This window comes from Lontra canadensis, unplaced genomic scaffold (assembly GCF_010015895.1).
Source record: "Lontra canadensis isolate GAN:19392208 unplaced genomic scaffold, GSC_riverotter_1.0 scaffold128, whole genome shotgun sequence".
Taxonomy (NCBI): Eukaryota; Metazoa; Chordata; class Mammalia; order Carnivora; family Mustelidae; genus Lontra; species Lontra canadensis.
This window is the reverse complement of record NW_022631122.1, coordinates 2,194,173-2,338,351: the sequence shown is the minus strand read 5'-3', so window position 1 is coordinate 2,338,351 and position 144,179 is coordinate 2,194,173. Positions and strand designations below refer to the sequence as shown.

At 47.0% G+C, this 144,179-nt stretch overlaps 1 protein-coding gene across 1 annotated transcript; it reads left to right on the top strand.

The window, feature by feature from the left end:
• Positions 1 to 62,151: 62,151 nt before the first annotated feature.
• On the top strand, positions 62,152 to 124,791 carry ST8SIA2 (ST8 alpha-N-acetyl-neuraminide alpha-2,8-sialyltransferase 2). The gene is made up of 6 exons (XM_032842348.1): positions 62,152 to 62,270; positions 94,752 to 94,814; positions 98,288 to 98,416; positions 102,180 to 102,437; positions 107,683 to 107,976; positions 123,218 to 124,791. The coding sequence occupies exons 1-6, from the start codon at positions 62,173 to 62,175 to the stop codon at positions 123,501 to 123,503; spliced, it is 1,128 nt and encodes a 375-aa protein (XP_032698239.1). The 5' UTR covers positions 62,152 to 62,172; the 3' UTR covers positions 123,504 to 124,791.
• The last annotated feature ends 19,388 nt before the right edge of the window (positions 124,792 to 144,179 follow it).

Here is a 144,179-nt window from a genome sequence, read left to right as displayed (position 1 = left end):
CAGGAGTTCTGTATTTCAGACTTCATCTTGGCATTCCCCTCCTCCAAAGACTAACCTTCCAAAGCTCTCCACTGCCTTAAGGGTAAAATCCAAAATCCCCAGCCTGAGATCTGACCTTAATCTTTTCTCTTTCACTGTGTCACTCCCTTACTACCAGCTTGGGAACTCCAGACTCCGGCTCTACCAGACATTTCACAACTTGATCCCACTGACTCAGTGTCTTCCATCTGGAGAGATCTCACCCCTTCTCCACCTGTCAAATCCTAGCCGTCCTTCAAGGGAGGGACTTAATTCCAATTTACTCTAAGCAGTCCATCCAAATCCTCCCAGCCTGGAGGATTACATGTACTGTGCTCTCTCCCTCTACATCTAGTTCTCATCTGTTACAGCAGCCCAGCACATCTCTCCTGGGCCCCAGATGATCAGCTAATCCTTTATTCTCCAGCTCTGTCTAATCTCTGTTATTCCTCGAAGGCAACTTTATCTATTGTGTTTTTGAAGCTTCCATAAATGTTCATTCCTGGACTAACCTCTCTCCCCTAATCCATCCAACAAATTCAGACTCATCCTCCTAAAGCAGTGGTTCTTGACCTTGGCTGCAAGTTAGAACCATATGGAAATCATTCAGAAAGCCTGATGCCCGGGCTTCACACCACAGTAACTAAACCAGATCCTCTGGTGGTGAGATCCAGACATCGGTGCTTTCAGAGCTCCTCCAGATGATACCAACGTGCAGCCAAAGTTGACAACATCTGTTCTGGAATGATCTCAAGGTAGTACCTACTTCGTTCAGATTATTATTTGTATCCTGAGAGCTTAGTTTGATGCTTGTAACTAAGTTTTTGTTGAAAGACTAAATAAGTAAGTGGATGGATAAGTAAATGGATGGAAGGAAGGAAAAATGGAAAGATGGACAGATGTTGCACTACTCAGGAAAAATCCTAGGCTGCTTTCCACTGCTAAACTTAACCACTGGAAGGAAATATTAACCCCACACTCTTAGCAACACAACCTCTCTTGATTTGTAAACTGGCCTCCATACACTCAGGGCAAGGAAAAAGGGATGAGGCAGCCCACTCCAGATTGGTAGGTGGCAGGTTCAATAAATAAGGGAACTTAACAGATGAGGCAGGTCTCAGGCATCCATAGGACAAGATCTCCACAACTGCTCACCAGAATCTTTAAAGTCAATATAGGGGCCTTAATGCGATTCAGTCACACATACCATCCAGAGGGTCTCAATAGAACCTTACTCTCAAGGCTACGTCGTTGAAGATGGCTCTAATGGCGTGAACCATGGGCAGGGCAGACATTCCAAGAGCAAGGGATGGCTTGAGGATCTTCCAGCTGCCCAGGTCTATCTCATGGGTCAACAGTGGTCAGGTCCTCTATATGACCATCCCCCAACACTCTTTACTCAACATAGATGCCGAGTGAATATTTGTAGAATTTTTACATTTTTATTTAAATTCCGGTTAGTTAACATACAGTGTAATATTAGGAATATGTGTAGACTTAACCTGAGCAGTGGTTTCACTCAGTTGTCAGGTTATCCATGGAGAATAGTTCTCCAACTTTGCCAAGACTGAGAACACTCAGTCTTGGCCTAAACCAAAATGGAGTATGACTAAAACGGAGGTAGGTAAAAGTCAACCTTCTAATTTGCAGGGGAACTTGAAATTTTCTGTTTTAAATTTCTTCTTCAAAATGCTTTCTTAAAATGTGCCTCCCTACCACTGACTTCTTTTGCTAGCAAGTATTCATTAATCAATAGAATGATAAAACCTAAGAGCAGACTAATAAAGGAAAATCTCTAAAATATGATCAGAAAATAACATCCAGAGAACGTTTCTTCTGGTCAAGTTAATCATCTTTCTTTACCTTCTGTCCTTCCTCCTTTCTTTCCTCCCTTCTTTCTTTCCACAGATATTTATTTAGCATGTACTAAATATTAGCATTATTTATTTAGATGTTTATTTAGCATGCCAGGCACTGCTAAGATTAATGGTATAATACAGATATGGTCTTTTCCCACAGGAGAGGTACTCTGAATATGTGAATATTCCATGATTCTCACAAGGTATGCTGTGACTTTCAGGACCCTAACACTTGGACCAGGTGAACACCACTGACACACTGAGATTTCACAGTCAGAGCTCAATTAAATATCATCCACACAGTTAATGGTCAGTTTAAGTGGCCCATGCTTGGTGAGTGAGCAGAGCCCCCAGAACGCAGGAGTAGCTGGGCTGAGCTTGGGTGTTCCCCCTCAGAACCCTGCAGTACCTTGGGAACCTGCCAGCCTCCACAGTCAGGCCATGAGATTCCCAGATCTTCTTGGGTTTTGTGCTACTTGGCCCTCTATCATCATACCAGCAGAACCCCTGAGAGTTTCTATCTCTATATCCATATCCGTCTTGCTGTGGAAAGACACCCAAACCTCAAGGTTTATAAAGAGAAAAAACAAAAGAATGTCATGGAAAACCATGGATCAACCAAGTTAGCTGGATGGAATTGTGTGCAAGGACAATCCTTCCTAAGCCTAGATTTCTCACCTATCCCAATAGCCAACAGAGGTGGTGGTGCTCCTTCAGATCTGGTAGGAAGCAGGTCTCTCCCAAAACTGCTTTCCATTCTTACTGGGGCCCCCGGCTTGTACTTGCGGCCTCAGAAGTCTTAGCATTTCCATGCAACTGCCCTGTCCACAGCATCTCTGCACCTAAACCCTGTTCCTATTTACCACCAAAGAACCCAATGCTGGGCTTCTGGTCTACCTGATGCCTCTCTGCAAAGCCTCTGTCCCTCCTCCTGAGGACTGTGTGCTACAGCTTCCACTCCTAAGTACAGTCTTTTCCTCTCCATGGGACATTCAGTCAATGTATCTAGTTCTATGAACCATTTACTGATCTGCTGGCAAATCCTACTCTTGAACAAAGCTAGACTTCTTAATTTATTGATTTTACTGAGTGCTGAGCTCCTCCCTCCAGTATCTGAAAGAACATTCATTTTACTTTAGGGCTCCTCACCACTGTCTGAGGCCTCATGGAAAGTCACTCCAGATCTCAGAGCCTAGATTTCACTGTGGTTCACCTAGCAAATTTCTGTTTTGCATACAAGAGACCTGGCTAACATCCAACTATGACATGAAGCCGGGGAGAGAAAGGCCTATGGTCTGCTCACACTATAGTCAAGTCATTCTTGGAGGATTCATCATTCAACTGGAGGAAGGAATGGAATTTTCCAAAGGCCACTTAATTGCGCTCTTATTGACTATGGTATTTTAAAATTAATACTCTGTAATAAAAGAAAGTAGGAGAAATTTGGATTAATCAAAGGCAGGAGTTGGAAGAGAGGACACATTATAGAGATTGATGATTTGGGTTAGATAATCACAGACTGCTATGCATTTGGTCAAGAAAGTAATTTGTAAACTGTAGTCCTAAGACACTAGGGTCCCATGGGGGTGCTTCAGGTCCTCAAGGATTCCATACACGTTTCTTCAGAAATTCTGTAGAGTTACTTCTTTCTCAAGAGGTCTAAAAAAACTCAAATATTCAAAGGTTATATTTCCAAAATTTTGCTATCATTTGGACCCCTGTGGTTTCATTTGTGTGCTCACTTGCCAACTTTACAGTAAGGATCATAAATATGAACATATAAATGAAATTTACTTGTGTTGAACACACAATATGCACCATGTAGGACATCAAGAACGTGTGCAGAAAAAAATGTGCTTTAGTTATTTATTGTTTTCTCTTATGTATAAGATACTGAATGAAAAATTATTTTTGAATAAAAAAAAATGTGTGAAAACGTTTTCTCATTTCCCTTACAGCCAGAGCCCAAATTCCTCCTGGGTAGGGAGTTGTCTTTACTTTCTTGTTTTTTTCTTGCAAGCCCCACTATGCTTATATTTATTTGTTTGTTTTGTTAACCAAAGTTCCCCTTCTCATCAGAGCCCATTAGTCACGTGGCTTCCATTGTCCCTCCACATTCACTCTTCTAGCACATTCTATCACTCTTCCTTCTGTCCAAGAAGCAGGCCTGAACGGATGCACTAATGGTGTTCTGTGTCCTTTGGCTTTTTGTTGAGCAGGCCAATGGGAAATCTCCAGCTACAGCATCAGGAAAAGAACAGCATGAAGTCCTGGTAATGCATCCCTTCTTCTCTCCCACTGGTGTGCCATGGCCCAGCTGGGTCCTTCAGCTGCTGAAGGCCACTTCTGCTCTCCGGGCAAGCCTCCCTTTACAAGTGTCTCTCCTCCAAGTCTCAATAGCTCCTCCAGCCTCCAGTCCCTCCAGGCTGGGTTGAAATAACAGCTCAAGGTCCACTAACTCTGGATTTCTGTACTACCTCTTACGGTTTCCCTATACCATCCTGCACCTTTGTGAACAAACAAACCTATCTCAAATTACCTTATCTTTGGTGTGCCATCTACTTCTTGCAACAACTTTCGCTATACATCCATCCCGTTCCCATGATGGAAACCATCCGTGTGCACTTACATGCCTCTGTTTATATGTGTTCTTGCAAAAATGGTGTTTTATATGCACACATTTGAACTTTCTCATAAATGTATTGAGTTATAGATTTCATTCTGCTTCTTACCTTTCTCACTAATAACATTTTTTTAAAAGTTCATCCTCATTGCTATGGCTACAGCTAATCTGTTGTCTTTAAACTGCTATCTTTTGCTCTGTTACTTGCACCCTCTACATTTACCTATCTAATCTCTGGATGATGGATGGACACCCAGGTGGTCTCCAACACCATAACAAATACTGCAATGAAGAGTCTTATACATGCCCCTTGGGGAGCTGTGTCAGAATTTCTTTGGACTACACAGAGAAAGATAGAATTGCTGAGTCATTCTGTGTGCATCTACTTAAGATAAAAGTACCAGGTATGCTCTATGCACATGTACACCATCTGCCCTCCTGACAGCAGTGTCAAAGAGCTTCCATTCCAAAATCCCCACCAACACTTGGCATATCCAGCTTTCTAGTTTCGCCAGCCTACTAGAAATAAGGTAATATCTTCTGTTATAATTTGCCTTTGATTATTAATAATTTAAGCATCTTCTCAGATATGTTTGGTTTCCTAATCCACAAATTATATGTTCACATTGCTTTGATTATTTTTCTATTGGAGTTGCTAGATCTCTTATTTATCCACAAGGAGCTCTTTATTTATTATTTTTAATACTCTATTGGTTTCAGTTAGCCACTATTTTGTGTAAAACTTCTTATGCCTTCATTAGTAAGTGAAGTGGGGCTATAAATTTCTTTTTTCCTATTGTCCTTACAATTAATTGTTCCTTATAAGAATCTGATGGCTCATCATTACACCCTGGTCCATATCACCACTATCCTGCAATAGTGGTGTACCCATAAAAGGTACTCAGTGTGGGGGAGTAGATAGACACTGGGTTTTGGAATGGAATCCCCACGTGGGGTGTGATAATTAACTGTTTTTGTATATATCCTCCCTGTTAAACCATATTTCCAGTACCTGGCACATGTATGCATAAAATAAATATTTAATTCATTGGTAAATTGGAAACCTGTCCTTCTGCTTACTAGCTTTACAATTTGGGGAACATAGGGAACCTCATCTCTAGCATCAGGATAATAAGACAAAATCATGTCCCACATTTGTGATAAGGGTTAAATAGAACAATGCATATAGGATGACCAGCCCCAAGGTCTGATGCATTATGGTACCCATGTGTGGGTGGAGGGCAGCTCAGGGATAATCCCCCAACCTATTTAAAAATAGAACTCAGGACACCAACTTGTCAAAAACAGGGCTGATGTTTCAGGGTAGAGGAATTCCACATTAACTAGTGCATTCATCTACATAGGAACACAGATCCAATAGGAGAGTGCCCTCCCTAACACTCAGGGATCCCAATACTGATTAGCATGTGAACAGGGCCCTAATTAGAGAAGAGCCCAAAGGGAAGAAGAGAGGGAGTCTCTCTTCTGGTCCACGGATCTGCTCTCCACACCTTTTACATCCATTTGTCTCCACTGATTAGTGCATGAATGGGGCATTGATTACCAGGCCATGCTATTGTGCAGCCTTTCAATGGAGTGGCTTCATGCGGGGATTTATTAGTAATTAAGCCTTGAATAAATGTTTTGCAAATGGGGTCTCTCCTGATGAATAGGAAAGGCTTTGAGGGTTGAGAAACCCGCAATGCTAGGACCATCGGAGGCCTGCAATGTATGCTTGCACTTCTACGTAATTGTATGTTTGTCCACTTCAAGGCTTCCAGAGCCCCAGCTGGTAGATAACAACCAGCTCAAATGCAGGTCTGCTCTCCAGGTTGTGTCCTTTCCTGAAAGAAGTGGGTATATTTTGTGGATTATTTATCTTGCCTGTTGCCTGTACAATGGCTCCCTCAGTGTATCTTTCTAGAGAGAGATGCTGCACAGGCAGGCCTGTATAGAAGTTCCTAGGACACAGGAGGGCTCCAATTCTCCATGGTGCCTTGGACCTACCTTAATCCTTCACACTGGGCTTGGTCTGGCCCACAGTTCTCAAGGTGTGATGACTCTTAGCCTCCTGTGGTGTTCTCAACTTTGATACTATTAACATTTGGAGCCAGATAATTTCTTATTGTCAAGGGCTGTCTTTAGCATTACAGCATGATTTAAGGTATCCATATCTCCACCTTCTAAATGCCAAGAGTACATCAAACAACCAAAAAGTCAACAGGCATTGCCAAATGTCTCTGGAGGACAAAACTGCCCCCAGATGAGAACTGCTCCCTCTGCTGGAATGGATTTCCAAGTGATTTCGACAAAAATACTGGACTTACTTGGGAAAAAAGTATCTGTGGATCAGTGATTTTTAAGGTGATAAAAGGAGTTTGCTTAAAAAAAATCTATTAATTCATGCCTTCATCTATTTATTCCACTCTTCCTTGGGATCCTCCCCTGTTCTGGCACTGTTCTGGGTGCTGGACGTCAACAGAGAACAAGACACATGAGGCCCCTGCCCTCATGCAGCTTGCCTTCCAGATGGGGGGGGGGGGTCAGGCTGACAATAAACAAGTCAACAAATGAACCATTTCAGGTTTAGGGGAGTACTGTGTAGCCGATATGATCAAGAGTGACCTCAGTGAGGGATGGAGTGGGTCCCTATTTTAGGCAGGAGGTCAGGGAAGCCTTGAAAGATAAGATGGAACCATCCAAAGGACTCTTCAGTGGGGAAGAGTTTTCCAGGCAGACAGAATGGGGAGGGCAAAAAAGAATAAAACAATGTAGGGAGGAGGGTCAGGCAGGTTGAAGGAGGAGTCTGGTGTGGCTGAGCTAAGGACTAAGCTGCAGTGTGGGAGGAGGTAGACTTTGGAGAGGAAGTTGGGAGATGCATCATCATCTGGATTGTACTTTATGGGAAATTACCCACCACCACCACCACCACTCCTGCCATTACTTCTCCCAATACTCCAATTCCAACACTTCTTTGGTCCCACAAGAGCCTCCAACCCCACTCTCTTGCTATCCACTACTTCAACTTCTTACTCTCCTTCTTTCTCAGCTCACATCAGTGGCTTATCACTAGTAACACTTCCTTTTATACCTCTTCAACTGTCTTCCCTTCTTTCTGCCATGGCACTTGCTTAGCAAATTCCAACCCTGCTTAAAAACATCATGTTTGCCTTGGGGTCGCTGAGTGTAACAGGAGAGAAACTCAGAAAGTCTTGTTTGACATTAAAGTTATGCTCAGAACTTCAAGGGAACCATCAGCCCTGCTGGTTTCCCTACCCTAGTTCTTAGTCAACTCGCAATCCCTCTCCTCAAGACAACCATTCCATACCTTTTCTTCCCACCTTAAACCACCTACATCTTTCCCTCCGCTTCACTTTCAGCTAATGAGGTTGCTTTCTATTTCTCTCATTCTCTCTCTCTCTCTCTCTCTCTCTTAAACAACAAGAAAAAGAATAGTATTTCTCCAATAATTTCCTTGCCTCCTCCTTCAGATACTGTCACATTCAAAACACCATTAGCCAAGTCTCAGTCATTGGTCAGAAGATTGTAACATAGTCCTTTGTAATTCGTGTGAGTTACAGTCTTCACTGGTAAGACATGGCAATAGAGATTTTATTTTTTGCCCCCTTCATTTTTTAAATGGAAAACTGTAAATAGCATTTTGTGAGCAGGGTATCAATGTAAAAAGAAGACTGTTTCAAGCACAATGTTTAAGTTAGGCCTTGACTTTCTGGACATTCACTCTTATCACCTCCTTTCCCCATCAGCTCTGGCCACTGTAGCAATGATGAGAACCAGAGCAAAGATCAGCACTGTGTACAGCTGCATATCAGACATGCCAGCTCAGCTCACAGTGCTTATTTCCATATCAGGGCCTGAAACAGGTAAATCCCTTAAACCAGACAATATTGAACATGTCAGGACTGACAATTCTCTGAGGCTGAGACACCCCTGAACCATAAGGAACAGTAGCTAGTAATGAACCTTCTGAGTAGGATACAGTATAATGGAGAAATCAGCCTTAGAGATCATTATACCTACTGGATCCAGGGACAGTAAATGCCATTTAATCAATCAAACAATCAATTATTCCTTACTAATTACAAACCTGGTAACACCCCCCCCCCACTGTGCCAATGCTGGAGATAAAAGAGGCAATATTGTAGATATGGATTTATGGTCCCAGGAGACTTACTACCTTTTATTTAGAACCTGCTATGGACCAGTGACACAGAGGAATTATTGGGAATGAAGCTCTTGTACTTACAGTCCTCCAGCCAACACCCCACAGAGTTTATACCCGTCTTCTGATTCAGGAGGAACCAGTGGATGGAGTGAGCTGGGAGGGGATTCAAATCAAGGACAAATCAGGTGAAACATACCTTCCCCCAGTCCCAGAACCCACATGAGGGCTTTGGAGTGTGTGGATTATATCACACCCTTTGGGGTTAGGCATGTGCTGATTCAAATCACTTACTGAGAAGATTAAAATATTCAGATTGAGTCCATCTGCAGAGCCGCCTTCCATTCAGTGTGTTTTTTTACAATTGTTTCAGCAGAGCTCTGGACCCAGCTGTCCAGGGACAGGCCATCATCTGAGGATGGCCATTATCACAGGTCAAAACTCATGTCTCAGAAAATGTGGTGTTATCTCTTGAAGGCAGGAGGCAAAATACATTTTGTTCTCATCACAGGAACAGGAAAATTCCCTTTGAGAGAAGGCACTGCCAGGAGCTGGTGTATGCAAGAGCACAGGGCTGACCCTTGTTGATTGTAGAGACAGGAGTAAAGACAGGGCTGGCTATTTTGAGCAGCAAAGTGTATGTAGTTATTTCCATGGATGGCCATTAATAATGGTAAATTAGACAAAAGCAAAGTGCTTCCTGATGCCTGGCTGAATTATATTTCTGATGTAATGAAATTCTGATGTCAACATCTTGAAGTCTAAAAAACAGACGGCAATGCACACCCCACGCTCTTACTCTCGGCATCTAAGGATGTAGCATGTATGGCAGACACCAAGCCCCCACTTTGAACTGTGGGCCCAGCTTTGATTCATGCTACCTCTTCTGAGTGAGGGGACCTAGCCAGCACCCTCTCCCTGGCCCTGATCTTAGGATGGAGTCTCAGGGGCTTAACTTTGGGTAACTAGAGAGTTTACCTGAAATGGCCAAAGGCAAGAAGATTTCGACTATGTGTAAGATGCTTGTGAGAAGAGCCAAGAGGGAGGAGGATAACGGGCAGCACTTTTCATTTATTCATTTAGCATTTCATAAATACACATGGTACACACACTCTGGGCCAGGCTCTGCAACTGGCAATGGGAACTCAGTGATGAACAAAATGCTGCTTGCAAGTCTTCTGAGCTGATACGCAGGATGGTTTAGCAGGAAAAGCATGCACACGGTAGGCAGTCAGGTCCAGGCCACTGTAGGGATAGCTGATGGTCTCCCCATCAGCACCCATCCCCCATACTCCATAACCCATACTCTATCCCTGTCCTCCACTTTACATGAGAGGAGGCCTGGGGTGTGAGAGGGTGTGATGGTACTTCCACCTCTGGAGATGGACCCCATTCGCTGAGGCTGATCACAAAATCCAGAACTACAATCAGCCTACAGGTTCCCTGTCCTGCGCCTCATGCTTCAGAAAGTCTAGCTCTGATACCTGCTTCAAGTATGCATTTCACTGTGAGAGTCTGAGTGACTGAGGTGACAGACCCAGAAGAAATCTACACCTCCCATGATAGACCACACCCAAACTCCACTCCCTAGGACTGCACTGTCCTCTTTCCCAATTCTTTCTCCCAAAGGCACTTTGTGCTGGCCATGGGCACGTACCTAGGCCACATGTGGAATCTGGACACTAGAGCAGGGCCTAGATACTAGAGCACATGCATGTGAGCCTTTTGTAGTATGGGATGTTTTGTAGTATGGGATTTTTGTAGTATGGGATGGAACATGGGGTAAACAAACAAACAAAAAAAAGTGGACTATTACCTAGAAGCCTCTGTTTGTATGCTTGCCTGGAAGCCATGAAGGTTAGTGCAAGCCTAATATACCCCATTTTCTTCAACTCTGCAAACAACTCAGGAGTGGGCAAGGAAGTATAGTTAGTTCAGAGTGAACTTTAGGAATTTTGTGGATTGTAAAGGAAGGATTGTGGAGGAAGGAAAACCATCTAGGACATCTAGGACTACTCTTGCCTAATGCCTGCCCTACTCCTGAAGGTTTTAGGTTTTGGAAGTCAATCAATTCCCTGTATCATTTAAGCCAGTTTAGATTGGATTTTCCCTTTCTTACAACCAAAAACATCCCAATAGGTTCCCACTGCCATCAGCTACCAGCTGTGTAGTCCGAAGCCAGCAAGACGTTTTCATCTCAACAAAGTTCACTTTCCTCAAATGTACAATGAGGTTGACAACCTAAATGTCACTGGGCACCCTGGAGGAAAGAGTGAAATCATGAGAGGAAAAAATTGTCTAACATGGTAACTGGCATGTAGTAGGTGCTCTGTAAACATCACTTCCCTTTTGATCAATGTCAACGAAAGAACTCAGGCAAACTTTCTAGGGAAATCTGTGGCATGCCACAAACACTAGACTCCTTTTAAGCATTAGGTTCCACATCAAGGGCTGATGATCCAAACATGAAAGTCAGAGGCTCTGTCCTTAAAGGGCAGACAAGATCATGGAATGGCAGACAAGAGAGACAAGTACACAATCGTGCCAGCATGTAATGATGCTGTGCTCATTGGTCTGAGACCTACCCAGGGCTTGGCACAGAGTAGATGCCCCAGTGTTTGTTAAATGATTAACATGTGAACAAACCGGGGGTTAAAGAACAGGTTGGATGTGTATAAATAAAGAGAAATCTGGAAGGCATTTTGAGTTAAAAATTGTTTCAGTTGTTATTAACAGGAACCTAATTTCCATGGCTTCTATACATGGAGATTTTCTCTCTCCTGTAAAGTTCAGAGGCCAGATTCCAGGGCTTGCCATGGTAGCTCCATGGCACCCTTACTTTTTTCTATCTTTCTCCTTGTTTTGTGTAACTTCCTTGTCAAGGTTTTCCCAAAGGTCCTTGAAGGCTGCAAGAGCTCCAGCCATTATATCCATATTTCAGCCAACAGTCAGGAGGAAGAGGAAAAGGTGGAATGATAAAATGGCACTTACTCCAGCTGTCTGTCCTCCCTTTTCAGGACACTCCACTTAAAATCATTAGCTAGAATTTAACTCTGCAAACACACCTACTGACCATGAAAAAATGGTCAGCTAGGCACAATGATGTGTCCCTAATATAGATTGATTGGTAGCAAAGAAGGAGAGGATGGAGGTTGAGGCAAAAACCAGCTACTACTTATGCCAGGGGCACCATAAGAGCAGAGATGAAGAGGCTAATAAACAGACCATTACCAGGAGCAGGGAGAGGATCAGTCTGGTTGGAGTAGAAGGTAACAAAGAGATGGCAAGTCGGGATTTAGGATAGGCCAGAGGTTTTCAAGCTTTAGCAAGAATCACAGGTACCTGGTTGTTCCAAGTGTTGTTCCAACACAGATTGCCGGACCAAACGCCCAGGGTTTCTGATTCCATAGATCTGGAGGGGACCCCTGAACATTTGCATTTCTAACAAGTTTTCAGGTAATATCAATGCTGCTGGTCTGGGGTCCACACTTTGAGAAGCACTTTTGGATGAATTTAGGACTTTATCCTCTAAGCAACATAGAACCCCTTAAAGCTTTTGAGTTGGTAAAAAATAATAATAATAATAATAATAATAATAATAATAATAGTGAATGAACTGATTTGTAAAGTTTCCTTCTACCAGAAGTCTGTGGCATGGGCTGGAGAGCATGGAGATGGAGGCAGAGGCTGAGATGGTGGCAAGGTGGAAACGAGATCAGCATTTGGGATGTGCTTGGGCTGCCTTGACTATATTAGAGACAGCAATCCCATCAAGACTCTGACCTCCAAGCCCCATCTTTGTCAGCTGTGAGCAAACCAATCAAGATAGCCACCTTCTGCCCAGAATAACTCTGGTACTAAAGGTGTGTTGGTATTGACTGATTAAAAAAAAAAAAGCGCGAAGATACGTGACCCTGTCTCCTTAACCATACCCAACTGCAGTCCAAAGCAGCTTAGACTAAGAAATGAGAAGCAGCTGGGGGACCCACAGACGATGATCATGGTTAGAAGTGAGAAGATGGTAGGAAGAAATGAGGTCCCGGGATCCCCATTCCTTTCAGCATTGAGTCTCCTCCTACTTTCTGTTTGTTTTGCCCAAACCTGACTTTGGACCTCCTTGGGGATACAGGATAGCCAATTGAGGATTTGGACCAATCTAAGTTTAACCTGAGTTCTACCTTTGAAGCAGGATGGTGGCCACTCTCTGGGAGACCTTTGTAAATTAGTGAAGGCACCCTCTGGGCACAGCTTGACGGCAGGCTGTGGTTAGATTTCCGGCCCCATTTGTCCATGTGGCCGAGCACCCTTATGCAAGACACAGCCAGTAGAACTCAAGAGGTGGTCCTTGAAGGTCCTGAAGGTGACTTACCTTCAGGAGCCCTGGGTTTCTCTTCTGTTGGATGGGATGGTAAGGGAGAGGGCCCAGATTTGTTGAGCAGGTTGAATGGAATAAACCAGATAAAGTATCAGGCATACAGTCAGTGCCCAGCGAGCACGGTTTTCCTTCCAGATTTAATTTTGAATCAGTGAGGACAGCCGGGTGGGTTAAACCTTTTGGGCTGCCGGGGAATCATCTGCTCCTCTAAATCTTGGCACAGCTGCCCCTGCTTGGCATTTGCAGCACTGTGCCTGCTGCCTCTCTGCCAGCAACTCATTGTCTGGCACAAGGAAAGAGTGCCCAGCTCCCCCTGCGGCAAGGAGATCAGCAAACGGAGACCAGCTGAGCTCCCACAGTCGGCACATTAGCTCCCTTAATACTGCCAGCTTCAGGGGTCGCAGAGCCCCTGATTGCAAGTCTAAAATCCCAATGACTTCCCTCCCTTTTCGTTAATTTTCTAAGCTCCAGCGTAGCTTAGATAATGCCCTGCCAGGTGCAAGGACTTCTCTAAACCACTTTGCGTGCCAGTCTAACCCATAGTGGGGTCCCTGGGCAGCTTGCTCAGGTGCTGGAGAGGCCAGGAGGGGCAGGGACATCATTTCAGCAAGCCCTGTAGGTGTGAGTTGATGTGGAGAGCTTTCACCATTGATGACTCTTTCTAAAGGGGCAAGCCAAGAGGCTGAAGCGCCAAATACCAATTAAATCACAAAAGACGTGGGAGCAGCCAGAGGATGACTGGGGAGGGAAGGCACTGTCACAGATTCTCCAAGGGCCACTTACCCTACTTGCCTGAGGCTGAGCAAGGCTTGCTGGATGGGGACTTCTCTCAGTCCACACATTATTGTAACAAATGCAGAGAACCAGTTATGGGTTGGGCATAGACAATCCAGAGATGAATGAGACCTAGTGAACGAGCTCACATTTTAGTCAGGGGGAGAGACCTGTAAATGGAGCATGGCCATGCAATATGGCAAATGCTCTAATAGAGATTGGTATGGGGTGTCATGAGTGCACAAAGGAATGTCTAGCTCTGCCTTGTGGAGAGTAGAAGCTTCAGAAGGGAAGTGGTATTGGGGCTGGTTCCTGATGGATGGGCAGTAATTTGCAAGGTAGAGAAGATGGGAATATCATGCCAGGAACAGGAGCAGCACAGGACAAGCACAGAATCCTAACACATGGTATGGGTGGAGGAACACATAGGGCAACGGGCCAGGGAAGTCAAGAGATAAAAAGGGTCTTTAAAACCAACAGTCCTGGAGGCAGGAGTGGGCAAATGAGAGAAAAGTCTTGCAGACCAACAAGCAAGAAGAAAAAATCATTAAACAGCTCTGTCATACCACACACACTTATCCCATCTCCATTTTGCAGGGCTAGAGAAGGGCAGGCTAGTAGGATGATGAAGCTCTAGGTGCTGCGTGCTTGATACCATATCCAGGCTGGCAAGAAGCAGAAGATAAATCCTAAACTCTGAGTTCAGTGCAGAGGGCAAGGCGCTGGGAACAGGAGTTTAAGTTGAAAGATCTGCAAGGAGGCAATGGATGGGGAAAAAGAAGTTCAGTTGAGCAAGAGGTGAGAGCATCTGGGACTTGATTATGCCCAGGGCTTTTTATCTGCATGATCGCCTTATGCTGTATCAGTGAGGTGGTCTGACGGTTCTCTAATTGCCTGTAACTAGATTCATTTGGTATCAAAGACCGTCTGCCCTCTGCCCCCGATCCATGCCTGCATGTAGTAGTTAGTGTGTGGAAAGGCAGCCAGCAGGGAGATACCAGGGGCATACAGTCTGAATCTTACAGGTACAAGGTTGTGTGGGTTAATGGTTATGGATTTTATAGGGTCTGACCCTGCTTGAGGACTTTGAATGGGGAGCGTGGGAACCAGATGCAGGGCTTAGAATAGATGTGAGCTATCCTCCAGCCAATCAGGGAAAACCAACATCATGCCAATTTGATTTCTCCCAAATCAATGTGATGGAGAGAATACACAGGTGAGCCCCACCAGTAATGCAAAGAACAATGCATCTGGGGCTTCTAGGAAAAGGAGCTGATTTTTCACTGTGTATTGGCAATGTCTGAATAGTCTAAATGGTGTCTCTGAGACCCTAAGGGCAATAGGCTAGGGGACAGGCCATGGCAATTCAACCCAATAAATAATTATGGATGCCTACTTTAAGATGGACTCTGTGCTAGACACCAAAAAAGAGGAGAACAATATCAACATAAACCTGACCCCACCCCCAACAAGCCTACAGTCAAGTTGGGAAATAGGAAATTAAACCGTAGTTACAACTGACCTGTGCCAGGTGTATGATTGAGAAAGCATGGGTAGCCATGGAAACCTGCCCCAGGGACCTAGTATGGGGCGGTGCAGTGTGAAGGCTGTTCTGGGTGGAAGAAAGAGTATACAGGGCTCTGAGATTGTGGACTGGCACAGATGAGCAGTGAGAGAAGGGCCCAAGCTGCTCTGGGAAGTAGGTATGGGCCAGAAAGGAGTCCTGAGGTCATGATCAGGAAAATAGATGTTATGTGGAAATCATGAGAAGCCATTGAAGGAGGTAAAGCAGGGGAACAGCATCACTATCTGGGGTAATAATTTACCTTATGGAAAAGGGCTGGCAAGATGGCAGATAAAATATCCGTTAAATGATTAATGTATAATTAGACAGGAGATGATGGAACTGGCTTTGAACATAGCAAGGGAGACAGAGGGAAGTACAATGGCTTAAGAGACACCTAGGAAGTAGAATGGGCAGGATTTGGATACAAGGCAATGATGGAGACATGGGTTGAGGGAGCTTGTACGAGGCTGGATAATGACTTACAATGATACCAAGTCCTAATCCTTGGAACCTATAAATGATACCTTATATAGCAAAGGCTTGCAGGTGTGATTGAGTTAAGAATTTTAAAATGGGGAGATTATCCTAGATTATCAGGTGGGTCCTAAATGCAGCCACAAGTGCCCTTATAAGTAAGAGGCAGAAGGAAATTTGACACAGAGAAGAAGGCAGTGTGACCGTGGAGCAGAGATCAGAGATATGTGGCCACAAGCTAAGGAATGCTGACTGGAACCTGAAAGAGTCAAGAAATAGTTTCTCCCCTAGAGCCTCCAGAGGAAGCACGACCCTGCAGACATCTTGGTTTCAGCCCAGTGAAACCAGATTTTGGACTTCTGGCCTCCAAATTATGAGGAAAAAATTTCCTATTGTTCTAAGCCTCCACATTGTGGAAATTTGTTGCAGCAGCCACAGAAAAGTAGTAGAGCACAGAAGAATAAATCTATCTACCAGTTTCCTAGCTTGGGCAGCTGGGGGAATGGTGGTGCCCTCCTTGGAAATGGCAAAGCCAAAAGAAAGCAGGTAGGAAAGAGGGGCTCAAATGGCCATGTTGAATGTGAGGGTTCTGTGAGCCATTGGAGAGTAGGTGTCCAGTGGGTTGTTGGAAATACAGGTTGATGCTCATGGCTAACATCCGGGCTAAAGTCTACACCCAGTCAAGAATGACTGGTATAGAGAAGAGAAGAAAGCTTAAGTCAAACACCGCAGGCCACTGGCACCTGTAGCAGTGGGTTTCTAAGTGCCGTCCCTGGACCACCAACATAAGCATCACCTGGGAACTTAATAGAGATGTAAATTCTCAGGACCAGCTCCAGACCTCCTGAATCGGAACTTCTAGAGGTAGGGGTGCCTGGGTGGCTCAGTGGGTTAAAGCGTCTGCCTTCGGCTCAGGTTATGATCCCAGGGTTCTGGGATCGAGCCCCCTTTCGGGCTCTCTGCTTAGCAGGGAGCCTGCTTCCCCCTCTCTCTCTGCCTACTTGTGATCTCTGCCTGTCAAACAAATAAAAATCTTAAAAAAACAAACAAACAAAAAAAAAACTTCTAGGGGTAGGGTCCAGGAGTCGGTGTTTGAACAAGCTTTCCAGGTGATTTGAATGCATAGAAACATTTTGGAAAATCACTCAGTTAAAGGACTGCCTTCAGAAGCAAAGAAAAAGAGATTGAGTAGAAGTAGCCATCAAATTATGTGGAGATCCAGGAAAATATGATAAACTGACATCCAAAGGAGGCAATAAGTTTCATAAAGAGAGTAATAGTACCAGAAGATCAAAGAGATGAGGGCTGAAAAGCACGCATTGGTTATAGTGACCAGTTGGTCCTTGTTGGCCTTGATAAGAGCACTGTCAGTGGGGCGGTGGAATTATGATGGATTGCAGAGACCCAGGAGTGGGTGAAAATGAGGATGTAGAAACAAAGAGTAAGAAAGAACTATTAATGGAATATTGATGAGGCGTGGGACTGAGGCTAGATGGGAGATACAGATACAAAGGAGATTGTTTTCCATTTATTTTTCTTTTTCAGGGTAGGGATGACTTCAGAATCTTTGAACATGGAGCAAAAGGAGGCAGGATTGAAGAAGTTGAAGATATAGGGCAAAAGAGCAAAAAGAGCCCAGGTGCTGAGGAGGCAGGAGGGAACGAAGCCCAAAGTACAGGAGGCTGGGCGGCCTGGATGCAAAGGAAAAGGAGAAAGTTATATTCAGGTGTAAATCCTTCTGCAGGTTTGCAAAAGCTTGAGGACATTTTGAGGACATTTGCCTGTGGTGTAGCTTTTCTCTGGAGGTAGTGCTTAAGATCACCTGCTGAGACAAGTTGGGGGTTGGAGGGCCCAGTAAAGGCCATGGCATACAATTTGATACAATAGGACAGAGAGCCAGCTGGAGAGAATAGGGCTAGTTCTGGGCCATGCCTTAGTTCCACGTAGAGCTAAATGTTGGAAATTCATCACGGCCTCAGTTTGCAGTCTTATGTGATTATCTTTTTTTTTCCACAATGCTCAGCAGAAAGGGCTAGGAGTGGAAGTGGGACAGGGTTCAGCTTTTGTGGGAAGAGTGAGGGGGAAGGATTTGCATTGAGAGTGCTGTCAAGAGAGTGGCTGATACCATGGGAGGATCCTGGACTGGGAGCTAGACAGGGCAGGCAGGAAGGATGGAGCTCTGAGGTACAGGGAACACAGATAGGCCAAATGTCAGGGAACGACGATGACTGTAACAGGTGATAAATGTGGGCCAAGACGGGGATGGGGTTGTGATTCTGATGGAAGCAGACTGGAGTCACACTCAGAGGAAGTGTCTGGTCAGGGCCATCCAGTGGAGCTAGGATGCAGTAACTGAGCTCAGAGGGGTGCGGTGTGGTGCTGGAGAGACCCCTCTTGGGTGGGAAGTATCAAGGCCCCGTGGTGCTGAGCTGTTCTTGCCTTGCACATGACCCCTGCCAGATGTGGTGTTGGAGGCTAATGAAGCCAAGCTTGCTTTATTGTTGTTGCTTTTGCTGATAGTAGTACATACCAGGAAGTCAATGTCTGTAAATGGCCTCATCTGAGCCCACATTTTGGAGACAGTGGTGGGGTGTGGGGAGAAAGAAAATGTATCGTCATCTATCAGAAGCAATTTTTCTGTTCTTCCTCCACTCTCCTTCCCCACTCCCTGTCTGGCCCTTTATTCCCTTCCAAGGGGTTTCCTCACCTCTTTCTCCTTCCCAAGCTGGTGCTGAGCTGGGAGGAAAGCCAACATAGCCTCACAGCAGGGAGAAGCAGGACATCTGGTCCCCCACTGTCCTCTGGGTCCCTGTGCCCTCTGCTAGGCAGACCCTCCTTTCACCTCCTCACTGGGTTTTTGTGTCAGTGTTTGCTGACAGGGAACTGCTACTGTTTCTTAGGGATCTTGCTGAGGTCCAGAGTGGTCTGAAGTCCCCCTGCCTTCACGTAGGAGGCTCCAAGATGCTGGGCCACTTCCTGGCAACATTCTGAACACTAGGATTTCTCGGTATTTTGTGTACCCCACTGGTGCATGCAGAAATTTCTGAGGTTGCACCAACCCGTGGGTGGGCATGGGCAACTGGGCATTATCTCAGGGGCAAACATCCCCACCAGTGCCACACCCTATGCACGAATGCCAACCTGGGAGCAGACCTTTTCTGAGAGACCTGTGGTTTTCCTGGGGGACACTGTGGGAACCAAGGTGCAAACCCTCTTGGTCTAGGACTCACTGAAATTGATGAGGGAACAGAAGGCTGGCTGAGGACAAAGCAAAAGGCTTACACCCTGCAACCTTCCCCCACCCCCACTCCTGGGTGGGACATATGTGACAATCTTTAGGAATCTCCCAACTATCTTAATGTTAATACCTTCCTAAGAAGGGGAAAATGACCTTGACAATGGCAAGGCCTCTGGTATCTGGTATCCTGTAGGCCTTGTTTAGCATATGAAAGTTCTTTTGAAACCTCCCTTTTTCCTTACCTGCACCAACCCCATCGTACAGAACCTGCCATCCCTGGGAACCTCAGGGCAGCTCTTTCTGCCTGCAGATCCTGTCCTCATGCTTTAATACACCACCATTTTGCACCAAAGATGTCTCAAAAATTCTTTCTTGGTCATCAGCTCTGGGCTCTACCCCACTGAACCTCACCTACATTCTGAGACTTCATCAAAATGGTCTGGATGTTTCTACAAATCCGACTCAGCCTCCCAGAGGAGTTGGAGAGGAGCAAGGACAGTTGTCTGACTTCTTGCCCTTTGCATGCTTTCCCATTTCTCTGCCTTCCCAGCAACGGAGGGGCCTTCTACTTCCTTTTTCTGTCTAGTACAAGCTCTCCCTCTGACAAATCTTTCCTCATTTGCATCTTTGTTCTTCCCTTCCTCAGGCAATGAGGGCAGAAATGTCAAAGAAAAAAAAAAAAGGCTGGATTACTGAGAAGAGAGATAACTTTGAGCAGTACTTTGAAAGTATGATTCCACTTGTACTAATAACTAATAAAGTTACTTACACATATTGTTTCATAAAGTTGCATGGAGAGCCTGCAAGAGAGTTTTGTTATCACCATTCTACAGATGGTGGGCCTAATAACATGCCCAGTCTCACACAGCGAGTAAGTGAGGGACGGGGACCTCAACCCGGGTCCATCTGATCCAGAGCCTGTAGTCTTCACTAGGCTGCCCTGCCTTGACTAGCCCACCCAGATTCTGTCTGTCTCCAAATCCCAGAAGACACGGGCCTAGTTTTTACTCTATGCTTCTGGTGCCCCAAAGTTCACTTCTTCAGCATTTCCCCCTAACAGCAACTGGAGGATGGAAAGGACTGGTTTACCCTCTCTCCAGGGGCTGAACCATTGGGAGAGAGGCCTGGGTTAATAATCATCCAGGTTACCCCAGATCGGTCATACCAATTATCAAAATATGGAAAACCTAATTGTTAAAATATTTCTATTCCAACTGGTAAATAGCTGACATCCTAAAGCCCTGTAATCACTGTCCTCCCATGCCTCATGCTGGTTGGTTGGTATCCAAGCCATACTCAGGGATAAATATATTGAATATCGCCCCTAGAAGGGGAAAAGAAAAGTTTCACCCTACCAGGATTGGACATACATGTATAAATGCTACCTTGAGCTACTGATGGTTCCATAAAATGAGAGTTGTTTTCTATAACATTAGTGAGACAATTTATGTGAAAGCGCAGAGCATACTGCCTACCACATAGTAGGTGTTCACTAAACATTAACTCCACTGTAATCTAAGTTATGTGGCTAAACAGCTCCCTTGAGGGAGAGTTTGGAGCCCAGCAATTCCCAGAGTTGATAGAACTGACACATTCTTTTACGAAGCAATAGTAGAGCATTTTCATTTATGTCCCTCAAGTGGAGACATGAATCAGATATGGCTAGAATTAAAGCAATTGTCTGGCCATCCGAACTGCTGGACCCGAGTGGGCACTAGCTGATAGGCAAAAGCAAAGTGAAAGAGGAAAGAGATTTTTGTTGCCAAAGGCACAAGCCAGTGTACTCCCACCAAGTCCTCCATGCGGACGAATATTGGACGTTCACATTTACTGAGAGGTTTGTCTTCTTTGAATCCTCACATCCACTATAGAAAGACTGACAGCATTCCCATTTTCTGATGTTTGGAAACTGAAGTTTAGAAACCATGGGTAGCTTGTCCAAAGTCACACAGGTATCAAGACATAGAGTCAAAAATCCCACCAACACTGTCTTCTTCTAAGGCAGTTAGTCTGAGCCCTCCACCACACACCCAGGTATCCCCCACTGGTGTGGTTTGTTTTAACAGACTTTTTACAAGGAGATTACAAAAGTAATGATCCAAATATTCACATATTCCAAATTGGACATGTTTTTAATGGAATCCACCCACAACCCAGAGAGTCCAGCAAGGTCTGTGATGATGGGAACAAAGCGTAATGAGATGCAATGAACAGAACACCCACACCCACGACTGCCAAGGGAAACAAGGAAAGAAGGTATGGGCTGGTAAGACAAGGGATAGCCAAAGCCCTCTCACTGCCTCAAGTGCTTCCACTGTGGGTGGAGAATTGCTTGGTGCCAAGGATATGCTCTGCCCATTGATGGCAGCCCTGGATGAGAAGGGTTGGCCTTGGCATGGAAGGGAGCTGTGAGCAATGAGGCAGCTCAATGTCCACGGTGAGGCTGGTGACCAGTTCAATGCAGCAGGAACACACATCCTGGACTGTGCATGTTTTCAACCAACATCAACACAGAGGGGGAGGGCTGAGGGGCACATACCAGAGGAACTGTAGCCTGGAGTCTGTCTATATGTTCACACAGCACCTCTAATATCCAGCCTTTGCTAATGTGTGCCTATGTGTGTATGTTTGGCTCTTTGTTTTCAGAGTGCTCTCTCAGACAGGGTGGTTTTTTAATTGGGTGAGGATTTTGAAGACATTCTGTTAATCCAGGTCACTGGAGTTCAGTCTTTTCATGATCCGATGAAAGAATGAGATTTTTTTCCTTTTCTTTCTCCCTCACTAGAATTAGCTGCTTTCCAACTGGTCTCCCTGTCTCCAAACTGGACCACTGTATCCATCCTTGAATCCACTTCCTAAGATGCTTTCATAAATACAGATCTATGTTTGCAGCATGCTGCTGCCTGCTGTAATCTGTCCATAGATGGATGATGTTCTGAACATGGAAATGTGGCCAATAAGTTTGAGGAAGTGCTGCAAACCAGACCTCTCTGTGTTTCACAAGGCACAGTGGTCTATTAAAGGGAAGAGAGACATTTTCCTGTGTTTTTGGTCTTCTCAAAAAGTTGGACTACAGAAATATGCTTAGCCCTCTTTAAATATCTGCTAAAATCTTGGACTACATCTTGTAGAACAAGCTTTAGAAAAGGTCTGCCTAAAAAATAATATCCATACTCTTTAACTTGATGTTGATATTTTTCTAGTTTCAATTCACCTAAAGATCTTGGAAATTATGTCCAAACTGGCTCAATATAAAATATAATTACTGTTGATATGAAAACTTTGTCAGATAATGACTAAATTTAGTTGAACACAAATTTACCTCTTTTATAATCTTAAACATCATTGGGTGTAATGTCAGCTTATTTGGTTAGCAACCCTGTATAAATTTAGGGGACTTAAGACTTTTTTCTTGCAAAAACAAACCAAAGTAAGTTGAAATATACTATTGTGTTATATACTTAACACTGCTACAAAAGAACTTTCCAGAATTTTGACCTAATATTCTTTTCCAATAGTGGTAAGAGTTCAGGGCCGTGAATCAGACAGATCCCGGTTCAGATTACAATGCTGGCGTTTAATTGTGACCTTGGCTTTAGTTACTCCTCTACTCTGTGTCACAGGATCGTTATCTATAATGATGCCTACCTAGAAGGGTTATATAGAGGACTGAGATGAGAGCATCAATGAAAAGCCCATGGTAGAATATCTAGTCTATAGAGAAGAACTCAATTAATGGCATTTCTATTGTTATGATGGTCCTATAAAGTCCCTTTGCCAACATGCTGTGACTCACTCCAACCAATCTACTTGCCTTTTTCCAAATATTGCCCTGGAGTGTCCAAACTTCTAAGCACCTTCCACATGGAAGCTTCTCTCTCTTTCCCATTTCCATGAATCAAAACTCCTTCCCATTATTCATAGCACAAGCAAATGGCAATCACATATTCAGTTTCCCTGCTGTGTGAATTAGTAGGGGTCTTTTTCATTCCTTTCACACCTAGCTTCTGTATCTATGAGGGCACTTAATCCTCCTAACCAGTGTGGCTTTAAGTTCATGCCTGCCTTGTAATGTAGTGAGATGGGCTTAAGCTTTGTAGCCAGAAAGCCTTGAACTTCCCCCAGAAGGGTGGCCCTGTGACATTGGATAAGTGTGTTCCCTATCTACAAACTGGAATGAGTATTCTGATAGGATTGCTACAAGGACTTAGGGAGACAGCACATCAAGTATCTAGTGCTAGCATTAACTCATGTTCCCTCCTCTCAATATTTACCTTACCCCCATCATGCAATTACATACATAAACCAGCACCTGTTAGGGACATAAAGAATAGTGAACTGACTGGTCAAGCAGCCTTGATAAATTTATAGTATCTTTTAAATCAACATTGATGGTCATACCTACTTACCTAGTCTCTAATTTACCTTGCTTTGTCCAAAAAAGAGTAAGGTCATTTCTGAGCACATAGTATCTGGCTTTCCTTTAAAAGTTCTAGAAGTTTTAGAGCCCTGATCATAACACAAGCAATGAAATAACTGCCCAGGATACTGAATACATATGAAGACTTAGTAGTTTTCAGCACCAGAAATACACCACCACTATAAGACATAACTTACTATGAACATCACTGGTAGTGAAAGCCTACATTTTGTGGTCCTGGCTCTACTCATAACTTGGTATGGGACCCTGAGCAACAGAGTCTTGCCCTCTGAGGGACTCAGTTTTCCCTTCAGCAAGTGAGAATATTGGACGGGAAGATAACAAAACTCCCTACCAACTATGAACTCTAAAGTCATGGGAAAACCGTGGCCTCTCGTTCTAATGCTTCAGTCTCAGGTGTCTTAATTACCTCCCAGTGTGGCATTCGCTGTATCACTCTAGAAGCATCCCACTGAGAACATCAGATCAGCTGTGTTGCCTTACATCACAAAGGACCATGCTGGACCACCAGCTCAGTCCAGATCTGTGTGTTGTGGGTCGCAGCAGCATGAAGCTTTCTCTGAACATGCTGGGAAGTCAAGAAGGAAAGCAAAAAATAAGATTTCTTCTCTGTACTGATGTAGTGCCTCCATCTTGTTTCTGGTTCCCTCAGAGCCAGTATATTTATCCCCTGTGATGACAATACTGATTAGGATTTTTGTTTTATGGTTTGACCACATGGTTAATGCTGCAGAGGAATGGTAGAAATCTAGTCACTAATGGGTGAGAGATGACAGATTGATTTGTTAGACTAATCTTAAGTTCTGGTCAATGAAGAACTTCATGTCCATAAGGAATGAGATCAACGCTTTGAAATCTGGGCGAGCAAATTCTTGTGTTTTGTATTTACTTTTAACTTCTGGCGGAAGTTATAGAACTGAAGCTACAAACCCTCTCTGTATGACTGTCTATAACTGAGAAAGGCCTTGATATCTCACTGTAAGAATGTGAAGTAGTATCTGACTTCTGGAGAATATTGATAAATTAAATTGTATTTCTTCATTTAAAGGAGCACTCTTCTGACTTGTGTATAAACATAAATAATCATACAATTGGAATACTCCTAAAAATCCCACAAAATTAAAACACTGAATTTCTGATACTTTAATATGCTACACATAAAAAAAAATCCTTCTTACACAAGTTGTTAGCTCAGAAACACTCTGAGGATCTAAGCTCACATTATGATAAGTTTTGGCAAATCATATTACTATAAGGGAAAAAACAGCTATTGTAGCAGTGTTAAGTATATAACACAATAGTATATTTCAACTTACTTTGGTTTGTTTTTGCAAGAAAAAAGTCTTAAGTCCCCTAAATTTATACAGGGTTGCTAACCAAATAAGCTGACATTACACCCAATGATGTTTAAGATTATAAAAGAGGTAAATTTGTGTTCAACTAAATTTAGTCATTATCTGACAAAGTTTTCATATCAACAGTAATTATATTTTATATTGAGCCAGTTTGGACATAATTTCCAAGATCTTTAGGTGAATTGAAACTAGAAAAATATCAAACTGAGCTAATTAATGGATAGTTCTTAGATGGCTAGATATTTTCTAAAATAGAATACTGAAACATTAATTACAAAGTATAACAAAATTTATGTATTTTTGCTTATTTTTATATGTTATATAGTTATATATTCAGGTCATGTTAATAAAAATATTCACCTTAATGTGTAAAAGTGATGTCTGTGGCTAAATAAAATTGTATTATATGTATCACAAGCTTTGTTAGTCTGCTAAATGTTTATATATGACAGACAATTCTCAATTATCTACACCCCAATTTTCTCTGTAAAATAGAAGTTAGTTACTTTAGTTACAAGTCATAATTAATATGGACAGTTGAGACTATATCAGAGGCCATAGTGAGAAGCGTCTCTGTGCTTTCATTTTTCAAACAATCTATTCCAGAATATGAAACAGGGTAAGTGAAGGACAAAACTTGGAAAGTGAATTCTCTTTGCCTGGGCTTATAATACCTAAATCTGAAGAGAAGCCATGAAAATGTTCACATTTTGGCAAACTTCCTCTTGTTTTGAAAGGTTAACTTGGTTTATTGACCAATGGCGTTATCCACAATAAAAAAGAATATTCTTTACATCTGTGTAATCTGCCTAGATAGCAAAGGTACTTTATCTTATCAGAATAATTTTTTATGCTTCTGCCTGTGCTTTAGGTTTACTTCATTATGTCTTCGATTATTAAAAAAACAAAGGTTCGTGACTTGTGAAACAGCTAAAATGCTTTATCGGTCTGTTATTTTAAAATATGTAATACTTGCTTTGAGAAATGGGTAGCCAATCATTACTTTTCAGGCATCCAATGATCCTATCTAAGGATCCAGTTCTTCTCTGGTAGCTCATTAGATTATGCCTTCCCTAGATTGGATCCTAATTTAGAAAAAATAAAATAAAATGCTTAGGGGGTTTTCTAGACCTATTTTTGAGAATTCCCAACTGGCCACTGAAAAATTAGAAAGGCTTGCTCTTTCACCTTACAAAAAGACAGATGCTGAAAGAATTAGGTTTGTTTGATGTGAATCACATTCTTTGACTGGATTCACTATTGTGAGAGATGCATTTGAAGAGTTTTCAGATGAGAAAGGCTGCCCAGCCTTCCCTGTCTAAGACAAGTTCCTGCTCCCCATACAGAGGAGGCCCTGACAGGGGCCTGCCCTCTGGTCAACACAACGGTAAAAGTGTCTTGGTGTCCCTCTTCCATCTTAGTTTCTACAGGGTGAGGAAATGTAGGCATCCAAAGGATTTGGGGTAGGTAAGAATTCAGGGATTGAAGGGTATACAGACAAGCTTCTTGAAAGCTTTCCCTCCTCCCCATGCTCACAAGACCACCTTCTTCTAGATGCTTCTTTCTACGGTTGACCCTTGAACTCCATGGGTCCACTTACACAGGCATTTTTTTTTCAATAAATACACCACCATATTAAAAATGTATTTTCTCTTCCATATGATTTTCTTAATAACATTTTCTTTTCTCTAGCTTACTTGATTATAAGAATATGATATATGTGTAACATACATAAGCTATACGTTAATCAACTATTTGTTATTGATAAGGTTTCAGATCAACAACAGGCTATTTGTAATTGTGTTTTGGGGGAGTAAACAGTTACATGCAAGCTTTCAACATCGTGGGAGGTCAGCACTCCTACCCTTAATGAGTGACCTTTAGAAATCATGGAGAAACAGAACCACTTGGGTGGCTGGGTGGGAGGGTGAATGGATGGATGGGTGGGTGGGTGGATGGGTGGGTAGGTCTGCTACAGCAGGAATTTGGTCTTACGAAGTGTACGTCCCTGTAGGCCGTTGTCTTCTCATCTGATCCTGCACTTGGTCCTCAGGACAGGCAGTTGGGAAGGGAAGAGAGTTGTAATAAGAGAGAGAGAATGGAAAAGCTGACACTCACAGGATGTGCTGAAATCTATGTTAACCCTGAAGAACAGGTATCCTGCAGAAGCTGAGTTTAGGGCATAGGGAAAATACGGCCGTTTTTGCACACACCGTAAGAACCTGTGGATTTCTCAAGTTCTCTCTAGCACATTTTCCAGGACATTTTTCTCCCCTAGTTGTTAGTCCTTAAATTGATCTAGGGGTTCTTTTTTTTTTTTTTTTTTTTAAAGATCTTAATGTTTATTTGACAGAGATCACAAGTAGGCAGAGAGGCAGGCAGAGAGAGAGGAGGAAGCAGGCTCCCTGCTGAGCAGAGAGTCCGATGTGGGGCTCCATCCCAGGACTCTAGGATCATGACCTGAGCCGAAGGCAGAGGCTTAACGCACTGAGCCACCCAGGCGCCCTTATCTAGGGGTTCTATCAAGTAGGCATTGCCCCACTCAGCCTGAAGAAGGAGCTCACAAGGGCCTACTGTCTTCCTTCCTCTCTGACTATTCTCCCCCACCCACCCCCAGCCTATAGAATTGTTATAAGTCTGTGTTTACAGAAGAGAAAAAGCTGCTTGGCAAACAATCTTCCAGAATTTTCCCGCCACACTATTGGGCCGTGGCTCCTTAATCTTTAAAACCAATCACATGTCTTTTACTCTTTTCCTCTGGCTCTGCTATGGTCATCACCTTGCAGGACTGAAGTGAGCTTACATCTGCTTTCTGGGGCTGAGGGGCAAAGAGAAGGTGAGGAAAGGTGGAAACAGCAAAAAGATCTTGAGGAGCAAATGGGGAAATGCAGAATGTAGAGGGATTTATCAGACTTATCCCAGAATTTTCCCCACCACCCAAATACTCAAAAACAAGGACTCCCTGGGCAATAATTTCAACAAATACTTTCCAGTAAAGAAACAAACCTACTGCACACACTGCCTTTGAGTCCACTGAGACATTCCTCCTGACCACCATCTATGTGTCTTAGTGTGATACCCCCTGCAATAAGATCCTACTAAGTGACATAAAGAAAAGGAAAAGCCATTGGTGATAATAAAAGCTAAAGCCATACTAGAAATCTACTGTCCACCTCCCACTAGCTGAGCTCATCTGTCACCCTTGCCTAGAAAACCCAAAACATGAAGACGGAAGGGACAGTTTGATGATGCACTGGTCCAGCATGGGTGGGGCCAAATCAATGGGCTGATACGGGCTGCATTCTTGGTGGTTTTAGAAAGAAAGCATCCACCCAACCAATCCAGCTTCTTAGCCGGCTGCTAGCAAATTGCTTGCCATTCCCACACTCCTTGCAGCCTTTTCAGACGAGCTTTCAAACCTAATTAAGCTTAGCATTATCATTGTTTTTATCACATTAAGTTCCCACTTGGCCCTCAGCAGCAGAGACCACAAAGTCAGCACTGCATCTTTAAACAGAAACAACAGATTTTGGTTCAATTAAAAATTCATTAAAATGCAAATTAGTTTGTAAATTTTTTTTCCCTCCTTCTGATGATTCCTCTACACGGCTTTTTAATCATAGCTAGCACTGAAGGGGAGGTGAACCTGTAGCTAGGAAGGAATAGAGAGGGAGAGTCAAAACTCTGGATCCCCTCTCACCGCTGTAGGATGAAGGATTCTCTGAGAGCCTCACCCACCTTGTCACCCCTCCATCACCCCATTTGTTCCCCAGAGGGGACTGGTTTCATCCTCACTGTCCCCCTGTGCTGGACTGATAAACGCAATCATTTTTCTGATCTCAAGCTTACTGAATAATGTTATCTTAAGGGAAACACCACGATAAAATGAGTAATTAACCTTATCCACCTACATTTCCCTGGCTGTCCTATAATATTTTGGTAATGCTTTCAGGGATCTTCTTCCACTAACAGCACAATGAAATTTGACTTGGGGCTCTGCAATGACTTAAAATGACAACTAACCTCCCAAGTGCTTAGCCAAGTAACCAAGTAAACTTTTTGCCCCAAATCTTCAGAATCACAGAGAAACATCTACAAACTAATAGCAATGTCCACTAAACACGGGACCTATAATGCTTTACCTGCACTTTCTCACCAATCTACCCAGCAACCTTAGTGAGCTCCCTATTTGTTACGCTCAGCATATAATGGGGAAACTGAGGCTTAGGGATCTGGAGGTTACCTGCCTAATGCTGCATCACTAGAAAGTCAAGACCTGACTTCATGTCCCGTGGATCCCAATCACCAGCACACTAAATCCATGATCCTTTGTTTCCATTTTCACAGAACTTGACCAGCTTATTGTTTCGCTGATTGAATTGATCCTAAGACAGGTTGGATGCATACAGGGACACTGCCTTTCAAGAAGACAATGCCATGCTGCTCTGACGGGAGCAGAAATGTTCCCAGCACTCTGTATGCTGTGGGAAACAGGCAACTACTGCAAGTTCATTAGATGCCCCTAATTGCTAAGAACACATTCAGGAAATATGGTAAATGCAACTTAATTGAGAACTAATTAACTTGTTATAGTTATCTCATTACATGCCAATTAAATGTCTAAATATTCTTTTCTTCTCAGATAAAGGAATTTAAAAAAAAAAAAAAGAAAGAAAGAAAGAAAGAAAAGAAAATCCGTGAAGAAGCTGGATCCCCAAATGAGAGAATTCGGGTAGTAGGGCCTGGGAAGGTATCAAAACCCTGAAGGGGCAGCAATGGGGCTTCCTCATCCAGAAGAAGTCACGCTCGTTAACACCATTTTAAAGGAAGATGTTCAAAGACAGCAAGCTGATTTTGACTTTGAGAATTCTCCATTAAATCTGGTGTGAAATGGGATTTGGCCTCAAAGGCCCCAAGAGACAGGACCTGGCAAGGGCTGTTCTACCACCCAGCTGCTGTCTAGCTATTTAAGGTTTGGGCTTCTTATCCCTTTGTTTGCTTTTAATCTGCCCTTTTCTGTGAAAATCCAAGGAGACCTTCCATGTAGCAGTATGCTGTTATCAGGAGCATATTGCCAGAGCCGGGCTCAGTTGCAACTCAGCTCCCAAGTAATCATCCGCTCTTTAATCTGTTTTCAATGGCCATGTCGTTTAACATCTCCTCTACAGAGTTTCTGGAAACTCTTCCAAAGAGAATCAGCCATAGTGGAGGAGCCCAGAGGAGCATCCCCAGGGAGCAAGGAGAAAGAAGTCCGTTCATAGGACTCTACCTTCAGCCCGGATGTTTCTTTCTAAGTGACATCCGTTTAAATCACAGAAAGGCAAATTCTGCCTCCCGCCCCCCCCCCCCCCAAATGTCAGAATCTCAGATCAATATCCAGCCCTGGCAAAAGAGGGAGGCAGATCCTGTTCTCACCAGCTCGCCCCTGTCGGAACGGATAGGCAGTGAGTCAGGGCTGTCTTACGGAGATGGGATGGTGTTGCATGAGGAAAGGGCATATCTGGTTTTCCATCTTAATTAAATCAGGCACCACTGCTCTGAAATGTTCCACTTGACTCCCTCAACCTCTCCAGTTTGATAATCAGCGCCCGTTCCAGGGCTTTCTGGCTCCACGTCTCGCTGAAGAATGTCCCAACCGCATCATCCCTATGGTTTTTCCATTCTTCCTTTCTCACAGCCAGTGTTCATTCCCTCTTCTGGGGGCTGCTGGTGTGGACATAACTCGCAGCAGTCTGGAGCTAAGTGCTCATCCAGTCTGTCCCCCCCGGCTGGCCCTCCAAACCCCACAGTCCAGGTGGGTTTCTGCAAAAGATCTTGATGAGGCTCCTTAGTTCAGGCCTTTGTGAAGACAACAGAATTAATTGAAAACAATGAGCCCACTCTATGGAATGAAAAATTATAATCCACTTATTATACAGTCCATTTAAGTGGTGGCACACACAGCAAACTATAAATAACACACAGTGAGATTCTGATACGAATTTCCGATATCTTTTCACGACGCCAATGAGGGCAACCCCTCCTTAGTATCAGGAGAAGCTTGCCTGCCTCTGATTCATCTGGGTTTTTGAAATTTACTCAGTTGCCTAGGTTTGGCCACTTTGCTTTCACTGAGTCTCTGACTCCTTTCTTATCCCACTTCCGTCTGTGCTGGGACGTGGCTTCTTTGTGTGAAGCCCTTGCTTGCTTCTCTTTGCAGGAAACACTCAATCTCTGTTTATGCATTTGTTCAAAGTTCACTTTAAGTACAGAGTATTTATCAACTGTATTGCTCTGCAAAGCGCCTGCCGCCGGTTACTCATTATAGGGAATGGCTTCGCTTCCTATTTTGCATGGCCCTGAAGCTTTCTGTCTGTCTCTCTCATTTGAGTGCTCTGTTATCTTTGGCCAGCTGCCTCCGTGCTCCGTCTGCAACCTGATGATCGTGGCATATTTCAAACTCTATTCCTGGAGGGTGGGGAAGGTGACTACCAGTTTGGGACTGACATGAAAAGAGCTCTTCCAACCGATGGCAACGTGGTGACTATGTTAAAATACTCCTCGTGGAAGCAGGACCCTGGTAACGGGGGTTCAAGCAAAGCTTGGGGGATGGAGGTAAAGGTGGAGGCCACGGAGAGGTATGGTTTCTGCCAGGGAATGGTTCTCTCAATCCCAGCTACATGTTGCCGTCTGCTGGAGCACATCTGAAAATTCTGATACCTCTGTCCCACCCTAGAGGACTTGACTGAATTATATGAAAAGAGGGAGCCTGGACACCCGTTGTTTCAAATTCCCCAGGTGAAACTGAGAACCACTGGGCTGCAAGTCTGAGCAGTCTGACTCCAAATCCGAGTCAACAAGAAACAGCCAAGCTTCACATTCAGGGGAGAGTAAGACTTGACCTCAAGTCCAAAGGGCCAGCAATAGGATTGGAGTCCATGGTGCAAAGCCAAGAATTTAAAGTGGGGGCAGAAATGAAACACAGTATTTTTAAAAAAAGCCAACCTGACAAGAGCCACAAGGACCCACAGTGACCTCTGCAAGAGCCATGGCCTGGTAGGGTCCAAGTGCAGCCTCAGAGACCAAGGTGTCTGGAGCCCCAGTTGGTCTACATGGCTTTATGTCTGAGGCAGGACCCATGGGATCTGTGATTTCTTACTTACACCTCTTAGGCACCGTTCTGCCTGTGGTAGCTAAGGGTCGAACCACTTCCTGCCATTGCTACAGATTGTAATGACCAATACAATGGCGTAAAGTGATAGAGTGTTAGAGCCCCAAGAAGTAATGTAGTCTGACCTCCTTCATTACATCAGAATGAGATCAGAGCCTGTTTCTCCTCCCCAAGATCTCCATTATAAAGACGTAAACTCTAGTCAGATGTTCATAGACAAGCACAATGGCTTAGAATATTAATAAGAAAGTTTCAGTTGTCATCAACTCTGTTACTATAGGGAAATGGGAGAGAATCCCTTATTCAGCCTTTCCTGAACATCATTGTGTTTGAAAAGTGCCCAAGGAGGAGTGTGTTAAAAACTAAAACTCCTGGGCCCACTGCAGAGAGTCCCACTCAGTAAGTCAGGGAAGGGGTCCCAGGAATCTGCATTCTTATCATGTGAGATGCCTTACTTACTACCACAGGATTTCTGGTGCATGTGGTTCTAGAGCCAGGTTTTAAGAGATCCCAGTTCAAGCAATGCTATCATCATGTGATTCCTGAGCAGAAAAAAGCAATACTCCAAATTCAGTCATCATGGCAGTCACCAACCATGGTTGTACAATAGAGCCACCTGGGCAGCATTTTGAAAAACACTAATGCCTGGGCCTCAACCCAAACCAATTAAATCAGAATCTCTGAGGGCTGAGGCCTTGTATTAGTCAGACATTGCTATAATAATGCTGTATAGGGGTGCCTGGGTAGCTCAGTCGTTAAGCGTCTGCCTTCGGCTCAGGTCATGGTGCCAGGGGCCAGGGATCAAATCCCGAGTCAGGCTCCCTGCTCTGCGGGAGAGCCTTCTTCTCCCTCTCCCGCTGCTTGTGTTCCCCCTCTCTCTGTCAAATAAATAAAATCATTTTTTTAAAAAATGATGCTATATAATAAACATCTCAAAACACACTGGCTCAAAACAAGAAACATTTGTTTCTCCTTTGCAAGTCTAGGACTGGACTGCAGTTGACTCACCTAGGCTGGGCTCAGCTGGGCAAACCCCACAGACTACAGGTGGCATTCAGGTCAGCTCTAATTATATTTCATTCTCTCTAGACCAGTAGCTACCTAGCATATGCTCTCATGACAGATCACTGTGTATAAGAGACAAGCCAAACTAAGCATTTGTAAGGTTTCTGATCATGTCACGTCTAGTAACACTCCATTGGCCAAAGCAAGTGCTATGGCCAAGCCCCATATCAATAGGATGGGAAAAAATATTCTGCTCAATGGTCCAAACTACCACATGGCTCCATCCCAGACCAATTAAATAAAAATTTCTGGGTGGAGTAAGAACAATGAAAAAATACCCTAAAATGTGCAGCTGGGGTTGGATTCTTCTTTCTAAAGCATGATTCAGGTTCCAGGCCAACCCACAGATAAGTAGTTAACCCTGCATGAAGAAATTATAGGACTACATAATTAGAATAAAAGATGTCACATGAGTGACAATAAAATTATTAATAATAGAGAAAACAATAAAACTCAAGCAAAGTGCATTGTTTGTCCATGTCAGCCCTTCATAGATTTGGACCCAGGGTTCTGCACTGCCGACGCCCAGCTCCTTCTCTGAGCTTTAGCGACTTATTCTACTGATTGTTGTCCACATGCCATGATTTCAATTTCCCACACCATCTGACCTCACTCTTCTCCAAATGCACTCTATAGGTTATATAAGCACCCCTTAAATCCTGGATCCCTTTGCCACCCCCCACACACAGTGCTCCTACTATGGTCTTGATACAGGAATAAATTAGCCTCTGCCCACATCTTGAGACCAAATTCCTGTTAATTCAGCTCAAGGAAGACCAGCAGGGAGGGGGCACCTCCCCCCACCCAACCCCAGCCCAGCTCTGGTGCAGCAACTCTGGCTCACTGTCAAGACCAATTCCTCAGGCAAGTGCCCTCCCTTTGGGGTCTACGACCAGCTTTGCCTCTGACTCCCTGAGTTCCATTAGACAAGTCACTTCCTCCCTTTTCCATCCCAGTTTCCTCATCTGGATAAAGGGGTGTCTGGAGATGGCCATGCCCTATCTACTTTAACCTTGAGTACAGGCTTATGCAGGCACCAGAGTGGCCTTCAGAAAATGACATGGAGATCATTCATCCAACTGCCTTTGCCCTACCCAACGAGGTCTGTGTGGTCTGGCCCTGCCTCCCGCTCTGTCTTCTCTCTTCACATGCTTTACCATGGGCCTGCCATATTGACCTCCTGGACATCCCTAGAATACACCACATTCTTCCCCTCTCACCAGCCTTTATACATCTGCTCTTTCCTCTGCCTGGGACTGTCTTCCTGGGGTCATCAACCATCCTGATTTGCATAAAACTCCCCTGATTGAAGCACTAAAGTTCCACCTTCCCAGGAAATGCTTTGTCTCTAGCAAATAGGACAGTTGACCACTCTACTGTCCTAAATATTCATGGGCTGGCTTTTCCTTTCTATTCAGGCTCTGCTCCAATGTTACATCTTTTTTTTTTTTTAAAGATTTTATTTTATTTCTTTATTTTTTTAATTTGACAGAGAGAGAGAGAGAGAGAGAGGGTCAGAGGGAGAAGCAGACTCCCCGCCAAGCAGGGAGACTGATCCAGGGCTCAATTCCAGGACCCTGGGATCATGACCTGAGCCAAAAGCTAACGCTTAACCAACTGAGCCACCCAGGTGCCCCTCCAATGGTACATCTCTAGCGAAGATTTTGTAGACCACTGTTATGAAACAGTCCACCCAACTTCTTTTCATTTTTTTTTTTTTAGAAAGAGAGAGAGAGAGAGCATTGTGAACAGGGGATGCAGGGGGTAGAGGGGCAAAGGGAAAGGGAGAGAGACAATCTTAAGCCAGCTCCACACCCAGCATGGAACCCGATGTGGGGCTCAATCTCATGACCCTGAGATATTGAGTTGAAATCAAGAGTCAGATGCTTGGGGCATCTGGGTGGCTCAGTTTGTTGTGCATCTGCCTTTGGCTCAGGTCCTGATCCCAGGGTCCTGGGGTCAAGTCCCACATAGGCTCCCTGCTCACCAGGGAGTCTGCTTCTCCCTCTCACTTTACAAAAAAGAAAGGAAGGAAGGAAAGAAGGAAGGAAGGAAGGAAGGAAGGAAGAAAGAAAGAAAGAAAGAAAGAAAGAAAGAAAGAAAGAAAGAAAGGAGTCAGATGTTTAACCAACTAAGCCACCCATGCACCCCTCTTTTCACTTTTTATCACTTACCATATGCTGAACTTGGCTGACATTTATTTATTCTCTATTTCCTCCTTCTATCTAGATGAGAGGGCTAGTCTTATTCCCCATTTAGAAGGAAGTCTGGTGCATGGGGGCATCCTGTAAGTATTTTCTGTTGGAGTGATTTTAGGTAAACTGAATTGGTGTCTTTTCTTCTCCAATTACAGACTGGAGTCCAGGGGTGTTCCTTTGAACACCACACTCTCCTGGAACATTTTAGGAGGCCGACTGGTCCTTGAGTCCCAGGAGTTTGGACTTTTGCTCACATCATTACATGTTTAACATCAGAACAATCTGCCCAGAGATGCAATAGCCCAGGCAGCAAAGAGAATTCCATTAGCTATTTAAACCTGAAGCAAAATTTCATGGAGAAACATGGGACCTGCTAAGCACAAATTTAGAGAAGAGAGGTATGGTATGCCCACGAATCAGAGAATCGCTCAGGATCACACATCTACTCTTTAATCACAATGAACATGGAAGCCATGTATAAAGTGCCAATCTGCAAGGTATTTTTCCTCATTGCATCCTCACATCTCTATAAAAGTTAGATGACATTACTTCACTTTAGAAATGAGGTAACCAAGGAACAGAGAGAGGAAGTAATTCACATCAACTGGTAAATGGCAGCAGATATTTGAAGAAAAGTCTGTCTGACACTAGAGACTTTTGTCTTCTCTCAAGACTAAGTTGCTCCCTTATTTCACTAGCTATGCAGAAACCTAAAACTATAGTAGGGTGTTTCCATAATAACTTGCAAAACACCGTGTTATAATGTTTCATTAAAAAAATAGGGTACAAACATGTATGTATGCTTTCTTAACCTTTACATTTTTTCAAATTGTACATAGGAAAAATTTTTAATCTAAACCAAAATAATACAGTGGTTGTGCTAAGTAACAGGTTTTTAAGTAGTGTTTAGTTTCCAAATATGTGGTATTTTTACATTAAAGAAAATTGATGTAGTTATTCAAAGGGAAAGTTGCCAATACCTTGTTTACCTTGATAAGGTGAGAGGAGAGCTCTGGAGATGTCTGATGTGTAACTTCATTTGGTTCTTCAATGGCTGGAAGACAAGAGGAGACTGGAGAATGAAAGCAGTTTTTCAGCAAGAAGTTGGACGTATAACAGAGAAAGGTTGGTGGGGATGGGCAGTGTTTGGTTGACATCAAAACTAAGTCAGGGTCTCACTGACAAGGGCCAAAGACCCCTGTGGTCTAACCACCCTGAGTTAGTGCCCCAGGATTAGGGCACTGGCAGGCAACGGCCTTGAACCAAAATCATTCCAGAAAAAAGGTGGAGAATGAATTTGGTGCCCAACCCCCCTTTTATTCACAGGACAAAATACCAGGCATGATTTCCTTTTGTCTTAGGTATTTTGGATCTGATGAGTTTCCTGAGAAGCTCTTAGTATGGCTCAGCCTTCAGATGCTCTGATGAAATGTATGTTCGACCATGAACAAGTTTTGTGTGCTCTTTCAACTCAGTATATTTTCCAAACACAAAAATTGGAGAATAGTGAAAGAAGGACTTCTATGCACGGGGAAATTTTATTGTTTAAGATTTTTAAATAATTTCTATGAAATAGAGTTTTTTATGTAATTTTTTATTATGTTATGTTAGTTACCATACAGTACATCATTAGTTTTTGATGCAGTGTTCCATGATTCATTGTTTGTGTACAACACCCAGTGCACTGTGCAATCTGTGCCGTCCTTAACACCCATCACTGGGCTCACCTATCCCCCCACTCCCCTCCCCTCTAAAACCGTCGGTTTGATTCCTGGAGTCCATAGACTCTCATGGTTCGTCTCTCTCTCTGATTTTCCCTCTTCATTTTTCCTTCCTTCTCTAATGTCCTCTATGCTATTCCTTATGTTCCACAAATAAGTGAAACAGTGTGATAATTGTCTTTCTCTGTTTGACTTATTTCACTCAGCATAATTCCCTCCAGTTCCATCCATGTTGATGCAAATATTGGGTATTCATCTTTTCTCATGGCTGGGTAATATTCCCCTGTATATATGTACCACAACTTCTTTATCCATCCATCTGTTGAAGGGCAGCAACTTCTTTCAAAACACATCTCCAAAGGCAAGGGAAACAAAAGCAAACATGAACTTTTGGGATTTCATCAAAATAAAAAGCTTCCGCATAACAAAGGAAACAGCCAATAAAACAGACAACCCATGGAATGGGAGAACACATCCACAAATGACACTACAAATAAGGGGCTGGTATCCAAGATCTACAAAGAACTTCTCAAACTCAACACCTAAAAAACAAATCATCAAGTCAATATATGGGCAGAAGACATGAATGGACACTTCTCCAAAGACATACAAATGGCTAACAGACACAAGAAAAAGTGTTCAACATCATTAGCCATCAGGGAAATTCAAATCAAAACCACCCTGTGATACCACCAGACACCAGTTAGAATCGCAAAAATTGACAAGGCAAGAAACAGCAAATGTTGGAGAGGTCATGGAGAAAGGGAAACCCTCTTACACTGTTGGGGGGAATGCAAGTTGGTGCAGCCACTTTGGGAAACAGTGTAAAGTTTCCTCAAAAAGTTAAAAATGGAGCTACCCTATGACCCAGCAATTGCACCACTGGGTATTTACCCCAACGATACAGATGTAGTGAAAAGAAGGGCCCTATGCCCCTCAAAGTTCATAGCAGCAATGTCCACAATAGCCAAACTATGAAATAGAGTTTTATAGAACCCAGGACCATGTACGATAGGTGGATTTCTGTGGATGGCGGAAGTATTGATTATAGATTCCTTTCTTTCAATGGAAAGGAATTAAATATCTCCCTTTGAACAGCATCCTTATGACAAGTTTAAAGACCAAAAAAACTATCCCAAGAATATTACAAATTTCTCAGGGTAGTTTGCACGTGTTTTGTCCTGAGTTATTTTACCATTATGGTGTGATACATTAGCAGAACATCATAGTGGAATCGCGGATCATCCTGGAGAGGTGGTGGGATACACTGGGATGAATATGGGTGTTCAAGTCAGGTACACAAGGACTGAAACCACAGACTGGGTGGCTTCCACAACAGATACTTATTTTGTCACAATGCTGAAGGCTGGAGGTCCAAGATCAAGGTGCCTGCATGATTGAGTTCTGGTCAGAACACTCCTCCTCATTTGTAGACAGCCACCTTCTCGCTGTGTCCTCACATGGAGGAAAGAAAGAGCAATCTCTCTGATGTCACTTCTTCTAAGAGTGTTAAGCCCATCATGAAAGTCCCTACCCTCATGACTTCATCCTAACCTAATTATCTCCCTATAGCCTCATTGCCAAATACCATTTTATTGGGAATTGAGGCTTCAACCTATGAATTTGAGGGGAGACACAAAACATTCATTCCATAACACTCAGGCTCACCATTCGGTAGCTAAGGGGTCTTAAGCAGGCTATGTAACCTTTCTGAGTTCCAATTTTGTCACCTCCAAAGCTGGAAGAGTTGGGCAGCTCTCCAAGTTAAATGAAAACCTCAACATAGTTCATGGCACATAGTTCACCCCACATATGTTACAGGTGCAGAATACTTTTTTCACAGACAGAAGCACCGTCTACACAGGTGACAAGGGCAGAACTATTTCTGATAAGGCAACCCTTCCACCTGGGTATCACTTCTCTCTGGAAGCAACACTTCCAGAAGTGTTGTTATGACACCTGAAGGACCCAGGACTTCAGAGGACATCATTTAAAAACTGCTCATGTGGCACAAGTCCACCACGCCTGCTGGGTGGTGATCCCACCCTCAGTTCCGGGGTCCTAAGTATATAATGCACATTCATGTGAAGATACTGTCATAACTCAGGCAAGCCTGGACTCCTGGGGCCACATCCACACCCTCCAGACAGGTGTCTTTCTCTGCACCCCCATCTTATCCCAATGCCCTATCTCCTCTCTTTGATGTCTGTACCATGCTTCCCTCTCCAAGAATGGACTTAGAGTGATTCTCAGCCCCCTTTCAACTTGTGTTTAAAACTCCGCCCCCTCCACAAGAAAGGAAAGGAATCCAAAAGATGTATTTCTTTGACATTCCAGGTTAAAAAATTTGGGACATCACAGTGTGTATATGTACCATGGGTCTCAGTGTAGACAAACTTAACTAGACATAGGAGTTTTATTTTTCTCTTAAAGAGTTGTACAGTGGGTTAAAAAGTCTATGATTCCTAAGTTTTGCATTAGTATCATTTCTATGCTGCTGAATGCATAATTCTGACTCACAGTTCCCACTGAACCTATAAGGAAGAGGATTTATTTTATCCTTTCATTTTATTCATTTCTTTCCCTTCCCTTTCAGTGTTTCCTTAGGACTGTGTCATGGGCAAAATTTCGCCTGTGGTTAGATATGGGATTACAGTAGTGGGAGTTGGGCATCTGGGTACCAGTCTCCCATTGGCTGGTACCTACACCTGGGTGGGATGAGGATGTTTTCTGAGGAGAGTTGTGGCCCCAGCCAAAATATTTCTAGCCAAGGTAGACAAAGACTTATCCCTAAGGTATTAAGACCTCCTCAATGCTTTATATTTTTGTTCAGTAGCTTAGACAATGTATTTTCCTTTTAATCTGACTACCCTGAAGTTTATAAGTAGTTTCCACCATGAAGAGCCATTCACAGAAGAACATAAGATGTTAATTCTCACATATAATGAAATAATTTGCATTTAAAACAACAAAATACCAATTTTTTTCCCACCTAGCAGATGGCAAAGATCAACAAGTTTGATACAATGCTATATTAACAGGTGTGGAGAAACATTTTGAAGGAAGAGTATATTTGCATAGCTCTTTGGCAATGGCCACTAAAATGTAAAGTGTCTATGATTACCAATTCAGCAGTTCTGCTCCAGCCATGTGAACATGGCTGGAGAAAACCACGTGCCTGTACAGACTGGATTCCCGTTAGGTTTGCCCTCAAATCTTAAACAGGAATCCAGATCCTGCTCAGAGATTATACCACTCTTTTCCTGGTCTCATGACTTCCTGCTTTTCTAGATGATCACATCATTTGGACACCTGACTTCTTAAACCACCAACTTCTCTCAGTTGGAGACCCCTTCTCAGTCTTCATGGAGAAAGAGATGCAGATACAAACTGATTTTCCCAATTAAAAAATTGTGGCAGGTCTATCATGGGAAGGGAAGACAGCGTAGGATTTGCTAGGTCAGCCTCAGAGGTAAATGGGTTTAAATATCACCTATTGGCATGAGATTTTGGCCAAGTCATATAAACTCTCTAAAATTCAGTGTCTTTGCCCATGCCCTTGAAGAAAAGAGAAGAATCAAGAATGACCAAAGTTTCGTACAAATAGGTGGTATTTAAATCATTTACCCCTGAGGCTGACTCATCACCAAATTCTGCGCTGTCTTCCCTGCCCAGACAGATCCTCCACAAATTTTCGGTATGTTATTTCCTCTGGGTTTGTTTTCTTACAGTTATGAGAAATAAACTAACTTCCCTAGTTGCCCTCAAAGCCTCTTGTCAGGAAGTAACTTTTTTTTTTTATTAGAAAAGAGATTTTATTAGACAGAAATAGGAATGAGGCCCTAGGCAGGTCTTTGTATCTTCAAAAGCAAGGGCCTTCTACTAATTTCCTCCTACAAGTACTTTCACAGAAGGGGAACATTCAAAGACATAACAGGGAGAAGAAATATCCACACTCCTTCTTCTTGATTGTTTCAGGTTAATAACCCAGTATTTGTGCAAATGGATTGACTCTGATGGCCACATGAATACGCGCCTGCCAAAAAAGATTACTCCAAAAATGAGCACAACAAGGACAAGTCAGTGCCACACTGGGATGGGGTCATAATCTGCCTGTCACTCACTGTCTTCCTAAAGACATCAGATGGCATTACCTCCCCAGGTTCTAGGCCATCAGATGGGCCATTAAATCTGAATTTATCCTGTGTGTGTACAAAATGCACTTGATTTAGTCAACTTAAGAGAGTCTGAAAGCAAACAGTGGGTTCCATCATTTTTAAAATTATCTCCTTATCAAAGAGGCTGTGAGCCCCAGCCAGCATACACATACAGGAGCTGGGAGAATATTCATGGGTGCTTGATCAAGGGAGCCAGACATAAGACTGGATTGAGCAGGGCTGTGGGTGTCATTATTGTGTAGCCTTGAATAGTGTAGGGTCCTTCCTCCTGGGACTCAGGAACCTCTTCAATCTGAAACTCACTGAAACCAAGAATATAAGTAAGGAGGTATAATATCTTATTGAGGTGATTGCCCCTAGCCTTCTGCTCATCCATCCTTGGATTCTTCTGCCTGTACAGCTTAGGAGCACCCTGCTTGGAGTCCACATATTTCATCTCTAGTGCCATTGTGTTCTATTACCTGTCTCCATAAAGTTCTGAACTTTCTGTGGTCAAGCTTCTTGGATGCCACTCCTGCCCTGGTCCTCATCATGATAAATGTCCCCACCTGGTCTCCATTATTCCCATCTCTATCACAAGCCTTAGCTTACAGAGGAGTGACACCACTGAACTTTCTAGTGATGCTGGTGCCCCCTCTCCACTGGTCTTAGAAAACGGTATCTTCTTTGAGACTTCCTTAGAATATCTGTTGAATCTCCTGGCTTTATATAGTATACCCACTCCAGTCCTTCCTAAGGGACGTATAGCTATTAACTTACAAAGCTAAACAGCAGGGGGAAGTAAATACTCAAATGTTTGGAGGACTGTTGGACACAGGACTGAGTTAACATTGACACTCATAAACCTAAAACATCACTAACCTCGCATGCTCTGTTAGAATGGGGAGCACACGGGGGATCAGGTAATAAGTGGAGGTCTGGCTGAGTTCTGGCTTATAGTAGATCCTCGGGGTCCATGAACCCTTGTAGTATTCACTTCTGGAACCCAAATGCATATTTAGGGTTTACATACTCAGGAATGGATGCAACCCCCATATTGGGTTCTTGATCTATGGGGTGAGAACTAGCATAGTGGGGAATACCAAGCAGAAGCCTCTGGAACAGTATTCTTGTTTGGAGGTAATTCTCCATAATTCTGGCATTTCTGCTCATCCTTTGAGCCAAAGGCCCTGCAAAAAAAAAATGTTTCTATAACAGACAGCCTTCAGAGCTAGAAAGAGTGTCTCCCTAAAGATAGAAATCCTAGGAAACATTCCAGGATAATAAAGTCTCCATCCTCCCAGGAGAGGCTTTTCTTACCTTCCAGGATAGGAAGTCTAATCTTTTTCTGGAGAGAAGGATGGGCATGTTTGCCAGCAACCATTATAAGATTTAGCCTCTCCTAAGTTCAGTGTTTCTTGGCTGTGGCACGGACCTGCATGTACAGTAATCACTAGGCCCATCCCACATCACCCCCATGGAACTTGGTGGGTAATGGTAATCCATGCAAATATATTGTGCCATGACTAATAGATTGTCTAAATTCATTTTGCCTCATTGTTCTCTTACCAAATTTATGGAAATGGAGAAAGCAAATTTTAGGAACTGCTTGACTGCTTGACTTGACACATCCTCCTTCTCCAACATAAGATAGCAAATCTTTCTTTAGGATGGCAGAAATTAGTGACACTCTTAAAGACCTGAAGCTGGGATTGGCAGATTACAGCCCACGGGCCAAACCCAGCCCACCACGTGTTTCTCTATATAAAGTTTTATTGGAACACAGCCATGCTCATGTGTTTATACATTGTCTGTGGCTGTTTTTGTACTACAGCAATAGTGTTAAACAGTTATAACAGAAATTATGTGGCCACAAAGCATAAAATATTTATTATTTGGTGCTTTAAAACTTTGCTAAGTCCCCATTTTAGGATTGCAGGGAATGCAATCCCCATTATACCGCAGATGAATTCATCAATCTGGCCTCTGGCAAAAACCAAGTGGATCCTGAAAAATGACAATAAACTACCACAAACTCAACCAAGAAGTAGCCCTAATAGCAGCTGTTGTGTCAGATGTATCGACTTGGTTAGGACAAATAAACATGGCCTCAGGGGCATGATGTGAAAAGAGGAACTGAAACAGTTTGCATTCACGTGGAATGGGCAACACTATAAATTCATAGTTCTGTTCCAGGGATAGAGGAACCCTCCTGATAAAAGGGGTATGGATGATTTGGACATCCCACAGAGCACCACATCTATCTTCTACATTGATTACATTGTGATAATTGGGCCATATAAGAAAGAGTTGGCTAGCACACTGGATGAGTTGGTATGACACATGGTCCTAATGGTGGAAGGTAAACTGTGCCTAAGCAGGGCCTGCTACATCAATACAATTTGTAGGGTTACAGTGCTCAGGGATATGCCAAGATATCTTCCAAGTCAAAGATAAAAGATTACATTTTATATCTCCAGGCTTGAAACACAATGCCTGGTAAGCTTCACCAAGTTCTGGGTGTATCATATTCCACATCTTGCAGCACTGTTCCAGCCTATATACTGGATAAATTGAACACTGTATACTTTGAGTGGATCCCAGAGCCTGGGCTGGTCTATAGTGAAAGCACATTGCTATTTCTGCCATATGACCCAGAAGTACCTGTAATACGGAGTTACTGATGGTGGGAAAGTTGCTGTGTGAAGCAGATGTTATATTCCAGTTAAAGAACCACAGTTCAGGTCCCTAGGATTTGGGCAAGGCTTTGGTATCTACAGTGGAGAACTGTATACCTTTTGACAACAGCTACTAACAGAGATGAAGCACCTGACCATGGAAACATCACAGGTGACCATGAGTCCAGAACTTTCCATTATGACCTAAGCCTGTCAGACCTGCCATATCCTAAGGTTGGGTGGGCCCAGTAGCAATCCATCATAAAATGGAAAAGGATACTACTGCACAACAATGTGTTCAGGGGGGCACAAGCAAGCTACATGAACAGAGAGCCCAGATGTCCATGATTTCTCCCTCAGCCCATGCCCGCAGCTGTATCAGAACCATGGATGGCTAGCTAAAGAAAGAAAAAGCCAAACCTTGGCTTATAGATGGATCGCTTCTATGGACTACATGCTTGTGTTCCCTTAAAATGCATATGTTGAAGCCTTAACCCCCAATGTGATAGTACAGGGTGGGGGGAATCTTTGGGAAGTAAATGGATTTAGATGGGTTGTGAGGGTAGGGCCATTGTGATGGGATAAGTGTCCTTAAGTGGAGGAAGAAGCCAAAGTCCCTCTCTCTGCTATGAGAGGATAGAGAGTGAAGGCAGCTGTCTAAAAGCCAGGAAGAGAGCCCTGAGCAAGAACTTAATCTATGAGAAAATAAGTATCTATTGTTTAAGCTACACAGTTCACAGTATTTTGTTTAATAGCCTGAGTTAAGACAGCTTGGTATGTGAGTGTAAGCCAAAAATGGATGACAGTTGCATAAGAACCTCACTTGGGGTGGGGGTGCCTTCAAAGACAGTGGTGAGGACAATTCTTCCAATGGGTGGCATGTCTAGCCTTTCACTTCATTGTCTACTTTGCAAGGAAGGAGACATGACCAAAGGTGAGAATATATATATGGCTCATGGCTAATGTGACTAGTCTAGCTGGACAGTCAGGAGTCTGGACAGGAAGATCTGGAGATTAAAAACAGAGAGATTTGGGTAGTGGCATATGGATGGACATATGGCAGTGGGCATAAGGTGTGAAGATCTTTATATCAAATGTTAATATCTACCAGTGAGCATCCACAATGGATGAGGCACAAAATAGCCATGGGGACAAAATAACTCAGCCATCTGAATCATCCACCCTAGGTTATTGGTCACATGAATAGAGTGGCCACAGAGAGAGGGGTGAATGCTATGCATGGTCCCAACAGCATGGGATCCCACTTACCAAAGCTAGTAAATCATGGCTGCTTCTGAGAATCCATTTGCCAGACACAGAGAAAATTCTGAGTGCCTAATACGGCAGCAAACTTTAAAGAATACAGCTGGCCACTTTAATTCTTCCCTTCCAGAAGAGCTAGAGGTTCCTTTTCGGAGGAATAGATATATATTTCAAATATGAATTTGCCTTTCCTGCCCATCTGGCCTTGGCCAGCACCACTTTCCAGAGGCTTAAAATGTTTGATCCACCAATGTAAGATCTTACATAACGTTGCATCATAAGAGACATACTTTGCAGCAAAGGAGGTGAGGAAGTTGGCTCATAATGCACTACTCAGAAGCTGCCAGACTTATAGAGCAATGGGATGGCATCTGAAGTTTCCACTGAAGCACCCTTGGATGCAATATTCCCCAAGGATGGGGTACCATTCTCCAGGATTCAGGACACACATTGAATTAGAGACCTGTATATGGCACTGTGTGCCCAATGGAAAGAATGCATGGGTCTGGGAACCAACAGATGGAAGCAGGAATGACCTTATTTGACATCCCTCCCCCTGGAGAAGTTTGTGTTTTCCCTCCCTATAACTGAGTTCCACAGAGTTAGAGGAACTATCTCCCAAGGGGGACACACTTTTGTCAGAGCCAGAGCAAGAAACTCATTGATTTATAAGCTGTGGTCACCATAGGGGCGCTTCAAACTCCTTCCATCCAGAAACAAACAGCCGAAGCAAGGAATCACCATCTCAACAGATGATTGTCCCTGAATGTGAGGGGAGGTAAAGCTCCAGGTGATCTGCGTGGTGCCTCTCAGTAGGTCCTCCCTTCCAAATGGGAAGGTGAGAGGATAAGTGCATAACCCTGGCCTGAGGAAGACATTGTGATGAAGAACTCAGACCTCTGGGTCACTGTGGCAGGTAAGCCATCGAGACCAACAGAGATGAGGAGAAGGAAGTCTAGAGAACAATGAGCCCCAAGACCAGCTGCTACAAGTCTTTCTACTCTTCTCCTACGTTTCCCACAGGAGGGAGGAGCACACTGGGATCTTGAGAATGTACATGAAGAAGTGGATTTGAGTAGTACAAAGAGAGGACCATGGTCCCAGAGCCATCCTCCAAGGTCCCTGTGAAAGTGAGGACCTGTTGCAGCTACGGGAAGTGCTGTCACAGGACAATTTCTAGTTACCAGCTCCTCCAGGCTTTCTCAGCTGCAGAAAGTGACATGACTTTTTCAGCCAAGGGCATGCCTTTCTTAGGGCAGCACATTGAATGACCCATTGTGGGGAGTATAAACATCCAGCATTTTCTACTCAATGGGGAAAAACTATGATTGGCCAAATATGGTCAAGGTTTCTCCATGTGGTGGGCCAAGCTTTTGTTAGGCCCACATAGCAGTCCCACCCCTTTACTACCAGCCCAGCCCGGCTTCCTTTACTTCTTTTCCATGGTGGTTCACAGACAAATGAGCTGCCCAGAATCCCATTCAAGAAAGGACATGGTGTCTAGTGTGGAAGGTGCAGTCAGCAGCCTCCAGTGCCAGCTCCTTCCAGGTCTCCGTCGGGGCAGAGAGTCACCAAGCAGAAGTCACCCCCCTCTTGGGGGCAGCCTGCATCCAGCAGCTCAGCAAGCGGGGCTACAGAAGCTTTGCCATTTCAGCCCCATTCAAGACACATCTCCTGGACAGTATTTGCTCCAGAGTCCCCCCACCCCTGCACCATCCCGGTTAGATGAGGCTGTATTGGCTTGCACTGCAGTTCAATTCACTTTCTGCCCAATCCTGCTCCCTCCTCCTCCTTTCACAGGTGTTGATCCCTAATAAACATCTTGCAACCCAAACTCTGTTTCAGAGAACCCAACCTGCAGCAAAGAGAAGGGGGAAATATGAATTAAAGTCACCCCAAATCATAGTCCCAACCATAAATACAGAGTGTGTCTCAGAGACATGATAGCTCTGTCATAAGTATATGAAATCAGCCAAATAAATTGTAAACTGTTAAGTCACCCTTCTGTTTACTCAATGACAGTGTCAAAATCTCAATGTTTTCATCAGAATAAAATATAAAAGCCTGCCAGTACTTCATCTAAGTGATGTGTAGTCCCCAAACATTTTAAGAATGCTACATTTATGCCATCCAGACATCCTGACATCCACTACTCTCCTATATATACCTCCAGATCTCCCACCCTGGATATTGGCTATCTATTGTTACATAACAAATTATGACAAGTGCAACAGCTTAAAGCAACACACATTTATTTTCTCACAGTTTCTATGGGTCAGGAATCTAGGCACAGCTCTTTTTTCGGAGTCTCCCACAGGATGCAATCAAAATGTTGTCCAGAGTGGGGTCTCACCTAAGAGGCTCAACAGGAGAAGTTTGCTCAATGGTTGTTGGAAAGATTCGGTTCCCTGTGGGATATTGGACTGAGGGCCTCAGTTCTCCACTGGCTGGAGCTAGGGGCCATCCTCCCTTCCCTGCTAGGTGGGCCTTTCTGACATATTGGTTGCCTTCATCAACGTGAACAAGCCAAAAAAGGAACAGAGCCCAAAAGCAAGATGAAAGTCACAATCTTTTGTGACCTAATCATGGAATTGACCTCCCCTCAATGTTGCTGGATTCTGCGGGTTGAAACAAGTTACTCACTGCAGAAGGGTTATACAAGGCTGTGAATTCGAGGAGGCAGATGTCCCTGGGTGCCATCTTGGAGGATACCCACTGGACCATGCAAATATGTGCGTGTTAATGTTTGCAACGTGGGATCATATTGTTTTATAATCTCCAACTTCCTAACATGCAAACCAACTTCTACATACACAAATAGCACCAAGCTATGATTGTTAATGACCACGTGGTACTCCACAGCATAGCTATCACGTGATTTTTTTTTTTTTCCACGAAAACCTACTGCTAGCCATTGGGTTGTTCTCAATACTTCATTTCTATAAATGACCTTGTTATAAACATCTTTGTAACTAGACACATCCACATTCATTTATGTATTTCCTTAGGAAAAAATTTCCAAAGATGGGCAGAATCATTGGATTGAGGGCATGTGCTTTTTAAAGATTTCTGTTACTTTATGAGATGTTTCCAAATGCAATTAATGAACTCATTTGGCTACCAAGAGGCCGCCATTCGTCTCTATAACTCATACTGCTAACTGCTCCCAGAACATGCAGGCTGTGCAGGAGAAGCAGGCCTTCATGGGTCTGCATACTTCTATTCTCATTGACCACTAATTCACCTTACAGAATAAGTGTCTCCTCTAACAGGGCTTCTGTATATTGCTAAAATGACCACCAGAGAAGTTGTTCCAACCTACCCTCCTGTGAACAGTATATGGGAATCTCCCCATTTATTGAAAATCTATTATACGAGAAGGTGCTGACCCATCATCAGTAAAGTATGCACATTCTGGGTTCTTTTTCCCAATACTATGGGCTTCACATTAAATCAGTTCCGAGATGCCCTTAGAGCCAGGCAGAGATCACAAGTATATGAATCAGACTAGATAGAAAATGTGTGGTGGAGCCTGTTGAGAGCTGGGGAGTCTGTGGTCCCCTAAAGATTTCCAGACTAAAAAAAATTTTTTTTGTTAAAAATGTTATTTGTTTATTTGACAGACAGAGATCACAAGTTGGCAGAGAGGCAGGCAGAGAGAGAGGGGTGAGCGGCTCCTGAGCAGAAAGCCCCACGTGGGGCTCAATCCCCGGACCCTGAGATCATGACCTGAGCCGAAGGCAGAGGCTTAACCCACTGAACCACCCAGGCACCCATCAGAAATATTTTTAAACACTTTGCTGGTCCAAGAAAATATTTGGGAGCCTCGGATTAAACTTGAGCTGTGAGTTTATGATCCATGATTTACACTTGAGAGAAAGTTAGTGGAGAACAGTTATTATCTCTGAACATGGGGGGAAAAAAAGCATTGCCTAAGCAAAGCCAATTGCCTCATACAGGTGACCCAAAAGCAATATATCCTTACTACAAAAAAAAAAAAGGTCTCATACAAAATGGGCCAGTAGGTACCGCAAGATGGACAAAGGGCACAAAAGTTAATAAGCTTTCTCTTCTTGGGAAGCAAACTAGGTGTCATAAAAAGCATAAATGAACGAACAAACGATGACAGCTTTTGGGTACCGTGTTCACTTCCTCCTTATCTGCTGCAGGAGCAGAGCTCACCCGCTTTCAGAACCTGGGAGCAGTGGGAGATACACTTATAAATACTCCCACGCTTGCCGTGAATCGGAGTCGCTTCAACTCCGCATCCCTGGGGGACTGACTATATGAATCCATTAAGTTAATGAGGGGTTGGGTGCAGCTGTATCTGTGCGACATGTGACAAGCATCACCTCATACGTGCATCAGGGATCTTTTCCAAAGACTCCGGGGGAAAATCTCCAGATTTTCCAAATTTCTTCCTATCAGGGCACTGGGTAGAGTGCTGGACTCCTAAAGGGAAGGTACTGCACAGTGCCTCCTGGCCCCTGCGTGAGCTGTGAGGATAGAGGTGCTGTATGAATATCATGCTCTTCTTCCATCCTCAAGGAAGTGGATTTTCTATTTTATATACCTGCCGTGGGCGGGGAGGGGCAGGGAGAGAAAGGCTGATTCTTGGTCTAATTAATATGTCAGGATAGCTGGGGAAGTGGAAACATTTCATATTTTCTCACTCTCCAATTTAAACAGCTAGAAATGCACCTCGACTGTAGTTGTGCCCAAATCAGGGACAGGGCAAGCTGTTGATCAATTATTGATTTTCACTGATTGTGCAATGTGTCCATCTATCATTGATTTCCATTATTGATTATCTGAAGAACTGCTCAAATTTCCTTTCTTCACCAAGGCTAGAAGAGGCATTAAGAAAAGAACCCCTCTGCAGAGATAACTGGGATCATCCAACCAGTTTCTGGTGATTCATGTCCACCCCCCGTTTCATTGGCTTTGAATACTGATAGCATTCAACACCCCGAGATAGTGTGTCTACTTCTTTTTTTTTTTAAATTTTTTATTTCTTTTCAGCGTAACAGTATTCATTGTTCTTGCACCACACCCAGTGCTCCATGCAATCTGTGCCCTCCCTAATACCCACCACCTGGTTCCCCCAACCTCCCACCTCCCGCCCCTTCAAAACCCTCAGATTCTTTTTCAGAGTCTATAGTCTCGAGTCAATTATCATATGGTTTCACTTATTTGTGGAGCGTAACAAATAACATGGAGGACACGGGGAGATGGAGAGGAGAAGGGAGTTGAGGGAAATTGGAAGGGGAGGTGAACCATGAGTGTGTCTACTTCTTAATCTCAACTCCAGTTACATGCTTGAAACTGGCTGATGGGAGCTGGCTTCCATGGGTCTAACACAGGTCAATAAGCAAAATACAAGATTTGCATCCTCTGGGTGTTTGTGTCCTTTCTCTGTTCTCATTCTATTTCTCTCTGACCCTCCCTGGCCCCGCGTCTACACGGCACAGGCTCAGCCCTGTCATGGCGCTTCATTTTGGAGACCCTCGTCTAGCACAGTGCCACCTGGTGGCCCCTCTCCGCTGTTGCAACAGGACAACAAAAACCAGGGAAGACCACCACCTGGGTGGTGGGCTTGAATACACCCGATATCGACCCCATGCAAGAAATCAAATGACGCAGAAAGCCAGAGAGAGATTCCTCCTTTTGAGGAATGGCCCATAATTTCCCAAGTTGTATGAAAGCACAGGAAGGATTGATTCTGCGAAGACTGTTTTACAAATATCAAAACTATACTCCTCTCCACGCTGGCTCTCAAAATACCTTTTCTATTGTATTTTGTCAGCGGACAAGGATCACTTTTGAGTGGTTAACCACTCCCTACTGAAGCCTTCTCTTTACTGGCTTCTGAAAGCGAGACTGTAAAACGGTTTTCTATTATCTAGCAAATCATGATGAATCATCAATATTATTGATACTTAAGAGTTTATCTGTTCAAATGTCTGCAGCCACCTTGGAAGGGTAATTCCTGCTTTGAGGGAGGGCCCTGGCTCTCACAATGGCGAGCTGCGCGCTACAGTCCTGGATCCCCGCGGGTCATCTGCCAGTGAGGAAAAAAAATAAAGAACAAAGTGGCAATTATCCTTTTTTATTTTCTTTTTTAAACTACACTTTGGTAATGACAACAAAAATGTGTGTTTGGTGTGATTTTTAAATTTCTTCACCTTTAAAGTAGATGCTGCTGAATGATTTCCACCCCATCATTATTTGTCGTCAATTCCATTCTAGAAACAGAGAATAGAAGTTCTTTTCTTGCTAGTTTCATCTTTCCCGTTGGGTTTCCTCATGCCATGTGAGCCCCTAATGGATCTTGAAATAAATGCTGTGTGGTTTTGGTTCCTTGTTTGTGGGCACACCTCGGCCAGGGTCCAGCTGTAGTCTGAGCAGTGGGATGCTCTCCTGCAGGAAGGGCACTGACGGCTCCCAGAGGCTGGCCAATAGGAGGGAAGAAAGGGAAGGAGAATATGTGTTCCCCTTTACTGGGCCTGGAACCATAAGAGAATATTACCTTTTTTTAAAAAGATTTTATTTATTTATTTGACAGACAGAGATTATAAGTAGGTGGAGAGGCAGGCAGAGAGAGAGGAGGAAGCAGGCTCCCTGCTGAGCAGAGAGCCTGATACGAGGCTCGATCCCAGGACCCTGAGATCATGACCTGAGCCGAAGGCAGAGGCTTAACCACTGAGACACTCAGGTGCCCCGAGAATATTATCTTTTGACATGAGCCTCGCTACAGAAAGCAAAATCTTCCTGAAATACCCGAGAGTCAGGAAGTAGGCAATTCAGATGGAAAGGGAGAAGGGCAATGCTGGAAATGGGAGAGGTCCTTAGGACAAGCCAGACGAAGTCCCTTATAAACCTTCCAAGTTTTTAAATTACAAAGTAAGTACTACAGGACTCATCTTGAATGGTCCAAACTGGGGATTATTCACACAGAGACTGAGAGGAAAGGAAGGACATTGTCAAGAAAGTGTTCAGAGTCCTGTTGTCAACGGTGCCTTTTTGACCTTCCCTACAGACGCAAGAACCACGATCCATACACAGCTGAATCAGTGCACAGGAGCCAGTGGGTCCCTCCGGTAAAATTTAGAGAGTTTGGCCGAGGATCTTATGGGCACTTAGAGAAGTGTAATAACCCACTATGGGGCCTTTCTGGATCTGAGACCCTGGCATTTTCCTTTTGGAATAAAACTGAAAGATCAAGCTTCCTAATCCCTCTTGGACCTATGTTCTGCTGTATTGGGAAAATTACATAGCAGTTTTCTGACTCAGTATGTGAGTAACTTAAATGCTCACGGGGGTTGCTATTATGTGCCCTGTCTACCTCTTGTGATGTCACATGACTGGAGGCCATGGCTGCTCCCAGGGCCACTCAGGAAAATTTATTAAACTGATTTCTGACCAAAAGGGTGACCCAGCACTTATCTGTCATCTCAGTGAATTTCCAGAGACCTGCAAAATGGACGGTGTTTCCTCCCTTGGATCAAATCTATAACTGGGGTTCTGTTACTGATCTAGGTCTTGGAAGCAAATAAATCATGGCTATTACCAATAATATGTTGATCCAAAGGCCAGTACACAGCCATAAATCTCCATAATCATAGGGAATTGTCAAAATTATCTCCCTGTTGGTAAACATTTACTCTGAGCTTTAGTTACTTTTTATTTTTATTTTATTTTATTTAGAGAGGAGGAGAGAAGGAAGGGGAGGAAGGGAGAGGGAGAGGGAGAGAGAGAATCTTAAGCAGGCTCCATACCCAGCATGGAGCCTGACTAGGGGCTCAATCTCATGACACAGAGATCATGACCAGAGCTGAAATCTAGAGCCTGATACTTGACCGACTGAGCCACCCAGGCGCCCCTAAGCTTTAGTTACATGCAGGACCCCAATGCTCTCCGAAAAATATTTGTAAACAAAAAACATGCAACACTACTAGGTCATAAAGATCATCTCCCTCTCCCTTCAAAATGTTAACTATGATAAATGTTAGGTAGTAATAATGCCTTCTTAGAATCTGAAAGAGTTTGAGACAATTTGGATTTTACAGTTTGGATTAAAAAAAAAACTGTTTAGAGAAACAAATTATTGCCTTCTTTTTCATTTCAATAAATTTCCTCCCACCAAAAAAAAGGGGGGGGTAGATATTCTTTTTCTTTCTTTTTTAAATTTATTTATTGGACAGACAGAGATCACAAGTAGGTAGAGAGAGAGGAGGAAGCAGGCTCCCCGCTGAGCAGAGAGCCCGATGCAGGGCTCCATCCCAGGACCCTGGGATCATGACCCGAGCCAAAGGCAGAGGCTTTAGCCCACTGAGCCACCCAGGTGCCCCAGGGGGGTGGATATTCTAAAATATGAAGTGGTCACAGAGCTGACTTCAAGGTGAGGGTCATTCTTCTCAAAGAGACCTTTGCACAGTAAAGTGATCTGATGATTACACAGAGCCAAGGGCTTTATGTAATGACTTGAAGAGGAAGGATTATGACCCTTGATTATGACCCTCATGTTGGTCTCCCTCTCTGCCCCTCATTTTAATGTATCCTCAGTATCACTGCATGCACAAAACCATGGGCAGCAGAGTTTGAGCCACAGTGAGGTCGAGGGGAGAGTCCGTCCCTTCAGTGCTGGGAGCTGGGGAGACCGGGATGCCATGTGGGTGTGAAACTACTGCTTGCTCTCCCTGCACACATCTCTCTGAGTCACTCCTTTGCTCCAAAAGCTGGGACTTGCCCGTGACGCAGAGCAATAAACAGAGAAGCCCAGGTTAGGTGACCACTGGGTGACATCAGGTGAGAACATAGGAGAGGGACTCATCTCTGGGGCTTCCCAATGCCAGCGGGCAAAGTTCTGTAGACCGTGTTCTCCTTCCCTAGGAATATTGGGCAGCTGCTCACAAAACATCAGAGAAAGGTTGGAAATTGTTTGCAAAACCACTTTTCTTTACTAAATATGTGTGTTTCTCTTGGGTTATTAAGAAAAAATATTAAACTCTGGCAGAAAAAATATTCAGTGCAGTGCAAATAGGCTGCACTGCACTGTAATGACTTTTTTACAAAATTGTAATGACTTTTTTTTTCCCTGATTACAGAGTAATTTATGGTCATCATAGAAAATTGATAAAATGGAGAAAAGTGTGGAGAAAAATAAAGATCAACCCAAATTTCAGCATCCGGAGATAACTGCTTTTGCATTATATATATATGTATATCCTTTCTATTTTGCATTATCCTAAATAATAAGCAGAAGTCCATATATAATGAACAGTTCCTTTATGCCAGCATGCTCCTAAGTACTTGAGTTATACGATCTTAGTTCATTCTTACCAAAACTCATGAGCTAAGTGTTATTATCTTCTCCATTTAATATCGGGAAAACCGGAACCTAGACTGAGATCACACAAAAAGCTAAGTTCCGAACAGCCATCTGCGTGGTCTCAAAATCAGCTCAGAGCAAGAACCACTTGGAGTGTGGTCCAGGGACCATGTGTGAACTGGACGTTCCTGGTCCACGCTGAGATGCGTCTAGACATTGAAGACAAGCCTTTAGAAACGTTCATAGAAGTTTCACGTGTTGTGGCCTCCGCGTGATCAGTGACTCCCTCAATGAAGAGTGTGCAGGTGCTCGACGCACGTGGTGAGGGGCCCATGATGTTACTCGCATGCTGGTCACATGGTCAGACACCTGTTACTCTTCAGTCGATGAGATTTAAAAACAAAGAAAAACCCCGGTCCTGTACCACAAGTAGTTGCGAAGTTCAGCTCTAAAAACCTTGTTTTTAAATGTAGCTGTTGTTATAATTCAGCTGCGGGGAAGGGAAGCCCATGATCAGGAGGCCGTGACCGTTGAAAAGATAATCTGTTATACAGGCCACGCCACACGGGAACACAGGGGGAGGCTCCTGGGTCAGTCAGCAGGCAGAGGAGAGGGAAGAAAACATGGCCAAGAGGCTTCCGGTTGGTTGTCATGGGAAGGAAGAGGTGAGTCGGGGTAAACAGGTTTAGGATTCACTCTGTGTAATTTCGGTGGGCTCTGGGGCACAGGGGGTGTCCCTGGTTGTCTGGTGTAGGGCCTTGGGGTGATTTAGGGCAGGGGGATACTGGCCCAGAGAGTGAGAGCCCGTACAGGAAGTGGGTGGGGTGTGGGTCTGGATTGGCTTGGTTTGCATATGGAAGACACACTCCCTGTCAAATCCCTCACTCTCTCTGGGATTCACTAGCCCTGGGAGAGCAGTTTCCAAGGTCAGGGAAGGCCCAGATGTCAGCGCATTAGAATAGAAAGATCTGCTTAGTACAAATCATGCCTCCTAGGATGCCTCCCTCGGGTGATAACAAGGAAAGAATGTGGCAAAATAGGGCGCTAAGAAACAGGGAAGTGGGACGCCTGGGTGGTTCAGTGGGTTACGCCTCTGCCTTCCGCTCAGGTGATGATCTAAGGGTCCTGGGATCGAGCCCCGCATTGGGCTCTCTGCTCAGCAGGGACCTGCTTCCCCCTCCACCGCCCCCGCAACCCTGCACCTGCCTCTCTGACTACTTGTGATCTCTGTCTGTCAAATAAATAAATAAAATCTTAAAAAAGAAAGAAAGAAAGAAATGGAGAGAGAGAGAACTATGACAGTATGAAACTTGGCTGCGCGAATAGGTCTTGTACCCGGCATTTCTGCCCAAGACACAATCATCTTAAGGCAGAGCTAATGCAGAGAGCAAAACCCTGTGGTGGTCTTTTCCGTCCCCATTGTGGCAGAGCCTGCCCGTTGCCCCTCACATCTGCCCTCTCGTTCTTCCACAATGGGCTTCTCAGCGGAGTGCACAGAAGGCCAGAGTCCCCTGCAGCGAGGTGTAGTTGCAGGACAGTGTTCTGGACCAAGGGGAGTGAGCCAAAGCCCTGTGCCGTAGGCTTCCGGAACTTTCCTTTCTTTTTATCTCTTCCTCCATTCTACCCCTGGGAATCTGGAGGTGATGAGCTATGAGAAAGGGCCTCATCAAAGGGATGGCACACAGGAAAGCTGGAAGGACTTGAATCCTAAAGACTTTAGGGAGCTCCATAGCCAAACCAGCCCAGGCTGCCTACTGGGGGCATTTGCACATGAGAGAGAAACAAACTTGTTTTGAAGAAGCCATTGGCATTTGGGATTTACTTGCTTTACCTAATCCAAAAACCTCACTGTCTCTTGATCCTTCTGTGGTTTTCCAGTCTACTTTGTCAAACCAGACTGGGGGAACTGGGAAGAGAGGATGACTAACCACAAAGACTCCATGTGGGGTAGGGAGATGTAGAAGAGGACTCCCAATGGGACATTTTATAAGAAGCCTACTTGAGGCCCAGGGCACTCTCTTCCGCCCAGTGTGCTGTGCCAGGATCTGGGCACGTTCACTTTCTGTTGAATGCTGCCATGGCTTTGGAGACTCTCCCATCTGGAGTTTCGTTTAGAAATGGTATTTTGCCAAGCATTCTCACAAGTTCATTGGGACAATGCCAACTTCTTGTTGCCGGTGGTCACCAGTATCGCGCTGGAGGCAGCTTGTGCTGATCGCGAAACAGAGCCATTATTAGAAATCAAAGCCTGCAAACTTTCAACAACATAAATTTATTAAAACAAAGGCCAAACATGCTCAGATCTCATCACTTCCTAACTTTATTTTCTACTTTTCACCATTTTCCGTCCCCTTGAGATGATTCATTTGTTGTACGTATGTGGTAGACATCCATGTCATGGCGGGTTAGGGCACACGCTTCCCAGTGTTTCGTTCAGTGACATGATGGTAGTGGCTTGAAATTGACCATGGCGGGGGGACGGGACATGTATTCATTGAATAATGTGGGACCAGAAGAGGAATAAATCTCCCTACCTCTTGGGACTTTCATTGAACTGTCATGGAAAATGACACAGAAGAGTGTAGGTACGGGAAACCTGGCACAGAGCTCAGCTCGGAGACAGGAGAGGCAGAATTCTGCTCTCAGTTCTCAAACTAGCAATGAACTTGTGGGCCATCTCTCGGTCTCTGTGTCACAGGGTTTTCCATCTGTAAAAATTCCACAGGACTCCAACCTCCATAAGGGCAGAAACTGTGCCTAGAGTTTATTCGAGACACGCCATGATTGAGTGAATGAAGGGACAGGGGTGCACCCTCTCTGCCCAATGCCCCAGCTCTGAGAATGCAAAGGTCCATGATCCAAACAGAGGCTAGAGAAAGTGACACGAGACAAAACAGAGAGCCAGGGAAAGCTGACCAGGGCCAGCTTCCTTAGATGCTCTTGGGGCGGGTCATGCTGGAGTTTGGGCAAAACTGGATGAGCTGATTCTGAGATCCCAGTTGTCATTTTGCTGAAGCACTGTTGAGAATCCTGAGAGGACGTTCCTTTTCATTTATCTCTACCATCTGACCCTTGACTTCACGCTTTGGTTCAAAACCATCTCTAATCCTGACTGAAGAATTTGGAAAAATCCCAGCAAAAAATTGAACCTCTGCCCCCCACCCTCTGCTATCACTTCCAGCTCCCCATGGAGCTCATGCCCACGTCCCTCCCAAGGTCTCTTGCAGATAATCCCAGAAACATTTACAACACTTGCCTGGGTATATTTCTTTTCTTTCTTCAGCTAATATACAATTTTGCTATTTACAAAAGCTACAAATGGAATGCAAATATGCCCATTTATTTTCCCATATTGTTATCGCTGGATTCTGATTTTGAAGGGGGAAATGTTGCATTTGTGAGAACATTCAAATTTCGTGAAAATTTCAAAAGGGAAGGCTGGTTCTCTCAGTTATGGGAGGTGCAGAAATACAATAGCTTATTAGTCTATTCCAACTAAGATACTCTGTGACTTTACACCCCGCCCCAAAAGACCCCCAACACTAAGAATCCACAGCTCCTCCTTCAGAGATGATGATAGAGCAAAGCTGTTATCACTCTAGTTTTTTCTCAAACATTCTAAATGGCTTTCCAAGCGAGTTCAAGGGTGATTCGGTACTGGGTCTCAGAATTTTGGATAAGAAAAATTTTTATTTATTGTTGAGGTTTTTATTTAAAGATTGGGTTAAAAGGACTGGTTTCTTTTAAAAGATGGACAGATCTTTTAAAAGATCTGTGGACAGATGAAAACTTAAATTCACGATTACGGTCTCACCAATGGTGGAGGGTGGGCAGTGAGTGAAGATAAATTTGTTTCCCTAAACTTGACGTACCAGAATGAAAGGGATTCAGTAAAAATCAAACGTGGTGCCTATTTACAAATCCATTTAGAACTGTGCTGGAGAGGACCTTGGCATTCCCACAATCCCAGAAGTCACCAAGGCTCAGAGGAGGCCAGCTGCATTAAAATTCCCTTTCTGCTCACAGAGTTATCTTGGGCAATGGAGCCCCTTCTGAGCCTCAGTTTCCTCCATAGTAAGATGAAGATGATGGTACCTGTGTAAAGGATTGCCAAGAGAAGTCTTTATCACCCCCCAAAAGCAGTTCAGATGAAAACACTCCGTATCTAGGGTGAGAAGCGTGGAGAGGTTAGTTGATGTGTAAATGATACATATGGTTTTTGGGTTTTTGGGAATTTCAACTCTGGGTGGGGGTCCCCACTCTTGAGGTCAGCAGCTGGAAGGAGAAGCACTCCTTTAGTCAGAGTCAGAGATAAGGAAGGGCTGCCCGATTCTGGGCCCTGAAGAGTTCCCTGCTCCTCTATCCCCCATTCATATGAACCTCCCAGAGTCTTGTCAGTTGCCTAAATAGCTAATCTACTCTATTAATTTGAGTTAAATTGTTAATGGGTGGTAATGGCTTTTAATTTGCTGCCACTCCCATATAACTCTTGTATTTTAACCCAAATACTCAATAATTTAACCTAAAGAAGAGATTACTATTTCTTAGAAAGACCAACGCAGGAAAAGGGACTTATTTAAATAGAGAGGGCAGGAAGAGTGGAGGGACCTGGAGGGCTGAGCCAAGTGTGTGCCCATGTGGCCGTTTACACAGCTTCAGCAGACGTGACACTTGCTGCCAATTCAATCATCTTCCCTCTTTCCAGACCCCAGAAACAAACTCGATTTTCAGAGACAACCTCGAGGCAGTGGGCACGTGCACAGACCACCATAAAAAGGAGCTGGCCCATGCGGATGCAGACGCAAGTGCTGCTTCCAGACAGTGTCCTGTGGTCAACTATCACGAGAGTCCCTACCACTCTCCAAGTAAAAGCCCGTCTCAGTGTCTCTCAGTGCAAGGATTACATGTTACAAAGCTCACTCTCTCCCGGCAGGTGTACTTGATGGATGTTGCTCTGTGTGGGTCTGGTTACAAGGATTTCTCTAGAAGGGATGGACGGGTTCAACAGTTTCCACGTTTCCTGTCCACTCAAAATGACTGTTCTCAAGTGAGTCCAAAGAAGGGAGACCCTGAGCCTGGGATGACCACCGGGTCACCTAACAGGAGATGGATACACTCTGTTTTAACAGTAGCAATTTTGATGAGTTTAAGATGACAGCAATCTCTCCATGATGTTCACAGTAAGAGCTGGTAGAGAAGCAGAGAGCAGCAAAGAGACAGGCCAGCCCGTTTCTTGTTGCTCTCTTGTGTGGTCTTATTAATCAATTATAAGCTGTTTGGGAGACCACAGCTGTACTGTAGCTTGCTCACATCCCCTACCATAATTACATGTCTTCCTTCTAAACCATGAGCCACTAGAGGGCAGGAAATGCCTCTCTCTCTTTCTTTCCCTCTCTCCCCTTCTCTCTCTCTCTCTCTCTCTCTCTCATTTCTCTCTCTCTCCTTTTTGTAGCTCTAGCCCCAAGCACAGAGTGTCTAGCACAGGGTAAGTGCTCAACAAACACGTTGAGTAATGGAATCAATCAATGAACAATTGAAATATGGAGCAGTGTAACAGGTGTACCCCATTCTTACCTCTCTGTTCAGATATCAGAACCATTCAGAAAAACAAGACAAAAACAACAAATACAATTCTACCACTCCTTAACCACCCATGAAGTAGGACAAGGGAAAGATCAAGACACTCAGAAAACTTGGAGATGTGATGGTTAAACCATGTGGCCAGCCACATTGATGGTAAACCCTCCTTTGATGCCCATTACCACCTCTAATGGACCGGGAGACAGACATCCAACACAGTACTCAACCTCACAAAATCTCACTCCAAGAAAAATAAGTGGTATTCTGGAGGAGCTCCCCCGTAGACATGGAGGTGCACAGATTTTGTGAGGGGCTAGAAAAGAAATGAAGTGCTGTCATGGGGATCGGTCCACCCCTCCTCTGGGGAAAAGACATCTGTAATCCATGCCCAGAGCTTTCCCCCTTTCTCTGGAGTGCTTCCCTCTCCTGCCCTCCAGGCAGGGTAATGGAAGGGTAATCCTTCCCTGTAGGAAGATCTTATCTTGGCTTCCAGGGTCAACAAGAGCCGTCCAGCAGCCCCCTAGCTTGGAAGACATCCTCCTGTCCTCCTTCCTACACACAAAGAGGCAGGAGGATCCTGGGCACAGGCAGCCCTCTTACCTCCCCAAGGTGCCCCTGAAGGGACTTAGCCACTGACATCCCCCTCCTCAACCCTGGTGAGAACTAGCTCTGTGTGGGTGGTCCTGGAGGAAACAGCCAATCTGCACCATGCCCCTTTCATTCCACAGTTCTTTTCAGGCCATTAGGATACCCCATATCACTTCTTGAACAGGACCCTTTTCCCCAAACTCAGACCTCAAGGACCCTTTCACAAACCAGATGATCACTTCTAGGAAGTTACATTTCCTGATTTGAGGATTGTTACAATTAGTGCAAGAAAAAAAAAAAAAAGTAATTATCTAATTCCAGTAAAACTTAATGGGGCCCTTGCCAGGCTAATGGTTGGTGCAGAATGTAATTTCAGTTAAATTGTCTAAGGCTGGGGAAGCGAAAAATATTCGGCTTGGGGGGCACTACCCCTTGTGGGAGCCATAATTTCTAGCAGGCCTTTAGATCAAGACAGGAGCCTCCCCCGGGGGTGGGGGGGGAGGGCGGGTACTGATTTTGCTAGGAGAGGGCAAAAGCTGGAGAGGGAAGCCCAGCCCAGAGGCAGAAGAGCCAGGGCAGAGGCTGGGCAGGGCCTACTCTGAGTCTGCCATTGTGGGTAGAGCTGCCGCTCCAGCAGGAGCCCAGAGTTCTAGCCAAGACTGCGCGACCTCAGGCAACTCAGGGAGCCTCTCCGGATCCAGTCTCTCGGTTTTATCAATGGTGACCAAGATGACCGCCCGGAGGGGGTGGTTTCTAGGGGGCTGAGCACCTCGCCCACAGATTGCAATCAGCATCTCCGCTGAAGTTGGCCTATCTTGGATATCTCTTCTCTCCTCCCTCCCCCCCCCTCCTAATTCGTCAACTGCTTAAACATCTGCCTGGTTGAAACCGCCTCCTCGCCGAGCGCTGGGGACTGTCCCCAGGTGTAGGTCTTTGTGTCGCCAAAACTTTGCGAGAAAGCGAGGGCGCTGGACAAAGAGCGAGCGCGGGAGGGCGTTTGCCAGCCGGCTGGGGACGCCGGGCGGTGCGCACTCTTCCCGGGGCTCTGCTCGGTACCCGGACGCCCGCGGTGCCCCGAGCCCAGCCTCCCTAGGCGGGGAGTGGCGGGTTCTGGCCACATCCCAGCGCCCTCGGGGACTGAAAGAAGCCAGGCGGGAGGAGCAAAGGCGGATGACTGGACCTAGGAGTTGACTAGGGTGGGAGGAGGCGATCAGAGGCGCGGAGCAAAGCTGTCAAACTGCACTCGGAGCCCCGCGCGGGGGGGAGGAGGGAGGGGAAGGGAAGGGGAGGGAAAGAGGAGGGAGGGGGAGAGGAGGGGCGGGCGAGAGCGAAGAGGGAGCGAGCGGGCTCGCCGCGGCTGAGCAACCCCTGTCTGCCGCTGTCGCCGCCGCCGCCGCTGGCCCGCACTCGCCCGGAGCGCAGGGTGGCTGCCCCGCTGCGCGCCGCGCGCGGAGGCTCCGGCGCCTGCCGCTGCGCCCTCCAGCCCCCGCTCCTCGCGCCGGCCCGCGCGGGTCCCGGCGGGCGCGAACCCACCATGCAGCTGCAGTTCCGGAGCTGGATGCTGGCTGCGCTCACGCTGCTCGTGGTCTTCCTCATCTTCGCAGACATCTCGGAGATCGAAGAAGAAATCGGGTAAATAGCTGCACCCGGGCCCGTGCAGAGCCCTGGCGGGATCTCTCCCACCCCGGTACTCCGCCCCCAACACCCGCTTTGTGTGCGCCGCGCCCCCCTAACGCTCAGCTGGAGAAGTGGGGGGGAAGGTTTTGGCCCGGGGAGGCGGTGCCGGGGGACCGGGACGGTTTGGGGCGCGGAGCATGGGGGCGCGGCTGCCGTGGGGTGTCCCCAAGCGGGGAGCACGGGCAGCCTCCAGCTGGCCCGCGTCAGGGAGCAGACTCGCCTACCCTACCCCCCTTCCCTAGCGTGTCCGCGAACGATGTCGCCGGGGTCGAGGGAGGGCGCCGGGGAGTGTCTGGGGTGGGCGGAGGGGCCGAGAGTGGTGGAGGCAGGAGTTTCTTTGTCTCCAGCTCGGCCGCTTTCTCGCCTGGCAAAGTGGGCAGGGGGCGCGCGGGGATCTCTGCGCTGGGGGAGGGGATCCCCGGGTTGGAGCGGAGGGCGGGGGCTCTGCACTGGCTCCCTGGAAGGGGAGTGTCCCCAGTACCTACCGACTGGCACACGCTCCTCCCGCCCGCCCGGGAGCCCGGCCTTGGGGCGCCAGCTGGTACCGCTAGAGGCGAAGCGCGCGGGGCTGGGCTGAGACTCTCTCCCTCGCCTGGGTTTGGACGCTCAGCTAACCCCACGGCGCCCCCTGCGCCCACGGGTTCCTGTGCGCTCTCAGCGCGGAGACCGAGACCTTTCGGGAAAGTCTGTGTTGCCGCGGGGTCGTCTTCGGGGCCCCCAGGAGCGCGGTATCGCCCCGGCATCTCTCCCGATCTCTCCAGAGGTGGGCCGGGAACGCGAGCCCCTGCCCTGGCGCGGGACTTCCAGGAGCGCTCACTTGCGGCGCGGGACGCACCCGCTGTCGGGCGGGGAGGCTGGGACTCGCGCCCCGCCCGGCAGCCTCCCCGCACGCTCCGCCGGGTCTCTCTGCTTCAGCGCCACAAAGAGCGTCCAATCCGCGGCGGGCAGGTGCGGAGGCAGCTAGGGTTCTGAGGGACCCTGAGGAGAGATTCCTGGCCCAGGGCTGGGAAAGGGTGAGGTCGCCGAGCGGCAAAATGTCCCCTCCCCCTTGGGGCTAGAGCCGAGCCTGGCGCCCTACTCGAGGCCCGCGCCGCGTGCGCCCCCTCCTTTGTCCCATTTGTTTCATTCATTATCAGCTGGAGTTAAGGGCCCACTAAGCTGACAGGTCCCTCAAAAAGGAAATGACAGGATCCCGAGGCCCTAAGGACCCAAACCTGGGGCAGGCGCCACTTCCTGCCCTCTCCTTTTCTCCCGGCCCCTTCCCATCTCAGAAACCCAAGAATTCCTTCTGTGAGCTCCACTACCTTTCATGAACCCCTCTGCCAGCCTCCTCCTCTTCCTCATCCTCGGTTTCCCCACGAGCTCTGGAAACTTTCGCAAATACTGTTCAGTTAATACGTGACGTGCTCCCACACAGAAATAGAGAAATACGTTACTTTCCATAGCTGTTTGCCCCAAAAAACAGGGTGGGAGAGGAAAGCGGGCAAGCCAAGTCTTGGATGATGGATGGCCCGGTGGGGAGGGCCTTCCTCTCGGTTCTCCCTCCCTTCTCCCAGCTGTGGGCTCTGCTTGGCCCAGACCACTTGCTGACCTTGACAGGTGAGAGGAAGGACCAGCAGCTGCCCATTGTTCTGCTATAGAAACATAAGAAGTGGGGAGCCCATTCAGGCATCCCTGGCTTTTCCATTCACTGAACTTTGACTGAACAACTTCTACATGCCAGGGACTTTTAATTTTTAAAATGCAGTCAGGAAATCACTTTGCACACAATGCTTCACTTTCCTGCCAAATGCTTTACAGAACCCCCAGCGCCCCCCCAACCCCACCCCACATCAGGTTATTTCAACAGGGTATCCAGGAATAAGCTCCTAGGCCAGAGCTAAGAAGGGCCTTTACCTATATATGTAAAACCCAGGGCTCCTCTGCTATGCCCCGCGACCTGTTTCATTGGGGAGGGGAGTATCTGTTTGGGCTGACGCTGGGAAAAATTGTCAGACGGGTCAAATGCGTAATCTTCTGTGGCATCACCCCTCCTTCTTGGTGTCCCTGTCCTCAGGCTGATCCCCAGCTAGACCCGTTTTGACCCAGGCTTGAAACATCTCCCCCACTCACTCCCTCCCCCAGTCCCACTCCCAATCTGTCCCACACGTGTTTAAGTGGAGGGGAGGCATATCTGGGATTTGCCATGGCTGGAGGAGGAAGGATATCGGGCAGAGGACCAGAATCCCAACAGGTGTGATGTCTGCTTAGAGGCTAGGTTCCAAGCTCAGTCACTTTAATCCTTGGAACCACCCCAACTTTGAGTGATCAGCCAGGGCTCAGTGGGTTAAGTGGCCAGTGAGGGGTGCCAGGAGCAGGGCTCTGTCTTCCTCATTTTATTCCTTCCTGGGAGACCTGGACACATATTCAAGACCATGGTGCCACTGTCCCAGCCGTGCCCATGCTTCCCCATCTTGATCTCGACCTGCACCAGGGATGGCTGTTTCTGGAAGGAGGGACCCCATGGTGTTATTAGGAAGGGAGGAAGGAAGACATTTCATTCTGGACTAAATAGTCAAGGATTAAGGAATGAAACATGAATGAGGGAAGAGAATTGCACATGCATTGTCTGGTGGAACAAAAGTGAGATACACTTTTCTTAAGCTCTTGCACCCCCTTCTTCTAAAATGAAGGTTTTGGTACGGTAGTCTCAGAGGTCCTGTCCTGCACAAGGAATACAATGGGTTGCGAGGGGCAGGTTTTTCTTCCTGAAGCTTTTTCTGAGAGACTCGTTTCTTTTCCTCAGTGATGCTTTTCACCTTCTAACTTGCTTGCTTGTGGAAATGCCTCCCTGGGGCCAAGAGGGAAAAGGAAAGGTAGAAAGATGAGTTCGCTGCAAAGCACTCAAAGAGTGAATTCAAATTCTACATCAGACATTGGGTGGGGCTTTGTTAAAACAGCCCCCAACAATTCATGCAGTGCCCCAATTTTTAGTCCAAGTTGTAAGCTAAAATGTTTCTTTCTGATTGTCCCCTGAACTTTAGTCTGGAGGGTAACCTACAACAGAGGGGTGTGAGGCGTGACTCTCTTACCCACCAAGATGTCCCCAAATCCAGTGCACAGAGACATTCAATAAACTTCTATTGCACTGGCCCGGTGATGGGCACATATAGCATCTTTGGGCAAAGCAGACACCCACAGATCCTTAGGATGGGAAGGAAGTGTGAGGTTCCCCCCCAGGAAACCTCCCCTTTTTTTAAAGTTAGTGTAAATTTGACCCTGTGAAGCAATATCACTTATCCAATATCACACCCTGACCTGGTAAAGAGAGGACAGGCCTGCACAGGTCTCCTTATTTGCAACCCAATGCCCTCATCCCTGAATGAGTTCCTTGAACATAGTCTCTGGTTTCAAAGAAGGTAAATAGTAATAATAGTAATAATCACGATAATGGTGAAGATGAACGTGATCATGGTCATTAGCATTTATTGATTTATCGAGTGCTGGCTATGAGCCAAGAGCCATTCCAAGTGCCTCATTGATATTAACATACCTTTTTGTCATGGCAACACAGTGGTCACCTCCCCAGGGGCAACAAGACCTCCTACTGGCCAAACTGTGTGTGCCAGACACTGGGCTAATTGCTTTAAAGTACTACTTCGCTCAATCCTACTGTATCTCTTTAAGCTAAGTGCTGTGGCTATCTCCAGATTGTCAGTGAGGAAACTGAGACTCAGAGAGGTTGGTGATCAAGCAAGGGACCCCAGTTCTGTAAAAAGTCTCTCTAGACTGCCCTGTCCTCTGGGTTCTTTCACCCTGTGATAATACTACAGAACGGGTCTCAGAACTTCACTTATTTCCCAGGGATGTTGCACAGGCCCAGAGTTTTCCTAAGACCATAGTCTGGCCTCAGCAGCTTGCAAAAAGGGAAGGTGAGTGAAGGAGACTGTGGGAAGGACAGAGGACTCGTCTCCCCGAAATGCCCCTTTGGTCCCATCAAGTTCAGTGTGATGCCAGAGGACAGATGCTGGCACTATCTGTCCCCTGGCTGTCCAGACAAACTCATGGGCCACAAGCAGGAGCATCCTAGACTCACAGGTAGGACCTTGGGCTGAAGCTTCTGGAGGGAAAACCCCTATCCGTTTGCAAATCTGATTTAGATGTCAATTGAAAGAGAATTCTGACGTCTACACACCATGTATGATTGGGCGTCCGGAGGCCTGGAGCAGGCTTGATAGTAGAGATATTTCACAGTGGGTCCCTGTGAGCACTGGCCTATTGGCATGGACATCTGACTGGTCAGGACGGATGCCATCCAGTCACCCTGGCCAGGAGTCCCAGTGCACCCCAAGCAGACATCAGACCACAACTGTGGAGAATTAAGATGGGGGGCGGGCTAGCTCTGGTCCTTGGCTGTGACCAGGTCTGCAAGGAGGCAGCCACTGTGGCCATCCGCCAGGAGCGAGGTGAGGTGCACCTTTTGGTCGCACCTGATGTGAAAGAAACAAGCTCGTCTTTGAGTCCTGAAGCGCAGGGACCTTGTCAGGAGAATACATATTTGCTCAAGACGATGCAATCTTTTTTTCTTTTTCTTTTTTTTTTTTTTTTGGAAAAAGCTCATTCTTCTTCCCAATCCTGGTGTACTTCCCTCTCGTATAAACATGACTGGAGGATAAAATAGGAGAGAAGGCTCTGGTTTTTAACTCACTTGCCCAAGTCCTGTTGCCAACTGTTCCTAGCATCAAATTTAAATTGTAAATAGATATCCATCTTGGAAACCAATTCACCACTCAGGGCCTCTTTCCCCCTTATAAAGCAGGGTTGCTAGGTTTTAAAATTGTTTAGGTTTTACAAATTGGAGATGTTGTAAATTGCAAATTATAAATACTTCTCAGAGAGAGTAGAATTCTAGAAAGGCTCCCATGCTTTGAGCGCAGTGTGCAAGGTAATACATAATCTGGTCCCGGCCTCCTGTTTCAGCCTCCCTGGGCTCTAGCCATTCTGTTTTGCTCACAGTTCCCTGGAATGAGCCATGACTCCATGCCTCCGTGCTTTTGAACATATTTGTCCTCCTTTCAGGAAAAACCTCTTTGCACACCCTATCCCTCCTGACTCCCACCGCATGCTCTGCTACCTTCCCCTGACTCCACCATCAAGGCTAAGGTCTGGTGGCACTTCCTTTGTAAAGCATTACCAGGGCCCAGACCCTCCTTGGATAGTCAGGGGTGGCCGTCCCTCCTGTGTTAACCTTAGCACGTGGTCATGTCAGTATCTACACCCATGGGTGTAGCAAGATGGGCTCAGCAATTCTGTTTTATTTCTCCCTGCCCCCAGGCCCTGGTGAGGAGCATATGACTTAGTGCTTGAAAGCCATAATATATTTTTCTGGACTAGATGTGGCCAAAATAAGCATTCAGTCTTTCTGCTCCAAAAGGCCTATACTATTTTTTTTTAAGATTTTTATTTATGTATTTGACACAGAGAGACTGCACGTGCAAGCACAAACGGGGAGAGGGAGCGGGAGAAGCAAGCTCCCCACTGCGCGGGGAACCCGATGTGGGGCTCGATCCCAAGACTCTGGGATCATGACCTGAGCTGACGGCAGACGCTTCACTGAGTGAGCCACCCAGGGGCCCCTATACTATTCTAATAATAAGTAAACACCCTCTGCTTACTTGAAAGGTCCTGCTTTTCCACTTTGCCTGCCTTCTGTATCCGACACCGAGGACATAAGCTCAGTCAAGGGCGTTGTTCATCATCTTGGAATGTCGGAGGCCGGCCAGTGGAAAAGCCCTTTCTAGATTGTAAAAGTAGAGGACTTAGTGGTTCTGTTTCCAACTGCCAGTTCAGATAAAAACCAAAGCTGTCAAGACCCACCCCACGCCTCTGTTCAGCCTCTTATTCTCCAGGGAACCCTTTCTAGCCCTCTAGTCCCCAGTCACCGTCCTTCTGATTGGACAGAAAGTGCCAGCTCCATCTGCCTTTGTCACCTTCGTACTTTCATACTGGCCTTAAGAGCAGACTTAACCAGGAGCCAACTGTTTCCTTCCAAGGGCTGGTCCCCAGAAAGGATGCTGGAAGTTGTGTGTTTGACACATTGAGAGAGTAAAAAACATGAGGTCGGGCCATAGAGGGTTGCAGGGGGGGCGTTTCACTTTAGGTGGCTGTCTCCTGCCAAGGGGTGGGGTCAGTGCATTTCTCCAAGAGAACCCCCAGGGCAAGACACTTGGGTGCCATCTGCGTCCAGGAAACCCATCTCCTGTGTCTGAATGACTGCCGGTCTGGGGCTTGTCCTTAAGTGTTGAGATTAGTCACTCTCCTGGGTGGCAGCTGGGCTGGTTTTAAATTCTCCCCAGTGGCCTGCAATCCGTCACTCGGCTAGGAAGCCGCCCCGGTGTCCTGACGGGACCTGTTTGTCCCAGCATTTTCTCAGCTTCAGCTGTCACAGACTTCACAGGAGCGAAGGGAACTGCTCCATCCGGGGAGAGAGCAGTGGCTGTGACAAGCCATGTATCCATGTTCCACGCCAGGAGCCGCTCCTCCCAGCACTTGACAACTTGGAATCCTGATTCACTGCTCTCCACTCTGAGTCCCGCTCTGCGGACTCTGTGTGTGTGTGTGTGTGTGTGTGTGTGTGTTCCTAAATGGCTCTGCAAGGAGGCTCATGCTTTGTTGGAGAGTTTCCCCAGCACCTTTTTTGTTTTTCCTGGGGGAACCCAGAGGCCCCTCTCAGCCGTACCTCCCAGTCCCTTTTTGAGCCTCAAGGCGACAAATTTTCCTCCTCCTCTGGCCTCTTAGTCAGCGGCTGGGGGTCAAAATGACCCTGAGGTCAGTGGTCCCCAAGGCTGATCTGCAGAAGGCCAGGGATCCAAAAGGGAGAAGAAAAGAAGAAAAAGTAAAAGCCCAACGTACCCATGATGATTATGCTGGTTAGGGTTGCCGGCCGCCATTCCTGAGAATGAGTCTCCTCTATTGTGAGGTGGTGCTCTTTTTTCCTGTGGGGTAGAAAGGTGTCCTCTCTTTCCTGAGAGAGAGCGATGGTCTTCCGTGGCCGAAGAGATTGGTGGCCCTATGACTCCCCGATGCTACCGATGTTACCAGTCCCTGAAATCTAACAGTCTGGGGTCTGAGTTTGCCTTGAAGGGTAAGCAGAGTGGGTCGCTCCCCGAAGCACAGCTTCTCTCCTCACACATCCTTTCTTCTCAGAGGCCGATGCCACAGAGAATAACGCATCACTCTGGGATGCCTGCTCTGCGCCGAACGATACTCGAAGCCCGTTAGCCTTCTTCGCACCTGCCCTATCAGCAGTCCCGTGAGGTCTGTGCTGCTCTGTCCTCCATTGCACAGAGGAGGAAACCGAGGCACAGAGCAATTAAAGAATACGACCAAGGTCACACTGCTAGTGAGTGGCAGAGCTGGGATTTGAACCCAGGCTGCGGGAAACAAGGAGAACAATCCAGAAACCACGTACTGAATGGCCTCCAGTGGGGGAAATCTGCAGGAGGCTAACGCTGGGAAACATGAAGGTCTGTGGGGAACAGCGGTGCTGAGAGCGAGCTCCGGGGCCGTGTGCTAGCGCCAGGCTGGGGTGGCATCCTGGAAGCCTGTGGGCCGATGCCCTGTAGGGTGGCCAGCTCCAAGTCACCTGTTGCACGATGGTGCCTCCCCCAGCCCCCCACTTGCCCTCACCGAGTCTACTCAGAATGGCTCTGGAGTGTGGCCTTGTGCGACCGTCTCATTGCCAGAGAGACTGATACACCCTGAAGGAAGAGGAAGACAACAGAAGTGATTAAGGCCAGGAGGAATTTCCTTGTGAGGAAAGACAGAAGGGCTGGTGCTTCCAGCTCCCTCGGGCTGTGAGGGGCCCTTTGAGGAAGGAGGGAAGGAAGGAAGGTGGGAAGGAAGGAAGGAAGCTGGCAGGGACAGGACAGGCTAGTGCAGGGAGGAAGTACGTGCCCAGGGAGCCCTGTTTTCCAGGGACTGACACGTGCCCACCATTCTGCTGGGGACCCCATGGCTCACTCCCTTAACCCCCACAGCCACCCTGTTTGCCTATTTGCAGATGAGGGTGGGAGAGGTTCCAGGATTTGCTAAGGTCACACAGGCGGGAAACTGAGGCGCTGGAATCCTAGGCAGGTTTGCCTAGGCAGGCCCTAGCAGGCCTTAGCTACTTTCGGGAACTGGAATTATGGGGCTGCTGCTCCTTTTCCAACAGCTCCCTAGGCCTCCTCTGTATCCTCTGTACCACACAGAGGGTTTGGAAAGGGAAGCTGGGGACCTCTGAGACTGCAGGGAAGGCTCATGGCCGGTCAGAGGAGCTCCCCAGACACAGTGGTGGCCGCTGCCCTCGGGTGCCCCATTTCAGCGGGTGCTGAGGAAGGGGCGGCCACACTCAGACTCTGCCCAGGGAGTCGTGGGCTTGTGTTATTAGTTCCCCATCTCCGATTTCCAGAACAAGAACGTTGGCTGCGCTTGGAGGAGCGATACCCAGGATTAATTCACACCTTCTCTCTCAGTAAATGCCAGCGTGGCTTAAATAATGAAGGGAGGAGGCATACGATCTCCGGAGAAAATGAGCTGGTAAATTGATAGGGCCGGGGACTTTCAGTTGCTGTTCTCCCGGAAGAATGCCGGGGGGCTCAGTCGGTGAAGTATCTGCCTTCAGCCGTGGTAATGATCTCCGGGTCCTGGGATCGAGTCCTCCGCGGGAGCCTGCTTCTGCCTCTCCCTCCGCCTGCCTCTCCGCTTGCTTGTGCGCTCCCTCATGCTCTGTCAAGTAGATAAATAAAAGCTTTAAAATAAAGAAGGAGAAGGAGGAGAAGAAGAAGGAGAAGCAGCAAAGCCATTCCGACCGCACCTCCAAGGTTCCCAAAACTTGGGAACACTCAAGAGGACTCTGTATGACGTCTGACTGTACCGGGATCCACAAGGAGAAGCAAAGAGAAGGGCAAGACAGAAACCCCCAGTGCCGTATTCACCCCAGCCCGGGGCAGGATGCCTCTTGGGCCGCTGTATACAAGGACAGAACCACGGCTGGCCAGCCTCGGGCGTGGAACCAGCGTGGAACCAGCGTGGAACCAGCCAACCTCTGCAGCCCCTTCCCCACCCTGTCTGGTGCTGTCCAGTAAAGCTCTAACCTCCACTGGTGTCAGAATAACTCACTTAGGTCTTCACTGTTCATTTCTCCCAGCTGCCAGCGCAAGGGTAACTGTGGGAAGATTGAGGCTCTCCTGTCTGGAGAAACACTTACTACCTGTGTGACCTCAGGCAGGTGACGTCACCTCTCAGAGCCCCAGCTTCCTAATCTAAATAACGGGGTTAATAATATCTGACTCACAGTGTTCTGAAGGTTAAATAAAACACACATCATGGGAATGAAAAATTGTGCCGCCGTGTTGGGAATCAATATGGCGGTTCCTCAAAAAATTGGAAGTAGAATTACCATAGGATCCAGCAATCCCACTTCTGCGTGTGGACCCAGAAGAATTGAAAGCAGGAGCTTGAACAGTTGTTTGTACACCTGTGTTCGGTAGTATTTGCAGTAGCCAAAAGATGTCCAAGGATGCGTGAAAGGGTAAGTAAAGTATGGCATATAGGTATGAGGGAATATTATTCAGCTGTAAAAAGGAGGGACATTCTGGGACCACCTAGGTGGCTCAGCGGGTTAAAGTCTCTGCCTTCGGCTCAGGTCATGATCCCAGGATCCTGGGATTGAGCCCCGCATCGGGCTCTCTGCTCAGCGGGGAGTCTTCTTCCCTCTCTCTCTCTGCCTGCCTCTCTGCCTACTTCTGATCTCTGTCAAATAAATAAACAAATCTTTAAAAAAAAAAAAAAAAGGAGGGACATTCTGACACAGGCTACGACATGGATGGACCTTGAGGACATTATGCTAAGTGCAAAAAACCAGTCACAGAAAGATAGATACTGAACGATTCTACCTCCATGAAGTGCCGAGAGTCATCAAATTCCCAAGACAAAAAGCTGAATGGTGGTTGCTCGGGGCTAGGGGAGGAGGGAGCGACTATTTAAGGCATACGGAGTTTCAGTTTTGTGAGATGAGAAGAACTCTACAGATGGTTGTACAACGTCCTGAATGCACTTAACACTAGTGAACTGTACAGTTAAATATGGTTAAGATGGGAGGTGTTATGTGACGTGTATTTTAACCACAATTAAAAACACGCATACAGATGCAAGCCACCAAAACTCACCGGGCAGGTGCTTAAGGCACATTGATTTATTTTAAGAGGGTAGTTATGGTCTTAACCAAGCAACATCAGTGGGAGTGCTCTTCAATTCAAGAAATAATATAGTACCAAAAAGCACGGTGGGGAGGAAGTCAAGGGAGAAAGGGGAGAAGGAATATAGAGCTAGACTTAGACAAATACAGACCACTTGCTGGAGGGGGCAGACACCCAGCACCTGGGATTTGGAATTGTGGGAAGTGCAAACGCGTAATTTCTTTGTGGCATTCTGTAAATACCTGTTGGCCTGCTGGCCGGCCGGCCTAAGTTCAGTGGGAGCAGCCCAGGCTGCGTGGAATGTAGGGGATGGTGGGAGGCGTAGGCAGGGAAGGGGATAGACAGCCCAAACTACCCTCCTGCCACATCTAGTTCCCTAGCTGCCCCTTGCCTTACCATCTGCATCCCGGTAGCCTCAGTTAGTGTTTTTGGTTCAATGGTGAATCTGAAAAAAGAAGAGAACCCCAAATGCTAACCCCCAGAGATTTGGCTCTCTCTGGCCTAGGGAAGGCTAAGATACAGCTGTCTCCCTCGCTTTTAGGCTCAGGCCACACAGTTCCCCTAACACAGGAGGAATGAGGGAGTGCCGTGGGTTGCAGGGGCGGGAGTGCGGAAGCTGTGGGTCAGCGTCCATGAGGGCTGTAAGAAACAGTGCCAGCCCCAGGCCAGAGTTTTTGACTCCGCAGATCTGAGTGTGGCCTGAAAGTCCAAGTTCCAGGTGATCTGTTACCATTGGTCCCTCCAAGGACCACATTTGGAGAACCAAGGGGCTAGAGCCTTGTCACTCAAAGGGTGGTCCTTGAGCCAGCCATATGGCATCATCTGGAGTTTTGGTAAAAATGCAAAATCTTGGGCCTCACCCCAGAACCAGACCTAATGAAATTGAATCTGCATCATTACAAGACCCCAGGTGATTTGTATGCACACTTGCTCCACTGGTGGGTATAGCTGGTTTCCTGGCCTTCTGCCGAGCCCCAGCCCAAGTCAGTGAGGTCGGACCATCAGACCAGGGGAAACTTGTTGTAGGATCCCTGTTACTCGTCACAGAGTTGGCCTAGAGTTCCCTTGAATGGATGTCAGAATAACTTGCTAATAGTTATTCTTAGAACCACTTGCCAGATGCCTGTGTAAGCACCAGGAGCTTTTCAAACATTATTTCACACATTTATTATAAAACCCCAACAAAACCCACTTTGTGGAGAGGTAAACTGAGACTCCAGTAAAGTAAATGCTTCCTAAACACAGAGAAAGAGAACTGAATTTTCTCAAGGTCTAGCTGGCCATTTTCTGGGTGCTGGAGATTTAGTCCCAGAGATTAGCCTGCTTCCCTCCCTCTGCCCCTCTCCCAGATGAGGCCCGAGACAGGAGGCAAGGCAAGGAGAAATCCCAACCAAGGGTGGAATTGATCTATGAAATCAGTCTTCAAGGAGACTGCAGTGTGTCTATACCAGAAACAACCTCGTCCCTGGGCTGTAGCACATGATTGGAATTTCTGGAGAAGCTGGGCAGTGAGGCCCTCCTTGGCTGGATCATCAAGCCCCACTCATGAACTTGGCCGGGATGTGGTCATTCACACAGGAAATGCCCCCTTTTCTAGCTGGTATATGCCGTAACAGACCCCAGGGATTCCTGGGTTTTCTGGGTGGTTTTGGTGGCTTACCCAGCCTACAGTCTCATCCCAAACTGTGCTCTGTTATAGAAAGCAGAGGAATTAAGGTGGGGGAGGCCACTGGGGGTGATCAAAGGCAGGTATAAGAAAGCCATTAGAACCTACCTGCTCCTTCAGGTAAAGACAGTCTCTGGGCAGGCTGGTAGCCAAGAATTTAATTGTATTTATTCTTGCCATTATTTTCTATTTAGGGCAAGGGATATTGGTATTCTATTTATGGTACTGATATAAAGATTCCTTTTATGATAAATTCATTTAAGTTTTTAAGCGAGTCATTGTAAAGAAAAATATTAAGTCAATAAAGTGCAGTTAGCAAAACCCCTGAAGGAAGATCTAGGAAAAGATTGACGTCTGTGCAGTGGTGATGGACTAGCCTTACTTCTTCCCCGTGATTGTTATCTGCCCCTTTGGTAGCGAAGCTGTGACAACCCTTGCAAAACTTCTATAGGAAGAGGAAGAGAGCTAATCTTCCTAGAAAGTGCCTGGTTACAGAGACACTTGCTCAGGGTACCTGGGAAATTGCCCAGGGTACAAATAAGGATTGGCCAATGAAACAGTCTTGTGAATGCTTTGAAAAGCAAGGGTGATTTAGGCCCGAGAGACCCCTGGCCCCCAGCAATGCCACAAGGTTAGGCCCCCATCTCACTGTCTCTTGGCACGCTCTACTTCTGGTTTGCGCCGTACCTTAGGCTTCGTGTATCTTGCATGATACCTTTCTTGCCTGTGGGATGGTAGCCGCAGGAGGCTAGGGCCACCGCAGCAGACCTGTGCTGCCTTGTGCTTCTAAGCTCCTTGCATGGGCCTTGCAGAGACTAAGCCCTGGTTTGGAGAATAAAGGCAGGAAAGGAGAGAGGTCAGGAAAGGTGGGGATTCCTTCCTTGAGGCTCAGAAAGGCCCCTGCCGCCTACATCCTGAGATCGTGTCTACATTTCTCTCCATGGCCGAAGGAGAGAAAACGTGAATTATACAACCCCCCCGCAAAGAACTATCTGATTCGAAGTCCATTAAGTGCCATCCTACTTACAGATGAAGCCCACTTTCCTTTTGGCTGGTCCCATGGAGAAAGACGAGCCCCCCACCGCCCCCCACCGCCGCCGTTAACATAAGTATCCCTCGCAGGGCAACTTGAGGTTTTCTATAGTCTTCGTGACCTGGTACACAGAAGCCAGAGGACTGGAGGGATGTGGCCAGAATCAGGAATCGGCTGGCAGGCTGAGATCAAGTTGATAACACGGAGATTAATAAGGGTCTGCAACCCCCTCCACCCTGTAGCACGAAGGAGGGTTTTAAAATCAATGCTGGTCTAGCTGGCTTAATGGTACCTAATCTTACCTTTTGAAGCTGGAACGTTTGGGAGTTGAGATCAATGGGAAGAAAAGAAAGTAAAATGTGTTGACTTTGGGATTTTTTTAGTCTCATCAGAGTGCCATTGTGTAGCTTTGTTTTTATTTTCTGTCTTGGAAATTGGCGGAGATTAACCACTGAGACCATCAGCCTGGATGAGGTGGTGGAGTTATTCAGTTTTGATTTTACTGTTTTCATCCACTGCAAGACAATCTCTGTGAGAGAAGAGTTCATTTCCGCCCCGTTCACCAACGTGTCCCCGGTGCATCGCGTGTGGTAAATGCTCAGGAACCGGTTTCTCGAATGCTACATTTCAGCGTAACCAGCACACTCTACCTACCACAGAGAAGTCCACTGTCCAAACCTGCTCCCAGCGACGTGCAGAAACAGCAGCCTTGCAAGGCACTTGAGGTGCCCCCGGACAAAAGCGTCCCTGGTACCAAGATGCTGTGACCGTTACTGCTAGCTTCATGTGCTTACCACAAAGCTGTATGAGTCAAATGGATCCGACTCGCCATCCACAGGTGCTCACAAGCCCTGAGTTGGAGGCTGGCACCATGCAAATCTGAACCCAGTACAGGAAAAAAGGCTCAAGGCGCTTGTGGTCTAACGGGTCAGAGACTTCTTAGGGGTTGATGACAGATGGGTCTGGAGTGAGCAACAATTTGGGGATCGGGGCTTTGGTTATGGATTCACCACCCCCGGGCCATTCACCTTAAGGGCAGGCCCAAAGCTCTCTGGGACTTAGTTTCCCCATCTGTAGAATGAGCATAAGATGAGCCCACAGTTCTTCTCTCTAGCTCCAATGCCTCACAGCTGGGTGCCTCCCTCGATGGGTTTCCCTGTTGGACGGAGTCCAGACTCACTGGAAATAGCAAATCCTTTTGTTATGCCTCTGAATTCCTTGCCCTGAAATTTTAGAGGGGGGCAATAAATAGGTGCTGGTCTATTTTCACCCACCAGCTGCTCTACATTAAACAGAAAAAAAACGGCCACCACCGGAGAAGGCAGACTAACATACTGAGCACCTGTTATGTGCCAGGCACTGCAGTAGACACTCTCGCATCTCAAAGAAGCACCTTATAAACTTGCAAGAGAGGTTCAGTAACATCACTGTTTCCCGCCTTTCAGTACCACTTGGAGAATCATTATATTACAGCAGGATTGGTGCTGCAGATAAATTATGCTCAATATTCCATGTGTTAGAAAAGCACTAAGTGTGTGTAGTAAAATATAAAAGGCTATTATCAAATATAGCTAAGTTGGAGGATTTTTGGGAGCCTTCTTCCTTTGGTTATCAGGAAGATTCATTGTCACCAACAAACCTCTCGTGTGTGCAATGGCAGTGCCTGTCCTCAGCGGTGAGCCCTGCCTTGCAATAAAAATAAAAGTGACACTGTTGTGCTAATGATACTGATGATTCATACTGTAGAAGCTCCAAAGAGGGCTGAGGACAAGAAAGACATTTCGCAGAGGAGGCAGGATCAGGGTGGGACTTGAGTCCAAAGATGGGTCCAAGGACTTAGCCAGAAAAAGAATGAAGGTGGTGATCCAGATGGGGAGAATGGTCCAAGCCAAGGAAAGGGTGAGTGACAGCAAGGAGCTGGGCTGGAGTGGAGGCTTCAGGAGTGCCTGGAGTTGGAGGGAAATATGGCAGGACAGAGGGCTCAGAGCCAAGCTGTCAGTGTTGACACTATCACACTTGGTTCTTTTGGGAGCCACTTTGGATTAAGCTGGGGTCCAAAGACCTCTAAACAGTCTGTGATTGATCTCAGGAGATCAATGAACCTCTTGAAATTCTAGGCATTTTTCTGGACAAAGGATCCATATATTTTCAAGGATTCTCAAAGGGATCCATAAAGCTGAAGAGAAGATGTTATGGACAGTAGGAAATCTTGAAGGGTTTTGAACAGGATTGTGCAGAGAATATGTGAGCTGCTGAGAGGGGGACGAGCTGGGGACACCACTCATGTCATCCACAGGAGGAGCATGGAGGGTTAGGGTTGCAGTTGTGTCAATGGAAAGGAAGAGAGAGTTAGGGCATCATTTTACAGAGAAGAAGTAACAGCGCTCAGGGGACCATCAGTGGTGGCTAGGACAATGGTTTGGCCTTAAACATGGTGATTATAAAAGGATGGAGTTTGTCTATGTGGGAATGAAAACATTTAAAAATCACTGCCTGAATCAACAATTATCAGAGCATTGGGACAAAAGGCTAGCTGGCCCATTTTCCTTTGTTCTTTAAGTATGGTAACAAAGGCTTAAGATGGGAAGAGGTTGTCCATGGTCATGTACATGGCGGGCAACTGGGATCAAGCCATAAGAGAACAATATCTAGGAGGGAGGTTGTGGAAGATGGAAATGGAGATTGGAAGCCATTTGTAGGGAGATATTAGTTGAGGTCATGATTGGAGACAAAATCCCTAAAGAAACAGAGACCCCAGGATTAAGCCTTGGCCGTTGCCCTCACTTAAAGGGTGGAAAGGAGAAGCCAAGGTAGCAAAGGCCATGGAGAAGGTTGGACAAAGATGAGAGGGGAACCAAGAGACCAAAGCAGTGAGCAAGAGAGGCAAGTGCTCCTGGCAGGTTTGAGGGTGCTCAGGCACCCCTGGACTTAGCCATCAGCAGGTGTCTGGTAACATTTGGGACAATGATGAGATGAAAGAAGATTTCAAAGAGAGGTCCCTGATCAAAGAGGTGGTGTTTACCATCTGGCTGCCCCAGAGGTTTGAGAAGGAGGGAGAAGCAGGTCCGGGCTGTGAAGAGCAGGCAGGACAATAGTTTACAAAGGGAAGATCGCATTTGTAAAAATAAGGTAGAGAAACAAGGAGTGGGAGAAGGAAAGGCGAGGTTATATGATAAAGCTACCATGTTGAGGTGAAAAAAAGACCAATAATCAGAGTTGGGGAGAGGAAGAGTGGGATGAAGGCTTGAAGACCATATTCTGGATTGGGAGGCTCCAGAAACATGAATTTTAAAGGAGGGAAGATCTGGGATCTGCCGACCCATCAGGCCCTTCTTGCCTAAGCAGATCCCTCTGCCTGGGGCTCTTCCCACAGCCCTCTGTGAGGCTGGCTCTCGCTCAGATTCCGTGACGCTGATGGAGTGCCGGCTCCTTTGGCAACTCTTCCTTGTCTCCTGCCGAGCCTGCCCCCAGTCCCTACACACCCATCCCTGTCCTCCTCCTTTCCTCTTGGTGCCACCAAGTACATGTTTATGACTCTTCCTTTGTTGAGATATTTGACTTTCTCGTATGGGTATGTGTGTGCTTCCAAATTTAGATTTATTTTAAAGATTTTATTTATTTATTTGAGAGAGAGAGAGAGAGCACAAGCAGGGGGAGCACTAGGCAGAGGGAGAGGGAGAAGCAGGCTCCCTGCTCAGCAGATGTGGGAGTCGATCCCAGAACCCTGAGATCATGACCTGAGTTGAAGGCAGACACTTAACTGACTGAGCCACCCAGATGTACCTCAAAATTTAGATTTTAAGCACCTTCAAACCTGGGGGGTGGGTTACTGTCTATCCCCATTGTGCCCCCAGGGCTCAACTTAGGGCCTGCCATATAGTAGGTGCCTAATAAGTGCATGCTAATTGGAAGAAAATGATGGGAAGGCAAAGGAATCCAGCCATGACCTGTCTCTCTTCTCAGAAGAGTTTTAATGAGAACAATAATAGAAGTAAAATTGAAATCGCATCTGCCAAGCTGTTTGTATATATTCATCACCTCATTTACTCTGCAAAGTTTACTCACTTTAAGGAGTGAGGAGGCTCAGCTTTAAATACTCTGCTCGCTCACCAAAGCCTGTGTTCTTCTGTCGCTCTTTTCTTGACAGTATTGAATCAAAGAGGCATTTCTGTCAAAAAAATAAAAATAAAAATGCAGAGAGACTAGATCCCTTCCTGCTTTCCCTCTTCCAGGGGGTGGAGAGGTTCTGGGCATCCTCTCCCCGCTGCTCCCCATTCTGAACGTGCCCATGCAAAGCCCTTTACATGCCAGGGTGTTTTACAAGAGCCTAAGAAGGGTTAAATTTCCCATCCACTTGTCCAGTCCACTGTGGTCACATGGAGAAGTAAGCTGGTGAAGAATTCTCTTTGCCTCTGGATTATTCTCAAGTCCAAGGAGGGGGCAGACTAACCCTCACTTCCCCCTAGCTTCTTCCCTGGCCTTTTCTAGGTGAATTCAGTGGCAGGAGAAGTGGAGAAGGGATAAGGCTCAAAGCCAGCCCCAGTCCACAGCCTGAAATGCTACCTTGAGCCATTGTCCCCAGAGCACCATGCAGAGCCACCAGCCCAGACCCTGGAGGCAGACGGGCAGAACTCCCCCCACACACCCGGGGAGTCCGGACTGATGCTCAGAGCAAGAGGGAAAGCAAGGGAGGGGTACTTGTCCAGTCCATCTTTGCGCCTCTCACTTTTGTGTGTTTGCAGCAGAAACCAGGCTCCCTGAAAAGCTGCTAGAAACATTTGAAACATTAGGGCCAAACCCTCCTAGAATGAGAAGGTAGGAATCCAGTGGGATAGACAACCCCAGGTCCCTGTGCACACCCCCTTGGAGGACTTGGCTCCCTGCTTCCTTCTCTTGGCTCTGCCAGGGGACAGCTGGGCATCTGTCTGGAGTCAAGAGTAGGTCCCAGGTACAACTGCTGTCTGGCCCTGCTCTCTCTGGGTTTGCGCCAATTACACAAAGCCCCAGTTTTGACTCCACTCAGGCTTTGACCGCCCCTGCCCCAACCCCTTGCCCCATGTTCCCAGCTTAAAGACAATCTGTTAGACAAAGCCAGGTTCAAATCCTGCCTCCAGCTCCTCCTTGCTGTAAATCCTTGGATTCAATGCTTAACGTCTCTAACTGAATGGGATTACTAAAAATTCTCACCTCGTAGGGTTATGATAGAGACAAAAGGAGAAAATCCACAGTGAGGGCGTGGCCTGTGGGTGCCAGATGCTAGGTACCCAGGCAGTAGCAACTCATGATGGTCACTCCTCTGGGCTCTACCATCCAAGCAAAGTCCTTCTTGAGTCCCCACCCAGACACCTGTTTCTAGCATCAACCTGACGCAGGCTTGGGTGCCACCATCCTCTCTATGCCCATCCCGACCCCACCCCCACCCGCTACAAGCTACAGCGACGTTTGTTGAGTGAAGTCATTTTCTATGCCCTAACTCAACATGGCAGGAGGTTGCGTTTTCCATTCTGAGCACCAGCTCTGGGCTTTTCTCCAAGGCAATCAGGAATTGGCTCACAGGGAAATAATGGGCAGAACCCCTCCACAATTCCTCCCCAGAGCCCCCAGACTCCTCCAGAACACAGGGTAGGGGTGGGACTGGAGGCCATGGCTGACGCCTGAAGTCATGGGGGCTGAGTATCCTTCCAGAGCTCGGGCTGGTTTCCTCTTACTGTTCTGTTAGTTGGAAGTTCAATCAGCGAGCACTGGGCAGGCAGTAGCCTTGCACTGTATGGTAGGAAGAAGGAACTTCCCAGATTTCCTTTCTAGCAGCTTTGCTTCTACAGGGGGCAAAGGACTCAGCCTCTGGGTGTTCTTCTTCTGCTTATGGTTGAATTTATCAATAAGCACTTTGTCAGTTGTCATTGAGAAGGAGCAAGAAGCTAGTGCCCCCTGCCACTCCCTGCACACCCTCAGGTCCAGCAGGCTTGCTATACTGGCTTAAGAGGGGCTTCTGAGTCAGGGGCGTTAATGGAGAAGATGACATGCCATGTTCTGCGATGTGAGTAGCAAAGAGTCAATCCAGGGATCTCAAACTACAGAGTCCAGGTAGGACACGTACATAAGTGAGGCATCTCAGGGTAAGACAAGAGGGAGTGGTGAGGACTATGGCGAAATGAAGCATATTCCCACCTGCCCCCCACCCCTGCTCCCACCAACCTGAGGCACAGCCCCTTCTCAACTCAACTCAACCAACCACTCTGACTCAATGTGGCCAGATCTTTTGATTGTTCATAAGGATCCAGAAATTAGCATGCTTTATAATAACTATTCCCTTGAGCTTTAAAATATTGGCCTCTGATTTTTAAAATATTTAGAATATGCAAGTCATCCCCACCCAGACATGTATTGAGGCCAGATATGACCTGGGCCCGGCTGTTCATAAACTCGGAATTTAGTAAATGCAGATAGAATAAAGGATTCCTGAGGGAGAGCACGATGTTCAAAGATACAACCTTGGTTGGATCCAACCCACACATTCCAGAAACTTCCCTTGGTGGAGTTAGCAAGTGGGAAAATGGAATACGAAGGCAGAGAGGGCTACCCCAGAAAGTGTCTCCTGTGCTCTGCTCTTTAATCTGTACTCTTTATTTTGAAAGCTGGGAGGGTCTGTAAGGGAACCCTGAAGAGTTTCAAGGAGGGACTGCCAGATTGCAATTTGCATCTCAGAAAGCTGGGTCCAGTGTGGGAGGGGCTGGCAGAGAATGAGTCTCCAAGACAGAGAGGGAGAGAATATGGAGACCAAGCCATGATCCAGGGTGGGGCCATGAAGGTCAGCACCTGCTCCCCTCAAGTGTACTATCTGAAGCCTGGGTGGTCTTGGAAGGCGGAGCACGGTGAGGGCACGTGGGGAATATAGATGCCACCCGGATCCTGGTCAGGTTTGAGCTGTGTAGGGAGGTATCCAGGATGTGCATGATTCTGGAAGTGAGGCGTGCCTGCTGGGAATCAGTCAGTCATGGCATCTAGACAAGCAATGAAGCTGGGGTTTGGACAAGTGATCCATGCTCAGCAGGGCTCTGAGCTATGCCAGCATGGAGGGGGAGGGCGGGCAGGTGGGGAGGAGCTGGGAGAAAGTAGTGGGAAAGGTTCAGGGAACACTTGGAGACATGAGGCCACTCGATGGAGGAGGACAGTGTCTGTGGCTCGTGGCCTATTTCGGGTTTTGCTCAGTCCAGGGGCAGAGCAGAAAGAACCAACATGTGGTCGGACTCACTCAAGGACCAATCGGTATTCCGAGAGTTTCTGCAAGGAGTCCCCCTGGGAGCTCAGTCCAGCACAGCCTGCTAGCCAGTCCAGCCTAGGTCTCAATGGCGTGACCTCTAGAGGTGCTTCCTGCTGTTTAGCTGAGAGTTTCTTTGTTGAAGAAAAGGAAACGCACTGATTCAGTCTCTGGCACACCATCGGTGACAGCAACGGCAGCAGGTACCACGGCTCTGCCACGGGGAACACACGCATTTTCTTCTACCTCCTGGTCCTCATTTCTCCCTTGAGGGCTGCACTGCTGAAAGGCAGCTTCCCTGAGGACAGCTATTCCACAGGGGTTTGGCAGAGTCCTTGCCCAGCAATGGTTCTCTCTGATCCAGAGGGCGACAGCCCTCACCTTAATACAGAATCTGCGGTCCCTGTCCGTCGAGTGCTTCTCACTGCAGTCCCACAACAGGACCCCACTTTACCGAGAAGGACATCAAGTCCTAGAGAGTCTAGAGCGGCAAAGCCAGAACCATCAGGACCCAGAACCCCAATCCCCTAACGGATGGTCCTGGCCGTCCTCCTTCTGCATGACACCCACACTCCCTGCATGGTGACCGCTGGAAAGGCAGGGTGGGGACACATCTGACACCCAGAAGAGACAGGACTTCAAAGTCCTCTCCAACGTTGGTGCCCTCGGGGGGTTTCCTCAGGGAAAGGCTGCCACTGGTATTAATGGGGATGGATGCTGTTTCTGAATGCAGCTCCATCAAGAAGGGAATAAAAGAGAGGGAAGAAAGGCCGGCTTAAGGTAGAGCCCTTTCAAGTGCTGCAAGGCGAGGCGGGTTCAAGAGCAAAGCGCGGCACTGTGGCTGGGCATTCTGCTTCTCTTTAAAGAGCACAGATTTATCCATGGCAGGCCACATGAATGAAAGGAGAGGCTTTCAGAGCTGCCAAGATCCCACTTCAGGGGTTTTGCAGGAGTCTATTTCTAATGCAACGACGCAAGGCGGGGAATGACAGCCGAGGTTAACACTGTGTCTGCAGCAGGAGGCACGGGGACTGCCGATAAATGGACACTGAGTAATTGGCCAGTGGAGGTGCTAGGGTCTGAATGCTTGTGTTCCCCACCTCCACCCCCAGATTCATATGTCAGAACCCTAACCCTCAATGTGATGCTGTTAGGGAGTGGAGCCTTCTGGGAGGTGATTTGGTTGTGCGGGCGGGGCCGTCATGATGGGATGAGTGCCCTGTCCAGGAGACCCCCCAGAGCTCCCTCATTTCCTCCACCACATGAGGTTAGAACAAGAAATCAGACCCAGATGGGGTGGGATATGGGGGGGCTCCCCGACCGTGCTGCCTCCCTGATCTCAAACTCCCAGCCTCCAGGACTGTGAGCAGTAATACATTTTTGATAAGTCACCCGGTCCCTGGTATCATGCTCTAGCAGCCCAAAAGGATGGAGACAGTAAGATTGAATGAATTTTCATATAAAACCACTCCTGGATCACGATTCCTCCCTACTGGTGTGGTGCAGGTGAAGATTCTAACTTGACTATTTCTCCAGTCCGCTCACCAACTATCTCACAACTACTTGTGGAATTAACCTTTGCTTCCTTTTAACTCCCTGGCATCTCCCTGACAGTATGTTGAATCCTTACCCGCAGCAGGTGAAGGGCAGGGTGGCACCATTCTCCAGGCACAGGAAACCCCAGTTCCTGCTCTGCCAGTGTTTTCACTGGGCACATCACTTAAACTTTTGGGGCCTGTGTGTTTTATTTTTAAAACTAAAATGTGAAAATTAACAGGTCCCTGTTACAGAGCCCCACACATCGTGGGGTCAAGCAAATGAGGTCATTAACATTTTTCACTGATCTCTTGGAATCTGCATCCCCTTCCTAGAAATATTGTCTAATAACATGTCCATCTGGGACAGGGATTTTCTGGGTTGGTGAAGGTGTCACATTTAGGGAGTTTTTGCTGAGAAAAGAGAGGCTGATTCGTTTGAAAACAAAACAAAACAAAAACCATATTCCAGTATGTTTTGTATTTGAAAATTTCATAAAATGAATAGTCTGTAAGAAAAACTGTAGAAAGTAATGCTGAACAAAATCTTGCTGGGTGTGAAAATAGAGAAAAATCAAGACTTTTAATTGGGGGCAACCTCTATCTGGGGAGCGGTGAGACTCCAGGAGGGATTTTATTCATTGTAAGTGGAACCTTAAAGTGTTGAGTGGAGATGACTTAATATAATAATGGGTTTTCTGAGCCAGAAGGAATCTTAACGATGCCCTGAGGACTCTAACCCATCTCTTGGGTAGGGATTGTTCATTATGTCCCTTCCTAGTAGCATATTTCCTCTAGAGGGAAATCTGTCCCATGGCCAGACCAAGGGAGCCCTGACTTTACCTATCCAGGAAGGACAGAAGGAAGCAGCAGCCACTGTCATTCACACAAGGATGGGGTTCAAATAAGGTGGGGAATGAGTAGCATCCATTGAGAGAGTTCTTTTGATGGGGGACATAGACCAAATTGGAGAGGTGCCAAGAGAGGGTAGAATGAGGAACACAGATGACTAGTGTAGACGATTCCTTAGGAAGTTTGCTAAGTGCTGGCAAGACGTAGAGAAAGTAGAGAAAACTTATCGAATTAAGGTTGAGTTGCTTATTTAAGATAAGAAAAGCAGGGGCGCCTGGGTGGCTCAGCGGGTTAAGCCTTTGCCTTCAGCTCAGGTCATGATCTCAGGGTCCCGGAATCGAGCCCCACATCGGGCTCTCTGCTCAGCGGGGAGCCTACTTCCTCCTCTCTCTCCACCTGTCTCTCTTCCTACTTGTGATCTCTGTCTAGCAAATAAATAAATAAAATCTTTTTTTTTTTTAATGAGAAAAACAAACATACATATAAATGCTAGTGGGTATGAGCCAGTTGTATGGCCAAGGAATCAGGAGCTGGGATCCTGAGCCCACCTCCTGGGTCCAAGCCCTGGTGTCCCTACTTAGTCCCTGTGCTGCCCTAGGAAGTATTTCACCTTCTCTGTGCCTTAGTGTCTTGTCACGTGGAACGGGTAAGCAGTTCTGCCTCACAGGGCTATTGTGAGGTCCAACATAAATATCAGAAGTACGACAGAGCTGAAAGGATGTTGTTGAAGATATGGAAGGGAGAAGAAGTGGTTGATAGAACAAGAGTCTCCAAGGCAGGAAAGGATGCGATTCAGAGCACAGGCAGGTCTGGATAAGAGAACAGCTAGCTCTTCTCTTGCAACAAAGGAAGGGAGGAGGCAGACTTCTTCTGTTTACAAATATTCACTGAGCCCTTATGATGTCCAGGCACTGTGCCCAACCCTGGGGGTGCAGCCGCAACAAGACAGACACGGCGCTTCTGTCACGAAGCTTACATTCCGGGGGCAGAGTCAGACAGTGCATTTAATACATGAATATGATGATAAGAAGACAAAAGGAGATGGGAGCGGGGAGGCCACGGTGGGGAGAATAACAGAGCAGATGCTATCTTAAATGGGGTGGTCAGAGATGGTCTCTCTGAGAAAGTGACATCGGAGCCCAGGTTTGAAAGGGCAGGGAGTGAGTCATGGAAAGATCTATAGGAAGAGTGTTCCAGGGAAGGGGAACAGCCAGTGCGCAAGCGCTGAGGCTAGAGCACCACCTAGGGGGACATGGGTAGGTGGGCAGTAGTGGTGGCAGTAAGGCTAGGATTTCCCTTCTTCCTTTCCAAGCCATGCTTCTGGGAGGCTGAGTCCTCTTCTCTACAGGTGGAGGGATACCTTCAGCCTTCCTGACTCATCTACTCATTCAACAACCCTCTCTCGGACATGTTTGATGTGCAAGAGAGACACACCCCACCCCCACAACACAGAGATGAGCAGGACCCTGTCCTATGCTTGGCTGCGGTCTGGCAAAGTCATGTGCTAGGTGACACTGCAGTGGTGGGGAGCACCTTGGTGCAGATAGGACCAGGACCCAGAAGTAGGACAAGCACTCTGGCTTGCTGTAAAGCAGGGACTTCAGGATGGGGTCAGGGGGCTCTCAGAAAAGTCTCTACAGCCTTGAATGATTTACAGAAGTCTTCTTGGACGATAGCTTTACTGTCTCCAGCTCAAGCCACAGAATAAATATGTCTCACCTCTGAGTTTTAACTGCCTTGGTTTCTGGGTTTTTGAGTGTTTTCAGGGTTTAGGAATGCAGCATTCTCTCAGAAGTCTTTCTATTATAAAGTCCATCTCCTTTATAAAATGGGTATGGGTTTAAGGATGGAGAGTCCCACATAGATTGGTAAACAGTGCCTCAGTTTATGCCAAAAAGACTCAGGTTTGAGTAAGAAATCATATGGTCCCTTTCTCCCCCACCCCATCAAAGGTAACGGTTTCATAATGAGAAAGGATCAGCAATAAACCGGGTACAAAATATTTGGCATCCAAGTGACTTATTTACTTGAATTTGGATGTGTAGATCCCTATCTGTGCTTTTATATGAAGACTAGAGAAATTGCCTGGAACATAATCAAAGCCCTAAGTTCACATGGATGTTTTCTGAACTTGAGCAAAGGGAAGAGCCAGGAGTGAGCTGGGTCCTTTTTGTACACTGATGAAAGCTGATTCGCAAGCAAAAGTTTGCTGAAATCAAAGCAAATGGGTAATATTTAATAATTTAGTAATACACTAATATTTAAAGTGAAAGAAGGGAGGATAGCTGAGAAAACAGCTAGGCGGTTGACGAGGAGAGCTCAGGGGCATAAGAGAGACACCTGTAAGCTCGCTGACTTCACCCTGGTCCCTGACACCAACAGCAGAGATCTCGATCGTCATGGAAACACCACTGTCAGGATTGAACCCTACCGAGGTCTCTTCAGAGCTCTGTGCCTGGTGTGTTTCAGTATCTGTGAGGTTCAAGATTTTCTGTCCAATAAGACTCAATGTCCAGGAAAGGGTGTCCCAGAGACTGGTGAGCACATCAGGAGAGCTTCAGGCTTGACCTGATGAGCAAGAAGCTGAGTTCATGGAACCAGAAGAGAGAGGCAAACTGGTGACAAGCCTGGGTGACCCTGGGAATAAGTCTAAATCTGATGGAACTACCAAGCCAGAAGCGTCACTTGCTGCTTATAAAACTGAAGCTGCTGTGACCTTTAGAGTCACAAGGAGTCCTGCCTAGCGGTCCGGAAGTGACCGGCCAGTTCCAGCTTTCAGTGTGATCCACGGTCGTTGTCAACACTGGTAAAGAGCTGGCAGTGCTGGAGTTCATGGTCCTCCTTCTTGGAGCTGTGCCTTCAGGAAGCCTATGCAGGAACAGAAGGACACCGTCAAAAAGAAATATGGCAAAGACGCCTCTGACATGGGGGATGAGAGGCATTTTGCTCTTAACTCTTGAGAGCAGAGGTCAGCAAAGTGTGGCTCATCGGTCATATCCAACCAGCCACCTATTATCATATGGCCCTCAAGCCAAGAATGTTTTGACATTTTTTAAAGGTTGGGAGAAAAAAAAATCAAAGGAAGTGTAACACTAATATCGAGTGCTTTATAATCTGTCCTACAGTGTTCTAAAGCCTGGAACTCATTAGCTCATGCACTCCTTACTAAAACCCTGTGAAGTGGTTACTCATTCTGTAGACCAGGAAACAAACGGAAGCTTCTAGATAGGTTAAATAATAGGCAAAGATCACACAGCTAACAATTAATTCAGCTAGAACTCAGACCCAGGGAGTCTTATTACAGAGCCTTGTGTTCTTAACTTGCATCCCCATATGAAAGGTTCTCCTACCGCATAAGTGTAGATAAAGTAGAAGTCCAAAAGAGAGACTCAAGACACACATTTTGATGAGTTCGTGGGAGGGAAGACTTTATAGAGGAATGATGCCACCTTTCTATCATGATGACAGGACTTCTAACTTTGAATCTCAATTAATCAAGCTCCAATCTCCCCCCAGAAAGAACTGCATTCTTCTCATTGCAAAACCTTCCATTTTTCCTCTTGGTCCACAAAGCCTAAAATATTGTGCTGTCTGGCCCTTTAAAGGAAAAGTTTGCTGACTCCTATCCCACAGAATGCGGAACGCTGGAGTTGCTGTGGAATGTGACTAGAAAGGCTGGCTACCCTTACAAGGTGACCCATGAATGCAGTAGCCTCTAGTTCTTAGAGTTTGGAAAGTATGACCTCGACATTCAGGTCTCTTAATGAACCCAGCCATTGCATCACTCCTGAGTAGCTGGTGACTGGGTCCAATTCTTCATCAAGGACGACCCAGTGGTATCTACTGAAGATGCCCTAGATCAGGATGGCTAGAATGCTGGGAAGAAGTTCCCATGAATGCAGGTAGTATACAGGAGGTAGGGGGCGGTCTCACGGTGACCGACCCAAAACAAATGACTAAGCCTATAGACAACACCACATGTAACTGCCTTCGGCTCAGAGTGAATCAGACACCAGTGACAGGGTGTCTTCAGGAATGCAAATTGGCCTGGTCCAAAGGATGGGGTGCCATGTTTCCCACTGTGCTAGGGCAACTGAAAATATTTTTATTGCCAGCCTCGTGGTGAGGCTGTGCACTGGATCAACAAGGCTGGGCCCCTTGCCCATCTGAGCACTTGGCCAAGTACAATGAGCTCCGTGAAGGAAGAGATGGACAGCAAAGCTTAATTTTCTGGCAACAAATTCAGGAAGCTCCTCACCAAGTAAGCCCTGGGCCAGAGAGCCCCTGACCCATCCAAGCACTGGTCAGCTGGTAGACCCTCTGCTCCTGTTTTAATCACAGGGGCTCAAGGATCAAGACAAAAACACTTGGGAGGGGTCTTTCCCTCTCTTGTCTCTGAAGTTCTGCCTCTTTAGAACAGCCACATCAAAAGCTAGGTTTCCAAAGCATGCAACTACATGGAAGAATCTTTAAAAAATTACACTAAGTGAAAGAAGCCAGACACAAAGGTCAACTATTATATGAGTCCACTTACATTTTTATATATATATAATATATATAATTTATATATATAAATTATATATAATTTTATATAAGTCATATTATTCATTTAATTTATACAAATTTATATAATATATAAATATATATATTAAAAATATGGAATAGACAAATTTATGAAGATAGGAAGTAGAATAGAGGTTACCAGTGGGTGGGAGGATAAGGGATTAGGGAGGTATTATTTAATGGGTACAGAGTTTCTCTTTGGGCAATTAAAAATATTCTGGAGCGTAGTGGTAATGTGCCTACACAACATTTGGAATATACTTATGGAATATACTTATGCCACTGAACTGTATACTTTAAAAGGGTTAAAATGGGAATTTTATGTTAAGTATATTTTGCCACAATTAAAAAGAAGCCCATCCTCTAACGCTGAACCCAGGAGCCCTAGCTCTGTCCATGTGACTGACCCCAAATGAATTATCCCTTTTCTTACAGTCCTCCCCACCATGCATTTCTGGAGCCATATATTTATAGTGTGTCCCTTAGACAACAGGAAGGAACCCCAACTGGTTTTATGCAAAAATTGAAGGAAAAGGGGCTCCTGGGTGGCACAGTTGGTTAAGCATCTGCCTTCAGCTCAGGTCATGATCCCCAGGTCCTGGGATAGAGCCCCGCACGGGGCTCCCTGCTCGGTAGGGAGTTTGCTTCTCCCTCTCCCACTCCCCATGCTTATGTTTCCTCTCTCACTGTCTCTCTCTCTGTCAAATAAATAAAATCTTTCAAATTAAAAAAAAAAAAAATTCAGTATCCTCCCAAAACTCTGAAGGAAGGAAGGAAGAACCATCTGCAAATTCATGATTTGTGCTTTAGTTTAATCTTTTATTCTCAAGACTAGTCAGTTGTTTAAGTTGGGTCTAGACTCTTAATTAAAGCTGACAGTTTGTTTACTGAGCCTCACTCTCCAGTGACAAACAGAGAACACAGGAGATTCTAAACAGCTACAAGACCCCAACACACTGGATGTTCCCTTACCCATCAACAACTGGGCTTGGGCAAAGAGACAACACAGAAATGCAGCTTTCAGATTTGCTAATTGCTTTTCACTAGAACAGAGCTAACTGTACATGATGCCTTTTTTTTTTCTCAACATATCATTTTTATGCATTGTCTTAGTTTACCAAGTACACTCTACTCAGAGGGAGTATTAGGTCAGTGGTGGAAAGGAGATCACTGTCCTAAAATGCAGGACTGTAAAGCAATCAATTTCTATCATCACTATGGCTGAGAATATTTAACAGTGGTTATTACTAGTATTGTACCTTGTTTTATAGAGTTCTTTAGGTGTGCAAAGTGCTTTTCCATATGTCTTCTCCTTTGGATTATCCAAGTGCCTTTGTTTCTATGACTTCAGCACACTGTGAATTATCTTTAGCAAATTTTTCTCACCTGATCATCTTATGTCACTCAACCAAGCAGGTATCAACATTCCTTCATTGTAAGGAATGCAGGCTTATTTTAATAACACTGAAGGCAAAATCCTAATCAGAAAAAAAAAATAAAATAAAAATCCGTTGTCAGTTCATGTAATTCTTGTTGAGGCAAACATCTACTGTCTGTTTCTTGGAATGATGGTGTGCCCCATCCTATGGATATCTGAAAGGGGGAACTGTGTCTTGTACAGGTGTAAATCGTATGCAGGAACATGGCATGCTCACTGGGAAGGGAAGACTTTGGAAGAAAAGTCCCACTTAACCTGGAAGTTAGATTTGATTCAGTAAGCCACAGTTGGGGAAGGCTGTGAAGGTGAACAAGACAGGGTCCCCGTCTCTTTTAATACAGGTTTTATCATCATTTAGGTATGGTCAGACCAACAGGTCGGGGGATGATTGCCACTAAAACGATATTTTATTATACTTCCAGATCCCAGGTCACCCAGGAGGCAGAAAGATGAGGAAGACTGTGGACAAGAGCCTTTATTGTCATTCTCATAGGAAGGAAGAGTGAGGCAGGGCAAGCAGGCTGAGGCTGGCTAGGTTGAATAAATCCAGCAGGCTCTGGGATATAGGGGCTGCCCCTAGCTCTCTAGTACCTGGCTCTGGGGTGATTAGGACAGGGGGATAGTAGCCCAGAGTGTGAGACCCCAGTAAGGGAGATAACAGGGGGTGTGGTGTGGGCGCTAGATTGGTTGGTTTGCCTTTGAAAGGTGCACTCCCAAATGAGTTGTTTACTGTCTCTAGGAATTGGCTAACCCTGGGAGGGTCAGTCCCTCCAGAGTCCACAACGCTTCAGAATACAGAAAATAAAAGACCTGGTTAATGCATGCCCTCCAGGGGCTGATGTTCTAGTGTGGTGAGCAGCCAAGAAACTGCAACCAGGACCAAATCGCCAGGCCCCGGTTCCAACTCTAGGAGGAGGAGTTTGGACCATGCACATGAGATTTCTTTAAAGCCCCCCCACCTGTGAGTTCAAGAAATAGTTGAAATAATTAAATACAGCACGGAAGTCACAAATGCTGTAAGACAACTGAATGCTCTGGGAGGAAAAGGAAAGATGGAAAAATGAAAATGGGATGGTTTGGAAGGGAAACACAGATGTTGGCTTGGTGGTCAGAGGAGGAAGGTGATAGCAGATAGGCTGGCCGGTAGGAGATCCCTCTTCCCAGGGACACCAGGCAGAAACAAGAGTTAGAGCAGAAATTCTGAATGGAGACAATTTTGCCCCCCTGCCCCCGGGGACATTTGGTGAGTCTGGTGACACATTTTTGGTTGTCATAAATTGGGGGATGGGGGAAGGGCTGCTGTTGGCATAAAGTGATGGAGGCCAAGATGCTGCTGAACTCCATATGTCTTGGTGCCACTCGGGACCTGGTCTGGAGGCAGAAGAGAAAGACCTGGGACAGTTGTTGTTGGGCACGTGGTTCTCTCCAAACCCCTGGTCCCGTTAAACCAGAGGGCTGCATAGAGACAGTGCTCTCTTTCCTGATGCCCGCTTCGATTTCATGAAAGACATTGTGCATGGGGTCTTTTGAGGATTGCTTTTTTGTATAAGCCAAGTTTTAAGTTTTTATAAAGTCAGATCTGTCTTATATTTTCTCTTATGACTTCTTCTTACCCTTCTGAATTTTAAAAAGTCCTTTGCATATACTCTTCATACCTCATCAAAGATTTGATAAATATTCTCTTCCATTTTCTCACCGGTTTCTTATGGGATCCCTTCCTTAAATGGGTACCTCTGCAATTTAGTCTTTTTCAGAGGGTTCTAGAAGTATTCTCAGAGATAATATGGCTTTAGGAATTCCAGTGTTAAATATTTTTGTATTAATGACATTGCGTTCTTTTCAAGTGCCATCTAATCCCTATATCAAACATGTATTTTCACAGATGGCATTGCTTAGGATCAGGAGTTTTCAAAGATGAGTCAGTTTTAAAACTTAAGGAAGTAATGTATGTGAGTGATAAAACATGGTGAACTGGTAGTAAGAGAATAGCTGGCATTTAGGAAACACTAGTTAAATCACTTGAGATCATTTTGATGTATAGACTAAAGTAATACTCAACGGATTCCCCTCCGCCTCACCTCCAGGTTGTTAACCAACTACTCCAAACCGTTTACTGAATTTCTCATTGATCATGATTTTTTAAAGTCACATATCAATTCTTATATGAAGTCTTTCTGGATGATCTTTTTTGTTCCATTAACCTTTCATTAGCCTTGAGCTATTACCACACTTTTAATTACTGCATTTGACTGAGTATCTGGCCCTACAGGTCTTCCCTCCCTGCGAAGAGTACTGATTTTGAGGACAGGGGTCAGGATTGGGGGATGTGCAAGGTCAGTGACATGTGGACAACAGTACACCCAGGAAAGCCCTTGGGGTTTGATCTGAGTAGATGTAGTTACAGGTCCAGAGCTGGCCCGATATTCCCAGACCCCTGAGTTAAAAATGCCAGAGCAGAGCTCTGTCTTCCCAGGGAGAGACAAGGAGGGACAAAAAGGAAATACTAGACATTGATTTAAAATGTGAAGAACCAATGACACTCCATGCAATCAAGAACTAGACCGGGAGGGATGGAAATTGGAGACCTGAGGAAAGACCTAAGGGAGGAGGCTCTGGGCAGGACATAGCGTACTTCCTGTTGTCGGATTGTCTGGCTGTGAAGTGGGAGAATGTTGCCTGATGCCAAATAATGCTGAAAAGATGTTTCAGTCCATCAGGAAAAGGCATATATGTTTTCACACACATGCATACACAAAACCCACACACGGCGTTATAACTACAGATAAGGTAACCCTAAAGAAAGCAGACAGAAAAATCCAGACTCAACAGTGTAGAGACAGGCATTCACTTCCCCCAAAGAGTTCTCATTAAATCACAGGATCCCTTGAAACATACAGCTTCACCAGTGATTTAATCGTTTCTCTGGAGTGCTCCAACACCCTGATGGAAAAGCTAGATGGAAGTTTAGAAATGAGAAAAGTGTGAAGAAAGAGCTCCTCCACCACACATGCTATAAATCAGGGGAGAAAAAAATATTCAATTTAATAAAAATAATTAGTCTCACAACTTTTTAAAAACACACAGAGGTCACAGAGTGGACTACTGAGGGTGGATGGATTCATCTCTTCCCTGGCCTTGTGTGATAGCAAAGCAGGGTGACACTTCATGGCCCTAGAGGCCCCCTTCAGAATGGAATTTTCCAGAAGGAATAGGTGGTGGAGCTGGAAAGAGCCCTAGAAGGTTTCTACTCCAAAAACCTATATTCTAGAGGAAGAAGCAAACGACCCTATTAATCACCCATCACCTGCTCCTTGCCCCCAACAAAGTGACACCACTTATTATTTTTCCTGCCACCAAAAAAGCAAATCATTATCACATCCAGTCTTCTGTTGAACTTCTGGTGTCTTAGGTTTAGAATGTGAGGGACAACATCCTAACACGTGAGTGAGAGCAAGAGAAGACCAGGGGCAGATGCTGAATCATGCTAGAGTGAAGGCCAAGTCATGCTAAGACATGCTAGAGCAGATGCTGAGTCATGCTGAGTCATGCTGAGGGATTAACTAGGGGAGATTCATCTCAAAGAAGTTAGTCTCAAGACTCAAATGATCTCAAGTGGAAACAATCCTATGATTTGTAACAGTGTTCAAGTGGGAGCGGGGCGGGGGAGGGGGGGAATCTGGGAGGCCTACTTCCCTGTAAAATGCTTGGGTCTGTGGCTGTGCCAGGATGTTGCCCACTCTGGAGAAGCCAGAGTGAGATCTCATCCTCCCTCTACGGTTCTCCAGGCAGGCTGCGGGATCTCCTGGTGATTGAAGAGGGCTTTGGGAAGAAGAGCTGGGTTTATAAATAATGCATTTCCTTTGTCTTGCAGGGATTCTGGAGGGAGAGGTACAATCAGATCAGCTGTGAACAGCTTACATAGCAAATCTAATAGGTTTGTAAATTAGATTTTGTGTTCATTTGTTTTTGCTGTAAGGCAGCTATTAATCTGTTTCTCCTCTTTGCTGGATGGTGCCCTTCTTACTTAGCAAATAGATCTGTTTTGTTTCACTTTGGCTTTGCATTTCCCTAATCACTTTTGGGGAGGAGCTGTCGATAGAAGAGCCCAGGAAATGGCCCAAGGTCTAGAGGCTGTAGAGATGGAAAACTGAGATGGGAAAGAGCTACTTTCTGGAAAAGAGCCCACACATTTTGAAGCACTTGAGCCACCAATGTGCTTATTCACAACTTGCATTTTTGCTGAGCAGTGGAAGCTCTAAAGAGAATCAGGTCTCTCACTCAATTTCATTGTGTAGGTGGCTTATCCAGGAGATTAAGATGGAAAATAAACCATTCAGGAACTTCACAAAGACCTCTTAAAAATATTTAGGGAGTCAACTCAGTGATGTTCATCTTGACTGTTGAATGCACAATCTAAATTCTGAAAGCAAGTTTTCTCCTGTGATGATCCTTGGCCAGAGGCTGCTTGATACACAGAAGCGAGCAAATGCTTTTGCGGCTAACAAACCCACACTTGCCACTGGCTATGGTTGGACCATGCTTTTGAGTCCGCATTCTCCACTGATGACAACTGCCCCATAGCTCTGACCTACAGCCTATGAGCCTGAGCTTAAGGAACATTGGAAGGAAGAAATATTGCCACATTGTTTGACACAAACAGTTACTACTGAAAATGAAGTCCTTGTCTTACTTTCTAAATATCCTACTGTGGTCAGTCTGGGGATGAGAGATCCAAATGGTTTGGATTAGGGTCTCTTATTTGCCCCTCCATAGATTTTTTTTTTAGGTCTCTTGACCATATCAGACCTATTCAATATGTCCATTCCTGACCCCACATGATTCAGGAAAGTGACCCCTCTCTCCCTGACATCATTGCTTCTAGCTCTCTAATGACCTCTTAACCACCTGGGAGCTACAAATGAAGCTTGCACTATGCCTAGTAAAATGCAGAAATAAAAGAGGATGCCATGTGGCCCTAAGTTCCTCTCTTTCTACTGTGGAAAAATGTTCCCTTTTGGAGAAACAAGATCTTGACCCATGATCTTGCCACAGCTGTGCTCCATGGTAACTTGAGGGAGGAAGAGTCTTATTCAAAATCAAGTATGAGAAGTAGGAAGAAAAAGCCCTGGGAGCCAGGCAGACCAGGATTCATTCCCCATGCTTGTTAGTTGGGGCCATGAGCAAATTATTTCTCCCATCTGAACCTGTTTCCTCATTGCATTGGAATGACCCACTAATCCAGCTGAGTTTGTGCAACAGAGAGCATGTAAAACCAGTGACTTGAGTTGGCTCCTGGGTCACCTAATCCATCCCTCCAATGTTACAGAGAAGAAAGTGGAGGACAGAGACCCAAGGTGACTTGACCAAGTCCCCCAGCTTAACAGCCACAGAGCCAGGATTAACTCCAGGAAGACCACAACTAGAGGCATAAGGTCTCCTCCAAGACCTTTTCACTAGGAAGTGGAGACAAAAATGGAATTTTACCACTAGTCATGCCAGCGTTTATCTCTTTCCCTTCCTCCCCTCCACCACTCTGTCCCAGAGAAGCCTGGAAACTTCTTCTGGATTTTTCCAAGAAAATTCCCTGGGCAAGCACCCAGGATAGGTACCTCTGCAGATCCTTCTGGCCTGAGAGAGCCTGAGGTCAACCAATGTGCCACAGTTTCTCGGAAGCTTCACCTTAAGACTGAATCCACATTAAGCCATAAGATGCCAGGTTCTGATCATTTATTACCAGTGAGAACATCAGCTAGCCTGTTTGGAAAATAAGTCAAGTTTGGAAGTCCTGTTTGGAAAACACAGAAGTCAAGTGTTTCTATCACAAATACTGTCTGATGCAAGCTACAGTGAAGTTTGGGATCTTGAGGTGTAACAGCTAGATCTGTGGTCCCAAGTGTCACCACTCCTACCTGTGGTCTGTGCAGAAGGAGGCAGTGCCAAAGGGTTTTGACCACAAGCAGCAGCTCCTGCAGTTTAATGAGAGGGCCGTCAGTGACAGGTGCAGGAGACCTCGTGGTCCTTACAGAATTCTAGGTCCTTAGTGCTGGGTATCTTCCTCTTCCTATAAATGGGGAAACTGAATCTCCAAGAAGTAAAATGATTTACTCACAGTCACACAGCTTGTGAAATCTTTCCATGACACCTTCTGCTTCCTTTCATGAAAACAACAAAATTTCCAAGGGTCTTCTATTTCCTCTTCTAGTCCTCTGCAAAAGTTACATATGTTTGAATCCAAAACAGGAGATATCAGCCAGAGGACTCAGGAATATTGAGCAATGGAGGAGTGTGGGGAGAATGTGCAGAGATAATTTGCACCCCCAACTGAATTTCTTTTCTACCTACAAAAAGCAAAGTAGAGCATCGGCTGTAGACTTCATTAAAAGAACTGCATCTCTTTTAACTTGGCCGTTTCCAGATAAATGCTGAGGACATAGATGTTTGGTTGGAATTCTTTAGAGCTCCAAAATTTGGCATCACAGATCCACTTATCACTCGAAGTGGGAGAATCTGCTGTCAGCATAGACAAAAGCAATACCTGACGTGACCCACATGCATCTGTACGCATCCGATAAAGGCAGGCTGGCGACTACGCTGCCTTCAGAGATGTAATTGTAACCTAGTTTCTTAGAAACCTACTAGCATAGATTTCAAACCTCAGAATTCAAGCGGGTCCCGAATGCTTAGTGTTCCTGAGTCAGGTAGAGAGATGCTGTGCAGCCAGAATTGTGATTTGCCCTGGACATGCAGGGCCAACCAGCTCCTTCACCCATCCAGGGTGAAATTCAAGTTCAACAAACATTTACTGAGCACCTGCTATGTTAGACCTTTAGACAAAAAAGAAATGAATGAGGGAGCTCCCCTGCTTACAGACAATGGGAGAGGGAGACCGAGCACCGAGAACTGTGGAGCAAGGTGTGAGGTGTCATCTGAGAGTACGAACAGGGCAGTGATACGATAAGAGGGAGGAGGGGAAAGCCACAGGCTGCTTTGCTTTTCCCTGGTATGAGCTTTTGTTTTCTCTTTATTAAGTTTTGTAGACCATCTGATGCCCCCCTAGCTGCTAATGCAACTGCAGAGTTTTGCCAAAGTAACTCGAAGGTGTATTACTATTCCAATGGTTGACAGCTAGGTTTCACTGGGAGGAGACATTGGGGTGAGGGATGGAGAGAAAGAGAGTTCTACCACCCCCTTCCCCGTCTCCAAACTGTATGTACCATATACCTGAGGGAGAGAATTTGTGCATTCTAGAAGATAAATAGACTTCCTTCCCTTCTCAGGTAATAACTGCAATTTTGCTCTCCCGAAGTTTACATCCAAGCCCATGCAAAAACAAAACTATTAGACTTGTCATCGGCATGCTAACAGATCATGTCTACCCTCTTTCTCTTTTTTTTTTTTTCCTTCCAGAGCTGAAGTTGTAATAAATGGCTCCTCATCGCCAGCTGTTGTTGACAGAAGTAATGAAAGCATTAAGCACAACATCCAGCCAGCCTCAGCCAAATGGAGGCACAACCAGACGCTCTCTCTGAGGATCAGGTAGTGGTAATTACCTATAGGACAAGAGAGAGCCTTGGCCTTCTTCGGCACAAGCCGGCAAATTGCCGCTCTCCATCATCTAAAGAAGTCAGGATAGAAATAAAATGTTTACCTCCCGCTGAGGCAGGTTTCATCCGTAAGCAATCAATTGGAAATAAAAACCCGAGACAACCCTAGCAGCCCAACACGTGTGTGCAGCGACTAGGGCTGGGGAGGTGTCAGGAGCTCCCAGCTGAGGTCCTGGGTTCTGGAAGGAGTGAGGCTCTCGGGTCAGCAACAGCAGGAGCCTGAGTGGTGGAGACCACAGGTGGCTTCTCCCAGGCTATCCAAAGCAAGAGTCCTTTTCTGGCACTTGCACCGCTGTCTGTGGGTGACCCAGGAGCTGACATAAAGAGGAGAGGTGTGCTTAGCCAGAGAGGAGCTCTTGTCCTGAGCTTCTAGGATGATGTCTCAGAGCTCCGCAGTCACTGCTGGGTGGCAGGGATGGAGAGCTGTAAAGAAGGAAATACAGCATCAACATTTTGAGTACTTGACATTGATATAGCCATGACTGACCCACCAAAGCTTGGTCAGTAGAACCCTGGCATCGTGCTGGGGGCCCAGGGTGCTAACATAAAGCAGACATGCTAGTGGAGAGACACAGATATAAGACAGGACAGCGCCATGTGACACACACATTAGGTGGTGTTGCATCGCATGAATCAGTGGAAATGCAGAGATCACACTGAGGAGAGAAAAGGGGGATGAAGCAGGAGAGCCAGAAAAGGAGCAGTGGGATTAAAAAGGTAATTAGGAGTTTGACAGGCATGCCAGGCTTCGTCCCACTTGCGCACAGCCTGGCATCCGGTGTCCGTGCCCTGTGCTGCTGGGGCATGAAGTAGGAGGTACAGAATGTGGGTGGGGAGGTTGGCGAGGTAGTCTGGACCAGATGGAGAAAGCCTGGACTATGGCAGCCAACCTTCGCTGGCCTTCCACCTGGGGAGGGAGAGCAGGGGGCCCAGAGCTACCAGGTGTTCCCACAAGGAGCAGGGAGGTGCCCCCTCCAGGGAGGCCCTCTGTCAGAATGGAAATGCCCCACGCCCTAGTCCAAGGCTTCATTGGGGACATGAGGGGGAATGGGGGTGGGAGCTAGAGACACATGAGACCCGGGACCCAGCAGCCGAGAAGCCACCTGAAGGAACCGACTCCTGGCACCACAGTTCTGCCACCCTCACCAGTGCCCCTTCTGAGGCCCCCTGGGCCGACCAGATACAGGTCTTTATCACTCACCCTTGGATCAGCAGCACTCTTGGATCCATCCGTGAGATCATGTACAATAGTCTCCCAGGGTTGGGTTGCTCTTAGCCAATTCTCACCCACTTGGTGGCTTAGGACAACAGAAACATGTTCTCTTCCAGCTCTGGGGCCGGAGTTCCAAGTGCTCCCTCTGCGTTTTGGGGGCTTAGGGGTGTACAGGGAGGAAGGGGGATGCTTCAGCCCTTCCTCAGCCCTGTGGCCTCATCTCTCCAATCCCTGTCCCCATCTCTTCTGTGTCTGGGGGGTTCCCTCTCCCGCCTCTTGTAAGGACACTTGTCATTGGCTTTGGGGCCCACCAGGTAATCCAGGACCATCTCAAGAGCTTTAGTTTCATTACGTTCTCAAAGGTGCTATTTCCAAATAAAGCCACATCTTGGGTTCTGAGGATTAGGAAGTAGACATATATCTGGTGGGGGGAGCACCCCACCACACCATCTGTGAGTGAAATCCTCCCACCAGCACAAGCCCACCTGCATACCCCTGGCCTTTCCTCTGCCACTGGGTAGACAGATGGACACTTAACACACACACACACACACACACACACACACACACACACACACTTTCAGAGGGGACCAGACCATGGCAGCCTACAAACACAGCCACCTGGCAAGAACAATGTGCCTTCACCCAGGGGGAAAAAGAATTTCCTTCAACTCCCTTCGATTAATCACCCAAATTATTATTAATAAAAGATGCTGTGAGTGATTCGGAATGATGTTTAATAATTGATAGTAATTTCTCATAATTAGGTATAAATCAATTCACTCATAGAGGTGTTTATTTTATGGACTTTCTAGGGACTCTCTTTACTTTTAAATACTTTGGGGTAAGTGATTGCAGAGGTTTTAGCAATCTCCATGCTGTATTAGTTTGTCAAGTTGTAGAATCCTTGGTAAAGGGCAGTAAATAAATATAATGCTTCTTTTCCCATCAAGAGATACAAATTATTCAGCCAGGAGTGTCTCCCCTGCGTGATGGCAAGAGATCCAGGTCATTAATAAGACTAGTGGAAGAAGAACTTCCTTCCAGTGTGCCCTGCCAAGCACTCTAGCCACCCCTTGGCTACGCCAGAGGCTCCCAAATCCAGCCACATGTTAAAGCTCCCTGCTGAGCGTTAGGAAGCAGGCAGAGCCTGAACCACTCTCAAAGTCAGGATTTCTCAGGTGTGAACCCAAAGCTTCCGAATTCTTTATAGTTCCCTGGGGGCTTGAATGGGCATGCTGCTGGGACACACCGCTGGTGACCAACATCTCCAGTCCTACAGGCTCTCAGGCATCAACGTTATCATCTGCACAATGCGGCAACTATCTTGCAAATTCTCACATTTGCAAAGTGCAGGAAGAAGTTTTGTCCTGCCAGGGCTCTGCGGAAAAGAAGATTGGCATCATTGTATCTATGCTCGAAAGGGGCTTGCAGCAGGAAATGAAGTTCATGTAGGGCTACTGTGGGGACCAAATTTCTTTCTCTGACTTAAATCATTTCTAAAGATGTTTTAGGAGATTCAGACAGTAAACACCTCCACCCCAGCTAGAATCCCCCAGCTAGGTCTGAGTGGTTTAAGTACATCTCCCCAGGCAATTCTGAGAAGACACCTATCCTTTTTCTGACCACACCCCATTCCAGCTGTGTACTTTGCTAGATGATTCTAGAACATTCCCCCTAAATCAAAGTCATCCCGGAGACTAGGGAGCTGTCCTCCTCTCACCTTTGTTCTGAAACAGCACAAAGGAATTTCTCTGAGGGACCAGAGGAGGATCAATTTTTATAAACTCGAACTAGATAGCAGTGGGGTGCAGAGCAGCACAGTCCACGGAATGGACCGACTCAGGGATGGCAGGCCACGTTCTCAGTCTCTCAAAGGTAGAGGAGTTGACACACCTCACAGTATCTACACTCCCATTCACGCCATGGGATATCCCTTCTCCTAGAGAAGATTTTTGTGGAAGAAAATAGACCGCTGAGGAGTGAGGGACATGTGTCATCCTGGCTTCCTAATCCTGGCTCAGGACCCCCTGTCAGAAGCTGGCCCCGAATCCCACTGAGAGGGAGTGTGATATCTGGTGATACTGGAAGTGTCCAAAACAGGGGTTCCCTGGGACATTGGATTTCAATGCTAAAAGCAGGCTGTCCTGGGCAAACCAGAATGGTGAGACACCCTTCCTCCCAGGGCCTTCTGTGGTGAGCTCTTACTATGTCCTAATAGAGTCATCTCCCTGGGCAGTTACCACCTCTCATAGGAAGAGGCCATAACCACAAAAACCAGACCGGCCCTCACCATAGTTGCCTCTGGGCCATTTCTGATACTCCCCACCTAGAATGCATTCTCAGAGGGCACCCGAACTCAGCTTCGCCTGTGTGCTGGCTGCGTCAGGCCACGGGGGGACAGAGGACAGGAAAAGCTGGGTTGACAAAGGGCAGCTGGCCACAGGGAAACTTGTTCCTCATGTGTGCTTGGTTTCTGTAGGAAGCAAATCCTGAAGTTCTTGGATGCTGAAAAGGACATCTCTGTCCTCAAGGGGACCCTGAAGCCTGGAGACATCATTCATTACATCTTTGATCGTGACAGTACGATGAACGTGTCACAGAACCTCTACGATCTCCTCCCCAGAACCTCTCCCCTGAAGAACAAACACTTCCGGACTTGTGCCATTGTGGGCAACTCGGGGGTCTTGCTGAACAGCGGCTGCGGGCAGGAGATCGACACACACAGCTTTGTCATCAGGTAACCACAGCAGGGGCTCTGGGCCCAAAGCGACAGGCAGGTTTAAGTGGTGCACGGCCAGTTATCCCAAGAGGTTGAAACGAGAGACTATGCTTGGGTTAGTCCCCGTTCTCACCTTTGTGCATTAGAATTTCTTGAGGCGCCTTTAAAAGTCCCAGTGTCCGAACTGCACCCCAGACTGATTAGGTCAGTCTGAGGGGTCAGCAGGATGTAGCCGAGGAAACCCAAATGGTCTGGTGTACCGTCAAGGTTGAGAATCCCTAACCTGGCACAGAGGTAGGCAGACTATGGCCAACAGCCTGTTTTTATCAATAAAGTTTTATTGGAACACAGTCATGCCCATTCATTTTCATATCCTCAGTGGCTAAATTAGTTGGGCAGAGTTGAAGTGTAGCAACAGAGAGAGCATATGCCAGAATCCGAAAATAATGCCTAGCCCTTTATGGAAAAAGTCTGCCGACCCATAGATAAAGCCTAGGCCAGCCAGTTGTCAGTTCAAGTTTGCAAACCTCGTACAAGTGTTCTCGAAGGCGGTGCTCTGCTAGTGACTATTATCCTGTAGTCAAAAACTGGGAAGTGAGGGGGTGGCAGAGAAACTTGGACTTGACCATCATTCTCCCTGAAATGTCAGCTCTCATTGTTCCATCTCCTGGGACCCAATTGGACTCAGTTACCCATGGCCCTGATACCTGACCCCCAACCCAGATGGACTGGGAACAAGGCTTTGCTGTCCCCTGGTCAGAAGTAGGGCACACAGAGACTCAAGTTTCGTCCCAAACAGTGCCCCAGCCCTGGCAGAAGGGCATACCGCATCTCACGTTTCCTCTGGGGCTGTCCTGATGCAAAGAGAGCCTTGTCCTGGCGCTTTGGGAAACGACCTCAGGCCGTGGGATTAGACGCTGTGTTGATTCCTGCATCCACTGTGACAGAAGCGCCACGGCCACCTCGCAGCCAAACCTGGTTTAGCTTGGTAGCCTTTGCCAGATTATGCCTGTGCCTGGTGTAGCCCGGGACTTGGCCCCCATTCTCAAAGCCCTCCTGTCTACAGACTTAGGGACGGAGGGGGAATGCAAGGGGGAAGGAAGCAGGGCAGGTGTCTGATGGAAGCCAGGGCAAGGGTGAGGGTTGGGTGGCGGGGTTTAAAGGTGTGAGCAGAGTGTGAGAGTAGGGGGTACCAGGCCTTCCTGACTTGGAGTCATACGCATAAGCAATGCTTCTTCCTTTGCCACAAGCTTCAGTGGTGAGGTCTGCATGGCCCACCCAGCCCTGCCCTGGCAATTCAAGACAAAATTACAAAGGCGCACTGTATACAGAACCCGCATGATGCCAGGTGGCAGCCCTGGCTGCCGTCAGGGACACCCTGGGCTCTTCTTCCTTAGGGAGACCACCCACTTTCCCTCTGGGGGATCCTATAGGCCACAGCCCCCACTGAGAGGAAATGCGGTGAGATGCTGTGGCCACAGCCTGAATTGGCATGTGTGTGTCTAGACGGTGTCGCCCACAATAGAGCACACTGAGAGTTCATTCCCTGCCCTGCCTTCCCCTGAGGTGCGGGGAGGGAGGCCACCTCACAATTCCACACCACCTCTCCTGTAGCATTTGCTTCTCTGAATGAGAACTCTCCAGGAACCCTGCGTCTCCACCCCACCCACCCCATGCTGACCATGAGCTCCCCCAAAGCAAGATGCTCCTGTCCATCTCTGGACACCAGTCCAAGCCTGAGCCTGGCACAGACAGGGGACTCTGAGCTCAGGCTCCAGGCTCTGTGAGATAAGAGACACCAGGAGGGTCCTGATGGGATGTTCTCGGTCTCTGTCAACCGAAGTCTTCCATCACTTTGCTTTGCTCTGTGGTAATGGGGCCTCTCCCCTGCCTGGGAGACCCCAAGACCTTACGCCTCTCAGAATGCTCCACACTGAAAAGGCCTGCATGCAAAACGCAGTGAGCTTGCAAAACATTCTGCATTCCTGAGGGGAGTTCAGGTCAGGCTTCTGGAAGAAGCAGACGTTAGCAAATGAAAAACTTGAGCAGGAGGAAGCAGCAGGAGGAAAGGCATGGAAGCAAGAGACTAGATTCATGGATGGTGGAGGCTGGGGCTTGACTGAGCCCAGGCTGCCCACCTAAAGTGCTGCTGGGAATTGGGGCCGGACAGGAGTGCTGGTCCCTGCAGTGTCCCCATGAGGCTGCAGTGGCAGGCCGAGGGGACTGCCTAACTCGGAGTCATTTAGTACAGAATAAATTCTCAGATGTTTGGGAATCAAAACTTCATTGCATGCTCGCTCTCTCTCTCTCTCTCTCTCTCTCTCTCTCTCACACACACACACACACACACACATACACACACACCACAGACACACACACTCACCTTCAATAGGAGAACCTAATGAATGAATGCCCCCTCACAGACAAATCATCACTCTCATTGTCACGATCATTGGGCACTTAGCATGCACCAAGTGTAATTCTAGGCACTTCATGTCAATTGACTTATGCAATTCTCACAACAACCCTATCAGGAATGTTCCATTTGGGGCTGGCTTTTACAGGAAGGAAACTGAGGTACAGAGAGCCACAGGTCCATAGCATGCTTGGGTGGCCAGGCTCAAGCTGTGGGCCCAGGCAGTATGGCTCAGAGCCAAGCATGAGCCACTGCTCTCTCCAGCAGATTGCCTCTCCCCCTGGACCTATGGACATGCCTGTTTCTGGAAGGGACAGACTCCTTTCCAGCCCAGAGTCATGCCCGTCAAAGCAGTGCAGCCCACTGACAGCGCCCCGAGAATTTGCTTTGGGAGACCTGGCCTGCTGTTAGAGCAAGCTTATTCCCATCCTGATCCCCCCGACCACCCCCATAAGGAAAACTGCCCTGTGAAGGAGGGGTACAGCAAGGCAGAGCTGCCTCCATCATCTGCACTCAAGGAGAGGCCCTGAAACATGGTCATGGGCGTAGCCTGGCCCTCACAGCCCTCCCCTGCCTGGAACACCTGCCATGAGCTGGGTCCCAGGTTGAATGAGGTGGGGAGCCCGCCTCAGGCTGCTCGCAGTCCCAGAGCTCCCCAGAGTCTCCAGCAGGGCACTTGGACGACACCCCAACTGACCAGTACTGTAGCTGAGCGTGCACGCACCCGTTTTCCCTCCCTTGACCAACCTGGAAGCCTGTCGGGGGCAGCCCCCGCTGGCCCTTGGTGGACTCAGCAGATGTGAACTGCCTTGAATCCAATTCCCTCCCCCCTGCTTTCAGGACCTGGAGGTTGGCCCAGGGGAGGCCCCAGGCTCTCAGGACGGTCTTGAAAACCTGGCTCAGCGGGGTTCAGGACAATAGGGATAATGGCACTCCATTCCTCTGAGGTCCGAGGCAAGGGGCCCTGAAGGTGTCCCAAACCATCACACCCCTGCAGCGTGTAGCCACAGTCACAGATAGCAAGGCCAGGGTGGGAATGAGGACGGTGGGTATTTCAGGGGGTCTAGTCTGAGCATCAAACAGGCCTTAGAGTCGGACACATCAGAGACTGAATCCTGGGGCTTCTCTTACTCGCTCTGGGCAAGTTACATTGCACTTTCTGGCCTTGGGCTCCTCATCTGTAAAATGAGGGTGATTAACACAGAGTCAGAATAAAATTAGCTGACCCGTGTTAAAGGACCGGGGGCTGGCACACACCAGGAGCACAAGGATGTTCATTTTCTTTCTGATCATCCTACTTTTCCTCCTCAAATGTTGAAGGAAGAAAAGTCCTGGCTTGCAAGGAGGGTGAGTGGTGTCTCTCTGGGTCTCATCGTTTGGCAATGACTTATGGCCCTGGTCTTCATATCTCCAGCCTCTGTTCTACAAACACTTACTCTAGTTCCTCAGACTTAATTCCACTGGTCAAAGGGCTCTTCCACCATCAGATCCTCTGTGCAGTAAGCAGCCAGGCCTCCCCTGTGGCCAGCCCAGGCCTATTAGCTTGCAGCATAGGCAAGAAGTCCCAGTATGCACACCCAAGCTAGACCCATGAAGGTGGGAAGGTCCCCCACAAAGCAGGCCTCTGGTGAGATATCAGAGGTTGCCTACCCAGAGTCCCTGGCTAGTTCAGCACAAGATTGCAATGGCCTTTTTAGTTTGTCTTCCCAGACCCAATTCTATCCAATCCAATACCTACTACAATTTCATCTTATTGCCTACCTGTTACCTAAAATGCCCATTTGTCGTGTTACTCTCCTGCTCAAGAATCTTCTGTGGCTCCCTTTTGTTCTTGGAACCACATGCCCAACATATATGCTCTGTTTACCTCTCCAGCTTTGTCTCCTCCACACAATATGTCCCAGGCAGAGCGAATTATTTGTCTCCCCCTAAGTCCCCATACTGTTTTGCACCTCTACACCCTTAGATACATTACTCGTGCCTATAATGCCAAAATGCAATGTTCCCTAAACTGCCTGGTCATAAGAATCACCTGACGGGCTTATAAAAATAACTACCAGTTCCTCTGCTCACCTGCTGAATCTGGGTCCCCAGGCTAGAGACCCGATGAATCTGTATTTTTAACTACCACCTGAGGTGATTGCTCTGGTCTGACAAGCTAGAGAAACACTCTTCTAATTGCCTCATCCACAAAGGGATTAGTTCTCCTTCATCCGTCCAGATGTCCCTCAGTGGTCACCGCCTCTAGAATACCATCTAATGCTCCTTTTTCCTGTAGTAACGTGAGACTAGATCACATTGAGATCTTAGTGTGGTCCAGCAGTGTTCTGAGTAGTGGGTATGTGCTGACTCCTTTAATCCCTGGGAAGGGGTGCTCTTGAGATCTCCATCACAGCTAAAGACACCACTGTGCATATTCCTTAGCTGTAGGGAAGCTCTTGGGAAGCTCAGAGAGGTTGAGGAGTTTGCCTAGAATCACACAGGTAGAAAGTAGCAGAGTGAATTCTGAACCTGGGATTGTGCCTTCAGAGCCCTTGCTGTTACCTAATGTGGCCAGGTAGCACCTGCTTGTAGCATGGCCGTCTTGTGGGCTGAGGCTGGCTTACTCGCCCCCTTCCTGCTCCACTAGATCTGGAACTCCAGAAGGCACACACTGTACTGCCCCAGGGGCCAGCGTGTATGTGGTAAGAGCCTAGTAAATACGGGAGGCAGGGATGATTGTGGGGGTGGGGGGGCGTGCTGGAAGATGAGGAGGAGGGGACGGGAGGTAGAGGTTGGATGAAATGAAATGTAGGCAGCAGCGTCTCATCTTTCCCCAAAGGACCGTGACGCCTTTCTCTCTGGCAGGTGCAACCTGGCCCCGGTGCAGGAGTACGCGCGGGACGTGGGGCTCAAGACCGACCTGGTGACCATGAACCCCTCCGTCATCCAACGGGCCTTTGAGGACTTGGTCAACGCCACGTGGCGGGAGAAGCTGCTCCAGCGGCTGCACAGTCTCAACGGCAGCATCCTGTGGATTCCCGCCTTCATGGCCAGGGGCGGCAAGGAGCGCGTTGAGTGGGTCAACGAGCTCATCCTGAAGCACCGCGTCAACGTGCGTACTGCGTACCCCTCTCTGCGCCTGCTGCACGCCGTCCGCGGGTGAGCGGCCTCTCCACGGGGTGGGCAGGGGGCCGGCGCGGAGCCTGGGCAGGGCTTGGTGGGCGATATTCACCCCCCAGACGCATTTGCATCCCAGCTTACCACGCGTGAGTTCTATGACCTCGGCATCAGCCAGGTCTTCCTGCACGTCCCTTCCTGGAGACAGGAGCTGGGGCTTGTAAATGGGTTTCTTCTGGCACGTCTGGTTTGACCAATCCGTAGTGCCCGCCCGGAGAGCTGGGTTGAAAACGGTCCTCCCATCGGGGCTGCGTAGGGAGTAAACCATGAGGGGCAAGGATGGAAAGAGGAAAATGGGCTGGAAGCTCTTGCAATGGTCTGCGTCCTGAAAGCTTGTGGCCAAGACTGGGGTCGTGGTAGCAGATAGGCAACAGGTCGCTCAGATTAGCTGGAAACTTTGGCATGGGGCAGCAGGATTTGTTGGTGGGTTCTATTTGAGGATCTCGAGGAGGGAGAGAAGAGAAGAATCCAGAATGGCTGTTAGGATTAGAGTTTGAGGGGTGCCTGGGTGGCTCAGTGGGTTAAACCTCTGTCTTTGGCTCAGGTCATGGTTTTAGGGTCTTGGGATCGAGCCCCTTGTGGGGCTCTCTGCTCAGGAGCCACTCGCCCCTCTTTCTCTGCCTGACTCCCTGACTACTTGTGATCTCTCTCTATCAAATAAATAAATAAGATCTTTAAAAATTTTTTTTAAAAAAAGAATTAGTGCTTGAGAGTATGGGTGGACAGTGGTGCCATTTTCTGTGAGAGGAGAGCCCATGCGCATTTGGGGGTATTAAGTTTGGACATATTAAGTTTGAGATGCCTGTTACAAATACGCCTGTCCACACTCCTGAGCTTGCAGCTTGGGATCAAGACCGGTACCCACCTCACCCAAACACGTGGCACTTCACCATCCTGCTCCAGTGGCACAAGTGAGCGCATTGTATAGACCCATGATGATATTGAAATGCTCTTTCCTGGGGCCCAAGCATAATTCAGTGTGGCCCCCAGAAAGCTCTCTGTCCAACCCACATAGATTCTTGCTGTCCTCACAAAGGTGACCCCCGAGACCCCCAAGCCTGTGACCAGCCCTGATCTGATTAGGCTGTGTTGCCAGCACGGAAACCCATTACCCCTGAGCAAAACCAAGCAAAACATTCAGGAAGAGGTGGCTACGCTTGTGGCTGATGGAGCAGAGTGACACCTGATGGACAGAGGGCTCACTGGGGCCACATTCCTTATCCTGGAGGTTGGCCTGTGAAGTCTTCCTTGAACATCTACTTCCTCCCTGTCTCAGCAACGCCCCCCATCTTATGGAGTCTAGGCTCCATGCCTTATATGTTGTCTCTGCCTGGAAGGAGGAAAGGTTTGGGGGTCAGAGGAGATGCGAGAAGGGGAAGGACTCGCTCATGGTAAAGAGAAATAGTCCCTCAGACAGGGAATGGGCTACTACCTATAAGAAACGTTTACAGCCAGAGCTATTTCCAGCTATAATTGACTCACTTTCATCTGTCAAAATAGCATTAAGCACCAGTAATAAGCCCTTTAAACAAACAGACTGTTAATCCTGGGATGGCAACATCTTCCCTTGCAGGAACTCCTGGGAGGAAATATTGCAGGAGAGAACGGGGCTGGTTTCAGCTTTTAGCAAGGGGAAGAGTTGGCAGGGAAGAGGTCATCAGGGGCCTCAGAATGGATTTCTGCCAGTGGCCTCTCCCTCTGCAAGGTGCGGGTCCGGTCGGACATTACTGGAAAGGTGGGCAGTGTCTGTAGCGAGAGCGAGGGCTTGCCCAGACAAGGCGGGAACTTACCCTGTGGTTTGCCTCAAGAGGAAGAATGAGCTGAAGGGATGGGGGAAGCAGAACAAAGCCACAAGAGAAAAGACTGAGGGTTCGTAGAAAAGACGGCTGAAGAGGAAACTGGCCCAGAGGCAGTCTGGTCTAGCATGAGAACCATAGGCTTTGGAGTTAGGGACACCTGGGTTCAAATTCCACCTCCATTACTAGGTGGTGGAACAGGTCTGCTTTTCTCTGTCTCTTGCCTACATCCGAGTGTGTGGTCTGAGCTGGCCAAGGGAGACACACAGTTAGTCAGTCATCCCTACGGCCACCAACCACCCAGCAAGGGATTGGACTTGCCCTATAGACTTCAGAGGTAGAAGTAGGACCAGAGGGTGAAACCACAGGGAGGAGGGTATATTTAGGCTCAACTGGATAAAGGATTCTGTAGAAGAAGAGTGGACAAAAGTTAGATTCACCTGTCAGGATGTCTTCACCTCAGAGTTCCGATGTAGACTGTAGTTTACAGAATAATCTTGTATCCATACTTAAAAATCTATTGTTCAATAAACCCTCTCTTTATGAAGTGGAGGAGATAAACATTTTCATTGCGGTAAAATAGACACAACATAAAATTTACTACTTGAACCATTGTTAACCGTGCAGCTCAGTAGTTAAGTATATTCCCAGTGTTGTGAAACAAATCTCCAGAACTTCATCTTGCACATCTGAAACTCTATACCCATTAAATAACAAGTCCCCTTTTCCCCAACCCTCCCTCCCTGCATCCCCTGATACAGTAACCTTTCTACTTCGGTTTCCATGAATTTGGCTACTTTAGATACCTCATTCAAGGAGATTGCCACTGCACTTGCCTTTCTGTGACTGACGGATTCCACTTAACATATCGTCCTCAGGGTCCATCCTTGCCATAGCCTGTGTCAGAACGGCCTTCCTTTCAAAGACTGGATAATCTGTTGTATGTGTGCGCCAGATTTTGTTTGTCCGTCCATCCATGGCTGGACATTTGGGTTTCTTTCACCTCTTGACTGTTGTGAATAGTGCTGCTGTCAACATGTGTGAGCAGATAGCTCTTCGAGACTCTGCTTTCCATGGCTGGATCATACAGTCGTCCTGTTTTTAATTTTTTGAAGAACATCCATCCCGCCTTCCATGGTGTCTGCACCATGTTGCGATCCACTAGCAGCACACGAGGGATTCAGTTTCTCCACATTTCCCCCCACACCTGCTATTCCATTTCACCACATCTTTGCCAACTTGTGATTCTAGTAACCCATCTTGACCACTTTCAAGTGCGCCATTCGATTAGAAGTAATTGGCTGTTAGAGGAAAATGTAGCAGAAAATCTTTATGATCTTGGGTCTAGCAATGGTTTCTTAAGTATCACACCAAAAACACAGGAAATGAAAGAAAAAAGGAGATAAAAGGGACTTCATTAAACTAAAACTTTTCGTGCACCAAAAAGCCGATCTAGTATGGCGGGGCCGGTGGGGGGGAACCTACCCATAGAATGGGGGGAAATAGTTGCAAATCATGTATCTGATACGGGATTAATATCCGGAGTATATGTTGAGTACAAGTCAACAACACCATAAATAATCAAACAACCTAATTTTTACATGGGCAGAGGACTTGGATGGACTTTTTTTCCAGAGAAGATATACAGATGGCCAATAAGCACATGAAAAGATGCTCAACGTCACTCATAATTGGGAAATTGTAAATCAAAACCGCAGTGAGTTACCACTTCCCACCCGCTGGGATGGACGCTATCAAAATGTGGGAAATAACACACGTCAGTGAGGATGTGAGGAAATCAGAACCCTTGTGCCTGCTGGTGAGAATGTCAAGTGGGAATCACCTTTGAGGCATCTTACTATGTGCATTCTGCAAAGGAGGATGTTGACGCCCAGATGAGTTGGGTGACGAGTAGGAAGCCACCAAGCCAGTAAGGGACACAACCAGGAACTGAAGCACAGCACCCCACTCTAGCCAGGACACCAGAGGCAGCAAATTCAAACCCAGCCAGTTCTGGATTTGGGGCCCCCATCAGCTCAGTGGGGTAGGTGCTGTCACACCAGAGAAGTGGTGTGAGGAGACCACACAGCAGTGTATCACGTCTCCCTGGGTGCACGGCAGCTCTTCTGAGTCTGGGACAGTGTTCCCACCAGGCAGAACAAGCTGGAAGGTCAGAACACCTCAGGGTCCCATCAAACACCCTCTGGCATCTGAGGCTTGACGCAGTCTTGCGGAACCCCCCCATTGAGGCTCTCAGTGTTGTTTGCCTCTTGACGTTGCCTTGGCCTTTGCCTCCCTCATTTGCTTGACTGCTCCTTCACAGCCAAGCCATCTTTCCAAAGGAAAGCAGCCATCCTCAGGTATCAGCTGTGTGTCCACTCACTCTGCATGCAGCTGGGTGGCTTGACATGCCCAAACATGTCCACATACAAGTCATTGTGCTCCTAGGACTGGTTTAGTGTCCCCAGTCCATCCATTCATGGGGGGAAAAAAAACCATGAGATGCTCTAGTAACAGCAAATAGGCTTGTCATGAGGACCAAATTAAATCATTTACATAAATCACTTTAGAGCCCAGTGCTCGTCATATTAAGTCCGTCTAGTACTGCAAGCTGGCACGTGGTAGAGCCAGACTTCATGTGAAGGGACCACATGAACACAGTTTCCATTCTCCTGGCTAAACAGTCTCCTCCTACACATTTGTGGTTATTAACCTACTTCTTATTATCAATTGTTCAAGTCGTCAGTGCCTTGAGACTAGGATACTGCCACTTTGTGCTGCATTCCTCTCTCCTGCATAGTGCCTGATACTCGGAGAGCCTCTGGTGACTGGTCAGGGGGTCCCCAGTGACCTCAGATTGAAGGGCATGTAGGAGAATAGAGGAGGGGCACAGATAACCATCCCTAACACGGCTATATTAGATACCATGCTAAGTATCATGTCATGTGATGAGAGAACTAGAACCAGCATTCTATGCTGAAGACAGCAAAGTGAGCCTCAGGTGGTAAGAAACTTGCACAAGGTTGCACGGCTCATGAGCGAGATTCAGGACTCCTCCCTTGCTCCTGATCACCACCCATTTGCTCCTGTGGCAATAACCAGGAAGTAATAACAGGGATCCTAGAAGAATAATGTCAGAAGGCCAAAGCCAGAATGTGAGCTTATGAAAATATTAAGAAAAAAATAGAAAGGGGGCACCTCTGGCTCTTGATTTCAGTTCAGATCATGATCTCAGGGTGATGAGATGGAACCCCTTGTCAGGCTCCGCCCTGGGTGTGGAGGCTGCTTAAGATTCTGTCTCTCCCTCTCCGTCCACCCCTCCCTCCCAAAAAAGAAAGAAAAACAGAAATTGCATTTTATGGTTCAGATAAAAAGAACCAAAAAGTTAAGGGCAGGCCGTGTAGAGGCTACAAAAGACAAATGGGAACGAGACTCTTGGTTCCTCTTCTTCACCTGTCTTCTCAGCAAAGGAGAGCTGTCTTTTACCTGGATAGCATGACAAAGCCTTTGGTATCATTACGTATAATCACATTTCGTTGCCCTAAACCAGTGGTTCTCAACATGGTCCCTGGACCAGCGACATCAGTATCACCTGGGTACTTGTTATAAATGCAAATTCTCAGGCCCTACCCCGGCTTACTGAATCAGAAACTGCATGTTTGAGGCTCAGAAATCTACATCTTCACAAACCCTACAGGTAATTCTGATGTACAGCATAAGTTTGAGAACCTCTACCCTCAACAAAACCAAGACCTACTAACATCTCAGGAGATATCATGCACTAAGACCACTGAGCAGTTGGCCCTGATCTTCCCCAAATCATGCCCCAATTTTCTAAACATGGGGAAAGGAGGGACTCCAGTGAGCTTGTTGTCAACCCCAAGCCAGAGTTTCAAAATGGTTATCAGTGCAATGGCTCAGGAACACCTGAAGATGAAGAAGCAAATATCAAGACCAGATGTCCTCATGGGAAAGCAGCAGGGCACACTGCCCCAGTCTGCTCTTCTGAGGAGGGTAGTAGACAGGTAGATGCAGGATCGGTGGAGTCATTTTCATATCTTGGTTCAAGTCAGATACTTTGACAAAATATTGCTTGAGCAGCACAGAGAACTGTGACATTTCAGGGAGTAAAAGGGAGCAAATGTTAAGTCTCTTCTTAGAGAAACCTTGTAAGATAGATACTATTTTTATCCCCCATTTTACTCACAAGGAAACAGGCTGAGAGACCTGGTAACTCAGATGAGGAGGAGGGGGACTCGAACCCATGTGTATGGGTTTCATTTGTGTCTACTGCCATGCCCCTTCTCATGTCCTTGACAGACTGGCCACTGTCTGTTGACCACAGATACCCAAATGACTAATTAAAGGTTGACTTCATGGGGGTCTCTAAGAACACACCACAAGCTTCTTGTACTGCCAACTGTCCCCATTTTTACCAATAACTTAAGTGAAGGCATCAATGGTCTCCTTAGTCAGTTTGTGGAAGACACAACTTTGGGGGGATTCCTAATAATTGGGGCCTCAGAGTTGAATCCAAACTTCTTTTGATAGACTGAAACAATGAGCTAATCTAAGAGGGAGAAATTTAATACAGACGAATGCAAGATTCTGTGCTTAGGTTCTAAACAATTGTACAGGTATGATGAACAGTACCAATCAGCAGCAGGCATGTGGTTTCTCAAAGGGATAAGATGATCTTAGATCACAGCGATGGATGTATAATGTTTTGAGACTCAAGGAGTTCAGCAATGACCTTGGTCAGATCTGACCTGGAGAAGTTTTGGGACCCAGGCTGGAGAGGGACCACAGTGGAAGAGAAATTCAGAAGTTGAAAGGTTTGGAGAGAGAAGTCTCCAAGGAGCATGGGAGCAATCTTTCTTCAATTAACAAATATTTATTTGCTATAACCTAGAAGGCCCCGGGCCTGCCCTGGGGGAATACAAAAATCAATGAAACAAGGCCTTTGCCCTTGAGCGGCTCACGGATTTGGACTGCAAGGCTCCAGATGTAGAACCAAGGTTGAGAAGGGATCTACGAGGATTCTGACTTCATCTGGGTGCTGAGAAGAGCATTCCAACAAATAAGGTTCTCTGAACTGGGCTTGGTTGCCTCTTGTTCAGGCAGCAGTGAATGCTCCTTGCTGGGCCATGACTTGGGAACTCCGCATCCTACAGAGTTAGTGTAGGAGTCTGTCAGCGCTTCTGTGAGAAAGGACCACAGGCCAGTGGCCTAAATGGACAACAGAAAGTTATTGTCTTGCAGATCTGGAGGCTAGAAGTCCTTCTCAGAGCCCTGAGGGAAGACTCTCTTCCAGGCCTTTCTCTTGTGGAGGACCATCTCCATCATTCTCTCTGTGTGCCTGTATATCTCCAAATCCCCCCTGCTTATAAGGTTGGGTTGGAATTGGGGTCCCCTTAACAACCTCATTTTAACTTGCTTACCTCTGTAAAGATCCTTATCTCTAAATAAGGTCGCATTCTGAGGTACTGGAGGTTGACCTCCACAGATGAATTCTGAGGGACTATCATTCAACCCATAATGGTTGGGCTAGATGGTCCACCCTTTCCACTCAGAGATTCATTGATTCATCACACCTGTGCCAGCAGAACCTCTAACCACCGAGTCCTCTAGAGATTCCTAACACTTCGGGGCCTTTATGGGCCCTGGGCATTGCAGGGAGGAGGCAGTGTGGGGCAGAGAAAGCCTACCCTTTGAATCCTACTTCCAGGGGGCTTTGGGTTCTGTCAGCCTGCAAGAGCGGCACAGTGCCCTGGCTGGCTGTTGGCAAGGGAAGCGAACAGCCCAGGGGAAGGACACCCTGGCAGTTGAATATGGCTGCAGGAGGGGGAAAACTCTGGTCTGCAGATGGTGGTGAATGGCTCCGATTCAATTACGACAATAGGGAAGGCTGTGACCCGTGGAGAGGGTGGCCCTCGGGCAGGAAAGCAGCCCGCTGCCTGGCCCATTTAGCCACCCAGACCACAGGCCTGGTGCAGAGGAAGCCTGTGAATTGGTGCTTAATTAGGCACCAAACATGCTGAACGTCAGCCCTAGGATGGCACTGGTCCAGCGGGCATCCCTGCCAGGGCTGGAGCAGCAGATCAGCATTGTGGGGATTGCTGTGTGGCAGTGGGGAGCAGAAACCTGCACACTGGACGGGCAAGAGAGTAATCATGGCGCAGAGAATCAGAGCCGAGACCAGGGCAGGTTGGAGGACCCTCCTCCCAGACATGGCCATCATATGGTCCTAAGAGCATGCCCCAGATTCACTCCAGGAGCCGGGTTCCGGTCTCCTCCAGGGGACACAGAATGCAGAAGTATATCCCATCACAGTGTTACATAGAGAAAAAGAAGGAGGTCTGTGGTATTAAGGCACAGATGGCATTTCATCATTTTTCATAGATTGTCTCAAAATTTTTTTTTTTCAAACAGCAACGCACATAGTAAAAAGAAAAATCCAAACAGTTATAAAGGATTTAAAGTGAAGAGCGAGTGAGCCCTCCTCCACAGAGGCAGTCTGTTACGCTGGTTTTCTGTGTGTATTCTTCCAGAAATATCTACTTTTACACATAAGGGAGCGTGTTTTAAACATCGTACCTTGCTAAATTCTGGAAATTATTCCACATCAGAGCACACCACCTTGCTCTCCTTCAAGTGTCTGGACCATAATTTATGGGAGCAGAAGTCGTTGGTGGGCATCGCAGGTTTTTCCAATCTTTCGCTAGTATAATCAGTGCTACAGTGATCATCTTATCCCAGCATCTGCACACGTATGTACATCTAGAGGCTCGCTTTGTGGCATGCTGCTGCTAAAAAGAGATGCATGTAAGCGTCATTGGTTTTTATAGAGGTTACCAAATTGCCCTCCCTAGAGGCAGGTACCAAGTTACACTCCCACCTCCGATGATTGAAAATGCCTGCTTTCCCATAGCCTCACCAGCTCACCAGCGTGGTAGGTCACCAAAACCTGTTCTCTTTGCGAATCCAATGGAAAATGCCATCTGATTGTTGTGTAGAATTGAATTCCTTTCATTATAAATGAGGTTAATTGTAATTTTTTTTCCTGTTTGGAGTGGTATCCGTTTAGGGTCCAGAATCCAACCAGCCACAGGTTTTCAGCCCCCAAGAGGTGGACTTTCTGAAACCCTGCTGGGCTAGAGGTGATCCCTGTGAGTGAGTCACAGTCTCTCGACTGCCCCAGGGGCCCCCCATGAAGGAGGAGGAAGCTCTGAAGTTATCAGCCGTCATGATTTTTCTCCTTTCTTTTGGTAACAAATGGTCTAAGGCACAAATACCCTGCCTTTCCCATGTACAGACCTGCGGGTCTGCAGGAAAGCCAGCCTCCTTGGTTTCTGCCAGTGCCCCCCAAGGGGACACTAGCCTCTGCTTGCTCATTTTCACTCCTGGCTTCATAAACTAGAGATCTGTGGTGCACCCACTTTGCACATGAGCTATGAGGATCCGGGGTTATATAAGGAGTAGGAAGTCAGTCCACTGGCTCACAGAATTGTAAATTGTAGGGGAGGGGAAAGACAAGTAAATAATGATCGCATAGTATGATAAGTGTTGTGATTGGAAAAGAACAACATAAAATGGACCCATCTGGGGAGGTCTGGGAAGTGACATCAAAGCTGAGACCATAAGACAGAGTTGCTGGCCAGGAGAGCTGGGAGTTGGTGGTGTCTTGGTAGGAATCAAGAAGGTCCTTATAGCGTGTGGCTCTGAGGGCCAGGTGGTGGGAGCGATCTCAGCCCCAGGTCACAAGGGCTTCCCAAGCCTGGCCAAGGCCACTGGGTGTTGTCCTCGGGACTCCAAGAGTGCCTGGAGAAATTCTGGTGGCATGGTCATCCTTCAAGTCAACCTTGTTCACTTGAGTGAAGGACACTGGTTTGGGTAAGCACCGAGGGACCAGGAATCGACCTCAAGCATCAACAGGACTTGGTCAGCTCTGCACTCCAGCCTCTAATCTTGAGACAAAACCCCCAGCTCTCCATGCTCACAAAGCTGGGCAGCCTCATCCTGAGGTGTTCCCCCAGGAGACAAGATCCCTGGGCAGTGTTCCCAAGGAAAAGACAGCAATGGGCTATGGACCCCCAGACCAAAGCCCAGGCTGCTGGTGTAGATAATGGGAGACCAGGGGTCTGAGGGTCCTGCCCCTGACTTTGCTGCTCATCTCACACAAAGTGTCCCCAAGTGTGCCATGGCAACCACCTGTAAGGCATTCCTGCTCCTTAAGGGACAATATGAGCTATGTTCCACAAAGTGCTTTTAGCATCTTAGAGAAGGCCGTTTTGGTCCCTTTTTCCCGCAGTGGCAGCCACGGTGCTTGCCACATACTGAGCTCAGGAACTCAGAAAAAAGGACAAATGTGCTTTGGAGATGATTTTGGAGATACTCGTCTATAGCTGTCCATGCTCATAAAATACAGCACTTAATCGTCTTGGCAATTGGGATAACCAATTTGGAAAATAATTACTGCCTTCTTTATGATTACTTTGCCTTCTAATTAAAATCTCAAGACTGGAATATTAAAGGTGCATTGTCAATACAACGTCCTGGATGCACCCAGCTAACCTCATTTGGGAAGGCAAAATTAATTAGTTTGTGTTTTAACACCCAGCTGTTATCCTGAGGAAGGAAATCGTCTACAAGTCGGCCACACACACAGTCTCTAAGCTGGCCAGAGTGGCTGAGGGGGATAGAAAGGAAATCAAGGATGATTTGTTCCCATGTAACTCAGTCAGCGGCTATTACAAGCTGCTCATTAAATGGCGCCCCCGCGTCCCAGTCAGACATGGCTCAGGAGTGTTCTTGTTCACCTGTGGTGCCGGGATGGGAAATACGTCAGCCCCTCCATGCCACTGAGCTCCCTATTCATTCTGGAGCCTCCTGGGCTGTTAACACCTCTCCCAGTGATTGGTTCTTGGGGGAAAGCTGGCAGCAGATCCGAGAGGCTGTGCCCCTCTCTCTCTGTCCCTCCCAGCCACAGGTACAAACCTGTGTGCCATGCTGGCTTCCCGCTTCCTCTTTTTTTACTTCTTCCTATTTTTCAGTTCCATGTGAGTCAGACATTTGCTGAGCACCTGGAACCCTGGATGATAGTGGTTCTAGGTTGCGCGGCAGTAACGACCCCCCAGCCCCTCCCGGTTTAGCCCAATAAGCTGATTTCTCGCTCATGGGAAGTGTGATGCAGGTCATCACTGGCTCTCTTCCAGTCGATGATCCAGGGATCTAGGCTTCTTCCTTGTTAGGCTGACACCATCTTTACGGGAGGCTTGGAGGGTCCCTAAGGCAGAGGAGAAGGTTGGCCCCCAAAGGACACACTTCCTGTCACAGCTTCTTGGCCAGAACTGGTCACGTGAGTGCAGCCCCATTGCAAGGAATGCTGGGAGATGTAGGAGGGCATATGGAGTGTTTGTTGAGTGCTTCTGTCCATGCCACAGTGCCCTGATTGTGCCATGCAGGGAGCCAGGTGCCTCTGAACCCCTTACCAGTCGTGTGAGGCATGACCCCTGCCCCCGGGGAGATGCCAGCACTGTTCTGTGTAGGAGGCCAACCCACACGGTGGTGAATTGTCAGGCCAGATTGACAAGCACAACAGCAGAAGTAGAAGCCAAGTTCATGATAATACGTGGAAGTGATTACCTCAGCATGAACCAGGAGGAAGAGGGCGGAACAAAAGGAACATTTCCAGGAAGATGTAATTCATGTGCTTAGTTTTGGTGGGGAGGGGAAGGCAGTTCACCTTGGGGACAGGAGGAGGAAAGTCCCACCTGCAGGCAGGGCGCAGCATGTGTCCGAGTAACCTCAGACCTCCCACAGATCAAACTCTTCCCTCCATGTCTCTGAGCACAGCACTGATGTCCTGAAAAGAAATTCACTTCTGAATGCCTTCTCAGGCTAAGGCCTTACAATAGGAAAACAAACAAACCACAAATCCCTAATAAGGCATTTGTGACCGGTGTTAGGGCTTAAATTTGCACAGGGAGCAAATAGCGCTGTGCTCTCAGGCAGGGACACTGCAGTGGCTTGCACGTCCCTCGGGAGGGTCGACAGCCAGCTCATGTCGGGCCACGACCCTCCCAGAATCACCATGGGGAGGAAAAGGCCCAAAACCAGGAGCGGGGAGGCTACGCGACGTTTTTTCTAAGCCTTCCAGCAGCTCGAGGAGTGCCTCTACTTGGGCCTGTCCCCCTGGACTCTCCTGTTTTCCTTCTGGAACCTGAAACAAGAGAACAAGTTCAATCTGGGAGGCCCGTGGATCACCCACACATATGGTCTGCTGACTCACCCAACAGGACCTCACATGATGTTTCTAATTTTTTTTAATTAGTTGCCAACATTCAAAAATTTGGAGAAATGGCATAAAAATCCAGCTCTCTCATACACACTTTGACACACTATACTGGACAATAATAAAACTGGCTACCCCTTTAGATGCCACAGCACCATGGGACCCTCCCTGTTGTCTTGGCAACCCTGAGGGCAGGCACTGGTTTTCCCTACACACATCCCAGCTCCCAGCTCACTCAGTACATCTCCTGCCAGGCCACTGGGCTTGACAAGTTCCCCCAGCCCAATCATCTTTAAAACTTGATGACTGTACCTGAGGCTTTCTCTTTGCCCATATTTTCTCTAAATATACCTCATTCTTAGCAGAACCACCCACCAGTGAGAGCAGGGCTTCTTAACCTTGGATGCGCATTTGAATGACTGGGGGAGGTTTTAAAAATCCCAGTGTCCAGTCTACACCCGGAGGTTGCACTCAGGATCTGTCTTCTTAAAGCTCCAGGTGACTCAGTGTACAGCCTTGGTTGAGAAGCATTGAGTTAGAACTGAAAATGCAATGGACTAGCTTTAGAAGGGGGTGAGCTCCCCATCATCACAGGTAGTTAAACCAAGGTGGATGAGCACTTTGGAAGGATGTGTGGGGTGATCCAAACATTGGCTGCTACTCTGCTGGAGTTCTTTCCTCCTTCCACTTCCCTGCCTTTGCCCCTCAGCACCTTCCCAAGCTCAGTTCAGCCACATTGAACCTACAGTGTGCAAGTGATCTCAGGAAGGGCATCTTATCTCGTGAGCCTCAACCATGGACCCCCCTGAGCCAGCACCATGCCTCCCGCATATCAGCTGGGAGTAAGCCTCTCAGCAGTTCAGGGAAGAAATGATGAAGGTCTGTAGGATGTCCACACAGGCTTTTCCCTATTCCCAGTTGTGTTTGTGGTTAGTGAAGCCATTGTCTTGCTCCCTGCCTTTGTCCCTTCCATCTGATTCTGGGTTGAAAAATTCACCCATAGGGAAGTTTCTTGGCCCAGACAGAATGAAACAGGAGGAGAAGCAAGCAAAGTGGTCTTCAACTGACAAGCTTACGACAAAAGACTTTCTGTCTAGGGGCTCTCCTGGAGGTCAGCACGGTGCCTCCGAGAATCATGTTCACAGGATGGGGTGAGGGGTCCTTGAAATATGTTTCATTATATAAAATATTACATTATTTACTAAAATTATGTGTGTTACTAGGAATCTGTAACCTTTGTCTGTTTCAAAGGCTAATCGCCTCCAAAAAAAAAAAAAAAGGATTTAAGGTGAACTTTCTGGAACATCTTGGTGTTTCATTTTTGGGTCGGTAGAAAGAACCACTTACAAGAGGAAGGGCGTGCTGGAGCTTCTAGAAAATCTTCCCCCCACCCACCCAACTTTTCCCCAAAAGCACTGTGAAAAATATGAGGCAGTTTCAACTTTCAGCAACATGTAAATGTTTTGCCTGGCATACATTTGCTTCTGGCTTGAATTTAATTGGTGCATTTGACTATAAAGTCACACCTGCCACTGGGCCGAGGTGTCCTCAGGAGCCGCGCTGGGGTTGGGGAGTGGATGTTTTTCACAGTGGCAGGTGGACCAGGTGCGATGAGGCGCACAGAGTTTGAGGACAGAAAAACATGGCCAGTGTCTGGTGTGGACACACAGTAGTGAGGAGTTGATGGTAAGGAACTCCATCTTTCCACCAAGGCATATATGCATTGCATTTAAAGGCATCCAGCGTAAGGTTAGCAGAAGCTTTTTGTGAGAAATAAAGAGGTTAAACCACACATCCCAGTGAGTTCTAAATCCAAGCAGAAGAACCATAGCGGAAAGCCAAAATGGCGGCAAAGAGAATGGACGTTTTCCAGCTTCTGGAGAAAGGTCTAGATTGTGTTGGAACTTGGAGATCCCCTAGTCTATGGCCCATCATCACAAAGATGTGAAAAATTAGGTCCAGCAGGGAGAAGTGACCAGCCCAAAGGCACGCAGGTAGCTATTAACAGAACTGTCACTTGAAACGCAGGTCTAAAATGTTGGTAGCTCCCCAGACCTCTGTCTCCTCATCTGTGGAATGGAGCTGGGTTCTTCCTCAATGCTGTCTTGATTAAGGTAAACTGAGACCTTCTATGTGCAGAGGTAGCTCAGTGCCTCCTCCAGCACTGGTGTCCATTAGCCCAACGCCGTGCTCTTCCCAATTCTCCATAGCTCCTCTCGTTATCCCTGCCAGATTCCTAGGTAGGAAGTGGGAACTCCCATTTCAGAAGGAGATACACCAAGCGCCACAACAGGCCTTGAGAAGAGAGCATGGCAGAACCTGGTTTCACTGGGCAGAGCACCCTCTAGTGTCTCCTCAACTCTCAAGGCAGCCACCCATGGTCAGAGGTGGGCAACCTGCATTAGAGGGTAGGAGTCCTGCAGGCGGGGATGGAAGGAAATCCTATAATGCTCAAGAGACAAGGAAGTCTCTGCTGGAGTCAGGAATGGTGACATGCAGAGGGAAGCACATGGGACCCTCCACAAAGTGAAGATGGGGGGGCACCGTACAAGAGCCACCCCTCAATAGGGGGTCTGCATGCAGCAGCCCGAGCAGCAAACTGCCACACCCACATGAGTCCTCTGTGGCTGGCTCTCTCATGCTCCCACAGCAGAGGCCAGGAGCGTGACTGCAAAGCCAAAAATATCTACCAGCTGGCTCTTTATAGAAAAAGTTTGCCTGTTCCCACTTTAGATTTCAACAGGCCTCAGTCCAGGTCAAGGTCTTGCCCTTTCTACCTAGGTGGCATGGGGCACGCCACTTTTGTCTCTTTGTCTCATTTCTGCATCTGTACCTCCTAATGGGCTCCTCATGTTTCCATAAAAATCGTATATGTGAAAGCTCACAGCATAGGGAAGAGTTCTGTTTCTTAATAAAGGTAGGTAGTCAGTCCTCTGTGAAAGGAACCAGGGGTCAGTGGCTGGATTGGTCTCCGCAGCTCCTGGAATGGTGAAGATGAGGCAGACTGCTGGACAGGTTAAAATTGTCCTCTTCCTGGAAAGGATGATTCACAAACTCATGTTTCTTTTCTCTTCTTTCTTTTTTTCTTTCTTTTTCTTTTCTTTTCTTTTTTTTTTTTTTTTTTTTTTTTCAGGTACTGGCTAACCAACAAGGTCCACATCAAGAGACCCACCACTGGTCTCTTGATGTACACCCTGGCCACACGTTTCTGCAACCAAATCTACCTCTATGGCTTCTGGCCCTTTCCACTAGATCAGAACCAGAACCCCGTCAAGTACCACTACTACGACAGCCTCAAGTATGGCTACACCTCCCAGGCCAGCCCCCACACCATGCCCTTGGAGTTCAAGGCCCTCAAGAGCCTGCATGAGCAGGGGGCTTTGAAACTGACTGTTGGCCAGTGCGATGGGGCCACGTAAGGTGGGCACCCTGTGGGACTCAGTGGCTCACATTTCCTGCCAGCTACACCACAGGCAGATGGGAGTCGGGGTGGCGCAAATTATAGAACAAGCAGGCTAGTGGTTTTCTTTGTTAAAGTGTAAAACAGTGACCAGAATATATATATATATACCTGCATATATATATTGACCTGAGTATTTATAACTGTGTGGTGTTCATCTAGCATTAGGCAGATAAGCCACAGGAAGAAGGTGTGGAGAATCCACCCAAACCGGATTGAGACTCAGTCCATCTTTAGGGGCAGAAGGACTTGACATGAAAAGAAGCCAGTCCCATGACTTTGGATGATCTGGGTTGGAGAGATCTTTGGGCTCATGGATGAATGGGGAGCCCCTTCTTGGCAGCTGCCCCGAGCCTCTGAGACACGTGGATTCTGGGTGAGCCAAGACCCAGAGGGGACAAATGGACCCAAGTCTAAAATGGTGCTGTTCACAGAGGAGAAGGAGGTTGAGGGGTTCAGCCTGGCAAAGCAGGACAAGGACACCAAGAAGCAGAGGCCACTTCAGGGCCGCGGGCCTTATTCCACAAACCTAGAGTTTAACTGTCCGAGGGATGATTCACGGTGGATCCACCTGTTCCAGACAGGCTTCCACAGCTATGGAAAGACGGCTAGAGAAGAAACCAAGGACAGTCCATACTCTGGCTTTGCAAGAACCACCAAGAACCTGGACAGACCAGGCAGATGACCCTGAAGACCACGGGGGGTGTTCACCTGGCGTTTTGGGAAAATTGAGATATCCTGCTTGGGGACAGCACTCCACCCCACAGTAAGGCAGAAGAGTGTCCAGGACGTGGTGGTCTGGTGGGTGTTCTTTAAAATGACTAGAGTCCACCAAGGAGGAAGGGACCCTGGGATGTCACCCGCTGGGTCAGCCCCCTTCCTGCTCTATTAGAATGTCACATGAGGGACCGTCCTGTCCCCTTCTTCCACCAGGGAAGCCACAGCCAAAGCTTGAAAGGGCACCGTCAAGATAAATGTCATCCTTTTTTAAAATACATATGATTGCCTTTCTGGGCGCCTCATAGAGCCCCAGAGTGTGAGACCTAAAAGGATGTTAAGCACCTTGCTTCATTTCTCTGTAACCACTCTGTTTGCTTCCTACATCGTGTGCTCACGGGGCCTCTGCAGCCAGACTGCCGCAACCATGTCACTTTCTCGTCATTTTCCTCTCCCGATGTCACAACTAGAGGGCATTGAGCTCCAACACTGAACATCTCCAGCGTGCAGGGAGAGGCTCCGCTGCCCACCCCCACGCACCCATGCTCACCACGGAGGCAATGATTTGAAAATTTCACAAAATCCCTTTTGCCCCCTTGAAGATTAATTATAAAGACTTTTTTTTTTTTTTTTTTTTTTTTAGCCCAAATCCAAATGCAATATCCAAATACTGGGCATAATCTTCCCGGGGAAATCTGGGCTCCATGCCGATCACTTAGGGGCTGGAATCAGAGGTCACATATAGACAAGCATTAGGCGGTTTGGATGTATTCCCTTGCCTGATAAATAACAGTGTTTTAAAACATATTTGAAAGATAAGTAAAAAACCATTATCTGGAAGGTGAAGGGAGTTAAGAAAAGTAACCGAGATCTGCTCCCAAGCACATGAGATCGGACATAATTAATCAGCAGCAATTCAGACCAGGACATTTGCTCTAAATTAACGGCTGGTGGGCAGCAAACGGAGGCGGTGGGAGGATGTTCGGAACCATTCACCTGCACATGGGTGCTTCGTGTCCAAGCCATGGCTGCGACCGCCACCCTGCCTCTCTGTGTTTCTTCTCTTGTTGTCCTTGCCGTGGACGCTTCAAGTCTGAGATTTGGGATTTGCGTTATAAAATGAATATTTAAAAAGCAACAGCCCTAACAGCCTCTGTGGGAACTGCGTCGTTTGGACTTCCTCGCAAGTAGTGGAAATAATTAGTATCATATTTTACACTTCTCCAGAACCGTTCATCGGGAGGATCTCAAAGGCCCTGGAAGACATTTAATGTCTAAAGCTGGGAGTGCCCTGGGGAGCAGGTAGAATTGCCTGGGACTCGGTGGATTAACCGGGGCTTTGGACTCCAGAACGTTCCAGTGGTGAGTCCTGAGGGGAGCTGGGACGTCAGGTCCTGGATTGGCCGCACGGTCCGTGTACCAGCCAGCAGTCCGCCCTGTGGGGCAGTTTAAGGCCAGAGCTCCGTGGAAGAGCTGGTTTTCCTTCTGTCCCATATTGGTCTAGGTTCCTTAAACAGACACCAGTGGCTGTTGAAGTAGAAGGAGCCCTGACAACCTGCCTTGGGAAGCCAGGACCCTCCGCACCCCTCCATTCCCCAACTCACAGGTCCTGCACTGCCCAAGTGCACCGGCCACCTGATGGCAGGAGCTCCAGGACCTGGGCTTTCCCCACCTCCTCTTGCTCCTCCACCTGGGCACGCAGTCAGGAGGCAGCCCGTCCCCTCTGCCCGTTGAGAGCAGCTAAATGCACAAGCCAGCTAGCCTGGGTGGCCCCGAGGAGTCCCAGCCTGCACCCTGTCCCCGCCACCCTGGTCCACCTCCTTGTAACTGCAGTGGTCACAGCCATCCTGGGAGCAGGAGACCCTTACGGTCACCTCCTGTTGACTGTTAAGCCGTCCCCAATCACCCCACCCTCACCCACCCTGGAGCTTCTGAGACCTGCATGCTGGCCAAGCCCCCAAATGACCACCCCCTCCATCGGCCGCCTCCTTGGCTGAAGAGAGGAAGCCACCAGAAATACCATCTCTCCCCCAGATCTCCTGATCTCTTTCCTCCACACGCCTCTCCTTCCGCCCATTTCTGAGAACGTGACATCCATCCTCTGGGCAGTGACATTTTCCTACACACCCCAGCCACTCTGCCGCCTCTGTCCTCACTTCCACCAGCACACACTCTCCCACCCATCCCGGCTCCAGCATCCTCTTCCCTCCCTCCCCTTCCCTGCACCAGCAGCCCCAGGAAGGGGTCTCCGGTGCTTGCAGTGCTGTCCCCCATGACCTGCCTGTTCTCCATGCTCTGAAGACGGGAGATTCAGCACCCTCCGTGTTGCCTCATCAGAAGACCCCTCATCACCACGGAGCTCCCCACATCACTGGGCTCCACAGCGACCCCTGCTGGACACCCATCCCCTCCGTGCCTACTATGCCATGTACTCACGGTGTTTCTCCTCGCTTCCCAATGTCTCTTCATCATTTATTTATTTATGTATTTATGTATTTATGTATTTATGATTTATGATTTATTTATTACCACCCTTCCCTTGTTCTAAATAGGACCCGAGATGGGTCAGGCCATTATTTCCCACCTCCCACCCTGCCCCACTGCACGGACACTCCCTACATTGGTGCCTTCCATTGTGTGCCCACCCCACCTGCTCCAGGGGCGCCATAGACTCCATACCTCGAAGCCAAGCTTATCATCTCTGCTTCCCCTTCCTCCACGATCCCCCCCTCTTCTTGCTAGAAGCCCCGTGAGCCTCTCAACTACCCAAGTCTGAGACCCTAAAGTCATCTTTGACTCTTCTTCATGGGTTCCCTTGTCACCCTTCCCACCATCACTGCCCTGGCTTCTCCCTTGCTTGCACAATTTTAGCAGCACTCTCTTCCCCCTCCCTGCACCCCCATTTCCCTCTGGGCATGCTTGCACACCCCCACCCATCCTGCATATGCATAGTGATTTTTATCTCCAGCAATTCAGAAGCCTTTAAAAGTTCCCCTGGCCCACAAAACAAGGTACAAGTCACCACCCTGACATTACAGATCATCAGATAAGGACCTGTTCCTTCTTTATTCCCTGCACTGGTCCATTGAGAATCGTCATTGCTGGAAGGGGTGCCTGGTTTTCCTGTCTCTGTGCCTTTGGTCTTGCTGTTCTCATCTCCTGGGACCCTCTCTTCTGTTCCTTTCAAGGCCGGTGCAGAAACCACATCTTCCATGAAGCCCTCCCTGATCTACCAACCACTGGGATCTCTCCCTCCGCTGAACCACCGTAGCACTTTATTTGTACCTTTCTCATGGCACTTACCATATTCTGCCTTGTATTATAGTTATTGTGCACTTGTCCTATGACCGTTCTTAGATTGTAAGCTCGCCAAGGGCAGGGACTGTGTTTTATTCATCTGTGTCCATCACAGCACCAAGAGTGGTGCAAAGCACACAGCAGTTGCTCAATAAATGTTTGTTGGATTAAATCCTTAATGCTTGTGGAGGGCTATGTAATTAATGAAGTCATTTTGCATCTGTAATGTCATAAAACTCTCCAAAAAAAAAAAAATCACATGTGTTGGGCAGATGCAGAAATCATTATTCTTGTTGGGTGGGTCATAAAATCGAGACCAAAAAAACTACGTGAAGCCCCATAGCTCACTGGCAGAATTTGCACCCCAGTCTTATCCCCAGTCCATGGTATCTTCTATTAATCCCTGTGGCTGGTTCACTGCAAACTGGAAACCGACCTCAAGCACAGTCTTGGCTGCCATGGGTCTGAGATCACCTTCAAAGAGTCAGATATACCTCACCATGAACCCTAGCTTGTGTGCCCATCAACAAAGGCAAAGTCTCCCTCCTTTTGGGAGAAGACAAAAGCCATTTAGGTTTTACCAGGCCCAGGGAGTGGGGCTGTGGGACCTCATAAATCATTCCCACTGCTGTTGTCACAGGGTACGAAGCTATCCGTCCAGATGGCAAAGAGACCAACAGCTCCAAGGGGCTGCTGTTTGATAAATCTCTTCATGCCTAATTAAAGCTCCCCTTCCAGAATGAATGGAACAGGGACATTTGTTGATGCCGGTCAGATGGGACTCCAGACGTGCGTGCTGCCTCATGAATGCCCTTAATAGCATCCCCAATGACACCAACAGCCTGCCCTAGCCTGCCTGTCTCTCACCAGCACTGCTGGATGTCATCATTCCTTCCTGTCTTCATTCCCATCCTTCTGCTTCCCTTCCCCAGGGCTCTTCCCTTCGGCATCCACCAGGAGCCTGGTGAGCCGAGGGACCTCTTCCTGGGACCCTAAGCCCTGCCTGGGGTAAAGTGGTGGGATGGCGGGAAGGGAGGAGTTGGGGAGTGCTTGGTGCCATCTCTCCAAGTAGCAAAAACACCAGGGGTCTGTTCCAGTGCCAGGTTATCCACAACAGAGGGCGACTACCAGGGTTTCCATGGTTACTACGTAGAAGCAATGTGTTTGTTGCCCTTGGGCTTCATGGTGAGGGTAGGAGTTTCATATCTCGCCTTAGTGATCCAAGTGGTGGGACCAGTTTCCACAAACTGTGCATCAAGCCATCCAGTCCAGCGTCATCCTGTTTCCAGAATCATCCCAGTTGTGTACAGTCACAGCCCCAGGAAACCATCCAGTGGGATCACTAAAGGTCACTTGTGGCCCTTCTCAGTCTTCCTCACAACCTCCCTCCCCTCCCTAGAACCTGGGGTGTGACATGGGTCTCCCGGGGGTTCCAAGGGCTGTGTCAGGAAGGACCCAAATGCTCCAACCATGACTGCATGTTCTAATATTAAAGAGGTTTCTCCACAACTGACCCAGCAACAGCTGCGAGCAGCCAGTCCTTGGGGAATTAATAGAAAATGAGAGCCCACAGCCAAGCAGTGGGGCAGCTGCCCAGGGCTTGCGTGGACCTCAGCAGTGGGGATCCCACTGCGAAACACAGAGGTGAGTCACATCAGATTTGGTTCTTCGATTTGGTTCAAAGCACCTTCATTTCCTAAAATGAGGTTGTCACAGTAGAGCTGCTGGTCATAGTCTATGAAGGAACAACTAACAATTCGCTCTTCGTGGAAGCTGGATGATGCAAAGGAGGCCACTCGGGGGCAAGCTGTTTTGCTCAAGGAGACCCAGCATTGTGTGTCTCCCTTCCAACCAGGGGTGGCAAGAATGTAACTCACTGTAGTGACAACTGTGGCTGCTGGTATTCTGCAGCAACCCGTCTCCCCCCCAGGAGTCCTGGGACAGGCACCAGACGATCCAGAAACCTGCCCTTGGGAGCAGCAGCGCACGAAGGAAACCAGTCGACGTTGGTGCCGTCTCAACTATAACACCGATGGCACACCTACCTACCTCCCCCACGGAGTCACTGGGAATAATGCAAATAAAGAACGGGGGGGGGGGCGGGGAGAGAAGCTGGTCAGGGAGGAGGTTCTGGGCCATAAAGCAGATCAAGCGCATACAGCTGTGACTTTGCAGGATCTCCCCATGTCACTGCCCCGCCGAAACATGTTAGTGGCTTTCCTTTGCTCTTGGAAGAAAATGCTTATGTTTGCAAGCCTGCAAAATTCCATGACTTACACGGTCTTGAAAATGCCTCCCCTCTTGTTCACTACATTCCAGCCACACCGGCTGGTTTGTTTCTCCTAAAACTTTCCAGCTTCATTCTAATCTCAGGGCCTTTGCACGTGCTCTTCCCTCTGCCTGGAAAGCTGCTTCCCCTGCTCCTTGCAAGCTGCCTCCTGCTCATCTTTCAAGTTTCATATTGCATGTCACCTCCGGGAAGTCCATCCCTGGTGCCCCTGAACCAATCACTCTTTATTATCTTTCCTATATCCTGCTAGCTGGCCTTTATAAACTATCTGAATTATCTCAGTTATTTCATAGTTCTCGGCCCTGAGAAATTTCACGAAAGACTCTGATGCCCAGGCCACACTCTGGATAAGTTTAATCCAGATCTCTGGAAACTGATCAGGGACATCAGCACTTTTTAAAATCTCCTTCTAGGGGCGCCTGAGTGGCTCAGTGGGTTAAAACCTCCGCCTTCGGCTCAGGTTATGATCTCAGGGTCCTGGGATCGAGCCCCACATCGGGCTCTCTGCTCAGCGGGGAGCCTGCTTCCCTCTCTCTCTGGCTGCTACTCTGCCTACTTGTGATCTCTCTCTCTGTCAAATAAATAAATAAAATAAATAAATCTTTTTGAAAGATTTTTAAAGATTTTTTTAAGGATTTTAAAAACTTCTTTTTTAAAGATTTTATTTATTAAATAAAATAAATAAATAAAATCTTTAAAAAAATTTTTTTCATTCTAGTGCCCAGCCAGGATTGAGAAACAATGACATATTTGCTCCCCTGTTTATTGTCTACCTGCCCTTCTAGAATGTTCAGTGGGAACTCATTTCTTATAGCAGTATCTTGTGCCCTGGGCAGTAGGTTATGGTTAATGCATTGGTCCTGGGCTCTGGCAATGGGCTGGCAATGTGACCACTTCCCTGGAACTCCTAGGAGGCACAGACTAGTTTTGACTTCTCCCAAGTGACACTCTGTCCCCTGCAGCCCCAGGTAGATGGCCAGCCTTTTACCCTGTTAGCAGGTGGGTGGAATTTATCCAGTGCCCTTTTCACCTACTCAGAGAACTTCACGACTCCTGTCCTACTTGGGATCCTGGCTCATGCCTGGTCTGAGCAGCCATTAGATTCCCAGCCCCACCCCACAGCAGGCACTGGGGGAGGTCTCAGACCCACTGGTACCTGGACCTACCCCTAGGGACTCTGATGCAATTGGTTTGAGACGTGGCCTGGGCATCTAGAAGCCCCCGAGGGGGGTGTTGATGAGCAGCCCCAGCTGGGACCGGCTGACCCAGACCCAGCTCCAGAATCTCCGCCCTTCTTGAAGGGCAACTTCACTCAGGCCTCAGGTTGGAGGTCTTTCCTTTGTTTACAGCTGCTGGAGTTTTCCTTCTTTGATTTGGAGCTTGGCTCTATTTCGTCTGATGGGTTCCGTTGTTGCTGCTGATGGGTCCGTCACCTCCAGGATTTGTGCTTTTTCTGTGTGCTTGCAGCAGGAGGAAAGGCCTGGCACTTCCTGTCTCTCCTTCCAAAATATAAGCTCTGGGAGGACTGGGCCCTGCCTGGCAGGTTCACTGGAGCACTCCCAGCCACTAGAACTGTGTGTGGCACATAGTAGGCGCTTAATAAACTCCTGTTGCCTGAATGAAAGTATGGGCCTGGGTGCTTTAAGGGAGACCAGCACCCCACTGACCTCCAGAGTGGGGAGGACTCCTATCTAATGGAAAGAACCCCTCCTGAAGAGGGGCAGGGCTGCTCCCGTGTGCTCGGCTGGGTCCTGCATTCTGGGCCCCGTGTTTTCTAGAACACTTATGCTTACAACAGCCCTGTGAGTTTTATTGCCTGCCTTTTGTAGATCGGATCACCCAGGTTCTCAGAGGCTCAAAATTTGCTCAAGATGTCAAAGGTCCTGAGTGGGTGGCTTGATGCCAAAGCCAACACCTAGCACCGAGCCCCCAAACCTCTACTATCTGGTCAGAGGGTGAGCTCGCATACAGGGGGCACGGGGACAACAGACTAGACTGGTTCTCCTTCCATCTAGACTGGTCACAGGCTGCTGCTCTCATTGGCCCTTCCCATGGGTGGAGCTGCTATAGACCCTGAACACACTCACATGACAATGTCAATTGTTAAAAATACTTCCTTGCCAGTGGGTTCAGAGCTACTGTGCCGAGGCCCCCAACTCCCCGAGAGTGCTGTGCTCCGACACCATTACCGGAGTCTGTGCTAACTGGCCAGGACCCCTCTGAGTTCGTAACTATTTCACCCATCATCTCCTGCTCCCAGACCCTCCAGACAAGAGGGCAGTTTGAGCATCTGGACCAAAGGTAAGGACACCAGAGCTTTGTCTCACTGATGTGTTCATGGAAGCCAGGCCTGGACATGGACACAGCCTTGACCCAGAGCAGATGTCCAGCTCATGTGAGTACAGATTGTAAATTCAATTGTGGAAGCGTCAAGAGGCATGAGAAGCAGAAGAGGCATCTTAGGGCAATCAGCCAAGACTGGTCACTAGAAATGATTGCCTTGAAGAGTAACTGTGAGGCACGGTGGAGAGTGGGAGATGGGCCAGGGACAGAGGACCCAAAAAGGCAGGCTTGTTCTCTGAACACTCACTGAGTGCTTTACGTGGTTGGACTCATTCATCCTCCTCACAGAGGTCCCTGCGGGTGGACGTTATGATCATCTCCACTTTACAGATGAGGAAAGTAAGTCTCAGGGTTTATTAACTTGCCCAAGGTCAAAAAGCTAGGCAGTGGCAGAGCTGGGATTTGAACTGAAGCCCACACTTTCCAAAGTGGTACAGGAAGCCCCTCAACTTCACCCTGGGGGCTGCATTTGCCTTGTTGCCGAGTAACATGGCCACTTCCCATGGGGGCCGTGCCTATGCGGACCCAGCCCCCCAGCCCCTCCTCGCCCCCAGCTGCCGCCACCAGGCCCACTGAGTGGAAACGCTCATTCATGCAGGGATAGTGACAGGCTCAGCTGTCAAGAGGCTGCAGCTGCTGCCTTTTGAACTTGGCGAGGAAGCCGGGACTGGACATGACCCTCTGCACATGCCGGGCCACTTGGACCAGTGTCTGGGGATGAGAGGGGGGACAGCCAAGCCACAGGCTGCTAGGAAAACGTGGAAGCACCCTCTGGCAGAGGCCAGCCTGGAAAGGAGAAGTAACAGCGAGCAGAGGACGGAAGGGGAATGAGCTAAGAGCAGGAACAGAATAGAGACCCTGTGGGCGAGGTCATGGAGTTTTCCGGTGGACTCTCCCAGGTGTCACCAGCTGTCCTCATCAAGCCCCTTGCTCCAACCGCCTGCCTCACACGAGGCTGGGTTACAGCAGAGAAGGGGCCTCAAGGCCTCCCTGAGGGCACTGAGGAAACCGAGGGACCCCGGATGACCCACGTCCCAACTTTTCCTCCACCACATCCTATCTGAGCAACCTGGGTCCAGCCACTTCACCTCTCACGTCTGTTTCCCCATCGGCAAACTGAGAAGTTGCCTGCTCGCGTGCTCCTGTGATTAAGCCTGACCGGGAGCCCTGAGTCCTTCTCCCCCGGAAGGCCAGCCGCGCGTGACAACTCGCTGCCTTCTCCGGGTGGCTCAGGCCAAGGGGGCAAAGACTTGTCCGTGATGAGTTATGGCTCATCCTGGCTCCGTACCTGTTGCAGAAGTGAGTGGCAGGGTCTGACATGCAGTAGGTGCCTAATAATGAATGAATATCTGTTGAGAGACTGAATGCTTTCCAGTTTCCTGAAACTGCTTCTCTCCAGCTACTCAGCAGAGGGGCTCCCCAGCCTTGTTTTCATTCCTGAAAAAAAGAGGTGCATTCCTCTGCCTTCCTCTCCCTGAGAGCCACAGCTGGGATCATAGTAGATCAGCAGATAACTAGGGGTTTTGAGGGCCAGTAGCACCCCTAAACTCCCTCCCCATTGCACGCCAGAAGAGACCTTTTCCTTAGTGGTTTGTTGTCCCTGCAACAAGACCCCGACTCAGGTAGTCTTGGGACCTGCCATTTTTGAGTGTCTATCGTGTGCCTGCTGCTACCTTGGGCGTTTTGCCCTCTGGGTCAATAGTGTTATCCCCATTTTATGGATAAGGACGTCAAGACCCACCACTTGTCAGATGGCCAGAATGGCAGAGCTGGGATCTCACTCAGAGGGAGAATTTCTTCTAGGAATCTCTCCCTACCTAATCCACGCAGCTGTTTGAGCTCAATCATGCATGCACCCCCCCCTTACTCATTCATCTCTTCACCCACTTAAGAAACACTGTGCGGGGGAGGGGGGTGACCTGGATGGCTCAGTTGGTTAAGCATCTGCCTTTGGCTCAGGTCATAATCTCAGGATCCCAGGATTGAGCCCAACATCAAGCTTCCTGCTCAGTAAGGAGCCTGCTTCTCCCTCTTTTTCATGTGCTCTCTCTCAATTAAGTAAATAAAATCTGTTGGAAAAAAAGAAACAAACAAACCACCATGGCACATGAGCAGCCTGTCCTCACTCCTGAAGGGCTCGCAGTCCGGCGACGGGAGTGCCAGAAGGAGGGCAGATACAGGGCACAGGGCTGTAAGGGCAGGTGTAAGGGGAAGGAACAGATTGCCCAGGGAGAGCAGAGAGGAAAGAGTGAGGATCTCTGTTTTCGGGAGGAGAAGGAGCCCAGGAGGGATGGCTCCCAGAAGAGGAGGCATTTGAATTCTTACCATTGGTAAATGTTCCCCTTGCTGCTAAGTCTCCATCCCACCCAGGTCAGCTCCTTCCTCTCCTGCTTGTCTGTTCTCCCTTTGATGACTTTCACCCCAGAACAGTCATAAAATTTTGAAACATGCCCAAGGAACTGAGACCGTGTGCCTGTGAAGATGACTCTCCTTTCCTCTACAGACACAGGAACCACAAGGGGAGTGAGGGCTGGGACACTCTGGTCCCTTCTCCCCCATACCCTCAATGCTTGGTGACCCTCCAGCTCAGAGGCCGTGGGGTATAGCCCACCTACACAGCACACAGCCCCCACCATTGGGCTCACCAACGGGACCAGGACAAAGAGAGGTGCCTAAGCATGACTGCTTCCAGTTGTTCATTCAATATCAGACACACTGAGAGCTGGCAATGGACTAGCTCTGCTCCAGGCACTGCGGGAGACACAGTCTCTGCCCCTGGAAGCTCAGGTCTGATGGGATGAACAATTATGCACCACCAGTGGCAGAATGAAATAAAAGGGAAACACCAGCCCAAGTCACTGGGGGGATTCAGAGCAGACTTCACAGAGGAGATGATAGAAGAGCTGAGCCTTGAGGAATGAGTAGGATTTTGATAGTTGAATGTTGACTCTCTTGACTATCCCTTCTGGGATGGTTCTACCCTCCTCAGCAGCAGCGAGGGACAGGAGATGAAGGTTCAGAGAGCTGACTTCCTCTACCTTGGGCACTTTGCCCTCGGAGGTCAATAGTATTGTCCCCATTTTATGGATAAGGAAGTCAAGGCCCACCGCTTTGACACCAGAGGGCAAAGTGCCCAAGGTAGTTGACTGCCACACTGCTGCTGATCCCACCAATTTACAAAAGCCACCAAGAGAATAAGCCCTGCTGCCACCTGTCCAGCCTCCCCTCTAGGTCGAAAGACCACCCCCGGGTGAGGTTACCTAGATGCATGAGACCCTTGCTCTGTCCTTTTCCTCCTGGCATGGTGGAGACACACTGGGAACCAGCAATGCACTAGGTCCACCATGCCAGGGGTGAAAGGACAAGCAGGTGCCCACCCAAAATGCCCAAGACATGCAGTGGCAGCTTGTTTCCAAGTACCCCTTCATGCCCTCATCCTTTTTCTACTTCACCTTCTTCCAGGGTGTGTTTGGTAAGAACTCAGTGTCCCCCTTCTATCCACAGCCTCCTTAGTCTGTCTGCAGCTCTTCTCACTGTAACACCAGTCACTGACCCAGTCCTTGAGGACATGCCACAGCTTCCCAGGAGTGCTGGTAACCATGCAGGCCATTGAGGCAGAGATTTGCTTTCTCATGATCTTTCTCAGGGAAGATGGAAGACTCTTGCTTCTCACCAGTGGAAGTCAAGTGGATAGAAGGGAGGAGCCAAGGATGAACGTGGTGGCAGCTCCAAGGGTGAGCAGGCTCTTGCACTTTCTCTTTATCCCTGGATTTAAAAAAAAAAAAAAAAAAGACCTAGGTATGAGAAACAGCCTCAGCACTCAATGATGTCATCAGTTGGGATCCCACCACGCTCACCAGAATCTCAAGAAGACAGGATGTCCTATCCTAAATGAGGGCATTACTCTTACCTTGCCGTGAGCATGAAGGATATGTGACAAGGTCCTAAATCTGAGCTCCCCCACCTATAAGAGGAAGAGGCAGGTGGCAGGAATAAATGGGGCATGGCAAATAGTGGGGCACCTCACAGCTTGCTTCCTTTGGTTAAAAAGAAAGGGGAAACTAACAAGACAGTCTACCCGGAATCATATCAGGAGGTAAGGGTAGAGGACAGAAGTGAAGTCCACTCTACAATGTGGCACATTTTCCAAAATATTTAAGATAATAAGCTAACGTGACAATCATTAAGACTGGTGAAAAGATGCAAGAGGGAGTGAGGTGAGATCAATACACAGAGACATATGGCTAAGTGGTGGCATTTAGCTGGTGCTTACGACCTCACACCCAACAACGCAGGTGCCAGTAGGGCTCATCCCTGCTTTCATTCCCAAAGGGAGACACGAGCTACACTTCTGTCTGCAACAGATGGTGACTTTGAACTCAGCCTATTTAAAAACAGCATGCATGGGGACCCTGGGTGGCTCAGTCAGTTAAGCATCCAACTCTTGGTCTCAGCTCAGGTCTTGATCTCAGGGTCATGAGTTCAACCCCCACACTGGGTGCCACACTGGGTGTGGAGTTTACTTAAAATTAATCAATCGATTGATTGATTGATTAACCAATTAATTGATTAGTTAATCAATTAATTAATTTGAAAAACAGCATGCACAATGTGGGGATCTAGTTGTTCTCAAGACCTGGGAGACAAAGAGGAGTCTTGTCTGCTTTTGACTCAGGCATTGTCCCTGCCAGTCATGAAAGAGAATTTTTAAAACAAGGGGACTTCCGTTATGGAATTACAATAAGGATTCCCAGGAAAACACTAAGTCATAGACTAGATTCAAATCAAACTTTTCCTCCTGCCTGTGGCAGAGATGGGAATCTGGCCTAGATAGCTCATAATTCCAGCCCATGTTTCCTGTGCTTAACACAGGGCAGCTGCCACTAGAGCTTAACTCAGAAGGGCCTGAGCTGTATACCAGGGGACCAGATAATATCAAATGTTCACATGCAAATCTGTATATAGGGGCTGAGCCCAAGATGACTCATATGTACCCAGAGTATGTTTAAAAGCAGACTTGATTAACGGAGTCCCAATCATCTTCTAAACGCTAGATCAAGGCCGAGAGGCCAAATCCCAAGCACAAAGCATGTGTTTGTCCTCCATTTGGAAAGCACAAACAATCACCCACTTCTACTAGAGACAAAATAAGGCCTGTGAGAGCCTATTCCAGACCCTACCTTCAATATAGTATGCCTGTGTTCCACAGACATCCCCTTGAAACCTCCTTTCATTCTGCCATATTCTCCCAAGGAAAAAAAGGAAACATAAATTACAATGCGTTTCTGGAAATAAGGTCTTTTATAACTCCCTATAAAGAGAACAAAGTGGGCTCTCATCAGGCTTTCAATAAACCATCAAATAAACTCTTAAAACATTAAGAGATGCTGTGCCTCTTCTAAGTTGAAAAAGTCCATCATAAAGCCACAATATGCTTCTCTTCCCACTCTGAAGGTTTATGGTACCAGAGTCGTATCGCAACAGTCTCGGGGCTTGAGGGCATATGCAGTGGGTGAATTTGTGTTCCAGGTGGTAAAATAGAAAACTCCCTCTCCACATTCAGTCATGCTCTACCAAGCTTCTTTGAAATCACTACGGCCGGTCATCTACAAAAAAGCTCCAAAGCTAAGACACCTACCTATCACCCTTACTAAAGAGAAGGAAGACAGGACGAGTAAAGGGCCCTGTTTTGCTTCCTGAATGGGAGTAGGACAGAGCTGCCCCAGGTTCCAATGAAGACAACTTGAAATGATAAGATGTATGTAAGGCTGTGGGTGTTATCATGCATCAAGAAACTGAGTTTTATAAGGATTGTGAGAATAGGTCTTCTGCCTAAAGATGGGCACTGAAAGCGCCCACGTACTTCAACTTACTTTATAAGCCCTATTAAAATGATTTTTCAAAAAGGATACAAATCTTCTGGCACATAAATAATGGAAGAAAAAAAAACAAGAGAGATTTTGGAAGATGAAAAGCAGATGGAAGAATGGAAACTAACTGAACATGTAAGCTGGCAGCAGAAAAGGTGGCACCAGGTGCCCATGAATGTGGGGGTGAAGATGCAGCCAAAAACAGGAAAATTGGTTAAGAGATATTAAGGAAGTGATTAAACCCTCTGATTTCATCTCCCCTCTGGGGAAACTGGGTGGTGGCTCCTCACACACCTAACACTGGAGAGAATAAATCCAAAGAACTGTGGATACCAGACACAGAGGTACTAAGTGACTCTATGCATATTAAATGCTGAGGTTCTCCCAATACACACATCCCATTTTAGCCTTCTTTCTCCTCCCAGAGCAGTAGCTACAGGGATTCACTCTATAAATAAGAGATTAGAAGGACTTCTTTGGGAATCTGACCAGCTCAAGTCAGATCGCTATACACTGGAGCCCATAGTCAAAAAGCTTGTGGCAAAGGCAGAGATGGTCAAAATGCACTCCATCTGCTCTCCCACATTTTCCAACCCACTTGCAGTGAGGCAGAACCTAACTCTAACTAGATCTGGCCAGTTGACTATAGGCAGAAGTGGCATACTACTTTTGGAATAAGACATACAAGAACCAGCACACACGCAACCATCTGGTTACCTATTCCTGTACTAGGGTGCCCAGAGAGACAACAGGACCCAGATGAAGCAACTAGAGAATGACGGATCCTTCATCAACCCAGGTCCCTGAGTGTGGAGCAAAGTTCTAAAGCAATCTCCCTGAGTATGTTGTGTTAAGTCACTGAGCACTGGAGATTGTTTCCAGACATAAGTCTAAAGGAGCTCCCCTCTATTTGCTAAATGGGATACTGCCCAATTCATAAATTGCTTAATAAAGCTAATTAGATCTTCAAATTTTAAAAAAGCATAAGTGTAGTCTCTCATGACTAACACAAAGTCACACATACACACATACACATACACATATACATACATACACACACACAAGCACGAGTTTTCAAATGCTGTTTTGGTTTGCAGTGCTAAAATATAAGGACTCAAGGATGACCAGACATCTGGTCCATCATCCTTCCAATGGTAGCTCCTGGGCAAAATCTCCAGACCAAATCTCCTCTTCACATCCATTGGACTCATGGAAAATCTATAATATTGCCTCCCAACAGCCCCTATCCTCCCAGCTCTGGTGCCTCAATCTATAACTTAATCTTAATTCCATAATCCACAACTCTGATGTCTATCAGGGCACAGTCCACTGTGTCCCTCAATTCCAGGGAAGAATAGCTTTCCAGGTGGTCCTCCAGAAGCCGCTCTCACTTCTGCCTCCTCTCTCCTGCTGTATGTGGATTAGGGTATGGGGCAGGTCACATCATATACGAACAACTCTCCCTTAAAATATTGTCTCTTTGCAATTGCCATTTTCAACAATTCTATACCCTTGAGATGGGTGATGGGCTAAGGATCAAGACCTGGTTTTAGGTCAGCCCTTTGCAAGTCTTACACGGATATATAGCTCCTGGCTTTGGAAAGAGAGAGTACATGGCTGCTTTTGTTTTGTTCTTAGCCTGTGGCATCTCAGCTAAAAGAGAGGCAGGGGCACCTGGGTGGCTCAGTTGGTTGAGTATCCAACTCTTAGTATCAGCTCAAGTCATAATCTCAGGATTGAAAGATTGATCCCCACATCAGGCTTCTTGCTCAGCTGGGAGTCTACTTGAGATTCCCTCTGTCTCTCCCAATGACCTTCCTCCGCTCATGCTCCCTCTCTCAGACAAATAAATAAATCTTTAAAGAAAAAAGTGAGAGAGGGAGAGAGACAGAAAGTTGCATTTTAATACACTGATGAGAGTAATGGTTCAGGTACCTTGTCTGAAAGCCCATCCTGTAGGGTCAAGCAATCTCAGGGGCCTAGCTATCTCAAACCTCAATCTCTAACAACCCAGAAAATAGATATTTGGTAACTCGAGGGCCATGATTATGCCTGACTGAAATCTAAAGAGCTGCGAGAAGATGTGGGCCACACCTTGGTGATCTGGAAAACAATGAGATTCCAGTATCTGCCCTTTGCTTTTCATTTACAATCTCATTAAAATCAGAATTCTAGATTAGCTGCATCTGTGTTTCCATGACATCAGTCTGTTGTTAGAACTGTTCCCTAGATCAGGAGTAAAGCTTTACAGCAATGGATGGATGGACATAGGGCTTTGTATGTAGGCACTCCACATGTTAGAGAATGGTTCGAAGCTCAAGAACACTTCTTCAGTCACTGAGAGTTTTCCAAATGGTGCTAAGTCTTCTTAAGGTCAATTGTTGAACAAACTGAATCATAGTTACATAGCTACAAAATTTTATTGCTGAAAAGGACCTCAGAGACATTCAATTCTGAACCAAATAAGAGGTGACCATGCTCATTCTCAGATCGCAGGCTCACAGCAAATATCTGATTGGTCTCATCACTGTGCACACTAAGACCAGCCTTAGCCAATACCCCGCAGTGCAAGAGCATGAGAGATGAAATCTACTTGCCATTGCCAATTCTACCTAATTCCCTTATTCTATTTTTTTTTATTATAAAGATTTTTATTTATTTGAGAGAGAGAGCATGAGCAGGGGTCGGGGGGAGGAGCAGAGGGAGAGGGAGAAACAAGCTCCCTGCTGAGCAGGAAGCCTGACATGGGGCTCGATCCCAGGATCCTGGGATCATGACCTGAGCTGAAAGCAGACACTTAATCAACTGAGCAACCCAAGCTTCCCTAATCCTCTTATTTTATAGGTGAAGAACATAATCCTAGCACTTGCTCCCAGTCACACAGTTAGTCAACAGCAGAGAAAAGACCAGACTTCTTACTTAATGTTCTTTCAACAACTCAACCTAGGTAAACAGAAAAATGAGCCCTTACTCCCTTACTACCTTTTCTCTGTTCCTCCTGTCAAGTCTTTCCAAACACTCAAAGTTTATTCTAATCATAAATATGATTCATATGCCTTATTTACCTGTCTCTCTACTTCTGCTTTTCCATTTTGAGATCCCAGAACAATTTAACTCATTATTTATAGATACTCCAGACCTTAACAAAAAGTCAAATGTTATGCTTTCGAGTTAAAAGGTCTAACATGTTCCTGGAAAAGTAAAAATGGAATACTTCCAAGTGCCATATTACAGATGCACTAAACTTTTCTAACTGATTTCATTTGAGGTCTTGAGTCTAGAAGGGGCCAAAGAAAATAAAAACCATCTCTTCAGACTCTCAGCATCTTTCGGAATCTTTTCCAGATGAACTTGTCTACCTCTGTCCAGAATAGAAAGTGCTTACGGATTAGAGTTGACCGGCAATGCAGACATGGAGAAATAGTGCATTCTATTCTTGGATTGCATATTACTGTTCCATATGGGGGGGCAAGCCAAAACATATGGCATTCCATCTGCAAGATGGGGCTGGCTGGGTCCCATGAATGGCTTTTAATGTGAGTAGATTCAGCCTGATTTGGTCTGCCTCCAAAGAAGAAGAAAAACCAGTGATTCAAATATTGTGTAAAGCCATTGAAATTAATGGCACAAAACAAGACTCATTTGTATTCCACCTAATTTAAAAGATGTCTGCTTGGTGTAAAGTAATGAATTAGTTACGGGGGTGTTTGGACTGAATGTTCAATGTTCTCCTTGAAGGAATAAATCCCTTTTTTTCTTCTCTCAAGCCACTCTCTGTTATTTTGTGCTGTTCCCCCCCAGGAAATCCACTAAGCATTTTGGCTTCTATAATAGGCCAGATTTGATGAAGTTCACAACACTGGGCACAGCTGATCCTGTTTCAACTCCCCAGGACCAGGTTGGGAGAGATAATTCAAAAGATGCTCTTTTAAAAGCTGCTTAATGGGCAGTTGAGTTCAAGACAGCAGTGTAGGAAAATCCTGAACTCACTTTTTCCCATGGATACAATTAATGTACAACTATATATGGAATAATTTCCTATGAAAAAGACCAGAAAACTGAATGAACAGAACGTCTACAACAAAGGCCAAAAAGGACACTATCAAGAGAGGTAGGAGAGATAAAGACACTACCACACCAAAAAGACAAAAACTAAAACAAAACCACATCCCAAACATGGCAATCCACAATTGGGAGGGGTCTCAAAAACACAGAACTTCATCCTGAGGAGGAAAGGTTTATGTTCCACAATAGGTAACTCAACCTTTATATCCTTCACCAGAGAAATAGGCCCCCTAAATGCCAGGCTTTGAAAAACACTGTGGATTATGTCTAGGAAAACCATAGAACTGTAGGGAACAGAGAAACCAGTCTTCAAGTGTTCATGCACAGACTCTTTCACCCTAGGACTCAACATAAATTCTAGGCATTAGTTCACTATATGTGAAAAAGACCCACTTATTAGCCTTAAACCACCTGCCAAAGAGGTAGGAAACTATTCAGACTTCCTCCAGGCACAGAGATATTGGTGGACACCATATTTACAACCTCATTCTATTTTGCTAATGTTGGTGGTGGTAGGCACCATTCTGAAACTATTTCTCTAACATGCTAGAGCTGTTGGGCTTACCCAGCTGAGAACACTGTCCACCTCTGCAGCACAACAGCAGGCCACAGATGGGCCAGCCTCTAGCCCTGCCTGCCCCTAGACCATAGCACAACTGCACATTACAGTCAAGCCAGGTGCCAGTCTTACCTACCTCTATGCCATAGGTATGGCCCCTATGCCACTGACATGGCCCTTATGCCATGGACAGATGGCATATGCAGCCCACATAGGGGACATCCCTTGAGCGATGCTCTGGTAGTCAGAGGTGATTGTGCTTCTGGGCTCCATATGACATCTTCTACACAAGACCATTCCTTCAAGACTGGGAGAGGTAGTTGATTTGCCTAACACACAGAAACAAATGCAGAAAGGCACAATTAGGATACGGAGGAATATGTTCCAAATGAAAGGCCAAGACAAAACAACAGAAAAATACATTAGTAAAATGGACATATGCAATCCACCTGAAAAAGGCTCAAAATAATGGCTATAAAGATGCTCACTGAACTTGGGAGAAGAATTAACAGAGTATGACCAGCAATAAAGAGATAGAAAACATAAGAAAGTTCCAAACAGAAGTTACAGAGCTGAAGAATACGGTAACTAAACTGACAAATACCCTAAAAGGGTTCAATAGCAGACTGGATGAAGCCTAAGATTGGGTCAGCAAGCTGGAAGACAAAGCAATAGAACTCCAGACAGAGAAACAAAGAGAAAAAAGAATTTTTAAAAAGGAAGAGAATTCAAGGGGACTTTGAGACAACATCAAATAAAAGAACATTAGCACTACAGAGATCCCAGAAGGAGAAAAGAGAGAGAGAAGGGACCAGAAAACTTATTTGAGAAAAACAGCTGAAAACTTTCCTAATTTGAAGAAGGAAAGAGACATACAGGTCTAGGAAGCACAGAGAGTTCTATATAAGATGAATCTAAAGAGAGCCACACCAAGACACTATATAATTGAATAGGTAAAAATTAAAGATAAAGAGAGAATCTTAAAAGCAGGAAGGAAAAAAGCAACTTATCACATACAAGGGAAACTACATAAGGCTATCAACAGACTTTTTTTTTTAAGATTTTATTTATTTATTTCGGAGATAGAGCAAGAGGGAGAGAGAGAGTGAGCAGGGTGAGGGGGGCAGAGCAGAAGAAGAGGAAGAAGCAGACTCCCCACTGATCAGGGAGCCCAACAAGGGGCTTGATCCCAGGACCCCAGGATCATGGCCTGAGCAGCCAGACGCCCCTAAGCAGAATCTCTGTAGGCCAAAAGAGAGTGTACTGAAAGGTAAAATCTTTCAATGAAGAATTCTCTACCCAAGAAGATTATCATTCAGAATTGAAGGAGAGGTTATTAAGTTTTCCAAATAAGCAAAAGCTAAAGGAGTTCATTACCATTAAACCAGCCTTACAAGAAATGTTAAAGGGATTTCTCTAAACTGAAAAGAACTGACACTACTTTACAACAAGAAAATACACAACATCTGCAAATCAATCAACATGGTACACCAC

Coding starts and splice junctions, on each gene's coding strand:
- ST8SIA2 (XM_032842348.1), top strand. CDS start 62,173: ATGCAGCTGCAGTTCCGGAGCTGGATGCTGGCTGCGCTCACGCTGCTC. Junction 94,815..98,287: donor TTACATAGCAAATCTAATAG/GTTTGTAAATTA, acceptor TTTTCCTTCCAG/AGCTGAAGTTGTAATAAATG. Junction 102,438..107,682: donor ACACACAGCTTTGTCATCAG/GTAACCACAGCA, acceptor TCTCTCTGGCAG/GTGCAACCTGGCCCCGGTGC.